Source organism: Carettochelys insculpta, chromosome 3, assembly GCF_033958435.1.
Source record: "Carettochelys insculpta isolate YL-2023 chromosome 3, ASM3395843v1, whole genome shotgun sequence".
Classification (NCBI taxonomy): domain Eukaryota; kingdom Metazoa; phylum Chordata; order Testudines; family Carettochelyidae; genus Carettochelys; species Carettochelys insculpta.
The window spans coordinates 78466117-78610295 of NC_134139.1; the positions used below are offsets into that span (position 1 = coordinate 78466117).

At 44.0% G+C, this 144179-nt stretch overlaps 2 protein-coding genes across 2 annotated transcripts; one reads left to right on the forward strand and one right to left on the reverse strand.

Annotated features, from left to right (window-relative positions):
• The first annotated feature begins 58871 nt into the window (after positions 1-58871).
• Positions 58872-84517, forward strand: RAB4A (RAB4A, member RAS oncogene family). The gene is made up of 8 exons (XM_074990185.1): positions 58872-59072; positions 61035-61115; positions 65375-65489; positions 66988-67050; positions 71443-71597; positions 75276-75371; positions 76342-76504; positions 78852-84517. The coding sequence occupies exons 1-7, from the start codon at positions 59042-59044 to the stop codon at positions 76455-76457; spliced, it is 657 nt and encodes a 218-aa protein (XP_074846286.1). The 5' UTR covers positions 58872-59041; the 3' UTR covers positions 76458-76504; positions 78852-84517.
• Positions 84518-102147: 17630 nt separating this feature from the next.
• On the reverse strand, positions 102148-127524 carry CCSAP (centriole, cilia and spindle associated protein). The gene is made up of 3 exons (XM_074988655.1): positions 127134-127524; positions 107466-107734; positions 102148-104274 (listed from the first exon to the last, which is right to left on the reverse strand). Exons 1-3 carry the CDS (start codon positions 127468-127470, stop codon positions 104101-104103), a joined length of 780 nt encoding a protein of 259 aa, XP_074844756.1. The 5' UTR covers positions 127471-127524; the 3' UTR covers positions 102148-104100.
• Positions 127525-144179: the final 16655 nt, after the last annotated feature.

The following is a 144179-nucleotide window of genomic DNA, read 5'->3' on the forward strand; positions in this document are numbered from 1 at the left end:
AGTTTTGGCCAAGCTCACCTTTGATGTTTGTGGTTTCAAAATATTAATGTTTGGCTGTTATTCCCAGTGTGATATAAAGGCCAAAACAATTGAATGCTTCTCTACTAAACTAATAAACTTGGTAGAAGTTGTATCTTGGGATATATAAACACCAAAGTCAAATGTACTATTACTAATAATTAATACTAATAATATTAAATTAGTAATTAAGCAGGCAATTTTTAGATGCAAGAGAGAGAAAAAATATTCTGTTCACACACGGACAAAAGCCACACTGCCATGCCACAGAAAGAGACATTATTTTTTAAATGGCATTTCTGCATTCCTGCTGACTGAGATAATTTCATTTCAGTGTAATTTTGTTTAATCAGGCTGTTGATTAATTTGTTTAATTAATCGCCATCAGGAGAAGGAACTTTAATGTGGATTGATTTTTATGGAGTTTTCTGTTCTCCTGAGTCAAGAATTATATCTTGCTTTAAATGTAGGCTGAGCGGTTTTGTAACAGGAGTGGTAAGTGCTGTATAAATAAATGAATATTCTAATTATTAGCCACGAGGTCAAGTTTCATCTCATGGATAGTAGTGTTAAATTTAAAGAAAGGCAAGGATGTCAGCTCAGAATTAGAGCTGAATCAGGCTGGTGTGTCTTTAGTCACATAATGAAAATGGACCAGACCCTGACCTGATATAAACTGATGTCACTGTATTAAAATCTGTCTTGTTGACATCACATCACTTTACAACTTGTTCTAAATAAGATCAGAGTAATGCCCATAGGACCAAATTCAGAAGTGAGTTTCACCCCCTTCTTCTAATTCTTTCCCTATGTAATACACACCAGCTTAGACTCTGGCCATGTCAATTTTACACAGTCATATATATGAAAACATTGGAAGCCAATTGTATGTAAATTCATGGAATGCTTTCACTCCTTCACTTTTAGACTTCCACTCACTCACCAAGATGAAACCATCTGCTCCCCCTGCACATGACATGACTTCTAGTATTTGCACATGGCCAATGACACCAGAGTGAATCTGTAATTACTGCTGAGTTACTCTGGATTTACACAGGTGTAAGAGAGATCAGAATTTGCCCCCATGAGGAAACATGTTGATTAAGGGTACATCTACACATACAAGGAAATTGACCTGGTCTGGGTCAACCTTCTGGGGTTTGATTTCGCGCACCTAAAGGGAATGTGCAAAACTGAATGATCAGGGCTTGACAGTCGACCCCAGTACTCCTCATTATTGCAAGGAGTAATGGAGGTCTCTCCCATCAATCTCTCTTAATGAGGACAGCCAGATAAGTCGATCCTAGATAAGTCGATTGCAGCTACACAATTGTTGTAACTGGAATTGTGTATCTAGAATCGACTTTCAGGTCTAGTGTAGACCCACCCTAAGACAAAGCCATATTCACTCTGTTTGCACAGAGCAGAACAGCTTTGTGAAACAAATGAACATTATCATTTGAGCCAGCTGAAGCTTTTTCAAACAGAAAGCCCGCTGTAAAACTGCCTTTTGTGGAAAAATAACAAACAACTTTTGATTTTTTTAAAAATTGTTTACTGATAATTTTCTTTCATGTTTTTATCCATGGTTCTAACTGAACTGTAGCAACACCTTTAGCGTAATGTATTTGAAAATTTTTGAAAATACCAAAATGGTCACTGTCAAATCCTGCTAAACAGAAACAACTTACCATTGAAAAAAATACCGTTTTTTAAAATTTGCATCCAGCTCTAGCTATATTAAAGAAATAGCTTAGTCAGATCCTACAACAAATCTGGCATTTACTAGTGAAATTCAACATTCCCTGGGGCTGTTTGTGCCCCTGATTGTTTATCTGCACCCACAAAAATGGATGTCTACTGAAGGCTGGATTGAAATATTTTTATCTTAGATCCAGCATTTCCTATTCCAAAGTGTAGTGAGTCAGTATGGCCTCCTGCAGACCTGGAGGCCGGGGAAGCTATGCAGAGGCCCTGGTGGGCGGGGCCGGAGTCAGGAGACCAGAGGCCCGCCCCTCAGAGGGCGGGGCCAAGGGCTAGAAGAGCCAAAGGCGGGACTCAGGAACCATTCAGGGCTGGGCCTCCGGGCAGGGAGGACGTGCCTGCACAAGCTCCTTGGGGCCAAAGGGAGAGGGCCTGCGGCCGCCCGGCCAGGCCGGAGGAGCAGGCCCCCATAGGCTCCACGCAATCCCGGGTCCGTATGCCCCAAGGAGACTACCCGGACTTCCCGGACCTACCAGGACCTTCCCTCTGGCGGAGACCCCCCGCCTTGGAAGAGGCCCCGGGAGCGGGCTGACCCAGAGTCCCGGCGGACCCTTACAACACTCAGACCCAGGACCGCCCTGCGTCTCCTGTATTGCCGCCGCCTGACTACCCTAACGACGTGGTTATGGACGATTGGCCGGAGCCCCCAAAGGTGGATGACCCAGAGGAGACCGACCTAGGAGGACCCCTCGACCAGATGGACTGGGACCTGCCGCCAACAGAGGGTGAGGTAGGAAGTGGCCCGGGGAACGTCGCTCATGAACCAATGGCAGTGTGTTGCGGTCTGGATCCCCACTGCCGGGGTTGCATGTGAGCAACCCTCAGGGCCCCGGGCCGGGTCGCAGTGGAGTGGGAGGGCCTGCGACCCCCTAACCCCCCTCCTTGACAGGGCCAGCCCCCGCTGAGCCTGTCTGTTAACCCTTGTGTTGCTGCCCCGCCCCAAACTGAGGGCTGGGCCGGTGCTTAACCCTTGTGTTGCCGCCCCGCCCCAAACTGAGGGCTGGGCCGGTGCTTAACCCTTGTGGTGCCGCCCCGCCCCAACTGAGGGCTGGGCCGGTGTTTAACCCTTGTGTTGCCGCCCCGCCCCAAACTGAGGGCTGGGCCGGTGTTTAACCCTTGTGTTGCCGCCCCGCCCCAAACTGAGGGCTGGGCCGGTGCTTAACTCTTGTGAACTGCTGCCCCGCCCTGGACTGAGGGCCGGGCCCAGAACTGTATTATTACGTGGGACTGCTGCCCCGCCGTGGACTGAGGGCTGGGCCCAGAACTATACAACTCTTCTGAACTGCTGCCCCGCCCTAGACGGAGGGCTGGGGGCCTGTATGGTGGTAGCGGTGAGCCGCTGACTGCCTGAACTGAGTACGGGCTAGTGCCCTAACCCCCTTTTTTGTTGCCGCCTGCCCTAGACCAAGGGGCTGAGCGTCACGGGACGTGTTACACAAAGATTGTTAGTTTCAGTGCCCTCTGCACCACAGCTTATTGTACACAAATATAGAAATATAATTTAATTTTTCTCTCTTTCGTCAGGGACGCCAGTGATCTGCGATGATGGCGCTAGCTTCTTTTGCCAGTATCTTTGAGTTTTTCTATGAGTTGTGTAATCAGCAGTTTGACGTTTGGGCCTCTCTGTAACAGTGAGTCTCTGTTTTCTGTCTCAGTCACTTCCTGCTCCATTCATTCTAAGCTTTTGTTTCTGGCCCTGCTCATTCTTTGCTCCTACTTTGGTCACAGTCCTCCTTAACCTCTCCCAGATTGGTTTATAATCTCCAGAGTCCCTCAAATGGGCCCTTAGCAAGGTCACACAAATTCACCTTGATTTTGTACTGTGCATTGGTATTAGGAACTGAGAAGTAAACTCGGTTTTTCCATTTGTTTATATCTGCCAAAACACATTTCAGTACACATAGCATGGTGCGCTCGCAACAGCTCTGAGGATGTCGCAACGTCTCCAGCTCCTCGTGTAAACCAAATGAAATGTAAACAGTAATAAGTCTGTTGGGTTTTTTTTAATGAAGCAGATGATGCAAAGTTTATAATGCTAATGGAGTTGTGCAGGGACCTGATTTTGGCTTCAGCAGTAGTTTTGTAGAATGAAAACAAAATCTTCCAGAATTTCCTCCCCTCCCCAAATTGTTTGGAGGTGCCCTTTTCAATTTTGACTTTGTTTACATCATATATTATTTTTATAATTATATAAAATAACCCCGAAATCAGAAAATCGTTTTTTCTATTTTCGTTTAAACACAAGTTTACATCAAAGGTGGCACATTTCCATGAAATATTTTGCTTTCAACAAACTGGCCTTGCCTTGATGGAACGCCGTTCTACCAGAAAACGAGGCTGGCCTGAGGGAAAATGGCACCTCGAATGAACCTGTATTTCGATGCCATTTCTGGCGTTTGAGAGCAGTGGCATAGGAATGCTGGGCACAAGGACCAGCTCCTGTCTGGGTGGCTCAGTGTGGAATTTCTGAGTCTGGGGGTTCCCCTGGGCATACACTTGTGCCCACCAGACTAGCAGCTCTGGGAGACATCACCAAGTCTGGCAGCCCAAGCTTCCCAGTTTGCAGCACTCAGAGGATGCCCCTGTGTTCATAACACCAAGGGGTGTCATCTAGGGGGAGAGGGTTAAAAACAAGGGGTAGCAGCCTCACCCAAGAATACTGCCACTGCAGGACATTGGTTCCTGGCTCCCCTCTACCCAGGAGTGGGAGTGTAACTGCCCAAAGGCAGACTCAGACAAACCTGGGACCTCTGGAGCTTATTGCAGGCACCTCTACAGCTTGAGCTAAAGGCCAAGCAGCTCTCATCTTAGGCTGTAGAGGACAATAAGAAGTCTCGTGGCACCTTATAGACTAACAGATATTTTGGAGCATAAGCTTTCGTGGGCAAAGACCCGCTTCATCAGATGCATCTGTTAGTCTATAAGATGCCACAGGACTTCTTATTGTTCTCGAAGATACAGACTAACATGGCTACCTCTCTGATGCTGTAGAGGACACTTACTCATTCTTTGTGAAGTGGTCTTGGTACCACTGCATGGGAGCTAACCACATATAGGTGTGTGGGTTACATGAGAAATGCAGGACACTTTTTTATATATACATCTCAGGCCTTGATGTTTCTCTGAGGTTATGTCTGCTTGGCAGCTAAACTCAAAATAAGCTCATATTCCCATGACTGCAATGAATTTTGGCTTGTGGCAAGAGTTAGAGTGACAGGACCAGTTATAGAGGACCATATTCATTTTCACTAGGGTTGTTAAAACAAAATGTATGTATTCAGTTGATATAACAGTGTGGTCCACTTCTCTTCCCCTCCAGCAGCAGATGACAAAAACTAGCAAACCATATTCACTGGGGAAGAGGTCATGAAATCGTGTCTGTCTGACTTCTTTTGGTTTGAGCTTTTTGTTATGCATTTTGCTGTTTCTGAAGTCCATTTTTTTATAGAAAAGCAAAGATATACAGGATCCAATCTGCAAATATTTGTGAGTAATATATTCTCCTCAGATGAATAATCTCTCTGAAGTTACATGAGGAAAGTTACACATGCTTATGTTCATTTCAAGTTACTTGTGTGTATGTCCTTACAACAGTGGTTTTTTATTTTGTACCACACCTGGATGGTAAACATACCCCAGTTTATACATCATGGGCCTGTTGACAGGCTGTTCCCCACTATGACACTCTGAGGGCAGAAGGTGGGTGACCCACAAGAGACCTTTAAATTACCTTGCCTTTATAAGCTTCTGTATAGAAGCTTCCCAAGGTCACAGATTCCCTGGCCTTGGGACGTAACTGCCACCATCCAAGTAAGAAACACCCTTTTTTAGAACCCAGGAAAACATACTGGGGATGTCTCCCTGTGGGATTATTTCAAGCTCTTAACATTCCTTCAGGAGTGAGCTTGAAAACAAAGAGAAAAGGAAATTGCATTCTCTGATAGCCAACTTTTCAGTCTTAAGCTTTCGTGGGCAAAGACCCGCTTCATCAGACGCATGAGGGGGTGTTTCAGAGGAGGGTTTAAAGAGAGAGTCTCAGTCAAGGGGAGGGCCACAGTTGACAAGGTCTGTTCATGTTCAGTCATGGAAGATGTGGCCCATTATCAGCAGCTAATGTGGAGTTGCCACAGTGACTCTAAATCTGGAACCAATCCCTGCAACTAACCTCAGCGCGAACTCTGCTAACATATCTACACTAGTGCTATCATCACAGGACCTAGCCACATCAACCACATTATCGGGGCTCTTTCACCTGCACAGCTACCAATATAATATGTGCCAGCAGTGCACTGCAATTTCATTTCCCGCTGCAATTTCATTCATTCATTCATTCCATGCTGATTAGCATAGGCGGTCATGGTTCTCCACCCCTGTCTATTATGAGCACTCTGCAGCATCTCCAAAGTACTATGGCAATGCAACCATGAAGTGATACTATCGAATATTTTCTCATGTTGTCTACCTCGTCTTCGCTTTCCATTATACTTTCCTGTTGTCACTAAATTTTCAAGTACAGACTTTCTAATTATATGGCCTATAAATTTTGCCTGCCTAGTTCTTATCCTATTTAACAGTGTTCCTTTGCTGTTGGCTTCATTTAAGACAGACTCATTCATCCTTTTGGTCATCCATGAGATGCACAATATCATTCTTAAAAACCACATTTCTGTGGCTTCGACGTACTTCTACATGACATCGCAGCACTCTTTTCCTAACCTCCAATGTTAAAGATCTGTTTGTGAGAATGCTTCTCATTTTCTGAAATGCTGCTTTCACTTGAGCGATTCTGCATTTCACTTCAGTTAAACACCTACCAGCGGATGCGCTATAGGATCCTAAGTACTTGAATTTAGTCACTTGACAAAGAACTGTTCCATTTGCTAGTACCTCACATGTTGGCAGTATCTTCGTCTTCGTAATAACCGTTACTTCCATCTTCGAGATGTTCAGCTTGAGTCCCTTCAGCTCGCCTTCTTTATTGACAACGTTAACCAGTTCCTGAAGATCTTTTTCACTTTCTGCTATTAGAACAGTATCATCTGCATACCTCAGGTTGTTGATGTTACATCCTCCAATGTTTAATCCTGGCAGACCTTCTATTTTGCACATTATTCTTTCACTGTACAAGTTAAGGAGATCGGGTGAAAGAACAAAACCTTGTCTCATTCCTCGTTTTATTTTCATGTTTCTACTAAGGTTTTTTCCAAACCTGATGGCTGCTGTCTGTTCCCAGTAGATGTTTTTAATTATTCTCAAATCCTTCCCATCTATATCCAGTTCTTCCAACAGTTTCATCATTTCTTCGTGTTTTACTGTGTCGAACGCTTTCTCATAGTCGATGAAGCACAAATATCTGTCCTTTTGAACTTCCAGTGCTCTTTCGATTAATGACCTTAAAATGTAGATTGTGTTACCAGTACCTCCGTCTTTCATAAATCCACATTATTCATCAGAGATCTCAGACTGTATTTGATTTTGAATCCAGTTCACAATAATCTTCAAAAGAATTTTGGTCATGTGGCTCATGAGACTGATTGTCCTATGCTGTTCACATTCTTTTGCACATGGTTTCTTCGGTAAGGCAATACAAACAGATCTTGATAAGTCTTCTGGGATGTGCCCTGTACTGTAAATATCATTTAAGAGTTTCGTAATTGTGTCTATACCAAAGTCTTCTAAGGTTTCAAACAGCTCACTCGTGAGTTTGTCCGGAGCAAGCACTTTTCCTCTTTCCATGCATTTCAAAGCTTTTCTTACTTCTTCCTTGAGTATAGGTGGACCATCTGCATTCTTAGAGGGACTCAACTTTTCCACTCTCTCATCATCATAGAGTTCCGAAATGTATTCTGACCACCTTTCCAAAATTTTATCCTTTTCCATTTTTATACTACCATCCTTTGACTTCAGGCAGCCAGATGATGAACATGTTTTCCTTCTGTTATCTCCTGGATTCGCGTATGCATCTCTTTTGTATCCCTTCCATGTTGCTGTTCAATTATCTTACACTGTTCATTTAAGCAGCTCTCCTTTGCAGCTGCACATTTTAACTGTATTTCTTTGTTCAACTTTTCATACTCAGAAGATTTCTTTTTTTTTTCACTCTTCTTTCTTCCATGAGTTGCAAAATTTCCTCAGTCATCCACTTCCTAATGGTTTTATTTCTTGGAATTTTTTTCATCCGCAGATGTAACAATGGATTCTTTTAATAATTCCCATTGTCTGCTAATATCAGTTAGGTCTCTTAAGGCGCTGAATCTATTTTTGACTGCTAAAGCAAACCGATCTCGAACTTCTCTCTCTGTTTGGAGCAATTTCAGATCAAGTTTGATGTTTCTTACATTTTGAATTTTCTTTAATTTTGCTCTCAATTTGCCTACCACTGGGACATGATCGCTATAGCAAACAGCACCTGGCGTTGTTTTAGCTGATATGAGAGAATTTCTAAACCTTTTATTTATAAGAATAAAATCAATTTGCTTCTTCATGTTCTCTCCTGGACTTTTTCACGTCCATAGTCTCCTTGGATGTTGCTTGAACCATGTGTTTCCTATGATCAAATCATGAATTCAAGCCCATCCTACCAGTCTTTCACCTCTCTCGTTCCTTGAACCTAGACCATGACGTCCTGTTATGTCTTCTGTTCATTCACAACCAACCTCAGCATTAAAGTCTCCTTGAACAATTAAAACTTCACTCCATTTACAGGAAGCTTTGGCTTGTTCAAGTTCTTCATAAAATCTGTCTATGTCTTCCTTAGTGCTGTCTGCAGTTGGAACGCAGACCTGGATTATATTCACATCGAAGGGCTTGCTTTCAAGTTTAACTAATAAGACCCTATCAGATACTGTCCAATAACCCTTTAAACTATTTGCTTTTTTTGAATTTAAGATGATTCCCACCCCTTTCATATTTCTCTCCTCCTGAATAGACTATTTTGTACTCACCCAATGTAAAAATTCCAGCTCCCTTTCATCTCATTTCAGAGTCCCATTACATCTACCTTTAGTCTTTTCATTTCTTGCTTGATGTTCTCCAATTTCCCACTTGCCAGCATAGTTCTCACGTTCCAAGTAGCAATCTTTATGATGTTCTTGGTGTATTTTTGTTTCGTTTTTGGTTTGCTAACAGTTGCTTGATGACTGTCTGGTGTCACCTGGAGCACATGACATACCCTGCTGGACGAGGATGTTTTGCAACAGCCCTTTACGTCATTCTCATTAAATAGACAGTGGTTTTGGTTCATGATGTGCTTAGGAATGATACGATGGTGGTTTCCTCTTGCCTTCCATCAGTTATCTTTGGTTGTCTCTGTTATCCTTTGGTACTGCTGTACCTTTCTGCAAGGCAGGAGGTTGAGTTGTGCTTTGTCTGGTTCCTACTGTCAGACCTGTCTGGCATGAGTGTCCCTGCCAGGAGTTAAACTCCCACTGGCATAGCTCATTGGGTCATTGGGACTCACAAGCCCTCTCACCATGCCAAGGTAGCAATTCATGAGAGAGCACTGCAATTTACATTGGCCAATCTGGACAGCCTCTACATAAAAGAATAAATGGACATAAATCAGACATCAGGACGGTAACATACAAAAACCTGTCGGAGAACACTTCCATCTCCCTGGACACTTAGTAACAGATTTAAAAGGAGCAGTCCTACAACACAAAGGCCATGTCTACACTAGCCCAAAACTTCGAAATGGCCACGCAAATGGCCATTTCGAAGTTTACTAATGAAGCGCTGAAGTACATATTCACAACCTCATTGGCATGCGGATGGCCGCGGCACTTCGAAAATGACACGGCTCGCCGCTGCGCGGCTCGTCCAGACAGGGCTCCTTTTCGAAAGGACCCCGGCTACTTCGAAGTCCCCTTATTCCTATGAGCAGATGGGAATAAGGGGACTTTGAAGTAGGCAGGTCCTTTTGAAAAGGAACCCCGTCTGGATGAGCCACGCGTTGGCGAGCTGCGTCAATTTCGAAGTGCTGCAGCTGCCCGCATGCTAATGAGGCGCTGAATATGTATTTCAGCGCTTCATTAGTAAACTTCAAAATGGCCATTTCGAAGTTTTGGGCTAGTGTAGACATAGCCAAAAACTTCAAAAATAAACTCCAAAGAGAAACTACAGAGCTGCAATTCGTTTGCGAATTTGACACCATCAACCAAGGAGTGAACAGAGATTGGGAGTGGCTGGCCCATTACAAAAGCAGTTTCTCCACTCTTGATGTTCATATCTCCACGTTAGCAACTGACAATGGGTCATATCCTCCCTGACTGAACTGACTTGATTTCTCCTCTCTTTATGTTCTCAACTCCACATTAACTTCTGATAACGGGCCACATGCTCTGTGACAGAACATACCTTGTCAACTCTGGCCCTCCCCTTGACTGAAACTTCCTCTTTAAATCCCCCTCTGAACCCCACCCCCCACTCATGCATCTGATGAAGCGGGTCTTTGCCCACAAAAACTTGTGCTTCAAAATATCTGTTAGTCTCCAAGGTGCCACAGAACTTCTTGTTGTTTTTAAAGATGCACACTAATGCGACTACTTCTCCGATTCTTTTCAGTCTTAGGCATGCATACACACAGAACTACCAGTAGCACACAGGAATTAATTCATTGCTTAAAAAGGGTGATTTATTAACAAAGCAAAAGATATATGTGATAAAGCATACTTGGTTGTAAGGAGTTACAGAGAAACTAAAAAGGGGAAGATTAAAACACAGAGAATTATTTTCCTGGGATTCAGGTTAAGAGTTACATCAGCCAGGTTGAGAAGTCCCACACCAAACCCAAAATAAAAAATGTAAGTTTTCTGCCTACATATCTGTCTATCCAGATCTCCCTGTGGCACAGATACTTACTGGATTCCTCCAAGTCAGACTAAAACCATCCTGTCTCTCCCTTCTGGCTACACAAAAGACTTTCCCAGTAGGTAATTGCTTCAATTCAAAAACTCCCGTTCTCTTTCCATTGGCTTGCCTGACTGCTGGCTAACACAGAAACTACTATCCTTGGGTTTAACCCTTTACAGGCATTCATTCATGACTGGACCATACGCCAAACCCTTCCTAATGATGAGCAGCACTGTCATTTGCAAGTGGTCCAAATCAGTGGAACTATCTGAGGCTTAAGACGATATTCAAAGTGACATAATTGTATTGATTTTTAGACAGTTTTGTATTACTCTGTATTGGAGACAGTCTGTTTAAACTCCCATATAAATGTAGTTTAAAATATATAGCCTAGGTTATCATTAAATAATACAACCATGACATTTTTTGATCAAGATATTTTTGAGATACAGCTTTTCAAACGAGAGTGTCTTTGATTTATCTCCACATTTCCAAGGAAAAATTCATCCCTGGTATGAGGCTGCACCTGAAAAATGTCAGCTGGGAAGGAGGGATTTTCCTATGAAGAAAGAATTGGAAGTGGTGAAATGAAATTTTTTTTTAAAAAAAAAGGCTTGTAATAATAACAGATATAACCATGTCTCCCTAATTTCTGTCATAAAACATCTAACGCCACAAAATATGGGTTTCATTTATTCCTGGTCCTTAAACCAATTCCCGGAGGAAATAAGATTCCCCTCACCACTTCAATACATTGTGTGTGTACCTACAATTTAGCCCTTGAGGCAGTGCAATTTCTCATTTTCTCCATGTTGTATTTTAATAAAGAACACTGGGCCTGATTCTGTGCTGCATTGCACCTTGTATGGTCACTCACACCTGCACAGAGTGAATTCAAGGTGAATGGAAAATGCTCGCATTCTGATCAGATTTTTTTTGCACCCACTTTGAACAGGCGTCAATCACTCTCACCAGGAAAAAGGAAGTGAAGAATCAGGCTTAATTTTTATTCCATGGGCTCACTCGTACAGCCCTCCACAGTGTGTTGTAGTTCAGTCCCGCACCAGGAATAAGGGGCTACATGCCCAGAAGTTATTGCAGCTAACTAGTCCAGTACTCATGTAGGTTAAAGCAATCCAGCTCAACACATATTTGAGTTCAGCGTATCAATGGGCTGCTTTGCTTTAGTTTACATCAAACTAAGGCCAGGTCTATACTAGACCTTAAAGTTGATTGTAGATATGCAATTCCAGCTACAGCAATTACACAGCTGGAATCAACTGATCTACAATTGACTAACATGGCCATCCTCACTGAGGGAAGTTGACTGGAGAAACTTGCCCATCGACCTCCCTTACTCCTTGAAAGACTGAGGAGCACAGGGGTTGACTGTTGACCCCTGATAGTTTGATTTCGTATGTCCCCACTAGGCACACGAAACTGAACCCTGGGAGATTGACCCTTCGGAAGCTGAGATCAATTGGTCTAGCATTTTAGTCTAGCTGTACTCCAATAGAACAAATGAAAGCAGAATGGATCAATAGCTTATGAGTTGTTGTATACACACCACCACCACCCTTGCATTTTCTAACTGGATCAATTAACACTACCTCTGGAGAACTCCTGATTGTCAAATACATTATTTATTTACTTCAGTGATGTTATTCATCAAACACGTTAAGTGAACAAATAACGTTTGCAGTATTGTACCAGCTCTAAAGCTGTTCAAATACTGTTTGTTGAATAATCTATGAGACGAATAAAGTCAAGGTCCCTAAATAATTTATGCAATGAATAATTGCTGCTAATATTTGATTAGCTCTAATTAGAACTTCCATTTTCTGACCGACCACACACAAAGTAAGGCTGATTCTGGTGTCACTCCAAACTTGCACCATTGCAAAACAGTGGTGTTCTTCCTGAGCTACAGACATGTAAATGAACTTAGATTCAGACCCAGTGTATATAGAGTACAGCTCAACCTGAGTTTCAAACTTCCACACCAGATCAGAACTGCCCCAAAGTTTAGGGTGGCTTTATCTTTGTCCTTCTCTTATGCACAGTGTTTGACTAGTGAATCAGATACAGGGGGACACTGTTCAAATGGCTGATATTTAGCCAAAGATAACTAAATGTCCATAACACACACTGGAAAAGGCAGAGAGCAAGAGTAAATATAGACCAGTTCTGCCTGCCTCTCATTGCTCCTGTCTTTAACGGTGGGTGGGGGGTAAGGGTGAGGTGGTGGTAATGACGATAATATTACGTATAATTTTCTTGCGTTTATGACCTGTTTGACTTTTTCTTTTCTCTTTTGCAACTTTGCTTACGAATCCTGTGAGTTTGGGGAGGGGGCGGGGAAGTGAAGGCTATTTTGTGGCAATGGAATAAATTAACAATGCTGTGCTATTTAGAGGTTGGTGCCAGTGAAGACATTAGACCCATATTGCCTCTCAACATTGTACATAGCATCTACTTCCGTGCAGTAAGAGCTCCCTTCTCTCCTAACCCTAACCCACTCCCTCCCGATAGAGAATGTCCAATTTATGTCCCTAAAAATACAGCAGTTTCCTGTCTTTGAGAGGGTTCGTGCAAGCTCTCCGTGGGAAGGAGCTCTTCACTGAATACCACGATGTTTTATGGATCTCAGATTGACCACCTGATTCTTCTCAAGTAATGGGTGGGTGGGTGTTACGGTAAAGTGTCTGTTTTAATTCACAGCTCTCCCTCTTCAAAGCTATGCGCCTGTGAAGCCCAAAGAATCTCTCATCTTCACAGAGTCTGGTGCTCCAGGTCAGGGCTGAGGTCACTGGCAGGGCAATGGAAAAATTGTGCTGACACTGCATCTTTTTGCCCTGTACCCGGCCACATGGATAGATAAAAGACTACAATTTGAGTAAGATAACCTTTGCGATGACCTTGCATGTGTTGATACAAACCATATGCATAGTGAGACCCTCACGGTGCAGCTACAAACCCACTTGTATGGCGATACTTTCCATAATATATCAAACGAGGCTGGACTTCAAAATTCAGATCTGGGTTTCAATCCCCTCAAACTATAGGGAGTAGGGGTAGCTCTGGTGAGAAGAAATGGTAGTAAAATAACAGAGTTAGCCAATAAAATCAAACAGTTAAAATGTTTCTCAGAGCTTTCTCCCAAGTGTTTGTTGTCAGGGGTTTTAAAGTCCAAGAAAATATATAGATGGTGTTAAACAAGCAGAATAAAAGGCCCTACTTAGGGTACAGCCAAAGTCCTAACTGATCATCTCAGGAGTATTTTAGGATCTACCTCTTTTGTGCCTTCTGGGTAGGTGTGCTCCCCGATAATCACAGTTGTTTTCCATTCAGCTTCCGTTTTATAGGGTTCCCTTTAGCTTCTGATGGCACTTCGGGTAGAAGACAGAGTAGTACAGTTAATGTAGAGATTTCTTGACTAACTTAATCCCAGTTCCATAGAATATGAACAGGGAACCCAGAGGATGTCTCCAGGATGATTTAAAATTCCATCAGCAGCTGCAGCTAAGGACTTCACATAAAAGTGTCACTATCTAGACTAAATGGGTCTTTGGCCACAAAAACTCATGCTCCAAAATATCTGTTAGTCTATAAGGTGCCACAAGACTTCTTGTTGTTTTTACTATTTAGACTGGGGTAGTCCACTTATTGCTTACCCTAGACAAGGACTGTCAGTGTTTTGATTAATAGAAACCATTTGAGAAGTATTTTCCTTTATATACATGCTTCTCTTACTTCCCTCTATAGATGAGATGTTAGTATGCATGCAATTTATCCCCCGCTGAATAACCCCCATGTCTTGTGATCACTCGGGGCATTGTTTTTATAGAGGATTTAAGAGTACACATTCCTCCTTTTCTCTTACCTTGTTTCTTGCCTGTTAGCATTCTAATGTCCGTTTCTAAAGATGAAGAATGAGCCAGCATTTTGGGCACTAGCTTAAAATGTTGAAAACTTGGATTCAAGTCCTTGCTCTAGTATAATCTTATGCTACGTCTACACTAGCCTGGAAGATCGACCCTCTCAGGGTTGATTTTCCAGGGATTGATTTTGAACTTCTGGTAGGGATGCATGAAATCAGCCGCTCAGGGGTGTCAGCTGAGCCCCTGTACTCCTTGCGAGACAAGAGAAGTAAGGGAAGTCAACAGAAGAATCTCCTCTATCAACCTTGTTCAGTAAGGACAGCCAAGTAAGCCAAGAGCAGATATGTCGATTCTAGTATGCAGTTGCCATAGCTAGAATTGCATATTTGCAGTCAACTTACTTTGCCTAGTGTAGACTCAGCCTTAGGCACATTACTGAATCTCTCTTTGTGTCTTTTCCCTCATCTATACAATGGGGATGATTGTCCTTCCTTACCTCATAGAGTGTTATGAGAGTAAATACGGTAAGGCCTGTGAAGTGCTCAGATACTACAGATGGGGGTCCATAAGGAAGAGCAGTTTGAAGAGGGAAGGGGGCTTTGCATGTCTACCTTTGAAAAGAAGACAGCTGGGAGAAATGGGGCTTGATTGGTAGCAATGTAATTAATTCTTAATTTCCCAGCTGTAAGTCAATAACTAAGCACTTGTTACAGTTGGCCTTTGTATCTGCAGGAGCCGCCGTAACCAAGGATTAAAATGACCATCAAATTTGGGACCATAAGGAATTTCCTCCACACCCTCACCTCATAGCGACAGCCGCCTTTGGAGAGTTCTGCTTCCCTCTGAAACACGAAGCAGGGATCTTCTGTTACCATCGTTAGGACGAACCTGGCTGAATCACAGCTTCCCATGATTGCCAGGATTGGACATGGCAGCGTGTGGTCTTTCCTGTCTTCTGTGGCTTTTAAGCTACATGGTTACATTTCATAACTCAGCTGTGCCTTGAGGATAGTGCCAAGCTAAGGCTCAGTCAGGGTTTGGGGGCTGATTCACAGCTGATCATTTGAACAATAACTCAGATCACTTCAGACCTGGATGATGCAAATACTCACTTCAAAAAAAAAACAAACCCTGAGTTTATTTGCAAGAGTGCCCAAAATGGAAATGACAGCCATGACAGCAAGTAAATTACCTCTGGCTAATTGGGCCCAATGCAAGTTAAGGGCCTGAAATGGCTTTCTATTTCCTTCAGGGAACATGAGAACAGAAAAGACTATTAGACCCAGGTGGATTGATTTTTGCACTCCTTAAACCACTCATATTTTCCCCCAGTCTCAGAATGACAGAAAAGGTCTGGTTCACCCCTGATTCTTCTTGTACTGCCAGAGACCCTGAGGATTTATGGTTTGCTGTGTTTACTCTTCATTATTGACTGGAAAACAAACTTGGCAGCACTGTTTGTTGATTTAGTTCAACTTCCCCCCTCTCCTTTTCCTGTGAACATGGTGTCAGCCCAGGAATTCTGCTGTTTAACTATTCTCCTGTGCACCTTTTCAGTGTACAGGATGAACCTCTCGTCCGGCACTTTCAGGACATGACTGGTGCCAAATGAGGGAATTTGCCAGACTACGGGAAGTTAATATTGCCTAGCACATTACCAACACTTCCACTTTTTACTGGACTCTTAGAAGACATTTAGGGGTAAATTATAACTAAATAACAGCACAGAACACTGATAGCCAGGACTGGTGGCTGGAAACAAACTTTAGGGGACCATGGGGAACTTGGCCACACCCCTGGTAAATGGTCATCCGGCTAATGAACATCGTGCTGGATTACAGATGTTGCCGAACAAGAGAGTGCTGGATTAGAGAGGTTCAACCTGTATGTTGATCCTGACTGTAAAAAAAAAAAAACTAAAAAACAAAACAAAAATGCTACTAAGTGATGGTTGCTGCAGTTATGGAAACAGGTGCAGTAAACCCTCAAGTTACGCAGGGGTTGAGTTCTTGCAACCAGCTGCTTGGTTCCTGGCTCCCATGGGCTTGAAGGAGTCAAGAAACTGACCGGCCCACCAGCTCCCCTCCACTCCTTGGAGCCAGGAAACTGACTACGGTTGCTGCTCTGCTCAGTTTCCCAGCTCTGCAAGCAGAGCGGAGCTGGGAACCAGGCTGCTGCCTGGTTCCCAGCTCCCTGCCACTCTGGGGACCAGGAAAACGCTCCTGTCAGGGGCAGCAGTTGCATTAAGCTGAGACACATGCAACGTAGCTGTGCATATCTAGAGAGTTTACTGTACATAATTTGGCAGTGGTGGACCAAAACTAGGTTGACCATATTCCCTATGTGAAATATGGGACACATCATAAAATTGCTTGGAGTTAAGTGAGTTCAATGGCAATGCATGACAAATACGCAGTACTAACATTCAAAATAACATTAAGTTGACTGCCCCCCTTCAAACGATATATTGGATTATTATAACAAAAATAGGTCAAAATTAAAATATAGACTTACTTAAGTGGGTTTTGCTCTATAGATGCGTTTGCCTTGTCCTCATCTTGCTGTCCTCCAGAGTGTGGGCTGATAGTGTGGCGGCTGGTAGTGAGAGGGAGAGGTGCAGGAGCTAGAGCAGGGGGCTGTGGGATGGGGTAGGGCTGGGGCACATGAGTGAGCTGGTGGGTGGGTGGGAAGGTGTCAGAGATAGGGGGCAGGACAGACAGCTGGGAGTGGGGAGGAGCCCTGAGACTGGGTTCTGGAGCAGCGTAAGCCATTTGTTTTTTTACAGCAGTATAAAAAGAGAATTCTAGGCCTTTCCCCTCATCCCCCATTCAATTTCACTGGAGCCAATGGATTTACAACAGATAAATTACACCCCCAGCTTCCAAAATGAAACAGTCTATTAGTCAAGATCTGATATCTTTCAATACCTCACTATGTTCAATACAGCACAACATACCTTCTAATAGCCGTACACACTATGCCAAACCCATAGCCAAACCTTCCAACCTGCCTCCAGTCTGTAACAGACCTACGTTCTAATACTCCACTGTGCAAACAGGATTTTCAGGCTTGGAAATCCTCACCCCTTGCCCTGATCCTGCCTCCAGCAGGGACTCAACCTCCCATCTAACCACTGGACTCAGCTTCCTCTCTCCACACTAGAGCTGCCCAGGCCACATGGCGCTTTTTTCTTTCGTAGTTGCTGCCCATGGGTCACTCCTTCCTCCCCACTGCTTCGCAGTCCTGGCCTAGCTAGTTCTCCCGTTCCCCAGGGCAGGGCCAAATTAAGATCAGGTCTGCAGACTACTAGTTCCAATACCCCTTCACAAACAAATGCTAAAACTTGATGGAAATCACATATCTGGAAATCCAGCTCTAATTGAAAAGTCAAATAAACAGGATCAATGGTCAAGTTCTTCCAGTTTTTCATTTACCATTCACCAAATAGTAAAGTAACCCAGGATATTTTTGATCCATTTTGGATAGCTACAAAACCCCTAAAGAATTATGTTGTAAAAAGAATTCTTTCCCTTCTAAACCATTAACCACTACACAAAGTGGAGCAGCCAAACTCCCTACCTCCACCCTATTTCCCCCATCACCTTGCCTTTTTCCACCTTCCCTCGGGGGTGGCTGTGGCCTTTGAGAGATGGCACAGGCAGAAAGAATGGAGCTGGGGGAGGGGAGCCTCACCAAAGGGGGGTTTCCACCTGCCACACCTGCCTGAGCAATTTAAAAGGGTCTGGGGCTCTCAGGCCATTTTAAATTGCTTTGGGTTCTGGGCACTTACCCCCTCTGCCCCCATCCATCAGTGGGCCAGGCCCCCCTCTCACACTCCAGATCCCTGGGCTCCAGCCTCGAGCTCCCTCCTGCTGCACTCCAAACCCTTTATCCCAGGCTCTAACGGAGAGCACGAACTCCTAGCTGGAGCACCCTCCATCCCACACCCCAGCCTTCTGGCCCAGCCTGGAGCACCCCTCCCATATTCTGAACCCATTATTTTTGTATCAGAGAGGTAGCCATGTTAGTCCATATCTTCAAGAACAACAACAAGTCCTGTGGCACATTATAGACTAACAGATATTTTGGAGCATAAGCTTTCGTGGGCAAAGACCCACTTCATCAGATGCATGAGTGGGGGCGGGGGGCATTCAGAGGAGGATTTAAAAAGGGAATCTCAGTAAAGGGGAGGGCCAGAGCTGACAAGGTCTGTTCAGTCAGGGTGGATGGTCGATAATGAGCCACATCCACCCTGACTGCATAGACGTTGTCAGCTCTGGCCCTCCCCTTTACTGAGACTCCCTCTTTAAATCCTCCTCTGAAACCACCCCACTCATGCATCTGATGAAGTGGGTCTTTGCCCACGAAAGCTTATGCTCCAAAGTATCTGTCAGTCTATATGGCACCACATTATTTTTGTGCTCACCCAGATCCTAGGGGGCCCCACAAAATCTATCAGCCCTGGCCTCCAGAAGAGTTAATCCAGCCCTACCAGCCCTCCTCCATGATTCACCTTCCTTGTCCCCTTCTTTCTGTCTCTGCACCCTCCTGAGCTCTGTCCCCAGTCCTTCATGGGACTTCTCCAAACCCATGATCCCCCATCTAGCCCCGGCCTAGGCCCTTTACACCAGAGACTTGCCTGTTTGTGCTGCCTGTGGGCTACCATGCTAAATGCAACAGCCCAGCAGCTGTCCCCATTTTACCCCAAGTGGCTGCCCCCCAACTCCCTGCCATAGGGCTCTGCCTTCCTTATCCCAATCCTACGACCTGCCGGCAGTATTGGGGGGAGGGGGAGAATATCTAAGACACAACTTCCTCTGTCTTTCTCATGCAGTGTGAGAAAAGAGTGCATCAGCCTGACTCTGGCTTCTGACAACCTGGCCCCTTCTTCAGCCCTCCCCTTTCACCCCAGGAGCTGCTGGCAACATCCCATTTAAACAGTCTGTTTAAAGAGCCCACCCACCTCTCCAGCAGGCTCCATAAAGAGACAGCCCCTGCTGTTTAAGGAGCTGTCTCTTTAAAATTCAGGTCCCTGCTTTGCAACATAGAGGACAATTAGCCTGTTTTAAAAAAAAAGTCAAGACACTCTCCAGAGAGCTCAAAAAGGGACAGTCCCAGCTTAAAACAAAATGGACGGGCACCCTACCCCAAACCCTGCATTTGCACTACTGCTTCCTTGCAGAGCTGTCATTAAAACTGACTAGCACAGTCATACGGCCTACACGTATTGCCCTTAGCTCTAATGATTGATATCGATCATGCAATATATACACTTAATTCACCGGTCAAGAAATACATGAACACTTTGACGATGATACGGGCAAAAAGAATTTTACAGGGTGGCAGAAGTGCCATCTGTAGTATTTTGGATGCTTAGGCTTTAATAGCCATTTGGGAAGAAATGCTTTTTCAAATTAAAAGTTAGCAGATCTGTGCATGGGCAAGTCCCCTTGTGCGATCCGTTCTCTTTGCAGAGCTAAAGGGAGATTATTTAAATACAGTTCAAATTACTTGACATTCTCTGGGAACCTCTGGAACCTTTGGATAATAAGGAGAGTGAGCCCTGAAGGAGATTAACTGTGTGCTCAGGGCATGGGGGTGGTTATAGGGAATTATCCAAGAGCTGCTGAGTCTGCAGCTCACTTTTATGACGTTTTGGGGCATGGTGCAATGGGACTTGCAGAGCCTAGCATTTCTGTGGGACAGAGCTGTGCAAAATCTCCCATTCCTATGGTTGTTAGGTGTTCTGCATGTCTAAAGCTTTACAGTTCTAGCAGAGTTTAGCTCTGTGCTACCAAAGCTTTAATCCACCCCAGACAAAACTCTGGTGTAGGTAGACAAAACTCTTGGCTCACAGGAGCACAGTGACTGAAGATTACACAGCAAACCACTAAGGTTCACCTGAATTACAATTCCTCAGTAATTCCAAGGTCAGGAGGAAAAAATGACAACTAAGCAATAATATGTGGCAATTAAATCTACGTTTGTACAATCAAAGGAATGGGAATCAGATCATCAGACTGCATTGCCCACATTTCAACTCCTGCTTTTATTTTTCTGTTTCACATTCATTTTTTGATCCTTCAGAAATTCCAATTCGCAGTTGTACCTATTGTCGGATAAAGTTACATGGCACCTAATTCCTGCTTAAAGAAATGCAAAAATAGGAGCATGAGGAACATCATAGAGAAGGAAATAGCAAGCCTCCATGGCCTGTTAATGTGGTGGGTTTGGAACTGTCCTGTGATAATCTATGAATTCTAAATGTTGGCTTGATTATTGGGGTGTTTGCTCTCTGACTATATTGGTTTAGCTCAGCAAGAGTGTGTGTGTAAAAGACTGGCACAAAGGAAAAGATTAGCTCAAGACGAGCCATCTCTCAGCAATCTCGTAAGAGTCGTTAAAGGACAAGGACAGAACTATTAGCTTTGATTATTGTGTCTCCTCTCCAGCCAACCTACAAAACTGACATGGACCAGGACAAGGAAGCTCCATGAACAAACTCAGGTGGATAAAAAGGAGCCCTCTCTGAAGAGAAGCAATAGTTATTCAGAGGAATAAGGTTGCGACACAGGACCCAGTTGGGGCATCAGATGAAATGAGATCTTCCTAGGGTAGTGAAACATTAGGTAAACTAGTAACAAAGAGATAGCTGTGTTAGTCTGTATTCTATCACAACAAAGAAGTAGTCATGTAGCACTTAAAAGAACTCCCTCCTTTTCATGAGCCTATAAATTTAGACCCTGCTCTGGAACCCTTACGCATGCATCTGACGAAGTGGGTCTTTGCCCATGAAACCTTATGCTCAAAATATCTGGTAGTCTATAAGATGCCACAGGACTTCTTGTTGTTTTTGTGTGTATAACGTTATAGATATGGGCTCTTTCCCTGTATTAGAAATGTTTTAGAGCTAAGGATCATAATGGAAGGTGACATGGGCTGAACAAAGGAACAGAGACTCAGACTTGGGAGTCCACATCTCATGGAAATTGACTGAGATGTGCTGTCTAATCAAGTGGCCAATGGCAGAAAGCCCCACCAGGTAACCTGATTAGGGGATCCTCCATTGCCTACATGAAGAAGAAAGGTTTTTTCCCTCCACATGGTAAGACTATAAAGATGTCCCTGACAGTGGCCATGGTGTCTTCAGTCCTCATGAACTAATCCGGCATGGTCTATGGATCCATCCCTCAGGGGATATATATGCAGAGACAAGAATAGCAGCTTTTACCATTGGCTGTATCCTGCACCATTAGCTTTAATTGATGTATCTAATTTATCACTTTACCAATTTTTTCTCTCACATCCTATTCTTTTTCTTTCTTTCTTTCTTTCTTTCTTTCTTTCTTAATAAACCTTTAGATTTTAGATTCTAAAGGACTGGCACAGCATGCTGTTTTGGGTAAGATCTAAGTACATACTGGCCTGGGAATGTGGCTAGTGTCTTTGGGGGCTGGCAGAACCTGTGTGGATTTGGTGAAATAACTTCTCACCTGAGTTAGGATGGGGGCTGGTTTGGGCATTAGGAACTGCTGGAGCATCTGTGGGTTTGCTTGGATCTGGCTGGCTTGGTTCACCTTATTGAGACAGAGACTCCAGTCTGGGCTGTAAGCGGCTGGGCTTTAAGCAATTTGCCCTGGGCTGATTCTCCTAGCAGTGCCCCGAACCTTTCTAAATATTACCCTCTCTGCCACACCTCTTCCCCACCTCCATCCCTGAGCATGTCCACTCCCCATTCCTCCCTCTCCCTCATGGAGCTGCCTGAATCCTGCAAATCAGCTGTGCATGGTGCTCTGGAAGTTCTAGGAGGGGATCAACGGAGTTGGTTAGCAGGGCAGCTGGTATGTGACATGCTCATGGGGAGGGTAGCAGAATGGGGAGAGCTTGGCTGCTGGCTGGTGCAGAACACCCACTAATTTTCGCCCCGGTGAACCAGCCCCAGAGCATCCACACAATCTGCATCTATGGCATCAGTAATACCTACTGGGTAAATACAGAAGACACTGGTTCCATAGCCCAGAGCCTAGTCTATGAAGACATGATACCTGACTCCTGAAGGTTGTTCTGAGAGAGACTCAAGGGACTCAAGTGCAGGTAATTGTATCTGTGACAGTTAAATCATAATCTTAAAGTCCCTGTTATCTCTTTATCCTTCTTATCTCCTTATAGAGTTTAGAAAAGAACTAGATATGTTCATGGGGAACAGGTCCATCAATGGCTATTAGCCAGGATGGGCATGGAGGGTGTTCCTAGCCTCTGGTTGCCAGAGGCTGGAAATGGGCAAGAGGGAACTGATCACTTGACAATTACCTGTTCTGTTCATTCCCTCTGGGGCACCTGGCATTGGCCACTGTGGGAAGACATGGCACTGGGCTTGATGGGCCTATGGTCTGATCCAGTATGGCTGTTATTATGGTCTTATCTCCAAAAAGCCTCCCAAGTTTTTAAAAGTCTCTAATGAAAAGGGAGGAATGAAGATTAAAAACATGGAGAATGGAACATGTAACCCTGACCTGGTTGTGGTCACAAGTGGAAAGAGAATAAAGATAAAGGTGGAGCACAAAATAGTCTAAATGTTTGAGTAAGCGGGGAGGAATTCCAGGCTCTAATGTCTGGGAAAATTGCAAGAACATTTCATGAAAAATGTTCCACGTACAAACAAAATAAGAGTTGGGTAATGTGCGCAAGAATTATTTCCAACAGGTAAAGGAAAGCTACAAGATCCAGTGCTGTATAGGGAGTCAGAGTAGTGCAATTACATTTTCCTCCCAGCTTTGCCAAAAGTGAATGTTAATCCTCACAACCAATAAAAGAAAAGCCTTGCAGAAATTTCCAAGCCTCTTTCTGTGGGCGTTTTATCAGGGAAGGGAGCCTGTGACTTAGTTTTGCCAGCGTAGGCATGTTAAGAACTGAACTAAAAGATAAGAGTCTACCAAAGTTCCCTTAATATGACTATAATACAGTCAACGTCAAATTGTATTATTACTTAGTAGGGACATACCTGTGTTTCAACCTTGTTTCCCAATAGAGTAGCAAATGAAACAGAAGTAACTGTATAACCTTAATCCTTGTGTTAACATAGCTGTTTGTAGCTAATTTCTGAGCTTTAAAGAAGAGAGAGGGAGGAAGAAGAAGGAATCGATGATAGAAAGTGTGATTTCACAAAGCAAATATCATTCTAAATTTCAAAAAAATCCTATACATTGTAATAGGAGTTTGGAGTAAGCATCAAATGTAGGATATTCACTGCATCTACTCTGGTCTGATTATTCAGACTAATTGGGACTGGAATGCAGGATGGCTGGAAAGGTGAAAATGTAATTTTCACACATACACCCCAGCTCTGGACATATCGGACGGACTAGTCACCAGCTCCCCTGTGTGCCAATTATGTATGGATCTGTGGCCATATCAGACCTGTCCCCACACTACCTCCCATCTGCACCCAGCACCATCTTTTCTACCCGGTAATGCCGATTTGTAAACAAATAACTATTCTTCAGCAACAGGAAATGCCTTTTATAAAGCTTGACAGATTGGGCCCCATCTTGTTCCCATTGAAGTACATGGGGTGTTTGCTTTTCCTCTTTGTAAGAATCAGAATGGAACCAGAGTGTCCATTGATGCTAATGCTAATTTCGAATGTCTTGGAAATGTTTACTTCCTCTCAACAAAATCATTTTTTAAATTGTTTTTGTTTCCACCCTCTGTGCTCGGAGGCTTGGATTCTCCTCTCTCATTCATGCTGCTACAAGGCACCAGTTCAGCAAAGTACTTAAACCCATGCTGCAGTTTAAGCTTAAGTGCTGTGGGCCTTGATTTAGGAGTCCATGCCTATGGAGCATTGCTCTTAAATGTATGTTTAGGTGTACACCTTGTATCCCACTGAAGCATGAGTCCCATAGAGATTGATGGACAAGTGCTTTGCTGACTGGAGCCTAACTCAGAAGCAGCTTCACTGAACTCAACAAGATTACACTTGCACGAAGTCATTCCAACATCTCCCTCTTTGTAGAAGGAATTAGAAGAGAGTAAGGGGCTGGTCTACACACACATTTGGTACCACTTTAACTATTTTGGTTTTCTGAGCATCACAAGGCCTGGCTTCTTTGGTGCCTCCAGCCCAAAGTGACTTGTCCCAGGCAATTCAGCTAACCATTGGCAAAGCCAGGAGCAAAACCAAGGTCTCCTTAGTCCCAGTCCAGTGCTCTCTCCACTCTTTCATCCCCATAATTTTAGGAGAATAAACTAAATTGGTAGAAAATACCTTTTCCCTGGGAATACCTCCTCCACGCTATGGGTTTGTAGTGGTACAACTATGTTTGTAAACAACAAGAAGTCCTGTGGCACCTTATAGACTAACAGATATTTGTAAAGTACAGTCTATAAGGAGCCACAGGATTTCTTGTTGTTTTTGAAGATACAGCCTAACTCGGCTACCCCTCTGATACATTGGTAAAATAATCACACCCATATCTGGACTAGCAGAAAATGCATGTGCAGACTAAGCCTAATAACTCATCTTGTGCTTTTCCTGGGGCACTAAGGCAAGCAAAGCGTTACCTCACAGGAGCATGTCTGCTGGATTTTTGTCCTGAGTCCTGGCTTCCCGAGAATACAGCCAGGGAGAAGAGAACCACTTCCTTTGTTTTAATGTACTGACACCAAATGTTTTCAATCAAACCGTGAAAAGGGAGACAGGGGTGAGAAGGTCATCGTGTGTCTGGAGGAGGAGGATCTGTAGGAAACGCTACTGCAAGGCCAGCTCCAGAAACCTAATTACAGACTCTGCAAAGTAGAGAGAACTCACAAATCACTCACCCACTTCCCTGAGTGCAGCAGCTAGGTGATGGATAAAAAGGAACGTTTGTTCAAAGAGTTGGACATTTTGAGGACAATCACTCATCCAGCATGGGTCAGCATTGCAAACTGTATCCTGCCTAATGCCTTAAAAGTGGATGTCTTTCCTACAGTGGACTTAGCTGTGCCACTAGAGAAGGAATCCATTGTTTTTAAGTAATGTTGCTTTTTATGTGTCCATATGCTGATAATTCCATTTCCAAGATACTCAGCAGGGCGCAATCCCACTGGCTGATTCACCCAGGAGATTACGCACTGAAGCTTGCTCTCCCAGCGCCTCAGGCTTGTTCCCAGTTTGATATTACTTGAATCACGTACAACCCACACACCTCATGAGTGTGATATCTTTCCCCTTTCGTGGCACTGACACCACTTAGGCTGTATCTAGATTGAGGAGAACTTATGGCAAAAATGCAAATTGCACAATGCATTTGCGTATCTCCTGCCGACAGTTCTGTCAGGAGAGGTTTTCGCAACATTTGACCTGTCCACATGGGGCCAAATGGTAGGAAAACCTCCTTTGCTGACACCTCCCTTCTTGCTTGTCGAACAAGGATTACCAGGGTGCCAGCAGAGGGTTTCCAGAGCAGCAGACTTCTGTTGGGTGACCTCCAGGTTCCCAACAGAAGCCTTCAATCTAGACGTAGCCTTAGAGATTGAGTCTGTTACAGCCGTAGCTAAGAGATGTGGTTTTTAGCTTGTGCAGGAGCCAAGCCTGCCGACATAAGGGACAAAGGAGGTAATTGCTTTGGGTCCCTTTGAATTGTTGTGGCAGTACCACTGCACATGGCTGTGAAGGGGGGACCCAGCATTGCAATCTAGGCAGTGCAGAAGGTCAAATGCTCTTGGCCCACCCCTTCTGCCCTGGGCCCCACCTCTTCCCAGGTACGGAGCCAAGCCCCGCTCCCACTGGGACCCACGACACCTTTTGGCACCACTTAAGTAGCACTTCATACACTAAGTTCCAGAGACCCAAAGTTGGACCCCCACCTGCTGACAGCCAGGGTCTGGTTGTCTTACACAGGGTATTTTGACCCAAGTAAGGTTCTACTGGACTCCTGCCTCTGCTGCATAAGGAGTGCTCTGTGCTGCTGGTCCACTTTTTTTGTACAATTGATCATTGTGAATCACTCAAAAGAAAAAAAAAACCCTCTTTGTTGACCTTTGTAAAATTAATGATGTGCCTAGCCAGTTTCTAGAGAGTAGAGTCCGCACCAGAAAAAGCCACCATCATCATTTTTAGTAATCTCAGCACAGAGCTCAAGGATTAAATGAGCCTGAAATCCTACCTGTCCCTAAAACCAGTCCCCACAGCTTGGTTAGGGCAGTGTAGAGAAGTCTGCATTGCCAGCGTCCCTGCTTTTCATAGCTACAATCTTCAGTCCACCTCTGGGAGCCTACCTGTTTTCCCCAGCACCTAGTTCACATTGAGAAGAAAGCTCTCTGAGAAGCCAAGATTCCTAAATTGTCTGAGTTGCTATTTGTATTACTTATACAGTATCCCAAATACACTAGGTGCTTGTCACACTGATAAAAACAAACTCAGTCTCCTGCCTTGAAATGAATACAGCCTAAACTGTGTAACAGACATTGGCATGGGAATAGAGGAATGGAGGATAAGGGTTACAATAATAAAATTGTGTGATTTCTTAAGATTGTTGTATAGTCTCAGAGGGGCAGCTGTGTTAGTTTGTAGCACCACAAAAAGTGAAGCAGTTGTGTAGCACCTCTAAAACTAACAATTTTATTTATTAATTAGGTAATGAGCTTTCACGGGTAAGAGCCACTTCATCAGCTTAGGAGCAGAAAGAAGAAAGCAGGGGAGGACACCTCTCTTTAACAGAACCTGTGGAAGAAGTACATTAAGGCCGTGTCTACACGTGCCCCAAACTTTGAAATGGCCACGCAAATGGCCATTTCGAAGTTTACTAATGAAGCGCTGAAATGCATGTTCAGCGCTTCATTAGCATGCGGGCGGCAGCGGCGCTTCGAAATTGACGCGGGTTGCCGCCGCGCGGCTCGTCCAGACGGGGCTCCTTTTCGAAAGGACCCCGCCTACTTCGAAGTCCCCTTATTCCTATGAGCTGATGAGGTGCAGTTATGAATATTCACTGTCTCATTTGCATATTGGCAGCCAGTTGCCACATCGTAAGTGCTGCTTTCGAAATGCAAAATAGCCATGTAAGCAGGGCTCCTTTGAAGAAGGGTGATTTCAAAAGTGGGGATTCCTTTCGAAGGAACCCTATCTACATGGCTATTTTGCATTTTCAAAGCAGAGCTTTTGACGTGGCAAGTGGCCACCATTATGTAAACGAGGCACTGAATATTCATATCAGTGTCTCATTAGCATTTTCAATTGCTGCATTTACATGCCTCTTCTGAAAGGAAGGAGCAGTGTAGACGTATGTCTACACGGCAGCTTTATTTCAAAATAAACTATTCTGGAATAGCTTATTTTGAAATAGTCCCTATTCCCTGTCTGCACAGCCCCTATTTTGAAATACCTATTTTGAAACAGGATCTATTCCTCAGGGAATGAGGCTTAGTAATTTCACAATAAGCCTACTGCTATTTTGAAATTATTTTGAAATAGCACTTGTGTTGTGTAGATACTCGCAAATCTATTTTGAAATAGTGTCTTGTATCTTGAACTAACTTTGCTGTCTAGACCTACCATGACACTAAGACTAACCATCACACCGCCCTATTAAAAAGAAAATAGATTTTGACGGATTAAGGGAGTTAAATGTCACACAGAACTGCAGAGGACTCTGTACATTGCAATCAGAACAGTTGCAGAACTTTGTCTTGCTAACGAGCAATGTGTCATGTGCCATGTATCTAACAATAACTTTACGGTATCTGGAAAATTCAGCATAGGGGGCTCAACACAAAAGCACAGGGTCTGATAGCCTGATTTCAACTCTAGTGTCAATAAACAGTCACTTCAATGGAGTAACACCAGTGTAAAACCATAGGGAGGGGCAGCTGCAGCTGGCAGAGACAGTCTGAGTCCAGAGATGGAAAGTAGCCAGTTCCTTTCCCAAATCTGCACTGAGATACAAAGGTACAAACCCATAGAACATGAACCTGCTCCAATTGCAGGTGTACTCAGAAATCTATGCAAATCTTGCACACAGCCTTCACATTAAGATTGCACACTCTTCCAGTCCACTTCAATACATAATGGGGTAAACTGGGACTAACTCCAGGGAAGTTAATGGTGTTAGACTAGCGTAAAACCCATGTGAAATCAGAAGCACGTCCAGGCCTCAAGATTGATGATTATTAAAAAGTCTGGTTCCTTCTCATGATATATGCCACATTACCATGGACATGATTAATGCCTATGTAGTTTCAGTAAATCACACTAGGGATTAGAAAGTGCTGGTGAAGGTAAGATGAAGAAGAGAATCATTTAGGCTTCTGTAGTTGTCACTGTTTCTTCAGCACTGAAGAAACAGTGACAACTACAGAAGCCTAAATGATTCCCTTCTTCATCTTACCTTCACCAGCACTTTCTAATCCCTACCTTCTTCCCAAGGACTAATCCTTCTTTGAAAATGATTGAGTGAATATTACTCTAGAGTGCATATTTTTATCAGCCAGCTACATACACCCAATACTGCAGCATTCATTTTTCGCTGTCTTGCTTCTCTAAAGGAGTTCACTTTGAAATGTCACTTGCATGTGCGACTCTCCTGTTTGGTCATTTGTTGCTCTGAACACTGCACAAAACGAAGCAAAACAAAACAAATCACATCTCCTTTGCATTTTTACTGAGTTATGTACAGTATTATATAGTTCTCTTGCTGTCTGTACAGCACTTGTGGTTAGTCTCCTTAGAGTTCAGGTTAGCAAGTCTTCATAATGAGGGCCCTGCTTTTCTGTCTTGGGAAGAGGAAAGTAATGAGGGTGAGCTTATATTTATAGAGAGCCAAATCCTGATACAGGAAAACCCTGACTTACGCGCAGGTTGCGTTCCTGGGCAACCATGTGTAAGTCAATTGTGTAAGTCAGGACGGGGACAGGGGAGGAGTAAAGAGCTCACCCAGGGAGCGGGGCGCCCTGCTGCCTTCGGGTCGGGGATGCGAGTGGTGGAGAGGCTCGGCAGCCATGGTGAAGATGGTGGCAGCTCTGTGCACCCACTGGCTGGTGAAGCGGTGCTCCTCGCAGCACTCACTCTGCTCTTCTCACCACCCCAGTCCACGGCTTCGCAGCCCTGGGCACCCGCCGGCTGGTGTGGGGACGCTGCTCATGCCACTCGCCCTGCTGCTCTCACCAGCCGAATCCGTGGGACGGGGGCGGTGAATGCTGCAGGGTGAGCTCTGTGAGCAGTGCTGCCAGGCCAGCCAGGGAGTGCAAGGAGCCACCACCATCTTCACTGCTCCTGCCAAGCCCCTGAAGTTTTCAGATGGACAGCAGCAAGCGGAGGGGGGCTGTGGTTGCAGCAGAGCCTGGTGGGAGGGCTCGGCAGCCAGGCAGTAACTGTTGATTTCGACTCGTGTTATTCCAAGAAACGCTCAAGGCAAAATTGTGTAAGCCGGGGATCTACTGTAGTACGCATTAATGCTTCAAATCCACCACAGAATACACCTTCTTAGACAGCGAGCACAGGCATTTTCAAAATCTGCTCAAGGCCATTCTAGGGCTATTGAGTAACCAGTTTAGTAAGATGAAGGCCTAAGCCCATGCAGCACAGCCTGTTCTGAGGTTGAGGCCTAGCTAACAATGGACAAAACATGGCTACATAAAGCAAAGCTAAGCTGTGAGCAAAAGGCAAGCCGCCGATAACAGAACTTGGCACAAACTAGGCCAAGAGTACAAAACATTACTCGGTAATCCGCCCAGGTGCAGAACAATAACTGGTACAGGTCATAAGTTGAAATCATAAGGTACAACCAGCTCATTAAAAAAGACCTTGGTACCGACTACTCACAGATACAGATCCAGGTTCAGGAAAGGGTCTAAAATGACAGGATGATGGGTAAAAAATCATTTAATCAAACCATAAGGTACAGGGTGATGGGAGGTCACCTGACAAAATCAGAGGGTGGCAACCAGATACCTCAGCAGTGAGGTGTGATTTGTTTGCACCTGTATATAAAGTGATGTCTGGGGGCTAGAGGGGGACAGTCTTTGTGTGACCTAGGGGGCAGTGGAAATAAATCTGTCCTGACGCCTTCGATCCTTACCTGGTCTGTGGTCTTTGGGAGATCTCTCAGGGTCTGTTGCAATCATTGGTCCTACATCATTGAACACAAATGCAAGCAGTCTTCTGGTTATCATCGGCAACAGAGCCAAAGACCCATGAGGACACCCCAGCAGTAAATCCGCCTAACGACAACCATGGAAAGCAGAGTCCCCTCCCTGCCCTCCTATCAGAGCCAGGACGTGGCATTTAAACCACCTCCCAGCTCCAACAAGCTCCTGCACTCCTGCCCTCCCACTTGCCACAGCAGGGTTGTGGAGGTGGGCTGCCCGCCAGCTCATTTGAACTGGCAAGCAGCATTTCAGCCACCCTCCAGTGCAAACAGGGTCCTGCAGGGCCAACATTTCCCCACGCAGTGGTGCTGCATGCTTGGATAGTTCTCCTGGCACACCACTATCCTACAGCAAGGGCACCATTTGGGGGACCTAGGAGGGGCTACACCCTCCCTCCACAAGTTTTCTGCCATAGCAGGACACTGTCTCCTGCAAACCATCTAGCCAGGGGTGAGAGGAATGCAGGCAGCTTTCTTTGTTTATTCCTCTCCCTTTCCCCTCTGCTCATCAGAGAGAAAAGAACGCAAGCTCAGCAAGCACAAGGAAGGGAAACGTAGCACACTGTATACCTGAGATGCAGCATGAAGCTCTTTATATGCTTGTTTGCATTTTTAGTGCATTTAGCGTCATATACCATGTCATTAAATAGTACCATATATGCACATAAATTCAGAGTATCTTGACTTTACCTGAGTAGAGTGTCTTGAATGTACTTCATTAGAGAAGCCATTATAATTGGCCCTTTTGACAGAAATTTGATCGAGCATTGTAGAAACTCTAGCATGTTCTTGTATTACACGTGTATGACAGCTTTGAAGAGCAGTGGCGCGTACGCCTCTTTGATGCTCGTGAGAGGAAGAAAGCAACAGCAGCAGCTGCACCAACAGAGCCAGGACAATTCCCTTGCCCCCACTGTGAATGCCCATGCCATTCAAAGCTTGGACTCCTCAGCCACATGCGAGTCCACAGCCCATGAGCCTGTGCAAGCTCAAGACATCATCGTCAGACATGACGGACTACCTACAATTCCAGGAATATTGATGGAGATAATAGCTCTGTCTACACGTGCACGCTACTTCGAAGTAGCGGCACTAACTTCGAAATAGTGCCCATCATGGCTACACGTGGCGAGCGCTATTTCGAAGTTGAAATCGACGTTAGGCGGCGAGACGTCGAAGCCGCTAACCCCATGAGGGGATGGGAATAGCGCCCTACTTCGATGTTCAACGTCGAAGTAGGGCACGTGTAGACGATCCGCATCCCGCAACATCAAAATAGTGGGGTCCGCCATGGTGGCCATCAGCTGAGGGGTTCAGAGACGCTCTCTCTCCAGCCCCTGCGGGGCTCTACGGTCACCGTGTGCAGCAGCCCTTAGCCCAGGGCTTCTGGCTGCTGCTGCTGCAGCTGGGGATCCATGCTGCAGGCACAGGGTCTGCAACCAGTTGTCGGCTCTGTGGATCTCGTGTTGTATAGTGCAACTGTGTCTGGGAGGGGCCCTTTAAGGGAGCGGCTTGCTGTTGAGTCCGCCCTGTGACCCTGTCTGCAGCTGTTCCTGGCACCCTTATTTCGATGTGTGCTACTTTGGCGTGTAGACGTTCCCTCACAGCGCCTATTTTGATGTGGTGCTGCCCAACGTCGAAGTTGAACGTCGACGTTGCCAGCCCTGGAGGACGTGTAGACGTTGTTCATCGATGTTGTTCATCTATGTTCAACGTGTAGACGTTGTTCATAAGCTATTTCGATGTAGCGTGCACGTGTAGACCTAGCCAATGTGGTATAAAACTGGGGTAGCCCAGTGGTGAAGTAGGTCCCCATTTTTGGATGTATCTGGGGACAAGAAGGAATTCTTTGTCCATGTACACCACGGCATAATGGGCTGGGTTCAGTTCCCTCAGCAGGATGGTATTTGTCCATTGCTGGAGGCAGAATACCAATCTGATGGATCAATAGTCTGATCTGAGATGGCAAATCCTTCTTGGTCATAGGAAAACCAGATATTTCAGTAAAGAATGGCATCATCTTTAATCATCCAAATCCAGCAGTCCTGATTAACAACCTGAGCAGCCTGTTCAGACAATGAGACTGATTAGCATTTGTTGTTATAGACCTACTCAGGTAGAACCAGACACCATGACTATGACGAGACTAGTTTTATTAACAAAATTCTGGTTTCGTTGACAAAACCGATGGCACGTACACACACAAAATGTGACAACCTTCAGCCACACTTTTGCCAACAAACTTCTGCCTCTCCCAGATGAGGAAGAGCAAAAAAGCTGCGTGGACACTCTGGGGGGGGCCTGCTGGCAACGGACAGGGCTTCTGGTTCGTTGGGCAGTCCTGTTTGCTGAGCTTCCAGTTGGCCATTCTATCGAGAAAGGGACAGGCTGTCCAGCTGCTGTCGACAGAGCAGATGGCTCTTTTGATCTGCTTTAATGTATGGCCACACTCTGTTGACAGATGTTTTGTCAGAAAATCTCTTCCTACAGAATTGTCTGTTGACAGATGTTTCTAGTATAACTGTATCCCTTGACATTTTGCAGACATGAGTAGATTGAGGCAACCCAGGGAAGAATTTCATTACTTTTGCTCTGATAGTAGTTGCTTTGGGAAGGTTACACAGGGGACAGAAATGCTATGTTTTAAATGAAGAATGGTATGTTGTGGGGACCCCTGGTAGTTTTCAGATATCTAAATACCAGAAAGCAAAAGGTCCACATGGCTCCTTACATACAATTGTAACAAACCTTTTACAACACGTTGTCCCATACAGCCCCCAACTAAAGCCTCTCCAGTGCATCATCAGTGATCTACAACCCATCCTGGACAATGATCTTTCACTCTCCCAGACCTTGGAAGGCAGGCCTGTCCTTGCCTACAGACAGCCTGTCAACCAAACAAATTCTCACCAGCAACTATAGACCACGCCACAGTAACTCTAAATCTGGAACCAACCCCTGCAATAAACTTCGGTGTCAACTTTGCTCACATACCTAAACCAGCGATATCATCACAGGACCTAACCACATCAATCACACCATCAGGGGCTCTTTTACCTGCACATCTACTAATATAACATATACCATCATGCCAGCAACGCCCCACTGCAATTTAGATTGGCCAAACTGGACAGTCACTACAAAGAAGAATAAATGGACATAAATCAGATGTCAGGAACGGTAACATACTTTCCTGTGCAAACAAGACCTCAATTATTTCCAAACAGGAGAATTCCATTTCCAGAAGCAATACAAAATCAGGTCCTACAAAGTTTAAAGACAGTTCCTGGAAAGAGATCTCTGAAGCAACCCACAAGGACAGATGGGAGCCTGAAGATTTTACAAGCCTTTTCTTGAATAACTGATCTTGCATGGTCATTGCCTTTTGTGCTGTCTACCTTAAATCCCTGGAGATGTTGACCCTTTATGGAATAGTATCACTCATGACCTTTACCCCTTGGCAACATGACAGTGCAGAACACATTGCTATCTCATAGCAGTGCAGTCAATTTCTGAAATATTGCCACCGAGTGGCCATTTTAGAGATGAAACAATGAAGCTCATAGATTTCATAGGTTTCAATGTATGTGGGGATGGGAGTGGGGGACTATTTGTTCTGGTTTTGTGTGTTTTGTATTTATTTTGGTTCAGTTTGGGGACTGTGTATTTTGCTTTATAACAGATTCCATGGCAGCCTTAGTCCTGCCATCATCTTATCTCATCATGTTATTGTTGTTTATTGTTGAAAATCACTTGAAAGACCACCATGAATGCCCACAGCACTGAGGGTCACCCTCTTCTCTTCCTTTACAGGTATGCTGGTCAGGAAAACAAGTTAAAAGTTTTACATTGTATCAGTGGAAGAAGGAATAAGCCAGCAGAGAATCCTCCCACTTCTCTCCAATTTGACAGAAACCTATAGGTCAAACTCTGGACAACTGAGGATTTTCAGAAACCCTAAGGCAGTTGGCCAACTGGAGGGCCATTCTCCAGAGCATCAACTCCCTCCAGACTCATCTGGATTTCCCTATCAGAATGATCTTACGCAGAACCCTTTTCCACAGAAGCAAGTCTACTTTGAAAGGCAACTGTTGGCCTAATTGTGGAGTGGGAGCTAGTTTCCCAGGAGAGCTGCCATGGGAGACAGGAACTGTGAGGAGAAATGCAGATGCACTGGTATATCCTGCTACTTCCTTGATCTTCTACATGTATATCCAGAGCTGCTATTTGGGAAGTTCATGGCTCCACCCCAAAACGCATCCATCACCATGGGCCCTGCTCCCACTCCATACCAGGATTATTTGTGGAAACTCCACAAGCTGAAACACATGGTGTTTTCTGGCCCTTGGACAGTTTTCTCCAGCAGAAGGCGTGAGCTGGCTCATAAAATACATTCCCATGTCCTGGAGTTCTACGACATCCACATTACTGAGGTTAGCAATAATAAAGTCAATAACAAGAAACAGTCAGAAAAGGAGGGATTCACTTGTACATTGAAGTAGGTTTTTGTGCCTGAAAATGGAACAAAACTTGTTTGCTCAGTATCGGTTATGGTGTCTTTTGCGGGAATGCTCGGATCAGTTCCAGCCAGGCAGAGAGGCCACTTGAGAGGCAAGGGGCACGTTGGCAGTTAGAAGGGGAAATGACATTTCTTTAGCATGTTGTACAAAAACCTTGGAGTGTGGAACCAACTGTGGATGAGCTTGTGGAGCTGGGAAGAGGGGGCAAAGACTCAAGAATGCACCAGAGCAGGTATGAAAAACAATACTGCAAGGGCACATGCAGCAGCCTCATTTGAGACTCAGCCAAAATCAATTCCTATCAAAGAAGCAACTTCCTGTATATGTATTTACTATTTTTATTATAAGCAGACACTGCACCACCCCAGAACCGCCTCCTACACCCTGAACCCCTCATCCCTGGCCCCATCCGAGAGCTCTCTCCCCCTCCTGCACTCCAATCCCCTGCCTCTACTCACAGCTTCCTTCTGCACATCAGCTCCTTGACCCCCTCAGACTCAAGCCCCCTCCTGCATCCCAAACCCCTCATTCCCCATCCAAGCCCAGGGCCCACACCCCCTGCCAGAGCTCTGATTTCCTCCTGCACCCTAACTTGCTGCCCCCGCTCAAAGTCCCCTTCAGCATCCTGAACACCTAATTTCTAATGCCTCCCCAAACCTGCACACCCAGTTAGATGCCTCACCCCTTCCTGCACCCAAACCCCATCTCAGCCCAGTGAAAGTGAGTGATAGTGGGGAAGAGCAAGCCTATGACAGGTGGTTAATGTAATGAGTGACCGTGGAGCCTTAGAGAAGGAGCAGGGGGCCTCAGAGACCCGGTGAGGCTAGGGGATTCGGTTGAGTGCTATTGGAAAGTTAGCAACCCTAGAAGCCGTGTTAGAGATCAGCTCAAGGGATCTGTTGTGGCGATAAAGTGGTATCCTTTTGGTTTGGGAGGAAGAAGGAAAGATAGGAGCCACAGCAAAAAGAGGAGAGAGAAAATCAGATCACCTCAGAACAACTCTTCTTCTAAAGCTGAAAGAAATACTGCAACTCAGGCTCCAATTCTAGAGGAATCCTGCAATCTACAAGAGCTCAAAACATACACACAGAGACAAAGGGTATCTTCAGAGTTGCATTTAAAATCTCAAGAGACCCAAGGATTATGGAAGAGACTGAAATAAAGCTCTGCAGACCTCACTGACACTGAAAATCTATAGCTGCCAGCCACCTGGTGCTCACCTTCTGTCCTCACCTTGGATAGAATACCAAACAGGAATGTCCCATGGACCTTCCCCAGGGCAATTCTGCACACCTTTCTGCTCCCAGAAGCTGCAAGTAGCAGTTGCACGGGGGCAAGCTGGCTGTAATGGCACAGCAGTAGTCTACTCCCAGCGAGAGTGAAAGGGCATTTCCAAATGAGATCAGGATATGCTGTTGACATTATTGCCCCCTTAGGAAAGGGCTGGAACCTCCCTGCTTATTTCATTTTAATACCTTAGGTTTCATTTAGCTTCCGTTCCCAAAAGAGAGTAGCCAATTTTCTTCTCCATGAATAATTTAGCTTCCCAGTCTACTTACTATGTCATGTGTCACTTCCAGCCCCTTATGTCACAGTTCATTTCTGACAATCGCTCCACACCAGGCTGGAAAATACTGTTGCCTTTACATATTACACAAATATTTGTTAATTCTTCTGCTCAAAGATCAAAGCACTTGGACTTGCTCCAGGAAAGGGTTTGTGTAGCCTGTGGCTTCCTATCAACCACAGGTCTGGAACAGTTCCAAGATCAAATGTTAGCATTGCCAGGGCAGCTTTGCCTACATTACTGAGCATTTCAGCACTGGGGGAAGAAAACAAAGAGTAAATTCCAGTTTTCAAAATAAATCCAGGATTTGGAACTTTCAACAAGACAGAACCAATTTGCTTTTTAACTTTGCCAAAAATATGATCCGAGGCACAAGAAAGCAAATGGAAAATGTGTTTTCTAAGCATCCAAGTCAACTTCCATTGAAGTCAGTGAAAAAGGAAATGCCTGTATAAACAAATAAAAGGCCAGCACTGCAAAAAGAATGCCTGGGGGACAGGCTTACAGGTCCAAATTAGAGATGGGTGTCATCTGGACCTGAACTACCCTCAAAATAACGGGTGTTTGGATCCAAAGATTCAAGTTGGCTCATTAATAAGGAAAAGGTATCTACAGAGATGCAGGAACAATTTTTAAAGAGGGGTGGTGGGAACCACTGAACCAAACTGTAAATCCTGTATATAACGGAAACCCCTTCAAGTCAGGGGGTAATGTGGCACCACCCACACTCCTTGTCCCAGCACCTGCGTTTACAAAGTTTGAATTCAAATCCAAATTTCCTCCAGGATCTGTAGTGTTTAAGTTCAGGATTTTGACTGGGGCCCATCTTCCCAGCCAATAAGAGTGCTGGAAGAGAGACAGATTTCTTCCCCTATCTATTCACTGTTCCCTTGTCCTACACATAAAAAAAGTAAGATCACAAATCTGGACCAGATCCCAACCTCAGTGGCACGGCTTGTAACTGCAAATCGCCCCCCGTTGGGACTGGAATCTTGCCCTTCAGGTTCAAAATAATTTCAATGAGCTGAGCAAACAAAACAAAAAGGAAACTTCCTCCTAAGACCAGCTTGGGGCTAAAGAAATCAAGACTCTGTAGTATTAAAAGTTATTGCTGCCTTCATTTTAAGTGACAGTTTATTTTACGTTCAGCATAGCTAAAACACAGAGGCCTTGACATCCTGTATATTAGATGCTAACAAAACAAACCAGCTGTCACGTAGTACTTTAAAGACTAACAAAATAATTGGTTAGTCTTTAAGGTGCTCCATGACTGCTGGTTTGTTACGTTCCAATACAGACGAACACAGCTATCTCTCGGTCACTATTCAAGATGCTAACAAGAGTATTACAGGGGAGAACCTGGTCCAAGAGTCCATCTCTGCTTCTATCAGGAGCATCATTAGTGATGTTCTTAATCCCTCTGTAGATATTTGTGTTGGAACTTGCTTGAAGTTTCATCTGTCACCTAGACCAAATTTTAGCTCTCTTTGTTATTTCCAGTTCATACAAGTTCAGATAAAGATCCGATGATTCATGCTTTAAGCACAGAGCCAGCAGCTCTCAGTCCTGTCAGATATGCAATATGCTCCAGAGCCTGGACAAAACACAGGGCAAAATTTGGCCCAGAGTCCAGGAGCTGCATGTGCCCTGGGAGTAGACTTTCCAGCTGGGCATGCCCAAAAGCAACAATAGCAAGATAACATAACCTCCCTTCCGCCTCATAAAATGAAGCAACTGATGATTTTCTCAACACTAACAAAATCTGCTGGTGGCCAAGGTTTATATTTAGCTAGTGACTTGCCCTCTGTTTACCCAGTGTGGATAAATAAACTGATGTCAGCGGAAAGGTCAATGGCACGTTTGTCCTTACCCTAAATTACACAATAGCGTGTCAGACTGCAGACATTACTACATAATAACTCGCCCTCTTTTGTGTGACAGATACTTGCCCCTAGCAACCCAGATTTTTTTTTATTTTAAAAGGGGTAGAGCACAAGTTTTGGGAGGCCCTACACCAAAATGTTGCCGTGCTGCGGGAAAATGGCTGTCAACCAAAAGTAAAATCTTGCCGGGAACAAGTTTAAATATTAAGACAATAAAACACAGAAAAAACTTGGAGCTAGATGCAAAAAAGTAAACACAAAATCCTGCAGCCTGGTCACACGTTTCTCATGGGTTTTGACCAACTATGTGGGCCCAGGTCTGTGCTCCACTCTCTGTCCCACAGAGTTTGTCCAACTGGAAAAGCTTATTTGGATTTTTGGTGTGTGGCAGGAGCCAGGATGCGAATGGGTGAGCGAAAGCCAGAGAGGAGAGCTAGGACTCCCTTACAGCACTTCTGCAGTTAAGAAAATGGATCAAATTCTGCTCTCAACTACACAGGCCTGAGTTCAGTCCACTGGAGTCAGTGGAATTATGCTTACTGATATAAGCCGGGTGTAGCTGAGAGTAGATTGTGATCTACTGGATCTATATCAAACTGTATGACTATTGCTGAGCGCAAAAGCCAGGACACCATGTCATTCCACTCTTTCTGAAGGACACCTGTCACTTTCCTAGGACAAAGGGCATTCTTTTTCTTGATTTTGCAGCAATGTCTTGGGGGTGGATCACAACTCTGAATGAAGAGTACAAATTATTACTATTACTATTACCCATTACTTATATCATGCCTTGAGGTCCCAATTGAGAAAGAAGCCACACTGTGCTTGATCAAATATAGTGCATCTCTTTGTACAAGTAGGGCCCACCTGGCCCTGGGGGCATTCACCCACAGGGGAGGGAGTAAATGGGATGGTTGCTGTAATTCTCCATCAGGGATTCCACTCGAGATAAGATTTTAACTGTGGTCTGGATATCTACAGGATTCTCCCGGCAGAGGATGATACCAGAGAATGTACAAGTGCGTCTCTGGCGACTCTTCTTCTTTACCAGAGCTTCATTGGAACAATCATGTCTCTGAAATTCCCCAGATGGGGAATTTCTGCTTCAGATGGCTCTGTGCCCAGGATTACATCACTAGAAAATGGGATAAACCAGGGCTGAATCTATTGCAATGTGTTATCATGACATTTTAGACAATAATGTTTTTCAGACAGAGTCTAACCTCCACTCATCCTTGGGAGCCAGGGATGGGGAGCATTAGAAAACCCTGCTGTTGCATATGTTTATTACAGAGAAGTCTCACACAATTAAACAAAAAGTACACATGAAATAATTGCAGTTCTTGTTACAGGTGGGATAAAATCTGTAACTTGAATCCAAACCCTGATGGATTTGGAACAGTTGAAATTCAAATCCATCCTTAGCTGTGTCTACACGTGCACGCTACTTCGAAGTAGCGGCACTAACTTCGAAATAGCGCCTGTCGCGGCTACACGCGTTGGGCGCTATTTCGAAGTTAACTTTGACGTTAGGCGGCGAGACGTCGAAGTCGCTAACCTCATGAGGGGATCGGAATAGCGCCCTACTTCGACGTTCAACGTCGAAGTAGGGACCGTGTAGACGATCCGCGTCCCGCAACGTCGAAATTGCCGGGTCCTCCATGGCAGCCATCAGCTGGGGGGTTGAGAGATGCTCTCTCTCCAGCCCCTGCGGGGCTCTATGGTCACCGTGGGCAGCAGCCCTTAGCCCAGGGCTTCTGGCTGCTGCTGCGGCAGCTGGGGATCCATGCTGCAGGCACGGGGTCTGCAACCAGTTGTCGGCTCTGTGGATCTTGTGTTGTTTAGTGCAACTGTGTCTGGAAGGGGCCCTTTAAGGGAGCGGCTTGCCGTTGAGTCCGCCCTGTGACCTTGTCTGCAGCTGTGCCTGGCACCCTTATTTCGATGTGTGCTACTTTGGCATGTAGATGTTCCCTCGCAGCGCCTATTTCGATGTGGTGCCGCGCAACATTGAAGTTGAACATTGACGTTGCCGGCCCTGGAGGACGTGTAGACGTTATTCATCGAAATAGCCTATTTCGATGTTGCTACGTCGAAATAAGCTATTTCGATGTTGGCTTCACGTGTAGACGTAGCCCTTGACACCCCATGCCTGTGGCCTTGATTCAGAGTTATATTCAGAACAGAAGGGCTCTATTTTCTGGGTTCTGCAGTACTGTGACCTAAATCTCCTCAAAGATTTTGGACCAACACTCTGAAGGTAAAGCTCCAACTCTGACCCATCGCTGTCTCAGTGATTTCCTTCCTCACTCACCTTCACATATTGTCCCCTTCACATAGCTGAGGTGGTCTTTCTGAACTGGTCTGCAAAAACACTACCCCATTCATCAAGGACTCCATCCTACTCCCACTATAGTCAATGGAAGTTTTGTCATTAACTTAAATGGAGCAGGATCCAGCCCATAAATCCCTCCTGAAGGACTACTTCTTCCATGATGCCACCAGAAAACTAGCTAAGACACCTTTTGATTAACCCCATGTATTTAGGCATATAAAAGAATTGCTCATATATGTGAAGGGAAGGATATAATATCACTGAAACTGGGCAGGGACTAATGTGGAGGAAACTGAGTAGGTTAAATTGTGGAAGGAAATTATAACAATGCCCCTGCCACTCCTTGATCACTTGCTTTATATGTTGTATCCATTTTCCCTGCTCTCTGTCTGGGTGATGTTCTTGGTTCAAATCTTGATGAGAAAAAAAAAGAGGAATTTCAATGTATGAATTATTCATCCAACTCTATTAAGGACGTTTTAACCTTAACTTTTAGTTTTCCAGGCCTTAATATTATTTGAATAGTGCATTAGCAATGATACAGCTAAGTGTGCTGGGATGCATTACCAAGAGAGGTGGTGGAATCTCCATCCCTAGAGGTTTTTAAATCCCAGCTTGACATAGTCATGGCTGGAATGATTTAGATGGAGTTGATCCTGCTTTAGGCGGGAGGCTGGACTAGATGACCTCCTGAGGTCCCTTCCAGCTGTAGAATTCTACAATTCTATGATTTCCTTTAAAAATGCCCAATTTCCAGGACCCTATAGCTTGGTAAAGCAAAACCCTTTCAAGGTGAAATGGGATATGCTCTGCCCAGGAAGGCATTTTTTGCAGCATTTTGGTAAAACAACAAGAAGTCCTGTGGCACCTTGTAGACTAACAGATATTTGGAGCATAAGCTTTCGTGAACAGACCTGCTTCATGAGAAGCAGGATGCGTCAAGAGGAGGACTCTCTCATTTTCATGAGCGTATAAATTTAGACCCTCCTCTGGAACCCTGACTCATGCATCTCTTGAAGTGGATCTTTGCCCACGAAAGCTTATGCTCCAAAATATCTGTTAGTCTATAAGGTGCCACAGGACTTCTTGTCGTTTTTGAAGATACAGCCTAACGCAACTACCACTTTGATAAAACAATAATCTAGTCATGTGAAAACGTAAGCACCACCTCAGTTGGACCTGAAAGCTGTTGGAGGTTAATACTGGGTGAATATTTGGTAAAATATTTTGCCTGATTTATTTTATACACAATGAAATAACTGAAATACAGAGCATGTGAAATGGAAGAGGCTATTTTGTGTTGCTTTACAGCTTCTGGGCTACATGTAGGTGGGATGCTGCGGCCAGCAGCGTCAGGCAAATGAGAGCACTTGACAATGCAAATGGCTGTTCATTTGCATAGTTGTGTGCTTAATTTGCATACTCGCATGGGATTGCTCTCCCAGCAGAGGCTTCTGTTGGCACAAAACAAGCCGTGTAGACAGGGGTTTGACAGTGAAAACCTCCTTTGTTGGCAACCCCTTATTCCTCATTTTTTTCAGAAATAAAAGCCCAGATTATCAGTGCAGTGATGGCATATATTAGTCTCTTTCTGTGCCTCTGTTCCCCATCTGTAAAATGAGAATAATTGCACTTCCCTACCTCACCGAGGTGTTCTAACTGCATTAAAGTTCGTGATGGGCTGAGAGACTATGGTAATAGAGGTCATCTGAGCACGTGACCGATAAATGGGATGTTTTGTATTTTGCAAAAATCAGATGCTTAGAATGATGAAAACAGTCACTGAAACCCAGAGCTGGCACTGTGCCGAAATACTGACTCTATCCCAAGCTAGGAATGTATGTTTCTGTTGCAAAACACAGGATGGATGTGCTGCTGCCCCTCAACGTGGCTGCTGGCTTGGAGTAGATGCCGAACGCCAGCAGCCCCTATATAGTGCCCCCATAAAGTGGCTCCACTGGTTCCTTGACTTGTTTCCAGCCCAGTCCACTGAATGGGTTATTACAAATGTTTTGAGATACTCCATATCCCCTGAGCAGCTTTGTGCTGTAGAATATCTTCACATTTGGAACTGACTTCTAATCTTGACAAGTGCCTCAACCACTGGTTTCATAAACAGCCTATCAAGACAGAGTGGAGTACGTAAGATCTAAACGAAGCTCTTACATGCTTGCTTGTGTAAGTGCCATAAATGTTCTGCTAAAGCCTCCGTCCATGGGGCTGTCTGCTGTCAGAAATAAGGCTGAGCCTGTGATCTGTAATACCCTTTATACAAGCCTGTCTCCACTAACAAAGCCACAGAATTGCCTCTTGATCAGCTGAATGAGCCTGCTGCTGAATCAATGCAAGTCTCACATGCACCATGCTCAGCTTCTGCTGTAACAGCTGTGCTACAAATGCAGAGATAGGTGTCTTATATCAATGACAGGTTTCACAGATATAACTCCTGCAACCACTCCGTGAAGGAATCCCATGGGATTTATGACATTATAGGATTATCCATTAAGGACTTATGCATCTGACATTAGCTTGATATGTAAGGACTCTATGCAGATCTAAATCTGATTTCTCAAGTTTGAACAGGGATTACTTGGTTCAGCTTCTGTAGAGCTGAATCCTGATCCAACAGCTAAAATTTACTGTACAATCAGTGCATTCCAAATCACAGGCAACTCCCCATCAATTAATCTATGTCAAGTCAAACTTGCCAAACATGGGAGGTGACCATAACTGACTACATATATATTGTGCTGCTTTAATTAATCATGGTTATAGAAAGAATGTTGACACCAATATATGTGATGATCAGAATTATTTATGTTAACCCTATATAAGGAGGAGAGGAACTTGCATCTTATCTTTGCCTGTGCCCCTGCTCAACTAACACTATTTCCCATAATCCATCAACACAGATAAAAATTCCTTGTGTTCCTTTGTCTTGCATAAAAGAGCATCATATGCTTTTTCCTTGTTCCTTATTGTGGTAACCCACTCCTGAGAGTATATGCACAGTTTCTGCTCTGCAGGTTTTTCCCCTTTGTTATTCAGGTTCTTCATAGCACCGTTGACTGACACTGACATGAATTTATACAATCTAGGCTTCTTTGCTGGCATGCACCATCCATTCTTATTAAAAAGGGGAGAAGGATTAAAGGTTTCCGAGCTGCTACTGCAAGACATAAAAAAACAAAAATGGTCATATTGGGTCAGACCAACAGAGCATCTAGCCCAGTCTCTTGTCTCTGACAGTAGCCAATGCCAGATGCCTTTGGCTGTTGTGAATTTAAGGGCCCTCTGAGTTTCATCCCTGCCCATTGTGGCCAATAGCCATTGATGGACCTATCCGCTACGAACTTCTCTCTTTCTTTTCTGAACCCACTGATAATTTTATCCTTTCCAACTTCCCCTTGCAATGAGTTTCACAGGCTGACTGCATGTTGTATGAAGAAGTGGTTCCTTATGTTTGCTTTAAGCCTGCTGCCTCTTTCATTAGGTGATTCTTAGTTATTGTGTTATGTGAAGGGGTAAATAACACTTCCTTCTTCACTTTCTCTACACCATTTCTTACTTTATAGACCTCTAGCATATCCCACCTCACTAGTCTCTTTTCTGAGATGAAAAGTCCCAGTCTTTTTAATCTCTCCTCATATGACATCTGTTCCACCCCCCTGATCATGTTGGTTCCTTTCTGGGTACCTTTTCCAATTCTAATATATTTTTGTGATGGGAAGACCAGAACAGCATTCAGTATTTAAGGTATGGGCGTGCTGTGGGTCTATGCAGAGGCAATATGATATGGCCCATTATTGAATTTCCTTTGGAGACATTTTTAAAATTGGCATTGCATTATCTAACCACCAGTCGCTTGGCACAGAGGCTGATTTAAATGATAGGTTACATACCAGAGTTTGTGCTTGTTCATTTTCTTATCTGAGTTCCTTCAGAAGCCTTGGGTGAATGCCATCTGGTCCTGGTGATTTATTACTGGTCAGTTTATCCATTTGTTCCAAAATTTCATCTCCTGACTCTTCAATTTCTCCCTCAGATTTGTCACCTATAGAGAATGGCTCAGGCATGGGACTCTCCTGTATAGGGATCAACCCTATTTGGCAAGTGCAAATATTCAGGAGCTCTTTCTTCTATTGATTACACATTAATTTTCTAACGTGAAGCTAAACAGGCTTGAGGAAGAGTAAAGAAGCATATGGTGCTAATACTTATATGCTGGCTGTGGGAGGAGACCACCCTACAGTTAAGATGGCATGTCCTGGGTTACGTAGGCCAGATTTCTAAACCAAGGGATGCTTCTCACCCCTGTCCCTGGAAAGCATCTGATCAGCTTTTGTAGAACCGCAAGGCCATTCTAATAAATGGGTACGTGTGCAAAAATCCAGTTATGCGCATCAGATGGAGCTGACAAGGATAAGGTGCCCTTCTAGGAATGCCAACACAGATGTTGAGCCTGAATTTCTATGCTAATGGTTAAAACAAAGAGCTACTGACACTCAGAACACAATCTGAAGTATGAGCTAGATTTCAAATTTGTACTCCGCCCCTCGCCCAGGCCATCCCAAAAGGGCAGCAGGGTTTGGGGTAACCCACACTCCCGCCCCCTGCAGTAGCCCAGGCCCAGGGCAACCTCCCCATGCCACAGGCACCACTCTTCTCCTGCTTCACCCCCACTCTGCCCCAACCAACTGGGCCAGGGATTGCCTGGGGCAGGACGCGGTGGCAAGTGGCAGCAGCAACTGGATGTAGCCTCCGCTTGCCTCCCTTCTCCCCTCCAAACTCACCATGCAGATGGCACGAGCAGCAGCCTGCTCAGCTCTGCCATGCCCTCCCAGCCTGCTAAGCCCCACTTCTCTGTGAGTGGCTGGGAGAGGAGAAATGGTACTCAACAGGCCGTGAGGGTGCAGTGGAGCAGAGCAGGCTGCTGCTTGTGCTTCCTGCATGGTGCGCACAGTGGTGGGAGTGAAGAGAGGCTCTCGGGACACACTGCTCCAGACAAAGGAATTGTTTCATGGAGTTCCCCATGGGCAGGTATAATAGGCCAGTGGCTGCTGAGGTCTAGCCCTGCCGACACTCCACCCTTCTCCACCAATCCACCTCATCCCTCTGGCACCTGTAGTAATTGCTCAAATGGAAAAATAATAATAGGAAAGTTTTATTGTTTTTTAGCATCTTATAGAAGCTGAAAACAACGAAGAGAGACAGCAGCATGGAACCAGCTAGTGCTCGGGGAGGGGTGAGCTTCTAGTGGTCTACAGGCCACCAGGAGTCCATGGGCTACAGTTTGAGAATCACAGACCTAAACTGTTTAACGTTGATCTTCAGTCAGATTTATTTGTACAGGAAAACAAACAAATGAGAGGCTCCTGCACTGATATAGATTCACACATGAAAACCAATTCCAAAGTCAAGTGTAACAGTAAGGGTGAGATTCATAAAGGTATTTGGGACTCTAAAGCCATGTCTACACGTGCACGCTACTTTGAAGTAGCGGCACTAACTTCGAAATAGCGCCCGTCACGGCTACACGTGTTAGGCGCTATTTCGATGTTAACATCAACATTAGGCGGCGAGACGTCGAAGCCGCTAACCCCATGCGGGGATGGGAATAGCGCCCTACTTCGAAGTTGAACGTCGAAGTAGGGCATGTGTAGACGATCCGCATCCCGCAACATCGAAATAGCGTGGTCCGCCATGGTGGCCATCAGCTGAGGGGTTGAGAGACGCTCTCTCTCCAGCCCCTGGGGGGGCTCTATGGTCACCGTGTGCAGCAGCCCTTAGCCCAGGGCTTCTGGCTGCTGCTGCTGCAGCTGGGGATCCATGCTGCATGCACAGGGTCTGCAACCAGTTGTCGGCTCTGTGGATCTTGTGTTGTTTAGTGCAACTGTGTCTGGGAGGGGCCCTTTAAGGGAGCGGCTTGCTGTTGAGTCCACCCTGTGACCCTGTCTGCAGCTGTGCCTGGCACCCTTATTTCGATGTGTGCTACTTTGGCGTGTAGACGTTCCCTCGCAGCGCCTATTTCGATGTGGTGCTGCGCAACGTCGATGTTGAACGTCGACGTTGCCAGCCCTGGAGGACATGTAGATGTTATTCATCAAAATAGCCTATTTCGATGTCGCTACATCGAAATAAGCTACTTCGATGTAGGCTTCACGTGTAGACATAGCTTAAGGGTCCAGATAGGCACTGACTGACTGTCTACCCACCTCGTTAGGCACCTAAATGTCTTTTAAAATATAGGCCTAAACCCTGAACTTGTGCAAAAAATTGCACATTAAGATTTTGACTTAGAATAAGTTTCCGATGAAACCACGTTAGCGGTTTCGTTCTTATTGGAACTTGTCAGACATGTGTAAACTGCTGTCCATAAAGTGATTCAAACCCGGGACACCTTCATCATCGTCAAGGACGATACCATATCTCCACAGGTTCACGGTATCGGTTGTGAGAAAGATGTATATAGATCAGTTGGATTGATCGCTTTCCCAGATAATTGGACCAACAACTGTTGGCCCTGTGTGCTCGCTTGTGAACGTAGCAAACATGGCCAACAGTTGTTGGTCCAATTATCTGAGAAAGTGATCAGTCCAACTGATCTATAGATTTTGACTTTATCAGGGATGATGAACTGCCAGCAGCGGGTCATGAAAAGCATAATTTGCCTTCAGCTGAATACGACAACATTAGCATTGCTTCAAAAGCAGAAAGAAAATTACAGTGAATTAACTAGCAACACCTGCAGTCAGTGTGGCTTGAAAACTTGTCACTCACTAAAAAAAGTTGATCCAATAAAATATACTTCTTCACCCATCTTGTCTTTCTAATATCCTAGGACCAAAACAGCTACAACCATGCTGCCTATTTTCAAATCAATAAATGTTGAGATACTTGTGGAATGCCATCAGGACCGTTACATCATATCTTTGAGGATATTTATTCCAAAAACATCATCCAGTTGATCAGACTTCAGTCATGTGGCCTGACTCTGAGTTCTGTAGACCAAACCTTCACATTCCTGAGGTTGAGCTACAGGCTGTGTGTATTCCCTAGTAATGTATTAGGAAGCCTTGTGTTTCAGGGATGTCATGATAAAAAACAGCCAGGACTTCAGCCACTTCTTATTGTTTAAAATGAATAAATGCAGCTCACTTTGTCACCAGCATAAGAGTTAGTTAAGTGACACCATCAGGCTAAATTGGCAAATACATGCTGACACTCGCACAAAGCTGTGCTCATCATAATCACTGCATACATTTGTGTTTGTCATAATATGATACAAATTTTCAGAAATGACTAGTGGTCCTGGGTGTGTCTGTTTTTGGGTGCTCAGTTTGAGATCCTTTTTTTGAAGAGACTGCTTAGCACTTTCTGGTATTCAGGCCCTTTAATGTATCTAAAGTGGGGTGCCCCAAAATTTAAGCCACGCAAAATCACCAGGCACTTTTGAAAGCTGAACTTACATTAGATTTTCCATGTAAACTGTGCTCATATACTTTACATTTCTATTTGTGATACAGGGATTCTCTGCACCTCTGTGCCCTCTAACACCCCGTGACAAATGGTTCCATTAAAACTAATAATTTAAAATGTTTATATAATGTCCTGGAACATCTAAAAAGATGGGGCCAGCTTGTAGGCTGCATTAGGACAACACTCAACCATTCTCCTGGTACAAAACAACCCTAAAGCTAATTTATCCAACCAGTGGGGGACTCTCCCTGCATAGGCAACTTCCCCAGATGACACAGAGCCACGTCAGTGGCTGCCGTGCTTTCAATCCTCTCTATATGAGTGGAGGAAAGGGAAGGTAACTAGGGTTTCCCTTTACCTTTTACCATCTGCCAAAATGGCTCCACAGCTGGTAATGAGCATGTAGAATAGAAAGGCTTGGGAGAAATTTCACTTGTTCCAGAAGATCCTATTGCAGGGCTACTGTAAGACTGAGAGCAATCAAAGGTAGATTAAAGCCATTCCTCTTGCTCTGTTGCACCACTCCTTGGTAACAGCCAAGGATTTGGTCTATGGTGTTTAAGTGTCATATACCTTCAAGCTTCAGATACAACTGCTATCAGCTGCCAATGGGACCTGTGTGTGTGGAACAATGGCAGCATGTGGTCTTCTGGTGAAACCTAAGGGAGCTGGAGCCCATTTCCCAAGTGCTTGTAGGGTTGTTTGCTTAACTCTTTTGGGTTTCTCTGAATATCACAGCCATAAATATATATGTACATTTAATTTTTACTCGTTTCATCGCTGGTTCAATGGCACTTGAAGGCAGAACTACTATCTGCCATACAGTCCCTCTGTCCTTTCATTTCAAACACCCATGAACCAGTAAAATATCATGGGAGAGGGAGATTTCTGGCATCTTTCCCTTGTGCCCTGAGAGCTATATCCAATACAGACTAGAATCATTACAGGAAAAGATATACACCTATTTAGACTGATTTCAGTGCGTTTCCCACTTGTGGCCTTTTAGTGCCACCTTCAGGTTAACCCGAGATTTACTTTGTGCTTTTCCCCGGGAAGCTTTATCCTGATGCATTTCAAGACTAAAAAGAAGCCATAGAGCCTAAGCAGCTACAGGTCTGAACAAAATCAGATTCTGTTTGAATTTTGTATCCCTGTAAGAGGCAGAACCAAAACACCACATTTCTGGCATACTGGTTTGTTGAAATCTGTTGTACAGGTTGGAACTCCCTGGTCTGGCACCCTCTGGACACGATGGCCCCAAATCAGGAAGATTGCTGGGCCCGGAGAGGTCAGTGCTGGCCCCCCTGCTCTCAGCCACTGAGCCCCACTCCTGGCCGCCAACCCCCTGCCAGGCTTCGCTGCCAGCTGCCAGCTGAGTCTCCCTGGACCCAAATCTGTCTAGGTTCTTCTGTCAGCCTCTGGGCCTCAGCTGCCAATCCCAGCTGGGATCTGCTGCCTCCAGCCCCAGCTAGGCTCTGCTGTTGACTGCTAGTGCCCTGCTCCCAGCCCTGGCTGGGCTCCCGAACCAGCAGCCAGTTCCCTGCCCCCAGCTGCTGAACTTCGCTCCCAGCCACCGGCACCCTGTCCTTAGACTCCACTCCAAGCCCCTGCTCCCAGCTCTCTGGTCTGGCCATTTCTGCTACCTGGCTTTTCCTCATGAGTGCTCCAACCCCAGAGCATCCAAGGGGTCCCCAGTGATGCCTGACCATGGATGTTGCTGGACCAGAGCATCCTGGACTACAGTGGTCCACCCTGTAATTGTAAATGACTATGCTAAAATTTCTAAAGAGACCTCACACCTGACCTCTCATTTTATTCCTGCAATCGTGCATTCACAGGCAATTGCAGGCATACAAGTATGAAGTTAATGATAGGCATCAGTGATAGGATTTAAATGTCTGTTAATCTGACTGAAAGAACCTGATATTTGCAGGTTTACCTGCTATCTCATTTCAAGCCTGCATTTACTAGCCGTTGCAACTGGCTGCAGGCACAAAATTAGAAGGCATTTTTAGTGGTCCTATAATTTCTCAACACCCCAACACAAGTTAGATGGTGGTTAGGTTAGTTCTACGCAACTTTATTTTATGACTATTCAAGAATAGTGGCCTGTATTAAGATACAGTAGCCTACATTTTCATACAGCAGAGCTGTCAGCTATGTACTTCCCAGTTTATGTGAATCTTTTTTTCTTGGCTTCAAAGTTTTATTTCCTGTTCTTACAGATATTTTAGAGTGTAAGCTTTCATGCGCAAAGACCTACTTCGTCAGACGCATGAGTAGTGGGGGGGGCCTCAGAAGAGGATTTAAAGAGGGCGTCTCAGTAAAGGGGAGGGCCAGAGCTGACAAGGTCTATTCAGTCAGGGTGGAAATGGCCCATCACCAACAGTTAATGTGGAGTTGTGAAAGAATAAATGGACATAAATCAGACATCGGGAATGGTAACATACAAAAACCTGTAGGAGAACAGTTACATCTCCCTGGACACTCAGTAACAGATTTAAAAGTAACAGAGAGAAAGCCACGCTAATCTGTTTTGATAGATTTAAAAGGAGCAGTCCTACAACAAAAAAACTTCAAAAATAAACTCCAAAGACAGACTTCAGAGCTGCAATTCATCTGCAAATTTGACTCCAGCAAACAAGGAGTGAACAGAGACTGAGAGTGGTTGGCCCATTACAAAAGCAGTTTCTCTGCTCTTGATGTTCACATCTCCATATTAACATCTGACAATGGGCCACGTCCTTCCCCCCAACCCCCTGGTGAACTGACTTGTTTTCTCCTTTCTTGATGTTCACAACTTGACATTAACTGCCGATGATGGGCCATTTCCACCCTGACTAAACAGACCTTTTCAGCTCTGGCCCTCCCCTTTACTGAGACCCCCGGCTCTTTAAATCATCTTCTGAAACCACCCCCCTGCATCTAATGAAGGGGATCTTTGCCCACAAAAGCTTATGTTCCAAAATATCTACTAGTCTCTAAGGTACCACAGGACTTCTTGTTGTTTCTGAAGATACCAACAGGCTTGGTTACCTCTCTGATACTTGATTCCTGTTCTTAATTTCATTTTAAAAGCAGAAATACTAAACTACCCCAATCCCAATCCAATTCACTCCTTTCTTTACTCTCAGACTGAGCTACTTGAAGGTCAGGAGGGACAATAGTGATTTAGTCTCATCTACTGCATACTCAGGGCCAACCTTATGTCCTCGGGTCCTTTGCAGCCCAAGCACCTTCCCCTGCTCTTCCCCCACTGGGGAGCAGGGCAGCAACTCTGCAGTGGTGTGGGGAGCTGTGCTCAGGGGCTTGGGGAAAGGAGCAGGGCAAGGATGCTGCTGGGAGAGCAGCTGGAACGGGGAGCAGTGTCTCTCACCAGAGATGCAAGCTAGGAGGCAGAGCAGGGTGGATCTCAAGAGCCCGCCCCACCTAGTGTTCCATTGTTTTGCCTTTATCAAAACCACCTCCACCTACCTTCTTCCTGTTCAATAATAATAATAATAATAATAATAATAATAATCAGCACTTATATAGAGTTTTATATTTTCAAATCACTTTACTATCGTGAATACTTTAAGTAATCTTTTGGGATTATTAGCTGCTACTCTTTCTCTCCCTATAATTAATCTCGGTGAAATCACACTCACCTCGTGAACTATACATAATTAAAGAACCAAATATATAATTAAAGAATAAAATAAAGGTCAAGTGTGACTAATTGCTATTTTGGTGCAAATGCCTCTGCTGTGCATTTATCATTGATACTGGTGTAAAATGGCATATCTCTGACCAAGTGAATTCATTCTTCTTGTGCAACCTATTTCTTTTGTGGGGAAAATAATCAATAGCATCTATATAGCAGGATTCACTGACCCTGGCCCCTTTGCCCAGGCTTGGCCTTATGCTGAAGTAGCCACCGCTCCTGTTAAACTCTGGCCCATGGCACACAGACACACAGGCCTCTGTCTGAACTTCCTGCCTTGCGCCTCAGTCCTTACAAAGCAGACCCAAACCAGGGGACTTCTTAAATGTTATGTCTGGACCATCTTAAAAGGTGTGTGTCATGGCATTTTCTGCATGAAGGGGCAAGGGAGAAGTGCTCAGAGCTTCTTAGGAACCGTTATAAGTTTAAGTTCTGATTAAGCAGGTCTTTGCCTACAAAAGCTTATGCTCCAAAATAGCTGTTAGTCTATAATGTGCCACAGGACTTGTTTCTGAAGATACAGACTAACACGGCTACCTCTCTGATACTTATAAATTTCAGCATAACTTCTAGTAATATGAGGGATGTTAAATAAGTTTGAATAATTGAGGCGTTTAAGTAACCAAGACAATTTAATTAAATGTTGTTAAGGGATATGACTCTGCTTTAGATAACAGAGATTATCGGATAATTAATGTTTGGCTAATCAGAGTTGCACCCTGTTAAGAATGGGTTCCATTTCTTTATACATGTAAATTATTTAAATCTCAGCAAAATAAAAAAAATTACATTTGTCTAAAGCTCACTAAATGCACTGATTAAAATACCACTGGCCTCCACAAAATGGAGAATTGGGAGGGATTTTCTTGTCTAAATTACCTTAGGATAATTACCATGCTCTTCACATAATCAAAACTCCCACAGATTCCAGAAGGAATTTGGGACATGCAGGATCAGGCCTTTATTATCTGCCCAACAAAACAAACTGTACTGATTGGTATCATGTACACACACAAAAATTATTTGAATCAGTATGAAATAATTATCTTTGTCCAAGCACAATCTTTAAAATTCTACCTCTTCCCTCTTACAGAAAAGCCCTACATCATTTTTAAAAAAAAAGATGAAAACAGTAAGATTCTATGGAAATGTATTAGATTTGTACAGAAGTTACTTTAAAAATATGGGTTTTTTCCATGGGTGATTTTAAACTGTTTTATGCAAACCTGGAATATTAGTGTCTACTAAACTGTATAGAAAGTTTGAAAAAACAGAAAGTTTATCACTTCCTATTATACAGGATTATTATAAGATTAAGTTCTACAAGACTTTTTCATAAGGATTACCTCATACATTATTGCTCTTTCAGCCACTACTGAAAACTCCTTTCTAAAGCACACTTTTCTAACTTGAACATTCGTGTTATTATTTATGCCCTTCTCCACTGTTGCCTATTCATGGCAACCTGCTTTTCCATGTAGCCCTGAAGCAAATTCTCCAGGTGGTTAGGCAATGAGATCATGCAATTTAACAACCATATCCATCAGGGAACACTATTGATAATAGAAAGAGGATACTAATGTTGACCCATTAAAGGGAAATGCAATTTAAATATCAAACGTGTGTGTGTTGACTCATTAAAAGGAAATGCACTTTAAAATCAAATTTGTCTGTGTATTCATTATTGCTACAAATAACATCTAAGATTCCAATACTTGAATGGAAATGGACAAATAAAGACACGCCCCCCAGCCTGGCCTGTTTACTTTGTGTTTAAGTGTGTGCAATCAGTTCCTGTTTCATCATACACAATCAATGAGCTATTCAGTTAGTTTTTCTATTGTGTATATGGCTCTTTCACGAAGAAACTGGGTACAGAAAAAAATTAAAAATAGAAAGATGTATTTAAAATGTCAGAAGTTGGTGCCTTACTTGAAACTACTTCATGTACTGAAATTTACCAAATTTAAAGCAGATGGTGCCTCTTTAAAACTCTCGTTATCAATATTTATGAATGTACCATATACTAACTCAGAATAAGAATATTGTCTTGAAATCATCACAGCCCACTGAAATGATGTTTTGAAAACAAAAGGTATTGCCTTACAGAGTCTAGACTACTTTCATTCATAAAAACCACACGATATTCCAGAGTATGGCAAAAAGCCGTGTAAATTAACCAGACAACTTCCAGACATCAGTATCTAAATTTATTGACAACATTTCACCCTGCAGCTTTGACAAAACATCATTTCTGAACACCACTGAAGTCATTGGGTCTGGCAGATGCAGATTTTCACCAGTCTGATGCTTGTTGCAGAACCAGGACCTTTGACCATACACAAGTGGAGCCAGCTTTCAATTTTCTGCAGGGTGCTTAACCCCCACTCAACCCTAGCACCCACCCACTTCAGCCCCTCCCCAAGCTCTCACCCCTACCCTGCCTCTTCTACCCATGCTCCACCCCAGGCTGTGCTCCCCAGCCATCCCTTCCCCCAAGACCCTGTCCCCTCATGCTCCAGACCAGCCCCTTCCCACCCAGTTCTGCCCCCACCCCAGAGCATGCTGCTGCCTCACTCTTCCTCTCCCTGCCAGCACCTCCCAACAGGAGAAGTATAGCTTGCTGGTTTGATCATTAGCCTGCTAAACCCAAGGTTGTGAACTCAGTCCCTGAGGGGGCTGCTTAGGGATCTAGGACAAACAGATTTAAAAAAAAAATGTCAAGGATGGTGATAGGCCCTGCTGTGAGTGCAGGGAGCTGGAACTGATGACCTCCTAAGGCCCCTTCCAACTCTATGAGATAGGCACATCTCCATATATATATATATATATATGTATATTAATCTATCTCATCCTGATCTCTAATAGTCAGGGAATGGCTTAATTCCTGAAGCACAATATTTAATAGTCCTTCCAACATTGGAGCTGTATATTCAAGCAGTTTGTAAACAAGACGAAAAAGCAGTAAAGTAGCACTTTAAAGACTAACAAAATAATTTATTAGGGGAGCTTTTGAGAGACAGACCCACTTCTTCAGACCATAGCCAGACCAGAACAGACTCAATATTTAAGGAACATGGAACCAAAAATAGTAATCAAGGTTGACAAATGAGAAAAAAAATTATCAAGGTGATCAAATCAGAGAGTAGAGGGGCGAGTGGGGGAGTCAAGAATTAGATTAAGCCATGTATGCAAATTAGGAATATTAACAGGAAATGGCAACCGAAGTAGATGGTGATCAAAGATGAGAACGAAGAAGTGCTCATGAACAGGGAGAAGATTGTGCAGCGATGGACGAGATATTGCACTGATCTATACAAAGCACAGTTGGACCCGAGTGTCTCAGAGAGACTGATTAAAGAACTGAAAGCGATATCTCCCCCAAGCATCGAGAGCGAGAGCGATATTTTGAAGGAGGAAGTAGAAAAAGCAGTGAAATGACTAAAGAACAACAAGAGCCCTGGAAATGATAAGATCATGGGAGAGATGATCAAATAAGGCGGAGAAAGTATGATTCAAGAAATACACCAACTATGTAAGATAGCATGTGTCAAAGTTTGACTCAGACTCACAATTTATCAGACCACTCTGTTTTATTAGCAAAGCCGCTCTGCTAATACATTTAGAAGTGAGCCCCCTGAGTAGGGCTTGTGTCTCTTAATTTATACAGTTTTTTTTGGAGAACAAGTTACAGAGAAGTTACAGACAAAAGAAGAAAAGATTTTAGTCACCACCCTTCGAGATCCCTGAGACCAGTCACGTATCTTCAATTACCTGCCACCCTTAACAATCTCCTTTAACAGCTTCCAGTTAACTTAACTAATTGCCCTTCACACCTTCCATTCTGATGCCTGCTTCTTAGACGTGCTGGCTCCATCTTAATTGCTTCTCCATTTAAAAGCTAACTGTCCCTATGTGTGCTCCCTCAGATACTTTGTAACATGTTTTGGCATGCCCTCTCATATACAAGGTATCCAGCATGTCCCCTTATACAACGTTATACTTATACAATGTTATACTTCCACACATGGAAAGAAAGGAAGGCACCCAAGGAATGGACAAGATCTGTGCTAATGACAATACCCAAGAAAGGAAGTACACTGAAGTGCAAGAACTACAGAACAATTGCCCTAATGAGTCATCTAGGTGAGGTGCTGATGATACTGACTGAGAGATTAAGATAGCAGATAGAAGAACATATAGCACACGAGCAAGCAGGGTTCAGAAAAGATAGATGTACCATACAGCAGATATTGGCACTAAGACTGATAGCGGAGAAAGCTTGACGAAAGAACAAAAACGCATACACTTGCTTCGTCGATTTTCAAAAGGCATTTGACAGTATAGATCAGAAAGTGACTTGGGCGGTGCTGGAGTCATACGGAGTGGATAGCAGACTGGTACAGTTGTTGAAAGATATCAGTGATAATGCGGAGGCAGCAGTGAGAACATGTGGGGAGTTGGGAAGTTGCTTTAAAACAAGTAGAGGTACGAGACAAGGAGATCCAATATCGCCAAGTATCTTCATCACACATCTGGAGAGAGCGATGGACAAGATCAAGGAAGAGGTAGAAAGGATATTTGTGCACAGGAAAAAAATTAACAACTTGAGGTTCGCGGGTGATATACTTATCACTGAGGAAGATGAGGAGAAGCTAGCGAAAATGGTGCGGGTGTTAAATGAAGAAGGGAAGTGGTATTGACTGATTATGAACATCGATAAAACAAAAACAATGGTATTTGGAGATAAGGAAATAGGAAGGGAGATCAGTGTTGATGGTATTGAACTAGAAAATGTAGAGAAGTTCACATATCTGGGGAGCAACATAACATATGATCTAGACTGTAAGAAGGAAATAGCGACTAGAATAGCGAAAGCAAGAGTGAGTTTGAAGGTGGTGGGTAAGATCTGGAAAAGCAAAGCAATTAGCTTAAGAATGAAGCCGGATGTCTTGAAAACATGTGTATTCAGCAGCATGTTGTACAGATGTGAGACATGGGTGATAACGAAAGATTCAAAAAGAAGAATATTGGCGTTCAAAAGGAGTTGTTATAGAAAGATTCTGAGAATACGATGGATGCAGAAGGTCACCAATGAGGAATTATATGGGAAGATACAGCCGAAAGAGAACCTGCTGCAGAAGGTTATAAAATGGAAGCTACAACTATTTGGACATTTGCAGAATGAACAACGAACAAAAAATCAAGACCCTAGTATTTGGCATAATGGATGGTTCAAATAGGAGAGACTGACCCCACAGAGAATGGATAGATGATGTAGTAGATTGGTGCGGAGCTAGTCTACAGAAACTAAGCCACTCTGCACTGGACAGGGAAATATGGAAGGAAATAGTGAGAGAGGCATCAGACACCAATGGGCGCTAAGCCCACGGTTATTGAAGATGATAATGAAGTATGCAAAAGAGCCCCTATAATGACCCAGAAAATTCGCATCCTGGTTCAAACCACTTGTTAATGTGTCAAATTTGAATATAAAAGAGAGCTCGGCAACCTCTCTTTCAAGACTGTTGTGAAAAGTCCTCTTCAGTAAAACACAGACTTTTAAGTCATTAACACAGAATGGCCCACTCCATTAAAATGTTGGCTGATGGGTTTCTGGATCAGGAGTGCTTGTATGTCTGTTTTGTGCCCATTAACTCTTTGTCCAAGAGAGTTTGAAGTCTGCCCAATATACAAAGCATCCAGTATGGCTACAGTCTGAAGTGGGTCTGTCCTACGAAAACCCACCCAATAAATTATTTTGTTAGTCTTTAAAGTGCTACTTTACTGCTTTTTTGTCTTGATAGTATGTAGACTAGCTTCTCTTTCTCTGTTACTTTGTAAACAAGATTTTTATCTTTCCAACCTCCCTCATAAATTGACCTTTCCGTCAGAACTCATCAGTCTTTTTAATGGGATTTTAGACATTCACCCAAGTACTGTACTAGTTTAAGGTACAAATTTGCTCCGATGATATTGGATGTCTAATTTCTGGAGGGGGTGGGGGAGTTGGATATGAGTTACAGATGCTCTTCAAGAATTCGAAAATCTATTCACAAAAATTATTGCAGTCCCCTTGACATGAAAGCCATGTTGTACATAAGGCCTTCAACATGCAGACATGAACATCCTTCGAGGTCAGCAACTTTGATCAATAGTCAAGAGAATCATTTTAAGTGAGTGTGTCCAAGGCCCCACCATGAGCTGCCACAAGCATACGAGCGTGGGTGGCTAATATCAAGTATTATTTCTGCAGCCATTGCCCAGAGGCCTGCACCAGCCTTGACTAAAGTGAAGCAAGAGAAGCTAGGGAAAAGCCCAGCTAGCCTCAACGCCTCTATAACAGAGCCCAAGAGCGGCTGCAACAACCATCCCCCTCTGCACACCCAGGTTGCCCTCCAGCAAACCAGCCCACGCTGCCGGGTGGGCGGGACCAAGGCTGAGGCAATAACAACGCTCCCTCCCTCCTGACGTCCTTCCCCTAGAGTGATCAGCCTCGCGGAGGAGGAACCCCACGCCCTGCTTGCACGAGCAGCCACGCCCATGTCACGTGACGGGCTCTTCCCCCACTTCTCAACGGCTTCCACGGCTACGGCGCACGTGCGCTTTGTTTTGGGAGGAGCCGTTGGGGGTGGGCAGCGGAACGAAGAAGGGCAGACAATGCGCATGTCTGCAGGAGAGACCACGCCCGGAGAGGTTGGAGGGAGGGGGGAAGAGCATGCGCGCGCATGCGCAGAAGGGGGTGTGCGTGCTCGTTCCAATCCCGTTGCTGCTGCGGCTGGGGGGGGGAGTTTGGAGCGGCGGCTACTGTTGGGACTTGCCTCGCTCCCCTCCCGCCGCGGGTGTTTCGTACCCGGCCTCCTGAGGCGCCCTCGCCCCGCAACCGCCGCAGTTGGAGGAGGTGGCGCGAGGCTTACAAGATGTCGCAGACAGCCATGTCCGAGACGTATGGTAGGAGCCGGGCCGGGGCGGGCCCCGGGGTCCCGGCGCGCTCATGCCCCCTCCCCCTGCTCGCCCGGCCCCTTTGCGGCACTGCCCGGCCGGGCTGCGGGCGCTCAGATTCCCGTGGGGCGTGGCGGGGCAGGCCGGGCGAGCGGCCGCGGGCTGCAGGCCCTGCGGCAGGGCTCTGGGGGACCGGCAGGGCGATGCGATAGCGCGTGTGGCCGTCGGCTCCCCGGTCCTAGAGTGTGGGGTGCAGGAGCAGCTTCTTCTCCAGGTGCATTGGCCTGATTGGGGCTGACATCTGTATCCTGCTCAGTTACCAAGAGTTGGCCTCAGCTGGAGACAGCAGGAATTGTGATGGCCCCGAGGCCTGACCCACACTGGCAGAGCTTTGGCGGCTTTGGGGGAGAGCAGGCTGCTTTCTGACTGCTGTCCTTCTGCCAGATTTTGCCTCTCACATTAGTACGCGTGTTGTCTTTGGGCTCCCTGCCTTTTTCTAGCATCCTGGCTTTCACCACGGGTTTCCCCCTTCCATGCTCGCTACAAGTAGACTACAAGTAGAATGCCTGGCTTTCAGAGTGGGGGCCTTGTGACTTGGTGACATGCAGGCCATGACTCTTAAGTGTAGGCTATTGTCTTTTAAGTGGCTTTGGAAGGAACATCAGAGTTTCATTGGGTTTGCAGGAGGTGATAGTTGTTTTTATGGTGATTCTCAGAGGTTCTAATTTGGAATAGAGTCTTGTACTAGACTCCCTACAAAGTTTGATTTTAAGCTTTTTGAAGAGCTCTAAAGGCATGATCTAAGATAAATTATGTAAGTAGAGCGAACTGTGGGGAAGAATAGGGAAAGAGGGAAGCGTAACAGTGGTATCTTGTCTGCCTAAGTGTATGTTACTGGGCCAGCTTAAGGCCATCTTCACCAGTTGTATCCCCCTGGTCCCCATCAGCACTGTAACTGATGGCTTTCCTCTTGCCCTGGAAAGGGGAAAGCACAGTAGGCAGTTTTCCCTTTAAATTGAGAGTGTTCTCAACACCTTGTTGGAAGGGGAATTAAAATTAGAGATTTATTTGCAGTTTCATCACCTGCATTGGACTTGCCTGTGCTCAGCTGCTGGGACAGCAGTGGAGTCTCAAATAGGTCCAGACTCAAGGCATAGCTTGACCTGCTAACTGTATATCCCTCACTCCTTCACCTTGTCACTGTTTCTTAAAGTGCTACAGGACTACTTTTCTCTCTCTCTTTTTAACTCTGAATAACATTATATCTTGAAGGGTGTTTTGATTTGGTTCAGCATGACAGTAAATTTCTTAATTGTTGATGCTACAAATAGCGACGCTTCATTTTCTCTTGACTGTCTTAAAGTTGGATTTTTCTGTGTTTTCTGGATGAAAACTGTTGAAGCTGATCAGTTTTCATGTGTTTTAAAATAAAATGCCTCTGGTGCTCTTAACTTGGAAATATCACTTCTACATTTTATGGTTGGAATCGATCACTCTTTCACTAATTCTGATTTTACAGAAATAGTGTCATGTATAAGAACTGTGTTGTAATGTCTGAGCAACTTGAAATTACTTTTAAATGTTTATGATTCTCTTGAGAATGATATTGTGAAAACAAGAACATACCCTTTTGGAATACTAAAAGGCCACCTACCTGTGGTAGTAGTTGGTTTGTGGCCCCCCCACCCCTTAATTCAGCTTCTCTACTGCTTATCTATCCCTCTAGTCCATAGTGTTTTAGCTCTTTTAGCCCCCTTTTCCTTATCTTGATGGTCCTTTTTCTGAAGTTTCCTGTCTATTTTCCACTTTAGAATAACAGCTGGTAGCTGAGAGGAGACTTGTTTTCTCCTTACGCCTAGTTACTTGGTCTGCTGAGAAAGCAAAAAGCGGATGCTAAAGCAGTAACAAATGTCTCATACTTGGCTTTCTGTGTTCATATTTGTATATGGGTCTTTTGTTTTCATTCTTCAGATTTCCTGTTTAAATTCTTGGTTATTGGAAATGCTGGAACTGGCAAGTCGTGCTTACTTCATCAGTTTATTGAGAAGAAATGTAAGTTTATATCTGGGCCTAGTAACGTGTCTGTTTCACCATACAGTAGTTTTAAATCTCTATCCATATTTGCATCTATTTTTGCTAGCCATACTTTAATGTTAAAGTATTTTGTTCTACCAGTATTTGTTTAAACAGCGTAGATGGGGGTTTTGTCTGAGAACTGTGAGAACCCATGTTCTGAAATCGCGCTGTACCCAAGAATGAGGTAATGTATGCAATGATGAACAGTAGTAATTCTTATCCAGGTAAACCATACTTAGACTTGCTAATTTTAAGCAAAGTAAAAGAACGTGTTTCTTATGCCAGACTGGACTGGGTCACATTTGGTAGAGTAACATACATCTATTTTGTACTCATTTATATTCAGGGGCAAAAAGACAGAGTTAGTTGCTTTTTGAGTTGGTCAAAAATAAGACTTCTGAAACTCAACAGTGCTCCTTTATAACCTGGACAAACATGTTTACACTGCCAACTCCACAATTGCTGAACTTTGCACAGTTTTTTACAGCCCGTTCTTTCTGACCCCTTCATCCCGATGTCACCTAACAGTAGTAGGTAGTTCGTCATGCCCAACGATGATGTCTTGAGCTTGTACAGGCTCATCAGTTGTGGAGTCGCATGTGGCTGAGAAGTCCAAGCTTTGAACTGCATGGGTGTTCACAATGGGGGCAAGGGAAATGTCCTGACTCTGTTGGTGCGGCTCCTAAAGGGCAAAAAAAAACAAACAGTTTGCTTATCTTATCTTATACCGAACGGTTCTTGGGATTGTAAGATTCAGGAGGTTCCAGATCATGGCAAACACTCTCTTATCCAGAGAGAATGTACCGGCTATTACACTGATAAGCTTCCCAGGGTAGCATGCATACGTAAGGGTTAGGGTTACTACACCTTCCACATTTAAGCCCTTACCTCTCTCAGCTCCCCTGCCCAGTCATCATTCCCATGCCCCCTCTTCACTGCAGCCCCCAAACCCTTCACCCTTTCTGAGAAGCCTTCACACTTCTGATACCTCCCCCAGTACTTTATTTCCCTCAAAAATAAAGCTACCATCAAGGACTGCCAGATCTTGTCTATAATTCAAACACTGCAGTAATCCAAAGAAGCAGCTACCTACACAACTTCTCCCCTTGGTGTGGATAAAGCTACATTTTAGGGAGATGGCTTGTGAACAGAAGTCCTTCTGTTGACATAGTACTAATGTGAAATGTTAACTGAGCAGTCAATTCACAGCCTTTGAGATCTGTGATTCATCTATTTGTAGTATCTCTCACTTTAACAGTATAAGGCAGCAAAAGTAGCCATTTTGTGGGGGGGTGCTATAACTTCCAACTTATTGGTCAAATGACCCTTAATTTGGATCACTAACAATATCACGTGCTACCATGAGGCATGCAAGGTTTCAGAATATATGGGTGGTGGCAATGGAGAAGCTAGCTGTTTTTCTATAATGGCACATGTGCACAGTATAATGGATTTAAAAAAAAAACAGATGTAGTCAGTGAGTCCTGAAAGTCTAATGGCTTGTCTATACTTAGCAGAAGATTGACCCAATTAGGTTCAATCTTCCGGAATTGGATTTTGCATGCCTGGTAAAGACGAGGCAAAATCGATCTCTGGGGCTGGCAGTCAACACCTGTACTCCACACTATCACATGGAATAAGGGAGGTTGACACAAGAGTATAGAGGCTAGTTCTTTGCTAGGGAAATGCGTTGATTCCAATACGTTGATTCTAGCTATGCAAATGCCATAGTTACAATTGCATATCTGAAATCAACTTATTTCCTTAGCATAGACTTAGCCTTAGTGGGTGTCATGCAATACCCTCAACTCACAACATTGGACAATTGACCTCTAGCTCTGGCCATTTTAAAAAAAAAAATACACCCACCTAAAATTTTTGTAAGAAATAGATCTGGTGGGGGTGAAGGTTTATTTCTGGAACCCTAGGCTAAAATGACTCCAAATGTATCCTTAATCCTGTCTGTTGATTCGCACCAAATTTCAGAGAAATATGTAGATTTACAGATACAATGAGTCTGCCTTAACTTACATGGCTCTGTAGTTATGCACGAGGGCAGTGTTTCTCAACCAGGAGTATGGGTACTCTGAGGTCTTCCAGGGAGTACATCAATTCATTTAGCTGTTTGCCTAGCTTACAAAAGGCTGCATGCTCACTAGTAAAGTCAGTACAATGACTTGTTTCTGCTACTTCATATGCCTTATGCTGAAATGTAAGTACGATATATCTATTCCAATTCATTTATTTGATAAGATGGTAGAAAGTCAGCAAATTCATTAATAATCTTTGATATTTTTGCATGGTTTTGTAAATAAGTAGTATTTAAGTGAGAGGTAACTTGGTGGGATGCAAAACAGATCTGACTCCTGAAAAGGGTACAGTAACCTAGCAAGGTTGAATGGCACTTGTTTCAAAACCTCAGATTACTTTAGGACCATATTTCTTAATTGGTGGTATACGTACCCTTAGCGGTATGAGAGAGAAGTCTGGAGGTACTTATTTACTTCAAAAAAAAAAAAAAAAAGTTCAGAAACACTACACTGGGACATGCTCCTGTGCTTAGGCAGGTGTGTGCTGCTCCAGTTTTGAAATAAAAGCGCACGCGCACACACATGCATGTTAGAGCAAGCTTACTTATTTACTTTACAGAGAAATAGCCTGCATAGCTGTGGAGAAGATAGAGTCCTGTGTGTTCTGTTTTTAAAATGTAGAACTTTAGGTAGGGTGACCATATTTCTCTGTGCTGAATATGGGACATCTGGTAATATTGATGACAATCAGTTGTGCAGACATTCAGATTAACATCAAGTTGCCTAAGCTCCTGCTACAAAGAAATACTGTGCCCTAGCAGAGGGGAGGACAACCTACAGGACAGAGGGCTGTACTCTTGGGGGCCAAGCTGGGCGTACGGCTGGGAGTGAGGTCGGTGAAGAGGGTGCTCAGTCTCAGACCCAGGGGCTGCTGCGGAGCTTGCAGGTTCGGGGTGTGAACAGGCTGGAAATCGCTCTCCCCACTGATACGTCAGAGCTTAGGTGAAGGACAGCTGTGTCAGCAGCGTGTGGTTTTGGCACATGCAGGGTTGTCTCTTTCTGGCCAGCGCCCCAGGCCAGAAGGTTTGGGGCTTGCATGGGGCGCTGATCCAGTTAGAGGAGAGGTGGGAAGAAACCTACTAGCCAGGCTGTTGGTGAGCTTAGTGCTCTGATTAGGGTTTGGTTCTCCATGCAGTTCTGGGAGCAAGACTTGCTCCATTGGTGGGGATATGTCAAGAGTAGCAGGGCAGGAAGGGGGATTTGAAGAAGGGAGAGGACAGTGAGCAGAAAAGCCCGTAAAAGGCTGATAGGAGGGCAGCAGAGATGACATGTAACCAACTATCTGGCACTTGCCTGTGCTCACCAATCGCTGCAGCCAGTGCCAGCTAGAAACAAGAGCAGGTAGGGCCTTACTATTCGCGAGCTGGCACCCATCGGAGGTTGCACTGGCAGACAAGCAAAGGGACCAACTTACACCATGTGCTTCATTTTTGCCCTGCCACCAGCCTTGCACATCCACCTCCATCATCTGCCCCTGGGTCTCCACCCACTCACCACTAGTGGGCCAGCAGCTGGCGAGCCAGGATGTGGCCAGCCACAGGACCTGGCACTACTGATGTGGGGAAAAACAAACCACAGGACCATTTGCCAATTTAAGTAAAAGTTGCAATACCTGCAGGAAACCTTAAACATAGGTCTGTATCTTTAAAAATTGTACATCTGGCCACCCTACTTTTAGAAATCGTGGTCTAACGGACTAGCAATTTCTGGAATAATTATAACTTAGTGGTATTATGAAGTCACTATTTAAAAGAGAACCTTTCTTGCAGTTTTATTTTGAATTGGTCAGGATATTCAAAAAAATTTGAGGGTAAAATTGCATTGTGGGCACTGGAGGTGTGCTGGATTATGTATAATTCATCTGGTCTTTTGAGCAGTTGACATCTTTATGGCTATATTTGAAGAGTTTTGCTCCTGCCTAAATAGAAAGCATATGCTTCATAGAAGGTGATTTATCTAGTGTTTACGGTAAATGGTCAAAATCTATTTTAATGGCACTTACGCTATCTGTGTTCTTATCTTCACAATGAATATATATTGAAATTTTTCTAAATTATGTAAAAACATCTAATCCTAGACTGGAAATGTTCTCAAAGTAAATACTAAATCTGTTTTTTTTTTTGTTTGTTTGTTTTCCTATTTTAGTCAAAGATGACTCAAATCATACTATAGGAGTGGAATTTGGTTCAAAGATAATAAATGTTGGCGGTAAATATGTAAAATTACAGATATGGGACACAGCAGGACAAGAGAGATTCAGGTATCTTTATTTAATACCAAATGGGACATGTACATAGTATGGACCAAATTCAGCCCTTGTGTAAATGGGTGTAGTTAATATCTGAGTTAGTGCAGTTGTCATGCTTACGTCAAGGCTCAGTCTGTTCCACTGAGCCAGAGCCTCAGCTTTTGTACACTGGCCTTGCTTCCTTTCTTTCAATAGAATGATGCTGACTTGCATCAGCTGAGGTCCTGGCCTTCTGTTTTTGATACAGATTTGTGACACTGACACAGCACGCAGTCAGTTGTATAGCATAAGAATACATGCTGTGAATTTGCTAACCAAATTCAAATGTTATCAGATTTTGAATACTCTGATTTGTGTAGAAGACCTCTGACTGGAACAAGGGAGTGCCAAGAAATTATATGCCAAACAAAATATACAGGAAAATAAATCAGATGTCAGTTAATCTGTTGTTAAAATAGTTCTAGTCTAGTTGTCAAATATATTCATAGTCTGCAAAATACACTTCTAGAGAAACTAAATCCTTTAAGGGAGCAGAGAGAGGTAACACCTTTCACTTGTCAAAACCAAAGCACTAATGTTCCTTTTACAGTATATTGTACCTACACCAGCATACCCTGGGCATCAATCAAACAGCTGCTAGTGTATTCCAGGATCCCTGTGAAAATATGGGCACTGAAGGCTTCCATACAGTTATTTGAATGGCCCTCTTAAGCAATGAGTTATGTCTATTACAGTATTCTTTAACTTGAATCATGGATATAAATTCCAGTTAGAAATTACCTTTACTTGCTCAAAGCTAAACTATAACTGATCTACACAAGATAACTTCATTTATCTGGGTTTATCCGGTGATGTTGCAAAATTATTAAAAATGTCAGTGTACTTACATTGTACTGTAAACGTACCTACTGTTGCTAGAACTCAAGTTAGCACACCCTCTTTTGTAACCCGAAGTTAGGAACTATCAAACTTCAGGTCCCAAATTGAGGCTCCAGTGTCTGCACTGATGCTAGGCAGGTAGAAGTCCAGCCACCCATATCCTAGATTTCAAAATGTTGTTGCTGTAGCCTGTTTGTGGTGCAGCACTGGGGATCTTCCTTGTCCACCAAATATGACTGTCCAGAGGGCAAAGAATGTTGGTCCATTAGATTGTGAAATATTTTTTGCCAATCCCAGAGTGTAAGTGTAATGGGGTGTGTCTGTACTGCAAAATAATAGGGCTTGAACGATAGGGTCTGTGCTCCTGTGCCTTCCAGTGGGATTTTACATCCCTGCTCCTAGGTCATACCAACAGTTGAAACTCCAGTTGGAAGTCATTCAGCAACCTGTACAGATCATAAAACATTGATAAAAAGGGCTTCCTCCTAGAAACAGTGGTTAATTAGTAGCTTCAGTTTCTGAAGCATTTGAAATGTAGCCCAAGAAGATCATATCATGGTAACCCAGAATAGACATGACATGCCAAAGGCATTATGGGAGCATAATTGTGTAACTTAAAATTCCCTTTCAGGTCCGTAACAAGAAGCTACTACAGAGGTGCAGCAGGTGCTTTGCTTGTCTATGATATTACCAGGTAATAGAAATTAACCATTTCTAGCTTTTTTTTTTCATCCATTTATTTGGTAATAGATACTTTTAATGGTTCAAAGTGTGTTTCTTCAAAATCATTAACTGGGGGCTTATCTGTGGAAGAGACAGAGGAGGAGACACCCTAGTTTGGTCAGTCGCAGGATGATATAGTGTGGTATGGTTATGGGGAAAAAGCAAATGTGCTTCTAAGATGCATCATGCAAGCCATTTCCAGAGCAAGAGAGGAATTCATGCTATTGTGGAAGACTCTGATATTGGCATGGAGAAGATCTAGTACACTGATCAGGATCTAAACAGTGAAGTTCCGATTTGCTCTAAAGCAGCTTTTTGATACAAGGTGAAACTGTTCAACAATCCGACACCAGTTTACCCAAACCTAGGAGGTCACAAGTGAAGAGCAGAATTTAATCCTTTGACTGGAGGAAGCAAATTATTTTTTGGAGACCCAGTTTATCTGGTTTGATGGCAGCTTCCCTCTTTTCTCTCTGGAGAAAGTGAAGTGGTTGGCCAGATTCTCTCCTCCCCCCACCCCCACCCTCAGCATGCTCTCCCACCCCTTAGATTTGGAAGCTGCACCTCTAGATTTAGTACTAGAATAACTTCTGCTCATGGTTCTGCCTCTTTTTTATTTGAGGATTTACTGAGATTTCTTAGCCAGGAGTGAAACCTAGTTCTTAACAATGGCAAATCAGATAGCTGTGCTAATGCTAACAGGCATTGGCTTTTTAGGATCAACAATCTTCTCCTCTCTGTTCTGTAACCAACATCTTGTGTATACCAGTCTGATCAGACTGTAAACTGTTCTACATCTGTGAAAATCTCTTTAGATGTGTTATTGCTTAGTACGGCAATAGGTGGTGCAAAAACTAAAACTTAACTACATAGCTACTCAAAGGCCACGTCTACATTTTGAAATATCCAGCGGAGCATATACACACACACAGTGTTCTTTCAAAATTAAATCGAAAGAATGTGATGCTTCTTTCGAAAGCGCTCTTCCATGTCCGTTTCTGGAAAAGCTCCTTCTTTCGAAAGAAAACATGTAGATGCTCTATGGGCCCTTGTTTTCTGAGGGCACCTGATTTTTTCAGTCCCAGGCCCATTCTTTCGAAAGAGTGGGGGCTGTGTGGATGCACTCTTTTGACAGTGCAGATCGCTCTTTTGATCTGCTTTATTGTGTGGACGCACTCTTTTGAGAGAAGTTCTTCTGGAAGATCTGTTCCAAAAGAACTTCTTTCGAAAGATTGCTGTAGTGTAGGTGTAGCCAAAATGTTTAGGTAGATGAATTTTGAATTGCTGTAAATACAGAAACATATGCAGAACATTTGGTAGTTTTCATTGTACTTCACTAGCAGTTTACTGGTGTACACATCAATTTACCCAAAAACTCACAACCCTATTACTTGTCTAAAGCTCTTGTACTAAATTTTATGTGAAAGTGAATTCTTATTGCTGAATTATAAACACTGATAAAAACTTTCACGAAAATAGATGCTGATGTCACTGTAGTGTATGAAACAACTAAATTACTCAAAGCAGTAACTATGTATGCAAAATATGGGCAAATTAGAATTGGAACAAGCTTACACCACTCTTTATTTCAAAACAATACCCCGCAAGCAAGGATATACTGGTAGGCAACTATCATTTAAGCAAGCACTATACCCTGCTAGGGGATATGAAATAAAGCCTAAAATAAACTATGGGCCAGATTAGTGTACACCTCCTTGAACTGGATGGTCCTATTTATCTTCTTCCTGGGTATTACCCTGACATTTAGTTTCTTCATCTAGTGAAATTGCCAAAAGGAGATCTTGCTTATTGGCGCCGAAGATGATCAATCTGTCAACTTCTCCTAAAGAGGAGGAGAAGTCTCCAGCTGTTGTCTTGGTAGCGCTGAAAAGTTACCAGGAGATGAATCCAGAGCTGGAGGAGCAGATCTGTCCAGCTGAGCCCATGGCATGAGCATTGCCTCTTGCAGAGGATGCAATCTTGTTTTACAAAGTAATAGGAAGAATGACAATGCTTAAAATCCCTTCTATGGAAGAAACTCTAAACTTAAATCTGATACCCTAGGCTCTAAGAGCAAGATTACATTGCTATTGAATGAGCTTTTAGAGTGGGCCACAAACACATTGCCCATGCATGTATCAATACAGGCTGTATCCTAACAGGTAGATACACTGTTCTCAGGTTGCTTAAGAAAACTTTATATTTTTCACATCCACCCCTCTCCCAATACACTCATAGTTGAGGCTGCAGTCCAGAGTTCAGCTTTCTGCCAAGATCACTTTACACCAGCAGACAGAGAAACTAGTGTAAGTGGCAGAAAAAATCTTGGCATCAGAGTATCCAATTACCAAGAATACAGTGGCAAGGTTCCAGTTGCATCTTTAGGAAAAAAGATAATGGTATTTAAAGCTCTCCTCCAAAAGACTAGAGAACATTTGGCTAATACATTGATATCAGAGGCACAGTTAGTGCCTCTGCCAGTCCAAATGCAAAGGCGTGAAATGCTGCTCTTAAACATCGGGTTTTTGCTCAGTTTGTCTTCAGAGTCAAAGGAAAAGAAAAAAAAACCTATTTGAAAAGGGTAAACTTATTTTCCATTAAAATGGAGGATAGTAGGTCTACGGCTATGTCCTTGTATGCTTACCCAACCCCCCAAAGGAAGTCTGAGCTAAGTCTTTTTAGGTAACAGACAAGAATATCCAGCTTCACCTACTTCCTCCTGTTTTTAATCAAAGCCTATAATACTACCATCAACAGATTATCCTTTAATATTGATAAAAATACCATAATCCACAAATAAAGATCAAGAAGATTCACTGACTTTTTCTGGTGAGACCTAAGGTCACAGACTTGATCTGAGGATCAAGAATTGTGAAACAATATGGAACCATACCTCTCACCTCTTTTTTACACTTCGTTTTGATGCCATTTGTGTAGTTTTTTGTTTTTTAGAGTATTGTCTGGTTATTCCAATCCAAAGTGGGCATTTGGAAGTGTTGCATGTGGATGTGTGAGCCAGTTCAAATCCTTCACCTACTTCTGCCCTAGTTACAGACCGAGAAAGAGACTTACCTTTTTTAAACCACCCCTCCCAAAACTAGACATTCCACTTCACACACTTTCCCTCTGGGAACAGCATGTGAGAACAAACAGTCAATAGGTGTCGTGTTGCTTAATGCACTACCCGTAAGTACTAGTACTATCTTTATCACCGTAGTGTCTAAGAATCTGTAGTATATGCAGTTGGTTATTCAGGAGTCCCTCTTATTTATGAAAGCCTGGAATGAACAGAGATGCGCACGCGCTGTCTTGGCAATGAGGGCCATTGAAAGAAATACCGAAGGAGCTCACAAGAGGAGGTTTGTATTTAAGTTATTTACTGAGCCCAAAGACCAAGATGTATAATCTATACTGGACCTCAACCCTCATCAGAAGGCTTCTATTCTGGGATGCTAATCCTAGCATCTGTTGAACCTTCCCTTGCCCTTCAAGATTGTTTTGAAGTGTTCAGTCTCAAGAATGTAGTTTCAAGTGCACAGAAAATACTTTCATTTTTGTAGTGGGGAAGAAGAATTATTTCCAGTTCAAGGTCCTCCCACGTGTTGTGTTCACAGCCTATAAATTTGCTTCCACTTTGGATGTAAACAATTCGGGCATACCTATTCTTCAACAATTGACTAATCAAAGCATCCTCAAAAGTAAGCCTTTCCAGCGCTATATCCTAACAACCTGCCTGCCTTTTCAGCAGACTGGGACTCGAGATAAATGAGATGAAGTCACTTTTGCTTTCCACTCAAAGGATTCTCTTCATAGGAGTGATTCTGGATTCTTGGGTAGGAGTAGCCTTTCTTCCAAAGAACATGTTTTTAAAAAATTTGTCAGCTCTAAACCGCCCTTGGAGTTCTGACTGTTCTTCTGGGCTTTGGGAGTGGTAGAAGTCAGTTGGTTAGTACATCATGGCCCTTTTTATAGTTTCACTCCATATTGAATAACAGTGAAAAGAGGAATAAGAAGGGGTTAGTGAATGCTCCAACAGGTTCTCTTGAAAGGTTCCACTATCATTGATGTGCCATTGACCCATCTCATGTGAATATGTGGAGTCTGTCTAAGAACTCTGGTGACAGTAAACCTCTTGTAGTACTTTTCATTTGTAGATATGAACATGCTTAGAAAGATCATTTTAATCCTGATTTTGCAAATGGTGAAAATGAAGAGATGTGACTTGTCCACATTCCCTCAGTATGGCAGTGATAGACAGGAATGGAACCTAGGTTTTGAGTTCTAATGTAGACCACTCTGGTTCAAAAGTTTACAGAAATATTTAAGTGTATGTTTAAGAAAGTTTGTTTTTTGCGTTACACAGCCGAGAAACCTACAATGCACTTACTAATTGGTTGACGGATGCACGGATGTTAGCAAGTCAAAATATTGTGATCATACTATGTGGGAATAAAAAGGATCTTGATGCAGATCGTGAAGTTACTTTTTTAGAAGCATCCAGGTTTGCACAAGAAAATGGTAGGTACCTTGATGTCTAATATAGTATGGAAGATACATTTTACTTCACCTTATTCAGTTCTTATCTAAGGAATTAATGTTTGCCCACTTATAAAGCTTATTAAAATCCTAGCACTATTGTCCATGTAATTCCACTTTCCCTTAATTTGGTATTAAATATAGAGGGCTTCATTGAAATAAAGTTGGGAGAGGGAGGAAATTTCATTCCTTGAATGTCCCATCATATAGTTTTTCGGCAGCATTTTGTCTGCTAGTTCTCCTCCCCAACAAAACACCTACGGCCAGCAGAAACTGGCCAGAAGCCCCCTTTTCCCAGGAATCCATGGGAAGTTAGAACCGTCCAGATAAGGGCTGTGTGTGCCTCAGGTGCTTCTTGCCCTCCTTCCTCTTTCCTAATAGCACAGCTTCATTGAAACCACACTACCAAGGATTCTCCCCCCTCTGCATAACTATTCTCAGGGTCTGCTTAAAGGAGGGTTCCTGAGGATGTAGAAGATCTGCTGAGAAAATACAGCAGAAATACAGGTAATCCAACTCGAGGCTGTATTTCTATGTAGCTGGGGAGAGGATGATAAATAAGGTCTTCTAGCTCCCACTCTTTGCCCCTCTAAGGATTCCTCTTCTATGGAGATCCTTTTGGGTTCAGATGGGGCCACAAAAGCAGCTTCCATGTGGGAGAGGTGATATCCAGTGGTTCCCTTCTCTGCATGGATCCAGAAGAAAATATGAAAGTTTTAGGCCAACTGATCCTTTTCTGAAGTTTAAGAGGGTATAGGAAAAAACAGAACAGAGTTGTGTTAAAAAAAAAAAACCAAAAAAAAAACAAAAAAAAAAAACACCACAAGACCTAGTCTTAAAATTCTAGTCTTAGTTGTTCTGCAGTCTCCTACATAATTTCACTGTGATCCAAAAATTGCTGGCAATGCAATATTATGTGAGGATCTGTGCATAGAGGGCAATTGCAAATAATATGGTTTTTCCTCCATTAAGGCTATGTTTACACTGCACATTTGTTTTAAAATACTTTATGCAAGTTGTGTAAATTATTTAGAAATACCTTATTCTAAACTTGGTGCTGTCCAAATTGCACCGAAGTTTGTGATAAAGGGCTGTTTTGAACGTTTCATTATCCCGGGATACCAGAACCAGAATAGCACACACCTGAAATAGCAGCTTTATTTTGGGTGCTGCTAAAAACCTCAGCATTGCTATTTTGGGATACTTTTGTATCCTGAAATAGCACCTGCTGTGCAAACATAGCCTAAGAGGAAGACAGTTAAATTGCGCATAACTGACTTGTTGTACAGTGACATAGGGGAAGGACAGGAGAGATGTCCTGGAGCCCAAAGTTAGGCTGCCAGAAAAGAGATTGAAGTCTGGGACCTGGAACTGCAAGCATTTCAGAGAATGCTACCATTCATGTGCAGGGCTAGGTACGCAGGCAGACAGAACTTCAGGGTCTCAATGTGTGGATGAGATGATGGTGTAGCCAGGAGGGGTTTAGATTTATTAGGAATTGGGGAAACTTTTGGGAAAGGGGAAGCCTATACAGTAGTCCCTTGGGATACATGAGGGTTGCGGTCCACACAACCCTCGTGTATCCTGAATTTTGGGAACGTGGAGGGGGGTTTGGGGGTGGGCTGGGGCCAAGGGGGTTAAACCTGGGGTGGGTTAAGGCTACAATTAGGGGCAGCAGGGTGGAGTTGAGCCAGGGTCTGTAGTGGTTGGAGCTGGGTCTGTGGCGGTTGGAGCAGGGTCTGCGGGGATGGTGGGTAGGGGGCTGAAGCCCGAGCCCCATGCAGGGCTGTAGTGCGCCAGGGACTGGGAGTCCTATGCGCAGGTTGGGGCTGAGCTGGAGTCATGGGGGGGAGGGAGGGGCTGATTCGGGGGGGGGAGGGCAAGGGGGTTTTAGCCCCTCTAGCTGCCTGCAGCAGTGGGCAGCTGGGCGGGGCTAAACTCCTTCTCCTTACGTTCTCAGAATGTACTGCTGTCATCTTGACAGCTGTGCCGCTCTGGGAAGGGGGTTTTAGTCTTCCTGGCTGCCTGAAGGGGCAGGTAGCTAGGCAAGCTAAAAGCCTTCCCCCTACCTTCCCAGAGCAGTGCCTAGGAAGGGGCTAGGGTGAAGGGGCTGTTAGCTTGCCTAGCTGCCTGCAGCTGCAGGAAGCAAGGCAGGCTGACAGCTACGCGTCTTCAAGCTGTGTGACACTCACGTTAGTGAGTTTTGCGCAGCCTAAAGACTCATAAAGCGAGGGTTTACTGTACTGGAAAGATGGGCTCCACCCAAGCCAAAATGGAACCAGATTGCTGGCACTTAAAAAGGTTGTAGAACAGAGTTTCTTGTTTTTGTTTGTTTTTTTCTCTAAATTGAGGGCTGAGGGGAAGTCAACAGGTATGGAGGAGCATGTGAACCACAGATTCTCTGTCCTAGTAAAGAGGAGAGGATAAAGATAAAATACGGCTAAGCGCTGACAAACAGTCAGGTGAAAAAGTCCCATTCAGTAACGTCATGTAGTGGCAGACAGCTGAACAGGGACAGCTTTTTAAAGTGCATGTATACAAATGCTAAAAGTCTAAATAAAATGGGTGAACTAGAGTACTGCCTGAGTGAGGTTATTGATATAATAGCCATCACAGAAAGTTGGTGAAATAAGGATAATCAACGCTTGAAAAATCTGTTAGCCCATAAGGTGCCACAGGATTTCTTTTGTTTTTATTGGAGATTGGGTTGTCTGAATGTCTGTCTCTGAAATCTTAAAACTTGTGAGTTTTATAACTGAAAGGGAAGGGGAGAATTTTCCCAAGAAAAGCGTGCTTCAGAGGACTGGATAGAGATGCAGTTAACTTCCAAATAATTGCCTTGTTATCATGCTTGGCTCCAGATAAAATGGTAAGGTGAATGTTCATCCAAGAACTAGTTCATCATGCCATAAAGCTAATATGCAGTCTTTTGCGGTCTGGAATAACATTTTTAATTTGTGTATACTCAAATATATATTTGTGTATTTGGTGAAAGTAATGTCATTGTAGTTTATTAGGGAAATATTAGCTACTGATCTAATTTCTTCTTTATTAGGTTTAAAAATAGATTAAAATAAATATTTTAGGTTTTTCTTGGAGCTGCTTCATAGTTTGGTGCTCACATCAGTTTCCTTTCTATCACTATGGTTTTAGTTTTTAGGGCAGTCTTTTAAACTATTCACTGGAAAACACTGGTGCTGAATAACAGCATGAGACATAGAACACTGTCAAAGAATCCATATCTGTATTACTAAAATCTCTTGATCAATCCGATGTCTTACCATGAATGCTGGCTGGCTGTCTTTTATGCTGCCCTGGCTTTGAACAGTAAAATTAGATGGGCCTCTGCAGTTGGCTTTGTATTTTGGTTCCTGTGCACTAGCACCATGCTGCTGCATTTAAGTTTCCAGCGTGTACGGGAGAACTTTTAAATCTCAGTTTTTCAGTTACATATAATCATTTGTCCATGTTCAGTATGTTCCTGGACTTCCACCTTCATAACCAAGTATTTTGTGGGGGAAGAGTGGTTATTCTTACTTTAAAATAGCGTCTGTTTAAAAGAACTTCTTACCAGTCTGAACTTTTTTTCTTGTTTCAAATACTACAATAGAGCACTTCAAAGTTTTAATAACTTAAGGTTTTGTTTGTCAACAAATGCAGAGCTGATGTTTTTGGAAACAAGTGCACTAACCGGGGAGAATGTTGAAGAGGCCTTTGTACAATGTGCAAGGAAAATACTTAATAAAATTGAATCAGGTAAATAGAAATATTACGATTGTTAGACTATATTTTCAGTTCTTGTCCACACAGTGAAAACTTGAGTTTATCTCAGCTTTGGATTTCTCTTGTAAAAGTTTAGTCCCATATGCATCAGTAGATCAGTGGTCTGTGGATGCAGTTACTTGTAATAGATTACAGGTATAAACACATTAAGGCTACATTTACACTTACGAAAAACTTTTGAAATGGCCATGCTAATGGCCAAATTGAAGAATACTAATGAGGTGCGGAAATGAATATTCAGCATCGCATTAGCATGCCGCTGGCTGCGGCACTTCAAAAGGGCTGCATTTTGCTCGCCTGCTGCTCGTTTACACGGGGGGCCCCTTTCAAAAGGACCCTGCAAACATCAAAATTCCCTTATTCCTATTCAGCTGGATAAGGGTTTTAGCACCAGGAGCCAGCAGCCTTTCCCTGCTGACTGACCATTGCTGTGGTCTTTTTACTGCAGAGGGAAGGACTGTGGCAGCAGGACACTATACTGCTAAAAGTAGCAGTGCAGATGGAGGCATGACTTGGGTCAGTAGAGAATGTATGTATGGTCTTCAAGTACATACCCACACTCTTCAGGTGTGCATGTATTTTACTGGCATAATCCATGCCTCGCCATCTGCACTGGGTGCCTGTCCAAAGTGCAGCAAGCTACAACAGTATCCACAAAGGCCAGTGCACAATGTAAGTGTTCACACAGGGAACTAGTACATACTAGCCACTGTGGGCTTTTTACCCCATGTAGGCAAGCCCTGACTCACTTGTAAGATACACTGCTTCAATTCTGTTTAGGGCCCAGACAATTTGAAATGACTGTGGGGAAATGAGATGGATGATCCAGTTCTCTGTAAGTGGTAGAAATGCTCATAACTTTTATCTAGTGTTGGCTATTTTTATTTGTAATCTTTATTTGCAAATGAGGACAAACTTATTTGGCCATTCCGTTTCTCATCAGGTGAACTGGATCCCGAAAGGATGGGCTCAGGAATTCAATATGGAGATGCTGCCTTGAGACAGCTGAGATCACCACGTAGAGCACAAACTCAAAGTGCTCAAGAATGTGGCTGTTAAAACAAAATAAAACAAAACCAACTGACTACTTGTTCTGGAAATGAAAGGTAAGCCATAGAAATTGAGAATAAGCATCTTTGGTAATTTGCTCTACCTCATTAATTTACTATTTTTAATGCCTGCTGGACTTTCGTACAGCTAAACTGTTTGATGGGACTTTGGGATACTCAGGGTGGGATTTTGTCATATTTTACCTCCTTGCTTCCAGCATGAGGGATGCTTGTTCTTAGCTGGATGTCAGTTCAATACTGCCAGCAGCCTGTTGGTCAACCAAATATACTTCTCTGGTCCATGCCGCCTTTTCCACAGTTCCTTGAGGTCATTAAGTCCAAAGCTGATGGCAAAGAGCTATACAGAGATCTCGCTAAACTGAGTGGGTGAGAAATTTCATGGACATAAACGCAAAGTACTGAACATTGGAAAACATCCCAACTATATGTACAAAATAAACTCTAAATTCTTAGGCTACAGCTACACTGTCTCCCTAAGTTGAAATAATTTGTGCTACGCAAATTGCGTAAATTATTTGGAGTTAACTTCGGTGCTGTCCAACTAAGTTCGAAATAAGCAGTGGCTATTTCAAGTTTTCCACTACCCCTCTCACGATGAGGGGTAGCAAAAACAGGATACTGTGCTCAAAATAGCCACGCTGTTTTGAGTGCATCAAGTAGCCATGGAATTGCTATTTCAAGATACGTTTGTATCCCAAAACAGCAACAGTAATCTAGCCATAGCCTTTGATCTTGGTGTCATGCATGGGTCACTAAAAAATCTGCTCAGTGTGCCATGGCAGACACAAAAGATAAATTTTAGGAATTAATGAGACAATAAAGTTGTAATGTCACTAAATCCATAGTGTGCCTGCACGTTGAATATGGTCTGCTGTATTTAGTTATCCTTTCAAGATGGGATATATTGGAAAAAGTACAATATAAACAAGTGCAGCAAACCTGATGAGTAAGAAATAGCTTCCATATTAGGATAGATCAAAAAGACTTGGGACTGTTCACCTTAGACAAGAGATGTATAAGCATTGCTTCCAGGGTGGGTGGGGGTGAGAGTGGCCTTCCTGTAAGGAATAATGATGGGGATTTGGGGGAGAGTTCCACAGTAAAGGCTCCTATTCATTGACCTTTATTTTTCTAACAACTGAGGTCCAGTTTTAAACTGAACTGGATGCCAAGAGACAAATTAGTATGTATGAAAAATAAGATTGGTCTTTGAAAACCAGTAACTGAATTATTTTTTTCTGCATCCATTTTGATCTGAATGATACAGTATGGCTACGTCTACACGTGCACCCAACTTCGAAATAGCTTATTTCGATGTTGCGACATCGAAATAGACTATTTCGATGAATAACGTCTACACGTCCTCCAGGGCTGGCAACGTCGATGTTCAACTTCGACGTTGCTCAGCCCAACATCGAAATAGGCGCAGCGAGGGAACGTCTACACGCCAAAGTAGCACACATCGAAATAAGGGAGCCAGGCACAGCTGCAGACAGGGTCACGGGGCGGACTCAACAGCAAGTCGCTCCCTTAAAGGGCCCCTCCCAGACACACTTTCATTAAACAGTGCAAGATACACAGAGCCAACAACTAGTTGCAGACCCTGTATATGCAGCACGGACCCCCAGCTGCAGCAGCAGCAGCCAGAAGCCCTGGGCTAAGGGCTGCTGCCCACGGTGACCACAGAGCCCCGCAAGGGCTGGAGAGAGAGTATCTCTTAACCCCCCAGCTGATGGCCGCCATGGAGGACCCCGCTATTTCGATGTTGCAGGACGCGGATCGTCTACACGTCCCTACTTCGATGTTGAACGTCGAAGTAGGGCGCTATTCCCATCCGCTCATGGGGTTAGCGACTTCGACGTCTCGCCGCCTAACGTCGATTTCAACTTCGAAATAGAGCCCAACACGTGTAGACGTGACGGGCGCTATTTCGAAGTTACTGCCGCTACTTCGAAGTAGCGTGCACGTGTAGACGCAGCCTATGAGTAGTACACATCTGCCTCATTCAAGCTGCTAGCAGAAATCTGAGCAGAAGAGTTTGAAATTTAGAGCAAAGTTTTTAAAAATATCTGCAGATACTGACCTCAAACTGTCATCCAGAAATTCTAAAATGAAACTTTCTCTTCTGAGTGCAATCTGAGAGTTGGCAATCCCTCAAAGGGGTTGTCCTTACATGAAGGAAAACTAGGAGGAGGATGTAGCTTGAAGGATCTTGAGCTTCAAATGGCTTGAAGAATGCATCTATCTGAAGTTCCAGAAACTTCAGTGGGGCTCCATGCAGGTGCATGTTCGCAGATCCGCTTGTAAGATTTGAACCTTTTTATTCCTAAAACATAGATTATGATGATCACAGCAATGATTTGTGGCGTTGTGTGTTTTTCAGATGTCCGTGCACTTGGTGTTTGTAGCAACAACTGGTAAAGCTTGAAGGCTATGCAGTTGCTAAAAATAACATCTTTATGGCTGCATAGAACTGTGAATAGAAAAGCCACTGGTGGAAAAACTGTACTGTAAGGTGAATGGCAAAAATGTGCATATGACACCGCAGACTACAAAACAAACCTGACAGTTCATTGGACAATACTAAGACTCTCACCTGTATGTAAACTTTTTCCGTTATATATATTTGTCAGTCACCTTTAAAGTATTGCTGTATACTGTATATAATGTAACAGTTTCCAAAGCATGATATACTTACGTTTGATACAATAAATGTTGCACTAAAAGCAATTATTTTATTTTTTTAATCACATTAACTATAACTTGTTAACTGAGTTGTGCGTTATGTTTATTTGCACCTTAGGTTATATTTATGACCTGAAACACAAAGCCACTGGCACAGTCAGTGATTTTCCTGCTTAATTATGTTTGCCACATTCACCACAGTGTTTACATGATCCATTCTTGAAATACGGTGAAGAAGTTACCTACCTTTACTGATCTGTCAAATTTGGAGTGTATGTTTTTGTTGAAGTGCATCTGTCTTGTTTTCTGACAGTTCTTAAATTTCTCTCAACTGTATTTTTTCCTACATTGTAGGTTAAAAATGCTGCTGCTAAGTCTCTGAAATGACTGCTGTCTAACATTGGATCTTGGCAATTTATCTGTTTTTTGTTTTTGTTTTGTTTTGTTTTGTTTTTTTTGTGGAAGTGGAGGTCAGTGATGTTAGTTGGTTTGGCAAAATTTTATATATTTTATTTTAGTGATTCTGTTGCTGCGTGATGAGTCTATGAAGAGTGACCCCAATGATTTCTTCTGTGTCTGTATGAGACACACATTTCTATAAGGTATTGCTTATTCTATTTAGATTTAATTTCCCGGAAATCCTTTAACTACTATTAAAGCAGTCTGCTTTAAAAAAGAGTGGGTACTGTTGAATACCTACCCGTGCAGTGAAGCCCATGTGTTTCACACATACAGTGTGTGGGAAGTGCAACCAACTATGCTGAATATGTAATTATCATTAAAACTAATCTATTTTAAATATAGAAATTTAAACATAGGACTTCTTGATCCTAATTGGAGGGTCTCTTCATTCCAAGCCAGAGGAGAGATTTGTGTGGAGCATCATCCTTGCCGTTGTGAGAGAACCCCAAAAGGTATTCATAGTGTTACGATTTATATATGTGAGGAAATGGGATAGAGGTGGCCTGGCCTTATGCGTATTCTCTCTGACCCGGAAACCATAAGGTATTCAACCTGTCATACTAACTTTTAGTGCAGAGTTGTTTAGGATGCTGGAACCTTCCTCCTGCCCTATTTATTGTGGGGGCAAAACAACCAGCACAGGATGTCCTGTTGCCCTGGCTCTAGAGCTATAGTAAGGCGGTAGGATGGAGTTAAATGACATAAGGAAGCCCAGCTAGATAAATCACTCTCCAGGAGTGGTGGGAAATCTTATACAGGTTTTGCATTGCCACTTAAAGATGTGTGGAGTTAGGGGCATTTCTGAAAGGAATATAATGAAGTGGGGTGGCGGGGTCAAGAATAGCTCCAGTGAACTGGTGTAGCTGAACAGGTTTTGGCCCGGAAACCTAGCAATGCAGAAAATCACTTCACACGGACATCTGTACTACAGTTCCATGGGCAAAAACTGCCTTACTGTGGGATATCTGAATCCTCACTTGTTAAAAGGAAATGAGTATAATATAAAGGTTTCAATATTAAAAAGAAACTGGATTATGGTGCTGTAATTCCAGAGGATATTAACAGCACTAGAGCACAGCTAGAGTGAGTAGATACTTGAGCCCATAAATGGAACTATAAACCTACATTTAAAAAATCCTATTGTGAGGCTTGGTTCAATTTAATTTTTTCCAAAAGGCTGTGGCTCTGCATCTAAAATGAACGTGAAAGCAAAAGGACTAAATTGAATCACCTCACGAGGAAAATCTAGCTTTGAAATCTTTCAGGCCATTAATCCAAATAACTTTGTATATCCTCCCTTTCTCAATAAAACGGTCTGCATATACTGTGTCAGACTTAATTGACATGTAGAAAAGATGCTCATATTATTCCTGGGAGAATTCTGCACCAAAAAATAAATTCTGCATTCAATACTTTAAAATTCTGCATATTTTATTTGTGAAAAATACAGCATAATCAAACTACCAAAAATTTGAAGTTGGTCTGTTTCAAAATACTCGCAGCAAGTTTATCAATACAGATGACCAAATAAGATTAAAGACATGCGTTGACAAATAGATTCCTTACTAGGATATTAATATAGAACTTTAAGCTGCAGTACAGAGCTATATTTCCTGTGTCCCTCAAAAGCAATGCGTAGTCTTGGGGGAGCCAGGGGTAAGAGAGTTGTGGAGGAGAGAAAAATAATTCGTGGGACGGAGCCTAGGTATGAACTTGAAGAGTGGTCTGATATGGGTTGTGGGAAAGTGTGAAACAGATGTTTGTGTGGTTCAGAGGGATTGTTGGGGAGCATCTCATATAGACTGTGGCTGACCCTGAAACACATCTGCTCCTGTCCCCATATTTCTCTGTTCCCACTCAATGCCCGTTGACCTACTGATCCCCATTTCTGGGTTGTCTGTCTTCCAATATGTATCATCTGGAAGTGCTAACCCTAACCCTAGTGTATCTCCTTCCAGTAAGTCAAGACCATAACTGGTGATTCAAAATAGGAGTTTACACATCAGACTTGAAAGGCCCTAATGATGGCTTTTTGTTTTGGATTCTGCAGTCACCTGTCTTTTGATCCCAAAATCTCCTGGTGATAGTCCAGTGGGATATGTGGCCTTTTCAGCTTCTCAAAGTTGAGAGAGACTTTTGTTTCTGGCTTTCCACAACCCTGAACCAGGATGAATGTTGGGAAATGACTGTCTGGTTTTCACCTTTACAACTCCTAGTCAACTGTTTGGTACATTGTGAGGAAAGGGGAAAACTGCCTGACACTTCCTAGTTCTGATACGTAGCTGGAACCCTGGGCGCTCTTGCTACAGTTGCTGTGATTAAAGTGGGTAGGGCCTTTCTTTAATTGTCTAGTTTTTTCTATTATCAGCACCCTTAACTGGGTGGATAAGAGGAAGGTTTGCATAATTCCAAGGTTCTCCTAATTTCATTGCTGTTCTTGCACTGTGGCCTCAGGTGGCTTTCTCTTCCAGGGCTGCTAACCCTCCATTTTGTTTACCTTCTTTACAGCTCTTTACTTTTCTCCCTGTTGCAATATAATTATCTTCAGAGTTAACTGACTTTTTTGTTTTTTCTTTCCAAACAACCCAAGAAATAAGTGATCTAGATTTAGATTTAGAATGATTAAAAACAGCACTTGTTCTTCCTTCTTGCCACTTACATGCAAAACTGATATTACTTTTTGAATACTTTGGCCAATTTTCTGGAACTAAAAATAAGCTAAGCACAATTTTTTTCTGTAATCAATTATCTTAAGCTTCCAGAGTCCCTTGATGCAGAATAAGTAGCTTTATTACAGAAAGCCTTAGTGTATATACTTGATCTTAACATCTAAGAGTTTCTAAAAATAAAGAGCATTCAGACAGTGCACGTTAATGAGGTTAAAATGCATGACAGGTTAAGGTTTTTACTGTGATGTATATTTTAATGACCAATTGATCTAGAGGTAAAACAAGGTGTTTCTAGACTTAATGTAGCAAGCTTTGGGGAAAAATCTAATGACAGAGGGTAGCTCTCCACAGTATTTAGGTTAAATTATCTACTGTATCACAGTGATAGACTTTGAAGTTAAATGTCATGCCAGAAACATTCCCCAAACTAGTCATCCAGGTTTGGCTCTAAAATGACAAATGCAGTGCAACAAGCCAGATTGACAAATGTAGTGTTTACCTAAAATAGTCCCTTAACCTTCCCTACACATAGTGCATGCATTTCATGTGTGGTGAAGTTCTTTCCCTGACTTACCAAAGCAAAATGGCTTAGCAAAGCTTTGCTACTGCGATGTTAGGCATCTGAAGTCTATAATCCATTGTTCTTGGATGTTTTGAATTGTTAAACCTTTATAACATTAAGCATTTTATAAAAATCCTCTGTCCTATCTTATGAGTGTGTTGCTGCATCCTATGCGATTATATTTGCTTGTATCTAATCTTGAATAAAGTAAGCTTTATGAAGAGAATAGGTGTTCCGTACCAAATCATCTGATGTCTTATACCTTGTCATATGCATATCTGTTTTAAGCTTTTAAGAGCAACTGTTAAACCTTCTTGAGGGCAGCTCACTTTCTTGGGTGGGTCAAGGAGGGATTGTATAATGGGGAGCCAAAGCATATAAAAATACATTTAAACTGAAAAATCAGGCTTATTTAAATTATAATACATTAAATCTTTAAAATTAAATTAGAAATTGACAACTGAAAGTGAAGACCTCAATTTAATGCACCAATCCTAAAAAGTTGAAGTACCAGTTTCCTAACATGTTTTAAAGAATCAGACCTTTGACCTGGTCAGAGTCACTGGAATTCACCACAAGGGCCTGGAACCAGAGTGTGAAGTGCTAAGCCAATTTTTGACATAGTAGCCTCTTTTGCGGATACAAAGAGAATATCTTCATTTCACTTTATTGGACTAGTTCAGTTCAGTGAAGAGTTCATTCAAGTTAAGAAACTAACTAGGAGGTGGAACAGCTGAGAGCGCTTGCTTTTTTTCCTTCCTCTTCCAAGCTATACATAAAATTTAGATGTGAAAAATCTCTTGATTCTAAATCTTGGACACGGATAATCAGTAAAATGTAGTAAATACATCTAATTGCTTTGTTTAATAAATCAGTTGGTGAGCACAAAATGGACTCCATGTCTCTGACATAAAGTAACTAAATGTTATGTACTTGATAGAAGTTATAAGCAAAGAATTAATCTAGTAAATAAATGCGTTATTTATTGCACTATTTTTTTAAATCTAAAAGGTAAGTTAAGCTTAAATCAGGCAGAACTGCACTGAGAAGGTGCATCTGATGAAGGTGCATGATGAAGCATCTGAATGCCATGGTGGGAAATTGAATTCTATTTCTGGCACACAGTTCATCTGTGGTTATAAGGCAACTAAAACCAAACTTCACAAGTAGCCAGTAGTTGTCCCTGATCTTCTGAATACAGTACAGTTCCTTTAATGGGGTGCATCTGGGACTGGACAGGTGTTGGATTTACCAAATTTTCTGGACTATTAGACATCACCACCCCGCACTTCTGCAGCTGTCCACCCCCACATTTCCCCAGCTGGTTCACCCCCCCCACCCCGTGCTCCTCCCACTTCATAGTGTAACCAATCATCCTATTTATTTTTTAAAAGGGACAAATTGTCCTGCATTTAGGCCTTTGGGGGCTGGAGGTGGGGGCTGGAATGCTGGTGCATGCTGCTTTCCTAGGGCGGGGAGTGCCCACTGCTGCCACACCCTGATCCCCCTGCAGCTGTAATCCATCTCAGGCTTAACCCCACTGTCCCCTCCCATGGCCCTAACCCACCACCCAAGCTCCCCTGCCTTACTCAAATTTTGAGGTAGACAAGGGTTGAGTGAAACACAATCCTCTCCTATCTCAGGGGATTACTATACAGTAATCCATACAACCCTCACATACTTTGAATTTCACATAGGTCTGGGAGGGCTTGGGGGATGGGTTAGGGCTGCAGAGAGGGTGGGGGCATGCAGGGTCTTGGGGTGGGGGTTGGAGCCCAGGCTGCAGGTGCAGTGGGTAGAGGGGCCCCACACATGTGCACCAGGACTTGGGAGCTCCAGGCCCAAGTTGAAGGTGGAGCCCCACATGCTGGGGGTGGGGGAGGTTATGGGGGTTAGTGGGGGCGGGGGGGGAGGAAGCCTCATGTGCCTGCAGCAGCTGGCACCTGGAGCCCCGTGTGCACTAATGGCTGATAGCCCAGCACGAGCCTGAGGGAGGTGAGCTTCGTGGGCGGCGGGGTTTGAATGGGGTGAATGCTGAGGTGGGGTGGTTGTGAGCCCCCACCCATACACGGGTTGAGCCAGACCCATGGGGGGGGTTGAAAGGGGATGTATCAGGATGGGGTGCTGGGGTGGGGTTTGGAAGTCCGTGTATGCGTCCTGATCCAGCTAGGTGCGGGGGGTGAGCTGAGGCTGCAGAGGGCATGCAAGGAGGGTTGGGGCATGGAGGTTGGAGGGGATTTTTTAGCCTGTCTGGCTGCCTGCAGATTAAAGGAATTTTACTGGACCTAGCTTAATATGCTGGGAGCTGATTTCCAGAAGAACTCAGCCCTCCTCTGCAATGAATGTAAATGGGAGGTTTAAATAATGCTATAAAAATATCCTTGAGGGGAGCCCTGTCCCATCATCAAGCCTATCAGACACATAACGGTAGTTGTTCTGTGCATAATCTCCATTTCATAGGTGGAGCCCTTGCTGTGATGATGTAAAGAATAACTGTTTGTAATAGTGCCCAGATGTCCTAATTTTACACAGACTAGCTGCATACATAGTCTGCCCCCCACTCCCTTTCTTTCTTTATGCTTGTGGTCTGATCATCCTAGCTTGTAAAGACTGGCAGATCCACTAGTGCCTGCAGGCAAAGGGTTCACCGTTCTAACAGGCCTGACAATGTCATATTTAGCCCACTGTTGTCATAGTATTTAGCCAAACTCATTGTCATGTGTGGGCTTAAACTGAAAGCCCAGATCATGGTGATCACTGTTCTATAATTCCACTTTATATCTGCAAAACTACACTGCCTAGGGGTGTGGAAAAACACACCCCAGAACAGAAGTTCTACCGTCTTAAGCACTTGTATGCACATGCGTATATCAACACATACTTGTCCACTCTCAACTTATGTGTCAGCTGAGAGTTCCCTCAGCTGCATAGCATGGTTATATGAGCAGTTGCAGAGCTGTACCTGTACACATGGCCTCTATATCTGAATCAAGGCAGGATTGACACAAGATTTGTCACCTGATGCGGTTTATGTAAATTACAAATGGAAAGCCAGAACACTGGAAGTTGTCCACAGACCAAGTCAAGATACGAGGAAAGCACAAGCGCTGGTTCAGTCTGAGGGCAGAAGGTGAACTTGGGGCATTTAAGGGAAGAGGGAGAAGATGCCCATTTGTCCTGCAGAGAAGGCAGCTGCTGCCCTTATGTACAGCTGCAATACTGAGTTTTGTTGAGGGAACTGTTGATGCGCAGAAGTTGCCAAAATATGGTTACATTTGCTCCTCTTTGTAGAAAAATCCTCTTCTGAGGTGATTTATATGTCCCTGTCCATGAGCCGTGGTGTCTGTGTGGTTGCCCTGCATCCTGACCAAACAGCCTTTAAGCTGAGCATTTAAAATTTATAATCTGCTTTACCAGCAGTGGTGACATATTTCCCTCACAAACCACATCAAAATTAGATAAATTGTAAAGTATATTTACTGTCAAAATGGTGTTTAGATACACAAAATGGCCGCTGGAAAATGACAGTTGCAATTAATATTCAGCGGGCTATGACTATATATGAAGTTATGGTTTAAAAGGTTTCAAACTGATTGGTTAATTTAGAATCCTTATACATATGTAGTAGTCAAATGCCCCTTTGATACATTGTGGCACTAAGGAGGACCTAGCAGGCAGAGGTTGTCAAACAGGTCCACCCAGGCTGCATATATTCAGGAGAGCAGCCCTGCTTGGGGCATTCCGGACCAGACCTCAGAGGAGAACAGACAAAGAAGAAAGAAGACTACAGAGAAGGACTGAGCTAAGAGCTGGACTGAGCCTGTAGCCGAACATCGCTGGTGGAAGAGCCGAAGCTGACCTGCGTGTCAGTCATCGCTCGCTAGCCGCCGTGGGCCGACGAAGAACAGAAGAGTTCCAGCCAGAAGACCAGAAGAGCTCCAGTCTACAAAGAGCAAAAATCACTAATAAGGCTCCGGTTCTTTTATCCGGAGGGTTTGCCTGGCAGACTGCACTGCCTAAACAACGGTGCCCTGCACGGGGAAACCGCAGCAGCGACCCTGCCCTTCCAGTCACTGACCTTAGCTTGGGCCGGTGTCTGAAATATCACGGTCGTTCCTAAAAAACACAGGAGGTTTTTGTTAACCAAGCCGGTTTTTCCTCCTGGCTTTCTTTTTTCTTCCTCCTTTACTATCTGACCTGACGCGGCTGCCGTACAAGCGCGCCGTGAGGGTCATAACTTCCTAGCTCGAAGAGAACTACAGGCCCAGCGCCTGGATTACAGAGCAGGAATAAGGAGGTATTTGTGGTCTGGGTTTAAGGCTAATATAAGTAATTAGGTGAGCAGTTAATGTTTTTATATAGTTTTGTAACAGAAAGTGGATTGGGACTTCCCCAAGTCCATGATCTGCGTCTTAAATTTTGTATCCCTTGTCTCTTTGTAAAGGCACAGGAGGCCAGTGCTATTGGTCTAGTCTAAAATTATTATTACATGCACACAGAAGAATAGTTAGGCAAACTGCTTTATAATTAAAATCCAGAGCTATAAGCTCCCCCCTATTTAGGAGGGTAGAGCGGTCAGGGATAACCCTATAAAGGGAAAACCCTGGTGTTCTTAGTAACCCTTTAAGGGTAATGAAGGTCTGCAATAAAGGGCTACCATAACAAGGTGGTTGAAATAGGCAGTACCTTTTTGAGGGGATAACCTTTAACTAGGAAAACCCCACCATTTAACTAAGGGGATAACCTCTCAGAAGGAAACCCCGCATATACTGGGCTCTCCCCTGCTTGGCCAGCAGGGTAACCCACTTAACTAGAGAATTTGACCTAGCTTAGCGCAGGCAAATTCTTATTCTAAGTAAGATCTGCTCCCCGCGGTAGCCGGCCAAGGGTCGAGCGACCTGGTGAACCTCAGGAAGATCCAGGAATAAATAAATACAATATTCAGCTCTGAAGTTATCCTTTCCATTTTACAGCACGCATCGAAGGCTGCACGGCCTGTCCCGGAAGCTCAGTAAGTAGTTAAGGGGTTAGATAGCAGTGCTGTTATAGCAGTTACCTATTGTTTAAGGCTATAAGCCAATTAGTATTCAAATCCTGTGCTTATTTCAGAAAAACAAGGGTCCACATATTTTGTGTCACCTAGTTTATCATAATCCACACTTTTACTTTGTTAAATAAACCCTTTCTCCCTGTTTAAACCTAACACCTTGTCCGTATTTCTTCCTTGGGTAAACATACCGCAGCAGCGCAGTTCACACACCCTGAAACCCCGTTGTGACTAGACCCACCGTAGACGGCGAGCAGGGTCGCGGGGTAAAATCCTGGGAGCATTGGAAAGGACTTAGTTTTAGTCCAGTCCATTGCTCTGGTGTGACTGACTTAGCCTAATCAATATTCAAATTTATTCTTACGTCACTCACATCCTCGATATGGCGTCACGGACAGGATGTGTGACGTTAGACGCTGCGTGTTGCCCCTGGAAGAACGGTCAGGTTCAGGGCAGAGAACTGAGCCACTTAATATTTCATGCCCAAGAAAAGGGAGACAAAAATGAGTATACCTTTGCATTTGAGGGTAGTGAGACCGTAAGGAGTACAATAGAAAAGGTCACGTGGTCTGGGGTGGCTTGCCTAATCAGCTGCCACCAGAACCTAACATTCTACCCAATCGATAAAGAACCACAAAGAGTAGAATATAATAAGAAGCCCCAAGCAGGGACTCCTGAAGAGACTCTGCAACAAATTAAAGAAATGATAAAGAAAAGTGGGATAGATTATTCTATCCTAAAAACCTCTACTCTACTTAGGCCTGGAGCTAGGGGCACCACCATCTTAAATGAATGGAAAGGGGCCTTAGCAAGTGCAGGGACAAGGGGCCTGTTCGGCCGAACTAACTACGATACAAAAGTTATGGCCGGGACCCTCCTTAATTGTTTAGTGGAGACTCTTAACAAGTTTACTAGGTTGGAGTCCACACTAGACAAGACTCTGTGTATAGCTGGGAGTGAGACATCCTCCCTCAGCACAATGAAACCAACTCAAAATGTTAGTGAACAAGTTGAAGCTTGCCCTGTCACTGTGCTAAAACGTGTCACAGATGCAGCAGGCAATGTTAACAGCACAATAACAGATAGAAGCAGGACACAAGCGGAGATGAAGTCCCTAATGGACGACACCCGCAGAAAAGACAAAGAACCAATCATGGTATGGTTGGGAAGACTGATATTAGAATATGGTCAGGAATGGATAGACCAGCGAGAAGCCTATTATCTGGCCCGAAACTCTAGCTGGTGTGGTGGCGCAGGATCCACCACGGAGATAGACCTTAACATGCGTTGGCCCATCCTGGTCCCAAGTCTTGCTTTGTTGGTAATTAAATCCACTTGGCAAGCATATTCGCTCCCTCAGGAGACGGTTACTACCACTAAGGACCTAATTAGGGCCATAGCTGGTGTAACAGTGGCCAGCTGGAGGCCAGAGCAGGGAGGACCGGTAGGGCTTAACGCAGAGGAGGCAGCACGACCCAATTTTTTCTGTTATATCTATGACTACTCTAGAGTACCAGTTTCCAACCTAGCCATAGAGGCAGGAGCGTCGGGGCTCCCTTATAAATCCCTGACCATAAAGATCTGGTTACGGTCAGTAGAAGGGAGACCGATAGGAGCCCTCTACGATGTAGAGGGAGAGCTGCCAGTAACCTTCCGGCAGGGAGACCAGTATGACGGGTTTAATCATGATAAGCCCATTAAAAACCCTGACAACAAAAATGTAAAAAACCAGGTGTACCCAGTGGATACTAAGCCCAGATACCCAAGAGAGGAGCAAAACAGACAACAAAAACCACGGTTTAGATTTAGGCCCAGATTCTCTCAACAGGAGAAGGAGAAGGGAAAGAAGTCTGGGAAGGAAGAAGCAGCATCTGTTGTGACAAAGTATAGGCAGGCTATCACCAGATACCTGTTTAATAAAGGAACAGATCTTTCTGACATGCAGGGCAAATCTGATGCCCAACTTGAGAAGCAGGCAATAGAGTTAGGGTGGCGCCCGGAATGGTGGTCGTACAGCTCTAGCGGGCCTAGACGACCAGCCCCCTCCTCACCAAAAAACGCCTAACAGTCCTCGGGTGGTGCCACTCCCGGGGACGTAAGAAAAAGCGGCAAGACGCAACAAGTGCCCTGGTCGAGCAAAACAATATTAAAGAGTTAACAGATACCAGACCTTATGTCACTTTGTTAGATGAAACAGATCAGTCCCACCAATTTCTAATAGACACGGGAGCCCAAATAAATGTCATCTCCCCTGACGTCGCCCATAAAACAACAAACACAAAGTTGTGGGTACAAGGGGTAAATGAATTAAAAGAAGCCCCAGTAGTAAAAGTCACTTTAAAGCTACCAGATGGGGAGAGGAAAAGAACAAGGGCTATATTGGGCGCCCGGAACCTGATTGGAGTGGACTCCATCCAGGAATTCCACTTGCAGCACATCTTGTCAACGCTCCCGGTGGAGATTACTGCTTCAAAATTACCAAATGTACACTCACCTCAATTAACAAATCCCCAAAATTGGAAATCTAATGTAATCCCAACCAAAGGGAAAGATGCCATAGAAGCTATAAATATCCTCCTAAAAGACCTAACAAAGAGGATAAAATAGCCAGAATCTATGAAACCAAATACATCAGTAGCGCCTGGGGGATTCTAAAACCCGGTTCAGAGCCTAGTAACAAGAAATATAGAATGGTCATAGATTACCGTAAGGCCAATGACCATATTGCTGAAACACCCTACGTCGTAAAGTGGGACAGACCACATATAGAGGAGGTTATCAGCAACAAAAACTATCTTTGGGGGTGCATATTGGACCTCAAAGATATGTTTTGTCAGGTACCCATGCATGACCCGCAGGCTGTCCTGAGTTTTCAATTCAATGGGCAGATGTTCCGGTGGAAGGTTCTTCCCCAAGGATATAAAAACTCACCAGCAGTCGCTACACAACATCTAGCTAAAACGCTAGAAAAGGTGGTTGTCCCTCAAAATGGTGAGGTGATGTATTATGTGGATGACGTTGCCATAGTGGGGAAAGAGGAACACGCTGTCAAAAAGCTTACCCAAGAGGTAATTGCTCAGCTAAAAACAGATGGCTGGAAAATAAATGAGGAAAAGTCTCTGTTAGCCCCCAAAACTGAGTTTAGTTTCCTAGGAATTAAAACAAATCCTACCAACTGGTATACAGAAATTGAGACAGAAAAATTAAATGAATGGATTGTACGCCCTCCAGAAACCAAAAAAGAGTGACAGGAGGTGCTAGGGTATTTAAATTACCACCGGTTTTTAATACCCATAAAAATGGCTCCAAACTTAGCCGTTCTGCAAAGAAAATTAAAGAAAGGGGACAAAATAAAATGGACTCCAGGTCAGAAAATAGCATATGAAATGCTCCTGGAGGCTCTAAAAAATCCCCAGCCTTTGGCACGGATAGATCTGCAAAAACCTATAACCATTACTATAGATTATACACCTGACCAAATAACAATAGAAGCTGCCCAACAAAATCAGCCTGTTGGCCGTGTAGTTAAAAAACTGCAGCCTAGTCAGCTAAACTATGGGCCATATGGGAAGGTACTTCTCACACTAAAAGAAGCCAGGATTTGGAATCATTACCATGGGACGGTCAAGGGACCAGCGGTTAAATCATTGCAGTGGTTAAAATCAGAGTATCCCTTGGAGTTTGGGGGAGAAAGCACCACTTGGGCACAGTTGCTTTACGAGGCACATTCCTCGTGGATGTCTTGGACCCTGGTTAACACTCCTATACCTGCAGAGAACAAGCCAAAATCATTGGTTATAAAAACAGATAGCCAAGAGCCTTGGTTGTTCTGCGATGGGTCTACCAAGCATTACCCTAAAGCAGGAATTTATTGCTCCAAGTGTCACTATTTGAAGATTGTGACGGAGCCATCAAAAATATCTGCTCAAGCGGCAGAAGTAAAGGGAGTGCTCTATGCAATCCAGCATGCTAACGACAAGCATAAGCTGGAGGCTCCAGTCTTAGGAATAGACTCGGAGTATGTGATTAGAGTCTTGTCCAAAGAGGCAAAACCCACTGCTTATTCTCACCACTGGGACCAAATCTTTCAAAGAATCGAACAAAAGCCAAGACCCTGGTATTTGGTCCATTGTCCTTCCCATAAACCGGACTCCAATCCTTTGCATGAATTCTTAGATCACCATCTTCAAAAAGAGAATGGTTTGGCTCCAGAAGTTGGTCTGGCAGACAACTCTGGAAATTCCCTAAATGTGGCGCAGTGGTTCCACCAAGAATGGGGTCACTGGGGCCCAAAAACGTGCGAGGAAATCTGGAAAAGAGAGATGGGAAGCCCATATGTGTCCCATAAAACCTGGCAACAGATCGCCAGAGGCTGCTTAACCTGTAATGTCAACAAAAGAATGAATCGGCCAAGGTCACAGGTTAGCGCGTTAGATCCGGCTTATTTCAAACCAGGTTCTACCTGGCAGGTGGACCTAATGGGCCCACTGCCGGGGGCAAAGCTATTCCCAAAAGCTTTAGTAGTTGTTGATTTGGGATCCCATCAAGTCTGGGCGGTTCCCACAAAAAAGTCTACAGCCAAGGATATAATTCAGCTTTTGTCTAAGTGTGCAGCCAATTGGTCTGTGCCTACCGAGATCCAGTCTGACAATGGACCACCCTTCAATTCAAAAGAAGTTGAACAGCAAATGAAGGCATGGAATACTCGGTGGCATTTCCACACTCCTTACCATCCACAAAGTAATGGGGTAGTGGAAAGAAAAATTGGGGTATTAAAAACTCAACTAAAAATTTTAAACCCCAATGCAGACTATAAGGGCTGGCATACCTATTTAGACACAGCTTTGCTGAATATAAATCGGGCGGTGTCTAGATGGCCAGACATACAGCCCAAACAAAAAGAACCTTGGCGGCCGGTCTATGCCAAAGGCCAAAAAGTATGGGTAACGCTTCCCAGCGAAGGAGCGAAAAAACTTTTCGCTGACACTATTCAAAAAATCGGGGAACACCCTAATACCTATTATTTGGGTCCCCCGAAAAACATGCTGGTACACCACAATTGGTTAAATAAAAGGGAATAGGCTACAATTCATGTTTACATAATTTTATGGGATAATAATGTTAATTTTTCTCGTTTTAGGTTTGCATTATGCTGTTGTTACTACTGGCCATGACCTGTGTTGTAAATGGTAAACTACGAAACTGGGAAAGCAATGCATTTATTAGAACCGCGACCTTGGTGGCAAAAGCTCTAAACAAAACCGACTGCTGGATATGCAGTGTCTTCCCTGCTACCAGCAGGGTCGGAATACCCATGATACCCATTCCTCTGACCACCCAGAACATGACAAAATGTATTGGTCAGAGGAAGACCACTTGGGAAGGAACACAAGCCAAACGTCCTGACTATTTGGTAGTGGAAAGAAAAAAGGGACATTGGTGTTTTGTGTGTAATGGTTCTAATTTGTATGAGCAGAAGGTAGTCCAGGTACCCGGCAAATCTAAATCACGTGCTGGTCCACAAAGGCTAGAATGGCAGCTTAAAGAGCACAAAGATGTTTTTGTTGGTAAAAGCAAATGCGAAACCTATGTTTTAAGTAAGGGTATGGCACTCCCACAATCTTGGGGAACCATGTATTTCCCACGTGTCAAGTCATACTAGTCTGAAAACAACGACCAGGGAAAAAATTGTGCACGAACAAATGGTTCTGTGCTCTGGAATTGTACACCTTCAGGGGGAGCCCTATGGCCTTTCTCTGGCTACTATCGAGGAGCTGCGGCTTCATTACAATCCAACCCTCAACAGGGTAAGGGAAGCTGTAACCAACCGCTCTATGCTATCACCGGCCATTACTGGGTGTGCGGTGACAAAGCATATAAAGTACTCCCAGCATATTGGCATGGCTCCTGCTATTTGGCCTACCTGTTGCCTTCCCTGCACAGCCGCAAAACCTTACCGCAGGGGGGTATAGGTAACGCTTTTCCCTACGCTTTAGGGATAAACTTTGATTTTGAGGTTGAAACCAATGGAGTCCCTGGTACGAGTGACCAGGAGGACGACGAAGTAGTGCCTGACGAATCCTTTTCTCCGGGTGCCATCCCTAAGCCTAAACATAACCGAAGGACATTTTGGGGTCGGAGCCCATTAGCCAGGCGAAAGAGAGATTTGGAACAAGCACAACAAGATATAAAAAACAGAAAGCCTCTAACTATGCAGGAAAAGATAGGCTGGGCCCTATTACCACCAGTTGGTGTTGCAAGAGTTGGTGGAGCAGTCCTCAGACTACAATCAGTCTTAGAGGTTGTGGCCAATGAGACGGGGCAATCCCTCAATGAGTTAGCTGATGAACAACATCAGATCCGTCAGGCTGTGATCCAAAATCGAATAGCGTTAGATATGATTCTTGCCGACAAGGGAGGTGTCTGCGATTTTTGGAAAACAGTGCTGTGTATACATTCCAGATAATGCAAATAAGGTTTTTTAACAGAGCAGACCATATAATGCGTGTGGCCTATGTTCCACCGGCACCACCTGTAAAGGGAATTGCTTTATTTTTTATGATTATAATAGCAGTTTTAGTTATATACCTTGTTGTAAAACTTGTATTAGCATGTGTAGCTTACTTCAAGTCAGGGTAATGAGACAAGCCTAGAGAATAAATGTAAATGTGTTTTGTGCGGGAACTATAGTCGTCTAATTCGGCGTATAGTTGTTTAACTATTAAGTCTTAACTTATAGGCTGGATGATTGGATATGGAGTGAACCGCTCCGCCTCTGTCAGGGTCACGGGGGCATGGTGCAATATCCCTAACGTGGGGTGAGTGTTGTGTCCGCGAGTCCTGTTATGTGGTCCCGGTTGTGTCCTTATCCTCTAACATCAAACCATCGTTTGGGCTTAGGATGGACCGTAGGTGGCGCAGGATGGGTGGCGCTGGCTTGCTGGGGTCACTGTACCTGTCTCCCAGTCCAGGTTCCAGGATGGGGGGCACCATTAGTAGTTGGTGACTGTACCTGAGTTCTTGCAAGGGAAGTACAGGATGCGTGGGTCCACTAGTCAGTGTGATCGTACCTGGGGCATCATGGGTCGTACCTAAGTGGATGCAGTCATCATGCAGCTCCTGTCCATGGCCACGGGGGCATGTAGAAAAATCCTCTTCTGAGGTGATTTATATGTCCCTGTCTATGAGCCATGGTGTCTGTGTGGTTGCCCTGCATACTGACCAAACAGCCTTTAAGCTGAGCATTTAAAATTTATAATCTGCTTTACCAGCAGTGGTGACATATTTCCCTCACAAACCACATCAAAATTAGATAAATTGTAAAGTATATTTACTGTCAAAATGGTGTTTAGATACACAAAATGGCCGCTGGAAAATGACAGTTGCAATTAATATTCAGCGGGCTATGACTATGTATGAAGTTATGGTTTAAAAGGTTTCAAACTGATTGGTTAATTTAGAATCCTTATACATATGTAGTAGTCAAATGCCCCTTTGATACATTGTGGCACTAAGGAGGACCTAGCAGGCAGAGGTTGTCAAACAGGTCCACCCAGGCTGCATATATTCAGGAGAGCAGCCCTGCTTGGGGCATTCCGGACCAGACCTCAGAGAAGAACAGACAAAGAAGAAAGAAGACTACAGAGAAGGACTGAGCTAAGAGCTGGACTGAGCCTGTAGCCGAACATCGCTGGTGGAAGAGCCGAAGCTGACCTGCGTGTCAGTCATCGCTCGCTAGCCGCCGTGGGCCGACGAAGAACAGAAGAGTTCCAGCCAGAAGACCAGAAGAGCTCCAGTCTACAAAGAGCAAAAATCACTAGTAAGGCTCCGGTTCTTTTATCCGGAGGGTTTGCCCGGCAGACTGCACCGCTTAAACAACGGTGCCCTGCACGGGGAAACCGCAGCAGCGACCCTGCCCTTCCAGTCACTGACCTTAGCTTGGGCCGGTGTCTGAAATATCACGGTCGTTCCTAAAAAACACAGGAGGTTTTTGTTAACCAAGCCGGTTTTTCCTCCTGGCTTTCTTTTTTCTTCCTCCTTTACTATCTGACCTGACGCGGCTGCCGTACAAGCACGCCGTGAGGGTCATAACTTCCTAGCTCGAAGAGAACTACAGGCCCAGCGCCTGGATTACAGAGCAGGAATAAGGAGGTATTTGTGGTCTGGGTTTAAGGCTAATATAAGTAATTAGGTGAGCAGTTAACGTTTTTATATAGTTTTGTAACAGAAAGTGGATTGGGACTTCCCCAAGTCCATGATCTGCGTCTTAAATTTTGTATCCCTTGTCTCTTTGTAAAGGCACAGGAGGATTGGTCTAGCCTAAAACTATTATTACATGCACACAGAAGAATAGTTAGGCAAACTGCTTTATAATTAAAATCCAGAGCTATAAGCTCCCCCCTATTTAGGAGGGTAGAGCGGTCAGGGATAACCCTATAAAGGGAAAACCCTGGTGTTCTTAGTAACCCTTTAAGGGTAATGAAGGTCTGCAATAAAGGGCTACCATAACAAGGTGGTCGAAATAGGCAGTACCTTTTTGAGGGGATAACCTTTAACTAGGAAAACCCCACCATTTAACTAAGGGGATAACCTCTCAGAAGGAAACCCCGCATATACTGGGCTCTCCCCTGCTTGGCCAGCAGGGTAACCCACTTAACTAGAGAATTTGACCTAGCTTAGCGCAGGCAAATTCTTATTCTAAGAAAGATCTGCTCCCCGCGATAGTCGGCCAAGGGTCGAGCGACCTGGTGAACCTCAGGAAGATCCAGGAATAAATAAATAACAATATTCAGCTCTGAAGTTATCCTTTCCATTTTACAGCACGCATCGAAGGCTGCACGGCCCGTCCCGGAAGCGCAGTAAGTAGTTTAGGGGTTAGATAGCAGTGCTGTTATAGCAGTTACCTATTGTTTAAGGCTATAAGCCAATTAGTATTCAAATCCTGTGCTTATTTCAGAAAAACATGGGTCCACATATTTTGTGTCACCTAGCTTATCATAATCCACACTTTTACTTTGTTAAATAAACCCTTTCTCCCTGTTTAAACCTAACACCCTGTCTGTATTTCTTCCTTGGGTAAACATACTGCAGCAGCGCAGTTCACACACCCTGAAACCCCGTTGTGACTAGACCCACCGTAGACGGCGAGCAGGGTCGTGGGGTAAAATCCTGGGAGCATTGGAAAGGACTTAGTTTTAGTCCAGTCCTTTGCCCTGGTGTGACTGACTTAGCCTAATCAATATTCAAATTTATTCTTATGTCACTCTCATCCTCGATACTCTTGCAGTGACAGCTGGAACAATGCACTCTGTGTAGGTATCCCACAGTGCCTGATGCCACCTTTTGTAACTTGCTGTTGTGAGACCTTGAAAAAGAAGGGGACTGTTAGAACCGTGCGGAAAGTCTGCTTTGCTCAGGGGTGTCTAGTGTCCTTTTATGCCCTTTTTCCAACTTCCATTTCCTGCTGTGCACTCCAGCAGCTGCAGTGAGAAAGAACAGCTCCTGCTCTTCTATGCCATGCAACCTGTCCTTGAGTACCAAACATGCATCAAGTGGCTGCCCAGGGTTGATTAGTGCTTTGGGAGTGTGGAAACCAGCACTGATGGGTGGGATTGCATCATCATATACAGGTGTGGGATAAAGACCACAAGCTACAGCCCATTTTAGGATGCATAACGCTACCTCCCTGGAGCAGTGGACCTCTGAACTGTGGCATGAGAACTGCCCTCTCAGTAGAGAAGTATTTGGCAACTTTTGTTTGGAAGCTCATTGACTCCCAATTGCTACCATTAGACTGACAGAGGCTCACATCCCCCCATCTGATCTGATTTGTTTTTTCCTTTTTTAATGCATACTGTTGGTACTGGGCCATTTCCACCTTGCTGAATAGACCTTGTCAGCCCTGGCCCTCCCTCTTACTGGGACACCACTCTTTAAATGCCCCTCTGAAACCCCCACCCCCACTCCAATGAAGCAGGTCTTTGCCCATGAAAGCTTACTGTCCAAAATATGTTCATCTATCAAGTGCCACTAGACTTTTCTCAATTGCTACCAGACCCCCACCCCCAGACTACAGTGGGGGCTGTGGAAATGCTCATGGTGATCCATGAAGATGTACCTTACTTCTTGGCAGCCCTAGCTCATGAATCAGTACATGGGACATCTTGACAGCAATAAACAGGTTGAGCAGGTGCCATAGGGTGGGGGAATGCACCTTTGGGTGATAGAAAACAAGGCACAGTCTCTAGGGCAGCCTTACTGCACTGAAGACAATAGCCCCATGGTAATTGTTGTACTTAGCATAATTGTGTGAAAGTAAGTGGGAATTGTTTACTCGGGGTGGCACTCTGAGCAGAGTACTTGGTTACTGTTTGTGCAGCCAGGCTCCAGTGCTGTCACAAGAGCTTGAATGGTTTTTAATCAATATCAAGGAAGGCTTTCAGAGTGCATGTGAAAATGAAGGACAAGGAAATAAACCTGTAACAGTTGCTTCCATGCATTGCCCACCCCCCATCTGCATCTCTAATTGCAGTTGAGTGGTTGGGACATTGTTAAACAGAAAATAGAAGCATAGAATTGTAGTCAAGCTGTGCCTTCATTCATGAGGAAGCAGTGCACGGAAGTGTGACACCACACCCACTTACTGCCAGCTGGTAGGAGATGCTGGCGTGTGGTTCCAACACAGGTGAAAACCACACATCACAAGCAAAGGTGGGAATGCATTGGAAGGAAAAGGAATGAGACGGTGAAAGGTTGCTGGACACACAACTTCTGAATCTATCGCCAAAGGGAACAGTAACTTACAGCAGCTCATGGCTGTCTCACCAAGCACTTAAGGATTTCAGTCTTTCTCCATGACCCAATAATGTGTTCAGCAGCTTGCCTTGCCAAGGCTAGCTTGTCCTTATAGTTCCTGAGCTCTCTTTCCACAGGTGGTCCCTGAAATCTGCATTCACTGAATGGTTTAGCACTTTGCAAACCACATCTTGCATCTTCTGTATCTATAGCATCTTCTGTATCTATAGCAACCTCTCTGAAGCATTACACACAGGAGCTGCCCAGGTCTCCATTTTAAGCACAGTGCTCAGAAAGGAGCCTGTTACAATGTGGGACTCAGTGTTACATTTTACTTTCAACCCCCTTTTCCAATATTTCCATTCAGAAGGAATGCATCCAACAGGCATTTTTAATCATGGTGAGTTGGGGGTGGTAAGCGTACAGATGGACAAGACATTCCAGCGGGGGCTAGAAAATTCACTTGGCAGGAACACAGTTCTAAGTATACCATGATTCTCCACCCATGGGTAACACCCTAGAAGACATTTCCCTGCTCAGAGTAAGGAAGGAAGGTTTCAAGTATCAGCAGGGTAGCCCTGCTAGTCTGGATCTGTAACAGCAACGAAGGGTCCTGTGGCACCTTATAGACTAACAGAAAAGTTTTGAGCATGAGCTTTCGTGAGCACAGACTCACTTCATCAGATGGAAGGTTTGTGGCTTTTGCCTTGCTCCATGTGCAGTCCACTTGTGTTCTGCTTTGATGCCTGCACAAGTGATCAGTGTTACAGGCTAGTGTCCTACAATAGAGCAGGGAACAAAGCAGCACTTCCGTAGAATCACAAGCAGAAAAATTACAAATACCTCTCCAAAAGTTCCAGTAGCATCCCTGCAGGATATCATGGTGAGCATCGTCATGCTGCTTGGCGACATGTATGCCTCTGTAGCTAATCCATGCAGTTTTCATATCCCACCCCTGTCCACAGCAATGTTCAAGTCAGAGTAAGCCAGTTAAGTTACTCAGTTTTATTCACATGTACAAATTGACCTTACAGAGTGTTAATACAAATACAGAAGCTTTAAAAACAAAATACTATCTAAAAACATTCTAAAAAGTCACATATTGCTTCAAGCTCAGATGGTATTTGTCCCATATGTTTTAAAGTGAATTCAGTGCTCACAAAAACTAACAAAACAGCACGAGGCAGCTTTTCCCTCTTCAGCTTCTGTTTTTGGAGAAACCCACTAGAGTTGAGTGAGGCTCCCTTTATGGCTTTGGAGCTGAGTGATCTAGGAATGAACTGAAAACTCATTGCACATAGATCCTCAGATTAACAACTTTTGGTCACTATCACCCTATGTCAAACACAAAGGCTTTTTCATTGTCAGTGCATTGTTAAATATATAAATTTTTATAAGGGCAGATGACTTTCCCCAAATAGGGAAAAAGACAACTGTGCACAATGCTACCTCAGTCAAAGTGGATCAGAATTTTATAATGAACAGTCTTGTATTCCTAGTAAGTCAAATCTGCCTCTACATCTAGACAAGTGTCCCTTTCAGCACCTTAATCTCTGTTATGGTATAGCTAGTTATGTGATGCAAGGAAACTGTAACCGTATGATTGCACAGAACCATGCTACTCTATCGTATAAAGACATTGACAGTTTTCATTGCAACACTACACCAAACTAGTCTTCATAGAACTTGTGTAGTTGACAAACTGCAGCATTATATTAGTTTAATCCATAAAGTTTCACTTAGAGTGCTCGTAAGTATCTAGTGAATAAAGTGGCACCCTTCAGTTTTAGTGAAGGCAAAGCTTTGTAGTACGTATTTCCTAATTTTTGTAAGTATAACAAACCTTGCCTTTAAAATATGAGGGTTCATTAAGTTAGATTTTTCTTTAAAAAAAAAAAAAAAATCAACTCGGTGCAACACAAGCATCTGTCTCCTCTAAACTGACAGGGTTATGACATTTTGTCTAATTAGGATGTTTCTAAAGTTTCTCAAAGAGACAGTGCTTCAGTGACTCCATCTCTAAAGCAAGATATCTGGCTAACCTATTACAGATATTGGAGAAGTTTCTTCTTCACCAAGGTAGCTTCAAGACTCCTCAAATCATACTCCCCAGTTTAGTTTAAAAGCCGCTTAACAGGAAAACCCATGCCTTCAGAAACAGTCTTTGGGACTCTGATCTGCCATGAACACAAGCGAGTGTGGGTCTCCTTCTGGTGGAGCGTAGAGAACAGACACTGCTCACAGAGGTGAAAACAGCAGTGCAGATAGTATAACGCAACTTAAGCAAAAGCCAGCCTCCCACATCTAGTTTTAATAGTGTAGTGTCCTGCTGTCTTCTGAGCTGTTGGCTCCAGCAATGAGAGGGGCTCTGTCAGGAAAAGGCAGCAAGGGAAGGCTCCAGCTGCTCCCCAGGCTTGAGTCTTTCCCCACCAGGGAAGGGGAAACGGACAGTATCCTGCCTGTCTGCTGCCTTCCCCACCCAGAGCATTTCATTGTGTCCTGGTACCCTCCATTTGTGGATGTAGCCTGCTGTTCGTTGCAACATGAAGCCACATGTAGTCTACACACTACCACAAGCACAGACAAGCTCTCAGATGTCAATGCTAACGCTGTGCGCCCACAAGTACAAAGTGGTCAGGGCCATAGTTTTAGAGGATTTTAAGTGTCATGACTGAAGTGTTTCAAAAGATTATCTTGAGTCACAAGGATCAGCAATTTTTAAAAAAAGTCTTCAGAAAAACTGTCCTAATTCAGGTAGTACCTGAGTTACCAAGAAAGTTAGTCCATGGACATCATTTATCATGATTTTTAGCCACAGCCTTGGACTGCAGAACAATCCCAGTGACAGACATATGACCTGATTTTGTGGCACTACTGCCTTTTAGCAGATTAGTTTGGACAGGAATAGCTCTTGACTAACTTGGCCAAAAGCTGAAAAGAAAAGAAAAAGAAAAACTAGAACACATTACTTCAAAGTATTCCAGAAAAAAAAAAAAAAAAAAACTTTCCAGAGATGCACTCAATTTTCCAAGTAAAAGCCATTTTAAGAAGTGAAGGCAGCAGAAAAAACAAGCGCCACCACTTCTGCTTATCCAATACAGTTGCTACTGTAGTTTCTATAATGCAGCCTGGGGGAGATAAACTAACCCTGAGAACAAAAAAGAGGGCACTTGAAATTAGAGCATATTGATGGCAGACGAATCATATGGGAAAGTAAACTAAGTCCCAAAAAGTAGAAAGGTGTCTGATAAGTTTAAAAAGGGACATGCAATGGACTAGAATGTATTCAATACTGGGTACTGATCCGGAAAAAGGTCTAAAAGAATCTCAATTTTAGTCAGTTACTAGCCCCTCCCGCCCCCCACAAAAAAATACAGAATATTTTCAAATGTAGACAAATTAAATCTGAAAAGTAAATGGTGTTTTCAGATTAAAAAGTCTCCAGTGACTAATTCTAGACTAGTAGACTTGTAAACAGTTATTTAAAAAAAAATTGATTCTTCATATAATTGTAAGTGAAAAGTTTTTAAAGCCAGAAAGTGAGGTCTGTTAGTTTTATTAAATCATTCTGTATTTTGAAAGTTTTAGTTCTCTGGCCTCAGTGACTTAACTTTCAAAATATTTAACCTTCTGTATCCCTTTCCAACATAAATATGAAAGCCATGCTCTCAGTCACTTTGGCTAGTTCCAGCCAAAACTTTGGTTGAGAAACACCTAGCTACTACTCTTGGCTTAGTTACAACTCCTCATACAATTACTTACCCTAGATATTTGGATTCCAGTTTACTTATTGCCATTTGGTCACTTTCTGCATTTCACTACAGTGCAGTTAAGCAGACTTGTCAAATGCATTAAGCACGGTTACTGTGCTTCCAACAACAGGGGCATAATATTTCTCATCACAAATTTTTAAAGTTTCATTAAAAAACTCAAACGTAACCAAGCTATGCTGAAAGCTGATAGCAATTCCAAAGCAGTCCATAAAAGAATGAACTTCAAAACTATTACATTGCAATCACCGCACTGCAAAGACATCTCACAAAGCCCACAATTACTGCAAGGATCTGTTTAAGTTCACATTTACTATAAAACTAAAGAATTCGGTTTAGAACAACTGAGTAAAGAAAAATTGAGGATCCAACATCAATAGTGGCAGTCCTACTTTGTACAAAGACAGTCCCACCAATTAAAGAGTCAGATTTCCCATCACTAAGACAGTTATTTTCTTTCCCCTTGGAAAGGAACATAACATGCCTCCAAGACTGATATGACCCCACGACCACCTCCATTTGCGAATGTCTATCAAAATTGTTCTGTAAATCTAAAACTATCAAAGCATTATTAGGCACACTAAGCCAAATGGAATTCACGCCAGTGAAATACACTCTACAGTCTGCGGATAAAAACATTAAAAATAAGACCTCACTGACCCGACGCCAGCTGATTCATTAAAGTATATTTTAAAATATATACAGTCTTTATTGAAAACCTGATGTCTAATGACTAAGCACAAAACTGGTGTTTTTTACTACTTCAGTATGATGGCTGTGGATCAAGACTGGTACAGCAAGCAACTGTCTATTGACCAGCCATCAGATCATGATTGTCTACATAAGTCAATTTGGTGTACTAGTCACAGTAATTACAAATTAATCCTGTGACATCTTGATTGGAAAATGTTGCCACAACAACTGGATCATATTAATCTAGTCCCACTGACATTTTTAGAACAGCAGTAAAACAAACTGAAGACTATTGGCATGATTCATTGATTACTGAAAGCTTAGAGAAATATTATGAAGTTTCTAAAAGTCTCCAGCATATATACCCAGATGAACCCTAACAGCTGTGGTAATGAGGCCAGTATTCATTGTGACTCAGATTATTATGTATCAGAGCCACTGCCATCCAGGTTAGAGATTGTAATCTACATGGTATTTTTAATGCAAAATCAAGTATTTTAAATTATACAATGGCACATGTATTGTACCCTACAAAATGTTTCCAACACACCACCATGATCTGATTTGGGAGCTAAATTTTTTTTTTTTTTTTTTTTTTTTAAAGGGAGCAAATTGAAAGTGTGTGAAATGAACCAATTCTTTAGAAGATTCTGTAAAAATTAATTTAGACTTTCAGGATTTTGAAGTCAAAAAGGTCCCTGGAAATGCCTCTCAAGAAGGACTTCAGAAAAGGAGAAATATGTAAAAATGTAAGGAACTCTATTAAAAACATTTTCAAATGTTCTGGCTCCAGCTCTATGCCCTACGGATGAGGTAGGTAGCCAAAATACAAACATTGTTAGACTGCTGGAAACCACCTATAAAAACCTTGCATAAGTAGTTTGCACCAATGTCCTGACTGAATATAAATTTTTTTTGATTTAGAGACTCATGTCCAAGCCAGCCTTGATTCACCGAGCTCTTGCTGAGTAGCACCTCATGTATTCAGTCATCCAGGGGTTATCGGGAGGGGAAGACTTCGCTCTCCAGGTTCGATCCACATCTGCAGAGCGCACTCGTCTCTGAGACGCTTTCCTTTTCTCCACTTGCCGTCTGTTCTTGGCCCGCAGTGCAGACTCGTGGATCTAGGACAAATTTAGAATGGTCAATTTTGTGGGAAGAGCAAGACAGTCATTTTTATTCAGGGAAACAAAGTTCTCTCAAAATGTACCTTCAACCTTCATGTCCCAAGCCAAGAAAGGGAACGATTCCACAAAACTATAGGATTCTGAAGAGATTATCAGAACATCCTGGGGTGTATATGTTGCTGTCACTAAACACAAGAGGGAGGCATTTTGGTCTCCAATTTGAGGACACTGAAATCTACGACACGTGGGATTCCCGCCCTACTGCATTTCCCTGTACGGTTTCACTCCAAGGTAGAGATAGGGCTGTTTGGGAACCTGGAGTTTTCATGTCCATACCTTAACATGCCCGAGTTTGGATTACACTTGGCAGATTCAGTTTCCTGCATTTGCAGCCTTTTTTTTTTTTTTTTTTTTTTTTTTTTTAAAGTATTGCAACATCTTTGTGATTTTGTCTTAGTCTTCAAGAGTGATGTATTCAGGTGTAAATCCATCTTAAATTTTAACTTCTTGGAATTTTTGCTTTTTAAAAATTAAACTCCTACATGAATACTACGACCAACAGAATGCAGATGTTTTACCATTTCAGAGTAACAAGTCGTTCAGACATAACGTTATGCTAGCCAGCAACACTATCAAGCACAAGATTTACACCTTCATGACGTTACAAAACTTCCAAGGGACTGATGCAAAGGGATTCAGTCAAATAGCTGAGCACCATTTAGGTCATTTCTAGGCGTGAGCTCATCTACCTGTCTGCCTGCTTTGAGACACTTGCTGCTAACTGCCAACTTCTGACAGGCTTTCTTTCACGGAGCTCAGACTGAGGGCACATTTGTTTCATCCACTTTGTCTTATTTCAGCACTACTGGGGGGAAAAAAAAAGAGAACCATGCATTAATCAGGGACTGCACCAGCAGGTCATTTAGTCTGGAACCTTTTGAAAGGCTGACAGCTTAGAAAGGAGTGGACTTTGCTTTCGTTTACAAGTCTATTTGCACACCTATGAAACACCCCTGACTGAGGATATAGCTTCAGTATAGACAGCTGTATTGACAGAAGAGTGCTTCTGTTAACATCTGGGAGGGGGTGCTCCTACACCAGCAGTAAAACTCGTTAGCACAGGCTGCATCTGCATTAGAGCCCTACGTGGGCATAGGCTTCGTGGCACAGACATAGCCGGAGGTGTGTTAACTACCGCAGTATTCTTAGTTCCAACCAAGGCCAGCTACAGGCTCCTCGCTATTCTGCTTGTCTTAAGTAGAAGCTACAGAACAATCTGTGTGCTTGGAAAATGAGTGATGGGACCAAAAGATTGGTCCAAGTTCACTTGGATCCTTCAGACAGGAGAGGGATGGTCAGTGGTTTGAGCATTCACCTGCGAAACCCAGATTGTGAGCTCAATCCTTGAGGAGTCCCTTTAGGGGTCTGGGGCAAACAGATTTCAAAAAACCTGTCAGGGATGGTGCTTGGCCCCTGCCAAGGGGGCTGCACTTGATGACCTCCTGAAGTCCCTTCCAGCTCTGAGACGTGTATTGTCATACGGGGTGGCGAAGAACTGCTTACAAAGAATCAAATCCACACCCAGGCTGAATAACGAGCCATTACCAAATCCAATGAAAACAAAAAGCAGTCAAGTAGCACTTTAAAGACTGGCAAAATAGTTTATTGGGTGAGCTTTCATGGGACAGACCCACTTCTTCCAACCATAGCCAGACCAGAACAGACTCAATATTTAAGACACAGAGAACCAAAAACAGTAAGCAAGTTTGGTTCTCTGTGCCTTAAATATTGAGTCTGTTCTGGTCTGGCTATGATCTGAAGAAGTGGATCTGTCCCACGAAAGCTCACCTAATAAACCATTTCGCTAGTCTTTAAAGTGTTACTTGACTGCTTTTTGTTTTGATAGTGTATAGACTAGCACGGCTTCCTCTCTGTTACAAATCCAATGAGTTGAATAATTGGCATCTACATAGATGGCATTTCACAGGAGCAAGCCCTTATAATGAAGGGGGTGGAGGGGGAAGGTTGGGATCTGCCTTGCCTTTACTATTCCCCTGGTAAAAGGTTGATAAAATTATGTACTGTATGACAAAATGGCACAACGCTACAATTAAGACAAAGGCATTTTAGTTCTTGTGCTCATCACCAATATTAGAGGTTGGATTGTGAATGAGATTTTCTTCTCGTTAGAAGAAAGATCAGTTGCATTCCTTGTTTGAAAAGTACTACTTTAACTAAATTTCCTGGAGGTTTTTTTAACTAGCATTCTGGAAAGGTGCTGCGGATTCAAACCACTAACAGGACTTCAAGCTTAAAGTGGAAATGAAATTCATAAAAGAGTGTGTGCATTTATATACTGGCGCAAGGGTGAAAGCCAGCAAGAGAGGCATCTATTAGAACCATTCTGGTGTCTACAGGGCAAGATTTTCCCAAAGCGATCAGTGATTTTGGGAATCTGTTTTTCCATGCTCAGCTTATCACCTCTTAATCTGTGTCTGAGGGCAGCTACTTAGCATTACCTGCAAGGTGTCACAGTGGGTACCAAAAATTCAGGAAGCAACTGGTTGGTGGCTGTGCAAGGCTTAACTGCATGCACATGGGAAAGGACAATGACTGTTTAAGAGAAAGAACGCTCCACCTGGAACCAGTGTGCCCTCTAATTTTTTCCCTCCATTTGCAGAATAAAGTTTACTGCATGCATTCAGGCACAGGTGGATGTGCACCAGAGTAACACGCTGCCAGCTGTGGGCACTTAGCTAATCAGCTGGGTGGCACTTGTCTCAGGTGGTCACCTAAAGTGCTCAGCTTACACAGAACACTACTTGGAACTCAATTTTCCCAAACTTGAAAGAGTTCAGCCAAGTGAGTTCTGAGGAAAATCGGGCCTGGAGCATGAGAAAATTTGGGTGTTTCAAACCTAATGCTGCCTCCCAGGCCCCCCACTTCCAAAGCGTCTTTCCTTCTGACTGATACAGTAACAAAACAGCATAGCAGGGCTAAGCTAGGTAAAATTGAGACATTAATGCCCCCCAAATACTCCTGGATGCAGGTGAAAGAAGAAGGTTATCACATTTTAACTAACAATAAGACTATAGTGAATTTTATTTAACAATATTATTCCTCTTTCCCTATAGATGTGGGCAGGAGGTGGGAAGACAAACTACAAAAATACTCTAACGTTTGCTTACTTCATGTGCTGAGGCAGGAGCACAGACATTATGAGTCTTCTGGCTCCCTGTATCGGTACGTTTTTCTCCCCAGCCATATAAAGCAAATGGATGTTTATGCTCTTTTGTGGCATCTGTCCTTTGAGGACTTTTTGCTGATCTTCGATCATTCCGACTGGACAAGGCACTTCGACTTGGATGCTGTCCTGTACGGCTGGTTGATTTGTTAGTTTCTTTCCCTGAGGTCTGTTCTGCACCTTTTACTTGGTTGTCTTCCTCTGTTTCTTTTTCTAAAGGGAAAATAAGAAATCAGTTTGACTTTAGGTATGCAATATGGCCTGAAAGACTGTTTAAACCTCTTCCAAAAGTTTTACTGAAAGATAGAGAAAAGAAACAGCCCCCAGTTGCATGACAGATATTGCACAAACTCCATTAAAGCTTTGTTTATACAAGAGATCTTTTCATTGGTGTCAGACTTGTGTAATGAATATTCCAGTCACCACGTAGTTTTGGACTTCAAGTATCTTAGACTGAGTACCACGAGGACCATCAACCAACTTCCTTTTTAACACTCTACCCTACCTATTCCATCATCCTCTTGCAACATGTTTTACATGGTCAACAAATATACCGACATACAGCATTTAGACTCTGCCAGGCACACTGGAGACAGCAACAGATTTAAATCAGGATACATGAAATATGACCTCACCTTATTAGGGATATATCTACCCGTACAAAAATTGTTTGATTCTGGGCTTCTTCTGTGAAAGCTTTCATGCTTCTGGACTATACACTTTTTCCAGCTGTATCCTGCTGACATTTGCCTTCAAGAATTTTCAGACATGTATCTTATGTACTGGCTTTTTTTTTCTGTTTTGTTTTTTAAAAAACAAAAGAGGCGCTGATTTTATGTTTAAGTATCCCACTTACACTATGCCATGCTTGGCTCACAGCCTGTAATACCACATTCTGCAGATTCCTTTCAAAACACCAAAAGCCTGATGTTAGTCATCCTGCCTCCAGCACCACCTGCCGACCATGCCCAGTAGGAAGGGAAAGTGACTTCACCTAGCTGCACTTCTACTTGCCCTGAGTGAACGCAATATTTCCCCAGCCTGTTCAGGACAGCTTCAAGAAGCATTCTACATGTATTCCAAGACGGGCCTTTCAACATTCTCTAACAAACCCCTGGCTCTCAGTACCCAATCAATTAGCCATTTGAATGTTTGCTCAGATGCCCGAAGGCTTCCAACTCTTTCTGGTGAGAAAAGAAAACAGTTTCCTTCCTCTCTCCCCCCGCCCCCCAAAAAAAGATAAGACACTGAGGTGGGGAAAAGCTAAAAACCCCACATCTCCTTGTCCTGAGTTGTTACTTTTTGCCAAGCCAGGCTGGTAACAAACTTGTGCAAAAGGAAGTTTTTCTTTGACATTTACAATAAAATTCAAAAGTCTTAGAAGTTAGTGACGAAAATATTGGGGCGCAAGAGGAGATTATGGAAAGATCACAGAATAGACTATTCCACAAGTTCTTCTTTACAGAAGAGTCATCTTTCCATTTTGAAGACACAATGATCACAATGTAAAGTGGGCAGGTCAAACAAAGCCTACCTCAGGGCTGCACAAATGAACACAGATAGCTTCCAGGACCTTCCAAAGGAAAAAAAAAAAGTACTTCTACCGGAAAGTCGTAACTATTATAGATTATATTTTAGGCTTATTTTATAATAATTTTCAGGTCTTGTTTGACTATAATACAATAATATTGGTTGAGAGTTTAATACTAAATATGAATTTTATTGTTTTATTAATCATGCATAAAATTTGATGTGTAAAATTCTTGTGTTCATATATAATTAATATAAATTAAGGCACTTTTTAATTATTTTACAATACATATCCTGTTTTGTTGAAATAAAACAAGTAGAGACAGTGGTTAATGCAACAGAACAGGCTTCTGTGAAAATTTGAGATACTGTACTTTGTCCATTTGAAATTTTGCATAAAAAACTGTTGCAAAACAATGAACATTTATTGATATAAAAATTAATACCTTTTGTGATTTTATTTGGGAATACATAAAACAAAATATTAAATCACATTTTTTACTATTCAGCATTGAGAAGCAAATGCAAACAGCTGTAGCATAAGAATAAAATAGTGTGAAATTTTCAAATTAAAACCTGCAGCATTTCAGTCCAGAGTATTTTTTCCAGACAGACGACACCACTTGTGATACCAGTTTTTCAATATTTGTTTAGTTATTTTGAGCCAATACTATAACTACCGCTGATAAAATGTTCCTCAATTAGCCTTGACCTATTGGGTGTTTTGTTGGCGTTTACAAGTGAAACAGCTGTACACATAGGTGTGTATTACAAAACATCTGCATCAAAAATATTGTTAATTTACATACTTCAACAAATTGCCAGGGCACCTGTGTTTAAAAAAAATTCAAGAATGCCAACTTCATTATATTTGTTTAAGAAAGTCACACTGAATTTCAATAAGTTCTATTTGCATATTTTTCAGCTAAACGGTGCTGTAAACAAGAAAAAAAAAAAAAAAAAAAAAAAAACTTATCTTCACAGGATTTGAAATCCTGAAATCTCTCCTCAAATTCGTCTCACAGCAGTACAATATTTGATGCATTATTTGCAAAACGCGAACTCAGCTGTTTGCTTTTTGATCTCAGCATGTAATGAAAGTTAAATCTTTTTTAAACTGTACTTCCCAAAGACAAAGTTTGGTCATAAAAGCTTTTAAAATATCTGTTAGTCTATAAAGTGCCACAGGACTTCTTGTTGTTCTTGAAGATACAGACTAACACAGCTCCCTCTCTGATACTTGTACCCAGTTATCATTCTTGATTAAGTCAGTGTCCTGTCCTTTCATTTCAAGGAAAATAATGATTTCTTTTTGTAGTTTCCAAAACCTCTCCAAAACTCTTGAACAAGAAAGCCAACAAACCTCAGTATGGTCCGGCAAGTCTTCATATTCAGTTCCAGTTCCAAACTCAATGATAAACATTGACATAGGTTCAAACCACATATACGCTGATAAAGTTTATAATTTTTTTCACAACTTGAGCACATGCTCCATGTTTATAACCTTGGAGCACAGCACTTCCTGGTGGATTATGCAGTGCCTATGGTTAAATGTTATGTTTCTTGGTGCTAGTTCTTTTAATCTAGCCACAAAACCGCTTCCCCCCCTCCCCCGCAAAGGAGTGCCACCGGTCACTATGGGAATGAAATTTGACAAATTTAAAAATTGTTTCTCCAAACGTACAATCGTACAATTGAAAATGACTTAACCAATTGTAGTGTCATGCATAGGTATGAATTTAAAAAGCTCTTCAGTGAAATTCAAATCTCCATCACAAGCATGCAAGAAGATAGCCTGGTGCGCAATGCCCCCAATATCTGTGCTTTCATCAAGAGCGATTGAAAATGCTTCAAAAGTTGGTGATTTCTCTTTTTCATGGCTCACTTCAATCACTTGTTTCCTTTAGCCTCTTCGTAACTGTTTTGTGACAAAAATATCTTTGAACACTCATTTCCAGAGCACACAATTTCAGCAGTTTTCACCATGCACTCTTATAAATTCACCTTCCATAGATGGTTTTGAATTTTGCGCTATTAACTCCGACAAAAACAGATAGCTTTAACTGCAGCTACACTGCCTTTGTTAATTTTTGTAAGCAAATGTTGCTGACTATTCCAATGCTGTCTTTAATTCCAGTAGCTTATCTTGCCGTAATTTCTCTAATTTATCATACTTTTCTCCGTGGGTTTCATAAATTCACTTAATGTTATACTCCTATGGAACACTGGCAAATTGAGCACCTGCTAAGCAGATAATCTCACCTTTCAGTTGACAACAAAACATAACAGTTTCCATTTGTCCTGGAAAATTAAGTGCTTATCTTCAGTCTTCCTTTTTATAGATTTACTACTTGCCAGTTTTGAGTGTGACATTGCAAGGGACTTTTTATAGCACCAAAAGCTATAGAAAAAAAGACACCTAGCAGTGAGGGAAGAAAGATAGAAAACTGATGATAAAAACAGACCAGGGAGAAAAGCCAAAACATCTCGAAGGGAGAGATGGTTTTGCAGTGAACATGAAAAGCCAGATGTAGGGATACCCATGTTCTATGGCTAGCTCTGCAGTCCGTGCTGCCAGCTTCATCATCTCCGAGAATGAAGATTAATTACGTACCACGCAGGAAAGTCATACGTTACTAACATGAACGAACGGGCTTTGAGATTTGTGGCCAGAAGAAACAGCAAGAGTTAAATTTCAAGAAGCGGTGTCTGAGGGGAATGGATCTGTACAAACTCAGAGAATGAAGATCAGGGCTGAGAGAAACTGATCACCACCAGCTTGCTGGTGGAATGCCCCGATGTTATGTCGCTAAGGGTGTATTGTACAGGGTTTGCTTTGTCAATCATTGTGACCGGGTCTGAACAATGCTTTGGCTGGTTTTACCTATTTCCCTCCCACCTGTACAGGGTGGGTACAATGCAGTGAAACCCCTCCACTGCTCCACGAGCAGCCGCTCTCCCCATACAGAGGTTAGAGATTCCCTTTTCCCCCACCCCCTTTTGGTGGGCCATGAAAGAGATCACAATCCAACTTTTTTTCCTGCACAGGGAGGGTGGAAAGGGGCGCTGGGTGGCCCCCCAGTAGAGGAAGGGGCGATGGGGGAAGAGAGAGAGATCAGGTCAGGATCTCACTGCTTCTGTGGCTACTGTCCAAAGTCCGGAAAGGAGATTTTCAGTTCCACAGAAGGAGAAACATTGTGCTCCCCTCCCCCATTTGACCCCTCCCGTTTGAGCTGCACCCTCCCTCATCTCCAATTTCTCCACACTTCCTTCTCTGGCATTCCGGGATTTACACTGCAATCCCCCATTTCATTGTGTTCTCTCCATTTCAGACTCTTTGAAGCTTGTGTTTCCCCCCACTGCAGTGCAGCCCCTATTGCCCCACCCCTGACCCCTTGATACTTGCGCTGCTCCCCATTACAGTGCAGCCCCCAATGCACTACCCCACAGCCCTTTGAGACTTGCACTGCCCCCCATGCTGCTTGGGGCTTCCATCGTCCCCCAATGCACTGAACCCCCAGACCCCTTGAGGCACTGCACTGCTCCATAGACTCAGGCATGTACTGCGCCCCCCCACCCCATGGTACTCTCCCCCCCATATTACTCTGCTTTGTGCTTCTCAGTTGCCTCTTGAACCGTAACCTCCACAGCTTCCTACCTGCCACCTCAGCCAATGGGGGTTCTGCAGTCCTCCTCAGAGTGGTCACACACGAGCAGCAGTGGGCAGGTCAAACACCAATCCCATCACCGAGGCTGTCCTTGTCCGGCACATGTGTTAAAGCCCCCTTGGATCCTTGAGGTTTTCATACGCACGTGCTGGACAGCCCGAGAAGGCGAGATTGGCATTTATCCCACCCTGTGCTGCTCATGTGTGCGACCAGGTGGGCCACAATTAGATGTTTTATTAACATCTAGTTTGGAGCCATCAAAGAAATCAGTCAAGCTGCAAATTGCAAATTCGACATAGCTGATATAAAGCAAAGTACTGCTACCCTGTAAGTGGCCTCTATGCTCGAACGCGAGGCTAACTCCCTACCCGCAAGCATTCAGTTGTAAACTCCACCTGCGCATATGGTGGGCAGTACCACCCATTTCCCCCACCCAAAAACTTAGGCTCAACCGCTCTAATCTGGAACTCTCTCATCCAGCAAACTCCAAAATCCAGCACAAAATTTAGTTAGTTGGACAAATCACTTATCGTGGGTATGTCCAAGTTTCTCATGGTCCCATAAACTTTGTTTCCAGCCTCCAGTCCTGGCTTTTAGTGTTATTTAGCTGTAATTTACCCATACGTCTTCTAAGAGCCCAAGAAGCCATGGAAGTGTTGGTAACGTGCTAGGCAACATTGACCTCCCATAGTCATGCAAATTCATTCAGCACCGGTCAGGTCCCGAGGGTGCCAGATGAGAGAGATTCAACCTGTATAAAAGTCAAAAAAGCAGTCAAGTAGCACTTGAAAGACTAAGAAAATAGTTTATTAGGTGAGCTTTCGTAGGACAGACCCACATCTTCAGACCATAGCCATACCAGAAAAGACTCAATATTTAAGGCACAGAGAACCAAACAGTAATCAAGGTGGACAAATCAGAAAAAAAAAAAATCAAGGTGAGCAAATCAGAGTAGCTGGGCAGAAGGGTGCGGGGGGGCGTGGTCAAGAATTAGATTAAGCCAAGTATGCAAATGAGCCCCTATAGTGACCCAGAAAATTCCAGTCTCAGTTCAAACCACATGTTAATTGTCAAATTTGAATATAAGAAGAGTTCAGCAGCCTCTTTCCAAAGTAGCGTGAAAATTCCTCTTCAGTCACACGCAAACTCTTAAGTCATGAACAGAATGGCCCACTTCATTAAAATGTTGGCTGACCTGTTTGGGGATCAGGAGTGTTTTTATGTCTGTTTTACACTCCAGAAGGCCCTAGGTGACATGCCTGTTCTCTCCTACAGACAACCTCCCAACCTTATGAGGATTCGCACCAACAGCCACAGTCCATACTGGAGGAACACCAGTTCTGCGGTCACCATCACCGGACCTAACCAGGTTATTCACAGAATCAGGGGCACATTCTCATGTTCCTCAACTAACATCATATATGCCATCATGTGCCAACACTGCCCAGATGCTTTGTATACTGGACACACTTCAAACTCTCGAAGAGTTAATGGGCACAAAACAGACAAAAACACTCCTGATCCACAAACCTGTTAGCTGGCATTTTAATGGAGTGGGGCATTCTGTTAATGACTTAAGAGTTTGCGTGTTACTGAAGAGGGATTTTCACAACACTCTTCAAAGAAGCTGCTGAACTTTTATATTCAAATTCAACACATCAACATGTGGTTTGAACAGAGATTGGAATTTTCTGGGTCACTATACAGGCTCGTTTGCATACCTGGCTTAATCTAATTCTTGACCTCCCCCCCACCCTCCGATTCGCTCACCTTGATCTTTTTTTCCTGATTTGTCCACCTTGATTACTGTTTTTCGTTCTCTGTACCTTAGATATTGAGTCTGTTCTGGTCTGAAGAAGCGAGTCTGTCCCACAAAAGCTCATCACCTAATAAGTGCTACTTGACTGCTTTTTGTTTTGATCGTACATAGACTAGCACAGCGTTCTCTGTTACTGTTCAAACTGTGTAAGTTCATACTATAAAGCAAATCGAGAGCTCACCTTCCACTCTCTCCAGACAACATTATGCACAGAGATCTACCCTCACTGAAGAAATGAGGGCAAACGTATAATAAAATTAATCAAAAATGGAAAGTAATTGTCACTTACAAATGTGCATGGTTGAAGGTAAAGATTACCCATACTTTATAAAGCACTCCTATAGTATCCATCTTTCAAAAGCAAGTTTGATTTCATTAAGTATGTAAACTCTAGCACAATTTAGGTACTTCGCTAGTGCAGGAAAAGACCGTGATGTAAGAGGAAAAAGTGAACTTTTTTTAGTCCTAGTGGTTTTGGCCATAGGCTGTCACAGAAGACATCAGTCCAATGTGGCAATGAAGAACACTGACTCTGTAGAGAAGAACTGCCTGGAAAGTGGGATTGTATATATACTGATTTGGTGGCCCATTATTTCTTAATTCTTAGCATCTTTAAACTCTACATGAAATGGGGGGATTCATTTCCCACAAGGTTGGAGTAGCTTAAAGAGGTCAACAAGAAAGAAGAGGAAAGTTTAAGCATTCTACAAGAAGAAGAAACAGATTCAGTAATATAATTGCCTTCAAGGCTCAAGAAACGAAAAGGACAGGAAGGAAGGGTACAAAAATGCAACGATACAAGTACAGGATGAAGAGTCTGTAGAGCGCAATTCCATAGTCAATGGCAGTCATTCTTCCATGCCTATTCTCTGGCTCAACGCTATCAGGCCAACACTTCTTTAAGCCACTTGACTCTAGATTGGGTCACGCTATACCTACAGAGCATTTGACTAATCCTCCAGAACAGGGCTTGTCTACACAAGAACCTGCAACCAATAAGAGGTTAGACTAATAAAACCAGGCAGAATCCTTGGGTTAACAAGTCCATCTGTTATAAGAGGCAGGTGAACATACCATGTCTGGCAGATACACTTTGGAAGGAGGATAAAGAGTGAGATGTTAAACTACAGCAACCAGTGACCTTTGCAATGTCATCAGTGCCTCCATACAAGGGCCCTGTTTAGGGGATTTTATAATGGAGAATAACTTTTCAGCAGTAGTACTGCCAAAGCTGTATCTGGGGGCTATAAGGAATGTCAAGCTGATTGAATAAGCGTGATGCAGTTGCCAAGGTTACTGTTCCAAGACATAACGGAAGTGTTGTAGGTAAGACAAGGGACGTAGTTCTCCTGCTTGATACTGAAGTACTGTCGAATTCTGGGGCCATACTTTCAGGTAGATCTAACAAATTAGAGAGTCCAAAGGCAATGAGCAAAAGTGATACAGGGTTTAAAAAGCTTCATCTGTGGAAAAAATGTTTAAAAAAGGGAGACGTTTAATCCTGAGAGAAGATGAGTGGGGATCTGATAAGGCTTCAGCATCTTTACAACAGCAATTAACAGATTTTGGCAATCAAATCTTTGCTATGTCCACTGAAGACCATACAAGCTTAATCTGCAGCAAGTGAGATTTAAGTTAGATATTAGGAAAACTTTTCTAGATAGTAGGGAAGCTAAACACTGGAATAGTAACAGAGATAGCCATGCTAGTCTATATACACTATCGAAACAAAAAAGCAGTCCAGTAGCACTTTAAAGACTAACAAAATAATTTATTAGGTGATGAGCTTTTGTGGGACAGACCCACTTCAGATCATAGCCATACCAGAACAGACTCATCACCTAATAAATTGTTAGTCTTTAAAGTGCTACTGGACTGCTTTTTTGTTAAACACTGGAATAGTTTTCTAAAGGAGGTTGTGGAAGTCGTGTTATGGGGGTTCTCTTCTAAATAATCAGAAGCTTGCATGACAAATGTCTATTGTGATAAGTCTTAAGACATGCATTAACTATCTAGCACTGAAATCCAAATAGAACTCATTTCTTTGGGAAAGACTGCTACACAAAAGGACCAAGGAAGGAAGAACTAGTAGTTGCCACAAATGTCACTGCAGCAGTGAAATACAGTCAAAGCTTTATTATGTAACACACTGAAGGAAGAGGGGGTACCAGTTAGTCAAATAATTCTGGTTAATTAAGAGTTTATCCTGGGGGTGGGAGACAGGTTTGTGGGATGTGGGTGATCAAGCCTAGAGATGGGGGGTAACAACTTACTAACAGGTACAAATCAATGCGTGTGCGCTGTTCTTAAAACAGGGGTGACAAAGCACAGTGACATCATTTAGTCAGGACTGTCTCGTATTCACATGCACTGCGGCTCTTGAAGGATTGATTTTGTAACTGATTTAGAAAAAATGGCTCTTCTCGCTCTTTCAGTTGCGGACCCCTGGGCTAGGCAGAGGCACAATCAAGCAGCTCTGTGCCTTGCACTTGTGGGTGCAGGCTACACCCTTAGCTGGCCAATGGGAGCTGAAGGGGTGGTGCTCAGGACAGGGCAAAAACAGCAGGAAGAGCCCCCATGGCCATCCCTCCACCTAGGAGCAGCAGAGACATGGTGCTTCTTCTGGGGAGCCATGTAAACCCAAGCAGAGAGCGCCAGTCAGCTCTACATCAGACTATGAACCAGCATTTCTGGTTCAGAGAGCTTTCTGGCTAGTACAGGGTTGGATAGCACAGAGCACACAACAGCCATGCAAAAAGGCACAAGATTTTTAAGTGCAAAACTATCCTAATGAATAAAGTTGCAGCCTTTGCTCTTACAAAACAAAAGCATAGTGCGTAACAAACAAGCACAATCTGGCCCTATCAGATAACTGCAGCGTGTGGGTGAATGTCAGTCAAAGCTTGGAAGAACTAGCAAAAGAAAATGTTATTGCACTGAGCTTACATTTAGCTACCCACACAACACTTTGAATTATCTTGAAAAAAAATCATTATAGGTGGCTGGGAAGTATAGCTACTACCTCCGTAGGTTTTTTTTAAATTTTCTCCGTACTTTGAAAATTATAGGCACTGGACAAAGAATGAAATGCAGGCAGGGAGGGCTGTTTCAAATTAAGTGACCAATGGGAATTTTGAATAGTGTACAGGATACCCAAATGTCCCTGTTCATAGGCTGATCAGAGAGGGACTTTTCCTTTAAAAAACCCTCATTCTGCACAGACTCTAAGGGCTTGTCTACATTCTGCAAAATTGAACTATATGAGGTGAGCAATTGACCCTGTACGCCTCAATATTGCAAGGAGTAAGGGAGGTCAATGGGAGAGCTTCTCCTCTTGACCTCCCTCTGAGGACAGCCAGGTAACTTGATTATAGCCAAGTCAATTCTAGCTATGCAACTGCCACAGACAGAATTGTGTCTCCACAATGGATTTTAACATAAGGTGACCATCGGTCCTGCATTTGGCAGGATGGTCCTGTATTTGGGACACCAAAAGGCGTCTTTTTTTTTTTTAAAAGGGACTAATTGTCTTGTATTTGGGCCCTCCCCCTGCTGACCTTTTCTGCCAGCAGCTATGGGGGCACAGCTGCTGGCCGGAGAGCATGTAGGTCACTTCCCCAAACCTCGGGGAAGCTGCAGGGGGGCAGCTGCTGAGTCACTGCACTTCCAAGGCTTGGGGAGGTCTGAACACTGCTGACTCCTTCCCAGATCCCATGGGTTTGGTGGAGCTGGGAGGAGCTGCCCCCTCCCCCACCATTAACTCCCTATCCTGTATTTGGGACAGGAAAATATGGTTGCCCTACTTTAATGTCTAATGCAGACTGTGCCTCAACCTCATTTGAAAAGTTGTTTCAAATACACCTACAAAGGCTCTTACTTGATAGACAAGCTGTGTGCTCCCTCAACTTATAATTTTAGGCACGGCTGTACCACTTAGTTCTGTGCAGCCTGAAAGGTGGGTGGGATTTTCCATAAACTTTTTAACTATTAGTAAGAAATGTTTCCTTTACTCAGCTTTTTTCTTCAGAAGCTTCAGCACAAGGATTCCCCTGCCACACCTGCTTAGGTCAGTAGTGGGCAACCTGTGACCCATGGAAGGCATGTGACGCATCAGAGTTCTGTGTGGCCCACAAGACATTTTGTCTAATGTTGCCCATGCACAGGGTTGCCAGATTCTGCTGGTTTACATTCAGGTTGTTTCTTCCTACTGGCATAATTGATGTGCAAGTCACTTTTAAGAAAGGGCAGGTGAAGTGGTGTGTGTGCTGACTGCACACAATATTCACTGAGCTGTACGCTCCCTCTGCATTCAACCAAAACACTGCCATAGTTCAGGCAGCACACCCCAGAAATTTTAGGCACACTGTGGTCGTTAGCAAAACTACCTTATTCAAGGTGGTCATCTTGGTTTTGACAATTTTGCAATCCTCTGACATGAAGAAACACTCCTGCGGCCCACTTGCTAGCCCAGGTTGCCCATTGCTGGCTTAGACTAAGCCAAGCTTAAGAAAAAAGGAAATTAAGTTCTATCTGATGTTCCTGGAACATTTCCTTTCTACCTCCACCACTTTTGGTCTCCAGCTGGAAGGCAGTACCCAACTGTGCTAGGTGCACTATAAAGAGAACAAAGAGTCCCCTATCTTCAAAAAGCCTTTTCCAATTGTGCTGTCCATTTCTGCTGATCAGGGAATTCTTGTTGCCATGCAGAGCTCTGAGGACAAAGACCATCTTTTCGTTCTGCCTTTGTCCTAGATTCCTGCACCACAATTAAAGAAGATAGTCAGGATCTCATACTGGTAGGGATGCAGTGTAATATACCCATTTCACTTAATGGGTCACCGCCTAGGGGACCAACTCCCACAGAACAGCCATAGCGTACTGTAAGTAGGGAACACTAGAACTGATCTCACCCAGAAGTATCAAAAGCACGGACCACTAACGTCAGCATCCGTGCAAGATGGGGACTTCAGTGCTCTGGGTGAAGAGCTAGGAATAGGCTGCAATTTTAGCATCTAAGTTAAGAGCCTAGTCAAGGGCAGTCACTTTTCTCAGGTATGTCACAAGCAAATGTCTACATTGTAGAGCCACTGAACTGCTGCGTGCACCCTCTACTCTTGAGTTGTGCACTCCTCCAGAGCATCTGACTGCCAGCCCACAGTCACAGTATGAAGATGGGCATAAGACAAAACTTCCACTTTGTAGCAGCCCCTCTTGTAATTCCCGTCAGCAGCCTGTTTAGCCTCGATGCAGATCTGCATCCCAGGCTACAAACAGGTTGGGTGTAAATTAGGACTTCTGATGCCAGTCAGCCTGCCTTTCTCCATATGCCAGAGCTGCTGCCACTCTGAGGCCATAGCAGTCAGTCTGCATAGGCCTTCATTCATCCAAGACTGGCACTGGGCTAGCAACACTGAAGTGCATGAACAGTTGCCAACAAAAAGATGTCATGCTGTCAGTCCCAGCAAGTCAGCAGGAACCACAGGTTGTTTGTTATTTTTATACAAACAAGCAGATTTTTCCTGCATTGCTTATTTGCACCTATTGGAATCACCATCAGCTTCATGTGTGGCAGACTGCTGAGCGTGGACTGATAGAAAAAGCAATGGTATCTCAGTGTTGGCTCATGTAGCACCCCAAAACAAAGAAATTAGTTGTTAAAGTGTGGCTAAAGCAACCACTTAATACCCACGGCAGCATTCAGCTCCAAATTAACAAAAATATGTAAGCACCTGTGACACGCTGCTGCAAAGTCCAGTGAATTCTTTCATATCTGGCATTCTATCATCCGGAACTCTCAAATAACCAGCATTCTAACCATAAGGAAATTTTGGTTACATATGCCCTAAGTACAGTGTAGTGCAAGTAAATACAAATACACAGCAAATACAGTGTAAGTTTACAGTGTACAATACTACTGTTGTTGGTAAATGAAGTCCTCTGCATACATTTTTGTTTTGGAGTATTTATTCTTGTTTTTCTTTAGTGTTAGGCATTGCTAGGTATACCTCTGTATTAACCAGGATATTTGAATATTCAACAGCCTCCGAGTTCCAGGGCTGCCGGGATATGAAAGAGTTTAGTATATTCTGTTGGAACAAATATCAGTGCTAGAACTGATGTCTGTAGAACATGTCTCAGCTTCCCAGGAGGCTCTTTTTTTTTTGATAGCACTTCCACCAAAACTCAAGTCAGTGCAGGAAGTGATCTTTTCCTTAAGTGTTGTAGATGGGACCTGTGTGTTAGCTTATGGTCCAGTTTGACTCCTAAAAGAGTGATACCTGGCTGGAAAGGGAATGACCAATCCTCCACACAGACTATAAGGGACTGACTGATCCGCCAAGTGTTCAGATGGAAAATTGTGGCCACCATCTCAGGTTAACATAAGTGTCCGAGCACGTGTGTCCTGGGTGAGCAACTCAGTTATCATGTAGCCAGTCACTTGTGTATGCAGCAACAAAGGGGCCTGTGGCACCTTATAGACTAACAAAAGTTGTGAGCATGAGCTTTCGTGAGCACAGACTCACTTCATCAGATGCTGGTCATGGAGATCTCCATGACCAGCATCTGATGAAGTGAGTCTGTGCTCACGAAAGCTCATGCTCACAACTTTTCTGTTAGTCTATAAGGTGCCACAGGCTCCTTTGTTGCTGTTACAGATCCAGACTAACATGGCTACCCCTCTGATGCTTGTGTATGCAGATAACCCCTGTTGCTGATATGCACTTATTGGCAGTCCATAAGCATACATGCTGACAAGGAGAGGGATTTAGAATGAATCCTTGTAGGCATCTGTTACGGAGATGCTGTACAATGTTATCTTCCATGACTGAGTGGCTATAGGAGGGAGCCGGTCATGATTTCTGCTATTTCCCCTGCTCACCAGAATCAGTACTATATTGCATAGGTTGACATGCAAGTCAAGTGTCTCTATCCATGTTCTTCTTTCTGCTGTCCATCAGGGCATCTCAGCAACAGTAATGTCTAACCCAGCAGGAAGTAGACATGTGTAGCCATGTGAACAGCTTCTGCACTTAAACCCATAGCAGTTCACGATGTACATCCATGGTTTTATTTTATTGATACAGGGAGAAAGAAGAAGATTGATCTCTCTCGGATACTATATATTAGGTTCCCACAATGAAGATGAGGAATCATCAAGATCATCCTAAATTCATCTGTGACACATGACCAAAGACCCAGCCTCCAGTCTATCAATTTGTTACCCAGGATAGCTACATAAAGAACTTCACGGGACAGCTTCTACAGAGACCCACATTAGAAGTGGTAGCTCCCAGCCTTGAGACAGGACACCATTAGCATGAAGCAAAGGATATGGTTACACTGCAGACATCTTATGTTAACACTACACATGCCTCTTACCCACCCCCAGGTATAAACAGAGTAGATGCTGAAGCACTGTTTAAACAAGGAAAGACAAACCTGAATGTTGTTGGCACATACCCTACATGGCTCTCTACCTGCCCAACCAACCAACCCATTCATTATTATTTATGGTGCTAAAAACGGCCACACAGACATTCTGTTATGAAGATATACATACCTCAGAGTTCGACAGGACCTCAAGAGGTCAGAGTTCAGTCCCTCTATTCACAGCTGGGCCAAGTACAACCTGACAGATTTTTTTCCCTACCCCAGACCCTGGAAAGGCCCCTCAAGTATGGAACTCGCCACTCTGGGTTAATCTGCCCATTGGGGGAAATGGCTCCAACCGCTCCCCCTGCCACAGAGCAAGACTGGCATCTCCACTCTACCAGAGCTTTTCCCACACTTCCTCCTGATGATAGAGCCTTTCACTGCCATGCATAGTTATACAACACAACCCAATTTCACAGCAGCACATACGTTACAAGCCACCCACAGTGCTGTGCAACACAGACACATTCTAAAGACACGATGCTCTCAAAACTCCAATAACCAGCCTCTAGCCTTCCTTGCTGCCGCTTTTTGCCAGAAACCTGCTTATGTAATTACGAAGATCCCCCGATACCATAGCAACAATTTACATAAGTAGCTGTGACTCAGGATGAGTGTTATTGCCATGATAGGTTTCTTTAAAGATGCTCCACAAACGATCTAGTTACAGGCTAGCCTAGGGATAGTTCATGATTGAGTCAAATGTACATTGTACTTCAATACCACCTTCGTTTTACCAAAGGTGCTGCAAGCAGAGCCACTGAAAGGAATACACAGAACTTCAGCGGTTAAAGTGATCTGCCGCATGGAACACTTAATAGTACAGTAGGGTCTCAACATGTGCGAGGGTTCCCTGTTCGGAACCCTCATGGATGTTGATTTTCCACACTTACGGGGGGTGCCCGGCATCAATGGCGGCTACCGGCTCTCGCAAATAATTGAATTTGCAAACATTACGTTCGTGAATTGAGACCCTACTGTATAGGCACCCAAATGCACGGCTGGTTATCACCACATTTTTGTACAGCAAATCTTTCATTTTGAGTTTCATATTTTGGCTTAATTTACTTCTGTCAGTATACTGTAAATGCAATCAAGCTGACTCTCAGAGGTATTGTAGCTGCCAGGAACCCCTTCACTGCAGTGGGAGATTCACTTGCTCAGGAACGCAAGCACTAGGCCCCCTGGTGCCTGCACAAATCACTTGTGTGACTAGTTGTACTTCATTACTCTTCAGGGATAACTGACAGTACAGTAAGGTCTCAGAGTACGTGACTGTTCCGTTCCATGCTCCTAGCGTAACCCAGATTTCATTTCAGCTTTTTCTCAGGCAGAACACATGTTCTGCAGCCGTGGAAGCAGCAGAACGGTAAGTCCTGGGCTGGGGGTGGCAGCTGGGGAGGGTTAAGCCTGGGGTGGGCTAGGGCTGTGGTCGGGCATGAGGGGAGTTGAGCACAGGTGGTGAGCTGGGCTGCAGGCAGGCAGGGAGTTGAGCCGGAACCAAAGCCGTGCGTGGGTGGTGAGCTGGCAGGGGGTTGCACTAGAGCCACGTGGGGCAGGGGTGGCTGGCTGGCTGGGCAGGCGGCTTGTGAGCCAAGGGGTTGCACTGGAGCCGCAGGGGTGGGGAGGCAGGTGGGCGGCTTGTGAGCCAGCAGCGGGGTTGGAGCAGACCTGTGTGAGCGGCTTGTGAGCTGGGGGGGTGGTTTGCAGCAGAGCCGGGCGGGGTGGGGAGCAAGTGGCTTGTGAGCAGGGGGGTTGCATCGGAGTCACAGGGGGAGGGAGGCAAGCGGGTGGCTTGTGAGCCAGCAGAGGGGTTGCACCAGAGCCACATGGGGCAGGGGGACAAGCAGGTGGCTTGTGAGCCAAGGGGGTTAGAGCCGTGGGGGGAGGGAGACGGGTAGCTTGTGAGCCAGCAGAGGGGTTGTACCGGAGCTGTGCAGGGCGGCTGGGGGGGGCAGCCGCTTGAATCAGAGGCGCTTGCGGGCAGTTTAAACCAGGCTGGGGGGTGAGCTGGAGTTGTGAGAGTGGTGGTAAGCCAGAGCCAGGCATAGGTGTGTGCATGGTGAGTGGAGCTGTGGGGGGAGCTGCTCTGAGGCCATGCGGAGCTGAGGGAGGTTAAGCCAGGGCAGGGGGGAGTGACTTAACTGGAAATCACGCACACAGTTTACAACAGGAATCTGGGTCGGATGCGTAAGAGCGAGGTTGTATACTCTGAGGTGCTCCAAGACCTTACTGTACTTACAAAGAAATGCTGGCTGACAAGAACTGATAATGCGCAAGGGTCCACACTGAAAGTTAATTAACTAGCACGTGTGCTGGCAATGGCAACAGAACAAAGAATGAATGATCATGAGAATCAGATGTACTTGCTCTAGATTAGCCTATCCAGGGTAGGCACAGCACATAATATAATTATATACGGAGACACGCATACCATGGAACTGGAAGGGACCTTAGGAGGTCACTGAATCCAGTCCCCTGCCCTCTTGGCAGGGCCAAGCACCATCCCTGACAGTTTTTTTTTTTTTTTAAATCTATTTGTCCCAGACCCCTAAATGGCCTAACCCTATTCCCTCCCCCCAGTGAATGGCCCCCTTAAGGATTGAACTCACAAGCCTGGCTTTTCAAGGCCAATGCTCTAGCCACTATATATCCCTCCCCAGTAATCAACAGGGCAGCCCAGGAAGACATGCACAGATGTTGCTATATCATGCAGAGAGTTGCCACTTTCAAGGTTATTGTATTTGAAATATTCCAGCATTCACTTAATGTGGATTTATACAATTCCCTCAGCCACCAATGTACTACACAATGTACTGTAATTCAATATGCCACTTTGTTGTTTTTAGTAGTCTTCTTATTGCTAGGATAATCTAAATCTGTGTTTCTTAAACTTTGAGACTACGGGCCACCAAACAATTTTTTTATGCAGAACATCTTTGAAAATGTTCTTCAAAAAATTTATCAGATGCAGAAAAAAATCCAAACAGCAAGATATATAGCAAAAACAAAATGAAGTAATTAATCACGTATAATAGCAATGAAGTAGTAACATTGTATCTGGTTTTAAAAACAGAAAATATATACTCTGAATTATTATTCCAAATGCTCACAGCACACCAGTGTTCCATGGAACACAGTTTAACAAACACTGACCTAGAGGATAGTCTGCATTTCATTATAGATAGGATGCCAACAAAACACAAGGGGGTTTTAAGAATTATTTACAGTGCCACATAAATACCAGACCTATTTGTTGTCATAAATCAAAATATTTATTCTTTGTAAAAAAATTAATTTAATGAAATCTGTATGTTTCCAGTTTTGGAGTTTTCTAACTATGCCACACTCATTTAGACACTGAAAAGAAGGTAAAATGAAAAGTAAAGGACTCAGGTGGACCAGAGCCTAGGGTACAGTCACTTTTATTCATACTTCCTCCATTCCAGTCCAAGTCACCACTTCTGTTATCACAAATAAACTTCAACATTTAATTCTGCACCAGGCTCTGAAGGTGGAAAGATTAGAACACAGTCTATCTTTGACAAACTGTTCCACAATTTTGAACTAGCACCTAAAATACACTGTCTCCAGCTACCAGTAGCCTCACTCTGGTTTCTTTCAGCATCTATGTACCTGATCAACACAGGAGTCTTGGAGAAAGGTTGGGAACCAAGTGGTAGACAGAGGTTGCTTGGTCCCAGCTCCTTAAGAATTCTAAGGAGACCAAGATCTTTAATTCAACTCAGAACTACCTGGAAAAGCCAGCAAGAAGGTATGGGAAATTGGTACAGTGTGCTCTGTGGTTAACCTTGGTCAAGTAAAAGGTATTATGAAGTCTACGATGAAACCTCATGAAAAGATATTATTAAATCAGGCAGCAAGTGCTCGACCAAGAGCAGGCAACCTGAGGCCCACAGGCCCCCTGGGGTTCTCTGTATGGCCTGCAAGACCTTCTGTTTACCATTGCCAATGTGCAGAATTGCCAGCTTCCACAGATTTCTGCATGCATAGTTCCCACCCCCACCACCAGTGTTACTAAAGAGGCACACACATAAAGCAAAGTGTGTGCTGATTGCACACAACACGGACTGAACCATGTGCCCCTTCCATGGCCAAACAAAGCAGTGCTATGGTTCAGTTAGCACACCCTGCAAATTCTAGCTATAGAAGGGCAGTTATCAGAACTATCCTGTCCAGGGAGATCATCTTGATCATAAGAACCTTGTGGCCCAGTGAGATTGAGGGCCACTCACTTGCTTAGGCTGCCCATCCCAGTGCTACACCCTCTAGCTTGCAAATAAACAATAAATTATTAGGTTGCAAATAAACAAATAACTTGAGCCAAGATTAAAATATAAATATATGTGTTTTAGCCTTGGCAAGCAGGAATGTTGTCATGGCAAGTGAGGATACCTACACATTGAGCCCCTGCAAATTTCAGCCTTACACAGAAAAGCACAGTATTATGCCTCTCCAGGCTGACAAAAGCCCTCCAAACGGGAATGGAGCATAAGGAAGGCAGCATTATTTTTCTAAGCCTGCTCTCCTACCAGGCCTCAGGCTATAACAGCTTTAAGGGTGAAATCATCAGAACCTTCCTAGGGCAGGTTTTCAAGGCACCAAGGCACTAAGTCATCACATTCACAGGAGGGTTGGAGGGGGTTGTTACCTGTTGGGTGGGGCACTGAAAACGCTCGCTGCCCTGGGTGACAGGCCTGGCACCAACCCTGGCTGATCATCAGTTTCAGGGAGGCCCTGGGGGAGGGGCATCAGTCAAGCTGTTTAAAACCAGGATGACAATCAGTCAAGCTGTTTAAAACCAGCTGTCTTTCCTGATGCCAGCCACAGCAAAGGCCAGGGCTAGCGGTCCCACCGCGAGAAAGAAGCAGAGGGGGCAGTGTACTACGGGCGGGGAGGAAGGCCCATGCCAGGAGCAAGGAGGGACGCAGGAAGGGGGGATTTTAATCAGAAACCGCTAAGCGGAGGGAGGCTATTACAGACGATGGGTTGCAGAGTGCGGCAACATCCCAAGGGCGGCCGACAGCATCACCTCCTGACAACATGGCCTCGGCATCCCTCCCTGGCTCTCCCAGCCCAGTGCCGCAAGAGAGGAGCGCCTGCCCACGGGCAGCCCTGCCCCAGCCCGCCTGCCACCTACCTGCTACGCGCCGGGGCTCCGCCGGGCTCGGCCTCCCCGCTGCTCCCGGCTCCGCAGCGCGGCTGCCGCCTGCGATTGGCAATGTATCTGCCTCCCGCTGCTGCTGCTGCTGCGCGGCCGGCGAGCTGGCGCTGGGGGGCGAGGGGGAGCCGGCGCTGCTGCCGCTGCTGTCGGGCTCCCAGCCGTCCCAGAGCCAGGGCCGGTGCGCCTGCTCCAGCAGGCGGCGGCTGAGTCGATAGCGCAGCAGTTCCCGGTAGCAGGGGCCGCACAACTCCCACTTGGGCTCCTTGAAGCGCTTCATGTACTCGCTCTTGACGCGGGGCCGCGCGGGCACCATGCCGGCGCCGGCCCGCTCCGGGGAGTCCGATCGAGCGCTCCCTCCCTCGGCTCCGTGGCGTCCCCCACCCGCAGCGCCTAGGGCCTAAGCCCGCCCCTCCCGCTGGAACGTTTAAACCCAAACAGCGACGTTCTGCGCCCGCCCCCGCCCTGTTCTGGCCAATTAGCGTGTCTACTCCCTTTTACGTCACAAAGGAGCGCTGTGGAACGGTAACAGTGCTGTAGAACGGTGATGGTGTTGCAAGGGGATTTGCCTGTGGGGCTCTCCCCTCTGACACGAGGGGCGGCCCTTGGACAGCCCACTGATTCATGCGGGGCAGGGACCAAGGAAGGCGCCGGAGAAGGCCATATGGGAGCATGGGCAAGAGGTGAAGCTGCTGCTCGGGGAGGCAAGCTTCCCAGCCTCTACCCTGCCTGTACTCTACCCCTGCTCGCCCCAGACCCCATCTCCAGCCTGTGAAGGCACTCCCCATCCGCCCTCTTCCTTCTCTGCTCACCCCTCCCAGGCAAACATCTGAACCCTCCTATAGCAAATGACATTTGAAAAAAATATTCTGCTAAAATTTTTTTCTAAAGAAAATGCTGCAGGTTTTCCACTGCATGCTGGATTAAAAGCACTACATTTGGAAATAAAAATGGTGAGTCACAGGTTCTTTCATACACCCCAAAGCTGGTCAGAGATGTATTTGCAAAACTTTTGCAGAAAGGGCACGTCAGCTGTCCTGCTGAATACAGTAGGGAATACTGCACCTCTTCTCTGTTTTACTGATCCCTATTTCTAAGATGATTTTATATATTAAAATGTACTCTTGAGCCTTCATACAGTAATTCCAGATTACTACATACTCTATTTAAAACACTGAGGCTATGCCTACACTTATGAAAAACTTCAAAATGGCCAATGAGGCACTGAAATGAATAGTGGATAGGAATAAGGGGACTTCCATGTTTGCAGGGTCTTTTCGAAAAGGACCCCCCATGGAGATGACCCCTGAGCAAGCGAAACGTGGCACTTTCAAAGTGCTGCAGCCAGTAGCATGCTAATGAGGCGCTGAATATTCATTTCAGCGCTTCATTAGTATTCTTCGATTTGGCCATTAGCATGGTAATTTCAAAGTTTGTCATAAGTGTAAACACGGCCTGAAACAACATTCTAAATTACTTCAGAGCTATTTAGGGAGTTTATAACAAATGTCATTGTTTTTAGAAAAGGGGAACACTAATTTATTGTGTGGGCTCTCCATAACAATGTACAGGGTTACCAAGTTTCACCATATGGTCATAGTCTCAGAAGGGTAGGTGTGTTTTTCTACAGTGTCGCAAAAAACAAACAGTCTCATAGCACATTTAAGACTAAGAAATGTTTTTATTAAGTAATGAGCTTTTTGTGGGTAAGACCCACTTCTTCAGATTTTCAGACTGAAGTGCAGTGTTGTGGGGAACAGCACCAGAAACTGATTTCTAATACATCAATTCCACCTACGCAAATCACATAGCTGGATTTGCATATCAAGTGGATTTTTTTGTCATAGTGTAGACTTGGCCAATGTGTTTTCAGAGATTTTAGGCATAACAAAGGATCTTACTTCTGTCTTACTATGGTGGAGGGTACTCTTACAACTACTTCATCAAATACAGTAGTCAGACTTAGAAAAAGGGAAACTCAGTTGGCCAGCTGGCCATAGAATACCATCATTGGTATCCAAACAAAAAAGCAGTCAAGTAGCACTTTAAAGACTAACAAAATAATTTATTAGGTGAGCTTTTGTGGGATAGACCCACTTCCTCAGACCATAGCCATACCAGAACAAACTCAATATTTAAGGAACATAGAACCAAAAACAGTAATCAAAGTTGACAAATCAGAAAAAAATTATCAAGGTGAGTAAATCAGAGAGCCGGGGTGGAGGGGAAGTCAAGAGTTAGATTAAGCCAAGTATGCCAAAGAGCCCCTATAACGTCCCAGAAAATGTGCATCCCAGTCAAACCACATGTTAATGTGTCGAATTTGAATATGAAAGAGAGTTCAGCAGCATCTCGTTCTAAAGCAGACTGAAAATTCTTCTTCGTTAAGATGCAAACTCTTAAGTTATTAACAGAATGGCCCACTCCATTAAAATGTAGACTAACTGGTTTGTGGATCAGGAATGTTTTGATGTCTGTTTTGTGCCCATTAACTCTTTGTCTGAGAGAGTTTGAAGTCTGTCCAATATACAAAGCATCTGGCATTGTTGGCACATGATGGCATATATGATGTTAGTTGAGGAACACCAACACTAACACTATTTTGTAAGTCTTTAAAGTGCTACTTGACTGCCTTTTTGTGTTGATAGTATGTAGACTAGCATGGCTCCCCCCCGCCCCGTTACTATTCATCATTGGTATCCATGTGTAACACTGACAGACCCTGATTGCCAGCACCAGGGACAGAAGCTGTGATCATAGGGGCTAAAGCCCTGTGCACTACCCCATGAGCTAAAGGCCAGCTGGCTCTCAGCCAAGGCTGTAGAGCAGAGACTTCACTCACCCTAATATGAGGTCCCAATGCCTCTGGGTACTACACATGTATCATCCATCCTCATAACATGACCAATCCAGTGAAACTGTTTGTTCATAAGTATTGCTTCCATGCCCATGCTTCCATGACACCACATAGCTTAAAAACCCCTGTGTTAGGAGTTTTGTCCCACAAATTCACATGGGCAGTCTTCCTCAGAAAGAGCATATGGAACTGATTGAATTTCAGAGCATGGCAGTGATAGATTGTCCATGACTCTGAGCCATACAGCAGGATATTCAGGACAACTACCTGATAAACTCCCTTAGTATGGAGTTTAAGAGCATGCTCATTCCATAAGCGTTCAGCTAATTAAGCAGATACATCATGATCCTTGCTTATGCTAGAGGACAGTACACTTCCAAGGTTGCAGAACTTGTCAACAGCCTTAAGGACTGAACCAGTAGTAGTGACCACTGAAGTGCTGGGCTCTTTCCAAACAGGCTGAGGCATAACCTCTGTCGTCTTGAGGCTCACTGAAGCTGGGTCTACATGGGCACGTTCTGCTGGCAGAACCTATACAGCATCTATACAGTTAGAGTGCTCTGTCGAGAGTTTGTCGACAAAAGGCAGCTGTTCAGCCATCAGCGTTATACCTCTCCCCAAGCAGGTATAATAACTCTGTTGACAGAATACTGTCAACAAAACTACCACGTACACACTCGGGGCCCATTTTGTTGAGAGAACAAGTCTGTTATGGCACCAGCCAGCTGGCTCCATAAAGCTTTTGAACCTCCCTTTCAACTGGCCGAAGGCCAGCTCGACGGGATTCCTCACCCGGATGAGGCAGCCATTGAAGACCTCCTGGGTGTGGTTCAGGTGGCCCATGTAAGGCCTCACGAGCCTAGGGAGGAGCAGGTAGGCTGCATCCCCTATGATGCACAGAGGTATCTGTGTGTCCCCCGTGGCCAGCTCCCGGGGGGGGGACACAGATGCCAACCTCCATCCTGCTGAACCCGCTCAAATTCCAGAGGACATGGGCTTCATGCATGCGACCCAAGCACCTGACATAGACATCGAAGAACTGGCCTCAGTAGTCCACCAAGGCCTGTATGACCACCGAGTGGTGTCCCTTCTGATTTACAAAGCATCTGGGCTGTGTTCTGGGGCCCAGATGAGAATGTGGGTCCTATCCAGTGCCCCAAAACAATTGGGGAAAGCCAGGTTGTTGAAGCCAGCCACTAGGGTGTCCATGTCCATGATGCGGATGAGCCTCCAGAGCAAGATCTGGTTGATGGCATGCACCACCTGTGGGGAGAGGGGACCAGACATGGCTGTGAGTCACTGGGGGGATGGCACCCCTTTGTACCGGTGGGCACTGCCGCCCCCGTCCCCCCTCCCGCTCTACCTACTGCCCCCTGCCCTCCCTCTGTCCCCCTACTGTCCCCTCCCCTTTTCCCTGCTGTCCCCCACCCCCACCCCCATGCAGCCCAAGGCTGCCTTACCCATATGAGCACAGCTCCGACAGTGGAGCAGTAACTATCTGGTGTTGCCAGCTTCCACAAACCTATGGCCACCCTTTTCTCCAGGGCGGGGGTGGGGTTTGTGTCCTGTCTGTGCAGGGGAGGGGCAAGCCGGTCGCACAGCTTGAGGAAGGTGGCTTTCCACATTCCAAAGTTGCGGGCCCACTGTTGGTCGCCCCACTGCCCCATCACCAGCTGGTCCCACCAGTCAGAGCTGGTGGGGTATTGCCAGACCAATCGGGCCACCCGAGGTGGGGAGGGCTGCTGGGATACTGGGGCAACAGGGCCATCGTCTGCAGGCTCCTCCTCAGAGTTGTCATCCGCCCGGAGGGGATGGAACACCCTGATGAGGATGAGGGACAGAGGTAGCAGCAGCTGGCCCTCGCTCCAGGAGAGTTGCGGGGCTGCCCTGACATGCTGCTGGGGTGGCAGGAACAGGCTGTCTCAGCAGAGACTGGGATCCCTGCAGGGGTTTGGCTGTGCCTGCAGGGCTCTGCAAGGCTTGCCATGTGCAGGGACTGTGGCCTGGGAGGCGACGGAGGGCCCTTTAAAGCACTCTGAGTGCAGTCTCCTGGAAGGGCTTGCCCTCCATGCGAGCTGCATTTCCAGGGTTAAGGGGCTCACTCTGTCAACTGACTCGTGTGCCATGTAGACGCTCTCTGTCGACGGATATTTTGCCGGGGTTATTCTGCCCACAGCACCATCTGCCAGCAGAAGCTGCCCATGTAGGCATAGGCTGAGAGTCCAAGGTAACAAAGGGATCAAAAAGCTCCTGAATGAGCCAACAATGGCCAGTCATTAGCAAACAGAAGGTCCCAGAGAGTTGTAGTGATCACTTTAGTGCAAGCCTGGAGTCTCTGGAGACTGAAAATACTGCCATCTGTTCAGAACTGAGCAGGTATGTCCAACGTGCAGCCCTTAAAAGCAGCTAACAGCATGACTCAGAGGCAGAGGAGGCCACTCCGAGACCCTGGTGGGTGGGCCCTGAGCCTAAGCACCAGGGCCCTGCCCCTCAGAGAGCAGCACCTGGGGCCAGAAGGGCCAGGCTCAAGGCCCATTAAAGGATCGGCCTCCAAGCAGGTCAGAGGGCTCTGACCAGGCTCTGGGGCGCCAGGGCCGGGGGACCCTGTGCTGACCGGTGGGCTGGCAAAAGCTGCCCCCCAGCTGCCCACACCAGCCTAGGAGCCATAGCCCAGCCTGTTGCTGGGCCAGCACCCCAACTTCCCTGACCTACCAGTGCCCTTGCGCCTGCAGTGAGCCCCCTCCCCCAAGGCCCTGCCAGGGCCAGAGGGATTGCCCACAGCCAGTTACCCTGGGGTCCCAGATCAGCACGGTCCTGGAGTCCTGCCTGACACTCGCAGCACTGAGGCCTCCAGACATCTGGAGCCCACGGTCCAGCCCCCGGTGGACTACCCGAACAATGTTGAGATGTCCGATTGGCCAGACCTGCCGAGGGCAACCTACCCAGAGGAGACCCACCAGCCCGGACCTGCTGATCAAGCCGACTGGTACCCAGTGCTGATGGAGGTGGAGGTAGGAAGTGGCCCAGGGGACGCTGCACCTGAGCCTACGGTGGTGTGTTGCAGCCTGGAAACCTCACTAACAAGCTCAGGGTGATAGCCATGATTAGGGCCCCAGGTCGGGACACAGTGGAGTGGGAGGGCCTTTGTCCTCCTACCCCACCTCCCCGGACAGGCCACCCCTGGCCTCTCCTGAGCCACCTCATTTTGGTGGCTAGTTGCTTACCTGCTGCCCTGCCTTAAACCAAAGGCTAGGCTTCCAAACTGTTTGTTTGTCTGCTGTCCCGCCCTGAACTGAGGGCCGGGCTTTCTAACTGTGGGCTTGCCTCAAGCTCTCCTTTAAAGGGGATAAGGACCCAGGGTTGTCCGGACGTGGAGGGGGGTGAGCTGCATGCCTCAGTTTAGTACGATATTTGCTTCCCACAACCAGCTGTCTATGTAATTTTTCATGAATGAAGTACCGGAATACTTGGATGCTAATATCTGTATGATATTGTTAAATTTATTTCCCTACCTTTAGGTTAATGTTCAGTATGTACTATATGTACCTTATTTTTAAAACAAACTTTGTAGAAAGAGTTTGGTACAAGGGTGAAATCTGAGGAAAGCATAACTACATTTTTTTCTTCCAAGCCCAAGTCCTCAAGACCTAAGAAGCTGTGGAATAGCCTACTCTCATCTTTTTTTCAAAATGGATTGGTCAAAACAATAGAAAATAGAAGCATAGGCAATAACCCTATCATGTCAGAAGTATGTACTGGGTAATATAATACATCTCTTCCATCTTTATAATGAATTCAGCTCAAACTAAAGTGGGAACTGAGGGAAACAGAGTGTTATTAGCTAGGTATTTTACAGTTGCATGAGGGAAAAATAGCTTGTAGAGTGCTTTGAGAGCTTCAGAAGTGCATGGTATTGTCACGTTACAGAAAATGCTAGAGCAAATCATAACGTACCATAAATTTGATGAACAAATTTTACGAGCATGAGTTTAGATGTAAAATGGAGATGTTTCCTTTACACTGCAGACCTTTCACAACTAAACTGTTAAATTATGTTTCCTAATAATTTAGAACATTTTATTGTTCGTGAATGCTAGCTCTATGTATCAAGTGTTATTTTTAAAGAGACACAGTTCTGGGTAAAATAACAAGTACTTCCTTCCCTCTGCTGCATAACACCCTCCTGGATTGATGAAAACTGTTGAATCTTCAGATACAATTTTCTATTTAACATGTATGTATAAATGGGATTTAGGCTTAGAATCACAGAATCCTAGGACTGGAAGGGAAGTTAGGAGGTCCTCTAGTCAAGCCCCCTTCCTAAAGCAGGATCAAGCCTAACTAAACCATCCCAGCCAGGACTTTGTCAAACCAGGACTTACAAACCTCTAGGGATGGAGATTCCACCACCTCTCTCGGTAACACATTCCAGTGCTTCATCACTCTACTGGTGAAATAGTTTTTCCTAATATTCAACCTACAGCTCTCCTGTTGTAACTTTAGACCATTGCTCCTTGCTCTGCCATCCATCACTACTGAGAACAGCCTCTCTCCAGCCTCTTTAGAGCCCCACTTCAAGAAATTGAAGGCTGCTGTCAAATAGCCCCTCACTCTTCTCTTCTGAAAACTAAATAAGCCCAAGTCCCTCAGCCTCTCCTCGTAGGTCATGTGCTCTAGCCCCCTAATCATTTTGTTGCCCTCTGCTGAACCTGCTCCAGTGCATCCACATCCTTTCTATACTGGGGGTCCCAGAACGGGATGCAATACTCCAGATGAGGCCTCACCAGTGCCAAATAGAGGGAAATAATAACTTATCTAGATCTGCTGGAAATTCTTGTCCTAATGCACCCCGATATGCCATTAGCCTTCTTGGCTACAAGGGCACACTGTTGACTCATATCCAGCCTGTCATCCACCATAATCCTCAGGTGCCTTTTTTGCTGCATTGCTACTTTGCTAGTCGGCACCCAGCCTGTAACAATGCTTGGGATTCTTCCATCTCAAGTGCAGCGCTCTGTACTTCTCCTTGTCAAACCTCATCAGATTTCTTTTGGCATGATCCTCCAGTTTACCTAGGTCACTCTGGACCCTGTCCCTGCCCTCCAACATATCTACCTCATACCTAGCTTAGTGTCATCCTCAAATTTGCTGAGGGTACAATCCATCCCCTCATCCAGGTCATTAATAAAGATGTTGAACAATACCAACCCTAGAACAGATTCTTCGGGCACTCCACTTGAAACTGACCTCCAACCAGACATTGAGCACATTGATCACTGCCTGTTGGGCCCAACCATCTAGCCAGCGTTCTTTCTACCTTACAATCCATTTATCAAATCCATACTTCCTTAACTTATGGGCAAGAAAGTGTGGAAGACTGTATCAAAAGTTTTGCTAAAGTCAACGTATACCACATCCTCTGACTTTCCTGTGTCCACAGAGCCAGTTACCTCATCATAGAAGCTAATCAGATTGGTCAGGCATGACTTGCCCTTGATGAATCCACATTGACTACTCTTGATCACTTTGCCCTCTTCCAAGTGCTTCAAAATATATCCCTTGAGGATCCCCTCCATGATTTTTCTGGGGACTGAGGTAAGGCTGACAGGTCTATAGCTCCATGGATTGCCCTTCTTTCCTTTTTTAAAGATGGCCACAACATTTGCCTTTTTCCAGTCATCCGGAACCTCTCCTGGTCTCCACGAGTTGTCAAAGATAATAGCCCAAGTCTTTGCAATGACATCTGCCAGTTCCCTCAGTACCTTGGATGCATTAAATCAAGACCCATGGATTTGTGTGCATCTGTTTTTTCTAAATAGCTCTTAACCTGTTGTTTCCCTACTGAGGGCTGCCCATCTCCTTCCCATACTGCATTACCTAGTCTGGGAGCTGATTTTGTCTGTGAAGACTGGGGCAAAAAAAGCATTGAGTACTTCGGCCTTTCCCACATTATGTGTTACGAGGTTACCTCCCTCATCCAGTAACGGCCCCACACCCTCCCTGATCACCCTCTTGTTATTAAAATAGTTCTAGAAACCCTTCTTGCTGCCCTTCACATTCCTTGCTAGCTGCAATTCCAACTGAGCATTTGCTTTCCTGATTACTCCTTGGCATTCCCAAGCCATATGTTTGTACTCCTCCTGAGTTACCTGTCTAATTTTCCACTTCTTATACACATCCTTTTGGAAGAAAACAAAACAGCAAAAGTGTAGGACTTTCTGCTGTTCTGTTTGAGCACAGACTGACACAGCTATCTCTCTGTTACTATTCAACATCCTTTTGGAGTTTATGCTCACCAAGGAGTTCCCTGGTAAACCAAGATGGTTGCCTACTATATTTTCTTAATGGCCCTAATATTCCTTTCCCGTTATACGTCCCATCCTGTGGGCATTTTGCCGTTCATTCAACACAGACCATTCTTTCCGTTGTAACCATCATGAAGATATTTCTTCCAGAATGTGTGTTTGTGCTTTTGGTTAACAAAGCCCTTCTTTTAGCCTTAGCCTGACACACACCCCTTTCAGCAGAATTCAGTCATATGAAAAAGCACTTTTTAACCCCTGAAGTCCTATTTATCCATTGAATAAAAGGCTACGTAGAGAATGAGAAACATAATTATGATGCACTCTCTTGCTTGTTTAGCTTTATTTTCTGTTGACAGCAAATAAAACTAGAAGGGCTCCATTTCGTCCCATAATAATCCTTTGCAAAATATGCCTCTGGGTGAGAAACATAATGTTTTTGAGACAGCTGAACTGTGAGCCTGCTGTTGGAACTAGAACATCTTCGAATTTACCCACTTGAGGTCCTCAGGAGTCTATGCTTTTCATTTTCTACCTACAGTTGTTCCTAAGTTGAGTTGCACAGACTCCGCCTTAGTAGCTGGCATAGCATCTGTTTCTTCTCTACTGACTTTGTGACTTATCATCCACTTACCCATGGTCAGTATTTCATCATTTCTCCTCTATAAATAACTTTAAATATCTCAGTGCTCTTTAGGATAAGTCCGTGTGAATGGTGCTATATAAATACAAAGGTATTATTTATTATTCTTAGACTGAAGGAGGCATCTCAGCTGTTCAATATGTTTATATTCAGATATCTTGCTGAGAGCTCTTTTTTGCCGATCAGTGGCTTGTTTTCCCTCTGATGACAAAAATACTTTGAGGTGTGGGAATGGCAGCTTTGTTATAAAATGATTTTAGACGGAATAATGTTGTAGCCACATTGGTCCCAGATATTGGAGACCAGGTGAGCGAGGTAATGTCTTTTCTTGGACCAATTGCTGTTAGTGAGAGAGACAAGCTTTCAAACTTACAGAGGCGTTTTCTTCAGGGCTGGGACACTGCGGCTGAGTCTATACTACAGAACTGTATCAATACAATTGTCATTAATGGGTGTGAAAAATCCACACCTCTCTGTGAAACAGTTATGCCAATCTAACCTCCCCTGTACACAGCACTATATCAATGGGAGGACTTCTCCTGCCAACAGCTACCACTTCTTGTGGGGGTGGGTTAACTATGCTGATGGAAGACGCTCTCTTGGCAGCATAGGATCATCATCACTTAAGCATTACAGTGGCACGGGAGGACTACAGCAGCACTATAGCTGGAGTAAACAGGAGATGCTGGATCTCCTGGTCCTGTGGGAAGAAGAGGCTGTGACCGCACAGCTCCAAACCAGCCATAAAACGTGGATCTCTTGGAGCGAACTGGAGCAAACTGCAGTCCTTCACTTGCGTCCCTGAGCAGGGACCACCAGCGGTGCCTTGTGAAAGCCAAGAAACTGCAACACGCAAACCAGAAGGCCAGAGAGGCCAGAAACAGAGCTGGTGCCAGTCCACAGATCTACCAACGACAATGAACCAATTACAAAGTTCAGTAATTAGAAAGATACTCTCCAAAGCACAGCAACTGACTGAGAGCAATTCAAATCATCAGTAATGAAAATGACTTAGGGCTTGTCTATACTTACTGGATGATCGACGCACTGCAATCTATGTTCTGGAGTTTGGTTTTGTGCTTCTGGTGAAGATGTGGCAAAATTGACCTGTCTGGGCTTGGCCATCAATCCCTGAATTTCATGCTATTGAGGGGAGTAAGGGATGTCAACGTGAGGCTATAGAGGCTTGGACTTCACTAGGGAAGTTGATTCTGATATGTCGGTCTAGCTACGCAAACGCCCCAGATAGAATTGCCTATCTGAAATTGACTTATTTCCCTCATATAGACCTACGCTCAGAAGACAGCTCTCCCCACCGCCACCCCTGCCCAACAGCAGTATCCACATCAATGCAGTCACCAGCAGGTTTTGTCATTCTCTGTATTGGCAGGACCTTACACTGTAAAACATTTATAGAAGATGTATGTGGAATTCGAGCACCTCCATTTTACAGGGTAATAGCTTGGGTGGAAACTTTACCCATTTCCTGCCCCTTGGTCACTTAAATTACGCAAAGGTGGATTTCATGCCTCTATCCATCCACGCCAATATTTCAATTGCCACAAGGATTTCTGGACTTCCCATACATGTATTCTATTTACAGTAACAAAACACCTGTCAATATCAAGGTAGTAATCAGGGAACGATGCTTAGAGGAATAAAGAATAAAATAAAATGTAATTAGCATACTTATATCCATAACAAAATGATAATCAGAGGACTTTCCTCTGAAGAGCTCACAACAAACCTGAACCATTGGGGATCAAAGGCTTTTGGAGAGAGGTGGACCACTGTGAAAAAGGAGATTTCCCTACCTAATGTAGTATTCTCCTTTTTCCCCAAACACAGTACCTTCAGGCAAGTGAGGGATGGGGCTAAGACTGACCGGTGGAAGTTCTCTGATTGCAGAGCGGCACTTGGAGATTCCCTGGGCATGGAGGATGGCTTGTGGCTTTGTCCAGAGGATGGAGACAAGGGCCCATTGATTGTGCTGCCCTGGGGCCCACAATTCCTCTCAGCAGGCTTGACAGAAGGTGCAGGCTTAGTCTCAAAAATAAAGAACCCACCAGTGAATTTTTTCCAACCACAGTACTGGTAGCAAAATGAACGAGGGCTCATTAGCCAAGAGAGATTGTAGTGTGTGTTGGGATGCGAAGGCAAAGGCCTATGTTTAACACTCTAGGGGTATATCCATCACCATGGTATCTATGCACCCATGGAAATCTCTGCAAGCTATGCTTGCATCTGTTATTGTTGCTGGAACTACTGTGTGGCCGTATAGAGAGGGGGGTTGGTTTTAAAGGGTAAAACAGCACTGTAAGAGGGTTAGCTAAGGTTAGTGTTAGCAGAGAGGGGAAAAAAGTGGCCTGACAACCATGTTAGCTGCGGGGAGTCAGGAAAACTAGCTGCCATCTGTGACCTTTTATCTCTTTACCCGCAGGAGGACTTGGAGGAGGTAGCAATCCCTTTTCTTCCCTCCATCTGATACCATCTGCCAGCAGAGATAGATACGTTACATGTTCATTGTGACAGATCTATGGAAACTTCCTGCCACATCCTTGGGGACCATATTGTATTATGATTCCGAATCATTGTGGGACAGGGTTTCTATGCAACTCCAGAGTAGTAGAGTTACTACCCTTCTTCCCCCGGGAACCAAAAAATAGTCGGGGGGGGAGGTGATGAAGGTGAATCCCCCAGCTTGTCAGCACCTCCAGGCTGGCCCACCCCTGGGAGATATGCATATGGTGGTTCAGTCTGGCTTTTCCAGGACCAAAATACTAAGAAAGGGGCTTTTTTAGGTATAAAAAGTCTGGCTTAAACAGTTTCAATGCCTGCTTTCTGGTACAGCAAATGAACAACAGGGCCTCAACCCTTGCGGAAGAGTTGGAAAGACTTCAGCCCACAAGGGTCCCATAAGACAGTCAGCTGACCCCCAGTATCTCTAGTGTGTTTTCAGACCTGTTTGTTGTTGTTATTATGTTTCCTCTTCACGGCTTTTATTTTAACAAGAACTTGCTTGGTTAAAAGGGGCAGTGTGGCAAGTTGTTTGCGCTGGCAATACTCTGTTCACAACCCTTGGAGAGAGAGAAAAACACACATGCTGGCTGCTAGCAGACTAGCTTGGTAAGGCAGGGACCTGTGTAGTCTTAAAAGCCCCTGGTCAGTGGAGAGAGACGCAAGAGAGGTGATGGCTCAGACTCAGAAACTTTAAGTGCGTCCCCTTGAGGGATGACAAAGATGAAATAACACAGAGAAAGCCGTGCTAGTCTATATACTATCAAAACAAAAAAGTAGTAAAGTAGCACTTTAAAGACTAACAAAATAATTTATTAGGTGAGCTTTCGTGGGACAGACCCACTTCTTCAGACCATAGCCAGACCAGAACAGACTCAATATTTAAGGCACAGAGAACCAAAAATAGTAATCGAGGTTCACAAATCAGAAAAAAAATGGTCGAGGTGAGCAAATCAGAGAGTAGAGGCTGGGGGGGGAGCCAAGAATTAGATTAAGCCAAGTTTGCAAAAGAGGCCCTATAATGACCCAGAAAATTCACATCCCGGTTCAAAATACGTGTTAATGTGTCAAATTTGAATATAAAAGAGAGTTCAGCAGCCTCTCTTTCCAAAGTAGTGTGAAAATTCCTCTTCCGTAACATGCAGACTCTTAAGTCATGAACAAATGGCCCACTCCATTAAAATGTTGACTGACCTGTTTGAGGATCAGGAGTGTTTTTATATCTGTTTTGCACTCCAGAAGGCCCTAGCTGACAGACCTGTTCTCTCCTACAGACAACCTTCCTACCTTATGAGGATTCTCACCAACAGCCACAGTCTACACTGCAGGAACACCATTCCTGGGACTTTTCCTTGCAACAAAGCCCGCTGCTAGCTTTGTCCACATATCTATTCTGGAGATACCATCACTGGACCTAACCAGGTTAGTCACAGAATCACAGACACATTCTCATGTTCCTCAACTAACATCATATATGCCATCATGTGCCAACAATGCCCAGATGCTTTGTATATTGGACAGACTTCAAACTCTCTTAGACAAAGAGTTAATGGGCACAAAACAGACATAAAAACACTCCTGATCCACAAACCGGTCAGCTGACATTTTAATGGAGTGGGCCATTCTGTTAATGACTTAATAGTTTGCGTGTTACTGAAGAGGAATTTTCACACTACTTTGGAAAGAGAGGCTGCTGAACTCTCTTTTATATTCAAATTTGACACATTAACACATGGTTTGAACTGGGATGCAAATTTTCTGGGTCATTATAGGGTCTCTTTTGCAAACTTGGCTTAATATAATTCTTGACTCCCCCTCCCCGCCCCTCTACTCTCTGATTTGCTCACCTTGATCATTTTTTTTCTCATTTGTCAACCTTGATTACTGTTTTTGGTTCTCCGTGCCTTAAATATTCAGTCTGTTCTGGTATGGCTATGGTCTGAACAAGAGGGTCTGTCCCATGAAAGCTCACCTAATAAATTACTTTGTTAGTCTTTAAAGTGCTACTTTACTTCTTTTTTGTTTTGAAAGATGAAATAAATGTGCACTGTGATGTTAATAACCTGGGTTTTGCTACTGTACTCAAAAGCATGGTCTCTGATTTACTTGGTACAAAGGAAGCATTTTGCCATTGATTTCAACAGACCTAGACTCAAGCCTTCATACAGCATATATGTGTAGCAGTACCAGAGTGCTGAAAGCATGTTCAGTCCTGTAAATAAAATAGAACATGATGCAGTCGTGCCTCCAAGAGCTTACAGTTGAAGAAAGGTCTAAGTCCTTTTCCTCTGAATATCTCCAGGTGCTTTACAAACCTTAATTAAGTCTCTCAACATCCTGACAGGTTGGTCTATCACAGGGGTTGGCAACCAAAATAGAAAGGAGAGCCATTTTTTTTCAATTCAATAAAAAAACTCAATAATTCTAGAGCCGTAATGCACGTGAATATGAGACCATCCTTAATAGATAACATCAAACTATACTTTCTGTAATTCCTATTTTAAGAACAGTGCACACACACTGATTTGTAATTGATGTAATTGTAATTGTCGTATTGATTTGTAATGTGATACATGTATACTGCAAGATGTTCAAAAACTTTTTACATATTCTGTTTCCTCACACTTTACGTGTGTGTCTGTACCACTGTCTTCCTGATTTTTCACCCCTGAAATGTCTCTCTCTCTGGAGGATGCTAGAATGTTTCGAGATCTCATATCATTTGCTATTTAGTTATGAGTTGTTCATTTTTGGGCTTTTAGACATTCACCATTTATCAAAAATAATCAGGAGGGTTTTTTACTTAGCAATTACCATGTCAGGAGAGACAAACAAGTCATTAAAGAGTTACATTCGGCTCTGGAGCAGAAGGTTGCAGACTCCGGTCTATCAATTTTGTAGGTGGGCCACCTCTTGGTATGCCTTCCCAGAGGCACCACAGCAAAGGAAAGTCAGCCTGGTAGAAAATGTAAGGGTAATTCTCTGTGATGTATGATAGATGTTACACTCTACGCTCCAATTAATAAATGTACTCTACCACAGAAGTAATATGTATTCTCAAACTAAACTGTGCAATGTTAGTTAATGTTGCTTTTGTCAATAAACTAAGCTGTAACCAAATTAGGAAACATAGCGTTAAGGATGAAAAAATTGCAAAGGCAAGCAATCTCAGATTAGGAAATGACAGAATGAACATTGTCCATGGAGCTTAGTCCACCCCTTGTGCCTGTGCATTGACACAGCCTTTAATTGCATGCAGAAATGACTACCTGTGCAAAGTTCGGTGAAAGGGACAGTTGTGGACAGGAACACTGTGGCAGGGGCTGGGATAGAATGAAGCCCTGCAGAACACCATGCAGCTGCTCTGTAAAGGGGCTGTAAAATAGCTGTGAAGGTTTTATTTGAGTTTTATGGCTTCCATATCAAATTCACACTCTTTACAAGTAAAATCGATTTTTTTTTCCTCCCTCAGTGCTAGACCTATACATTCAGTTTGAGAAGGAGCACCAAGCTGAGTATACTGCTTTTTTATGCATCATCCCCAGCAATGAAGTTGATGTAGTGATCCCCCCCAGTGACTTTTGGGCAACTCCCTTTGTCTTCGGACCATGCCCCTGCTTACACCTGTGCAACCCCATTGCCGTCCAGCTATGCACTCAGTCACATCTTTTGCAACAGAAGGCATTTGCTGGAAAATAATGAAGCTGCACAGCTGTGTCTGAAAGCTTAATGTGGTCTCCAGCATCTTCACACGTGAGCAAACCCAGATGCAATACTTGCTTTTTTAGATCCACTTCATTCCCTCTGCTGAAGTGGGTTTTGCCCACCAAAGCTTATGCCCTAAAAATTCATTAATCTCTAAGGGGCTACAGGATTCCTCGTTGTTGTTTGAGAGAATAATCAGTGATGAAGAGTGAAATAAGTTTGCAGTAACCACCATAGGTCTAGGGGAGAACAGACTAGTTTAACTGAGAGAGAAGTAAAAGCCGGTGACCATCTGTGACATTTCCTTGGATCCAGAAGGTGAAGGGCTCAGGACTACTGACATATTTAATGTTTTGTTTGTGACTGGAAAACCTGTCTATGAACAGAAGGATACCCAATACCTCCCTGGCAGTCGTAACTCAGAGAAAGCTGTGCATGGAATATATTTTTTTAGAAATTTTGATCCCTCTTTTCTCTAAGTAAAAGTTCCCACCAATTTGAGAGGAGATGGTGGACTGTAAGGTACAGGAATGCTGTCAGAACAAAAAGCAGTCAAGTAGCACTTTAAAGACGAGCAAAATAGTTTATTAGGTGAGCTTTCGTGGGACAGACCCACTTCTTCAGACCATAGCCAGACCAGAACAGACTCAATATTTAAGACACAGAGAACCAAAACAGTAAGCAAAGAGGACAAATCAGAAAAAGATAATCAAGGTGAACAAATCAGAGAGTGGAGAGGCTGGGGGGAAGGTCAAGAATTAGACTGAGCCAAGTATGCAGACAAGCCCCTATAGTGACTCAGAAAGTTCCCATAATGATTTAAACTATGTGTTAATGTGCCGAATTTGACTTACACCTGACGTTTTGCAAGGCTGATGTGCCTTTTATATAAGGCAGTTGATTTGAGTGAACTGCCTACTGAAAACGTCTCTTCCAAGAAGCCTAAACAGCATAATTCTTCCCTCTAAGCTACGTCTACACGTGAAGCCTACGTCGAAGGA

What these genes read in the sequence shown, in the direction of transcription:
- RAB4A (XM_074990185.1), top strand. Translation starts at nt 59,042, where the DNA reads ATGTCGCAGACAGCCATGTCCGAGACGTATG. An exon ending in TCAGTTTATTGAGAAGAAAT is followed by an intron (nt 61,116 to 65,374) that starts GTAAGTTTATAT and finishes TTCCTATTTTAG; the next exon opens with TCAAAGATGACTCAAATCAT. An exon ending in GCAGGACAAGAGAGATTCAG is followed by an intron (nt 65,490 to 66,987) that starts GTATCTTTATTT and finishes ATTCCCTTTCAG; the next exon opens with GTCCGTAACAAGAAGCTACT.
- CCSAP (XM_074988655.1), bottom strand. Translation starts at nt 127,470, where the DNA reads ATGGTGCCCGCGCGGCCCCGCGTCAAGAGCGAGTACATGAAGCGCTTC. An exon ending in GGAGCCCCGGCGCGTAGCAG is followed by an intron (nt 107,735 to 127,133) that starts GTAGGTGGCAGG and finishes TTTTCCCTTTAG; the next exon opens with AAAAAGAAACAGAGGAAGAC. An exon ending in CTCCTGCCTCAGCACATGAA is followed by an intron (nt 104,275 to 107,465) that starts GTAAGCAAACGT and finishes AATTTGTCCTAG; the next exon opens with ATCCACGAGTCTGCACTGCG.